Raw genomic sequence first — 135,604 nt, forward strand, 5'->3', positions numbered from 1 at the left:
TTCAGGGTTAAAGTTAGTGTTAGAGTTTGGGGTTATGTTTAGGATTAGGGTTAGGGATAGGTTTTGTGTTAGAGTTAGGGTTTTATGGTTAGTGTTAGGGATTTTGGTGTTTGGTTTAGGCTTACTTTTAGGGTTAGGGTTAGTGTTAGAGTTAGTGTTACGGTTAGGGGTTAGGTGTTATGGACAGGGTTAGTGTTAGGCTTTGGGTTACCGTTAGTGTTAGGGTTATGATTAGGTTTAGGGTTAGGATTAAGGTTACGGTTAGAGATTAGTGTTAGGGTTAGTTATAGGGTTAGGGTTAAGGTTTGGTTTAGTGTTAGAGCTAGGGATTAGGGTTAGTGTTAGGGTTAGGTTTTTGGTTAGGGTTAGGGGTTAGGGTTAAGGGTTAGTGTTTGGGTTAGTGTTACTCTTAAGGTTAGGGTTAGGGTTAGTGTTTGGATTAGTGTTAGGGGTTAGAGTCAGAGGCTAGAGTTAGGCTTAGATTAAGAGTTAGGGTCAGGGTTAGTGTCTAGGGTTAGGGTTCGTGTTAGGTTTATGTTTAGGGTTAAGGTTATGGTTACAAGTTAGGGTTTGGGTTATGATTAGGTTTAGGTTTAGTGTTGGGATAGGGTTAGGAGTTTGGTATAGAGTTAGTGTTAGGATTAGAGTTTGGGTTAGGATTAGGGGTTAGGTGTTAGGGACAGGGTTAGTGTAAGGCTTCGGGTTACGGTTAAGCTTAGTATTATGGTTAGGTTTAAGGTTAGGGTTAAGGTTAGCATTATGTATAGGGTTAGTTTTAGAGTTAATGCTAGGTTTAGGATTTTGGTTTGGGTTAGGGTTAAGGTTAGGGTTAGGCTTAGTTTTAGGGTTTGGGTTAGGTTTAGGGTTAGTGTTAGGGTTAGGTTTTAGTGTTAGGATTAGGCTTAGGGTTAGGTTTAGTCTTCGGGTTAGGATTAGGTATTAGGGTTAGGGTTAAGGTTTGGGATCGGGTTAGGGTTAGGGTTAGACAAGGTTAGGGTTGGGGTTATGATTAGGGTTAGGGTTAGGGTTACGGTTAGGTTTAGGGTTTGGCATAAGGAGTTCGGGTTAGGGGTCGGTTAGGGTTTGGGTTAGGTTTATGGTTTTATGCTTTGGGTAATTAGGGTTAGGCTTAGGGTTAGGGTTAGGGTTAGGATTAGGTTTAGGGTTAGGGTTAGGGTTTAGTGTTAGTGTTAGTTTTAGTGTTAGAGTTAGGATTAGGTTTATGGTTAGTGTTAGGTTTAGTGTTAGGTTTAGGGTTAGGGCTGGGTTTAGTGTTAGTTTAGGGTTAAGATTAGTGTTAGGCTTTTTGTTATGGTTAGAGTTTAGATTTAATGTTAGCATTAGGGTTATGGTTGGTTTAGTGTTAGTTTTAGGATTTGGGTTAGGGTTATTTTTAGTGTTAGATTTAGGTTTAGTGTTAGCGTTAGTGTTAGGGTTAGGGTTAGGGCTTAGGGATAGTGTTAGAGTGGGGGTTAGGGTTAGGCTTAGGGGTCAGGGTTAGTGTTAGTGTTAGGGTTAGTGTTAGGAGTTAGGGTTATGGTTAGGGTTTGGGTTAATGTTTTGGTTAGGGTTAGGGTTAAGAGTTAGAGGATAGAGTTAGGGTTAGGGTTAGAGTTGAGGGTTAGTGTGAGTGTTAGGTTTATGTTTTGGGTTAGGTTTTGGGTTAGAAGTTTGTGCTAGGGTTAGGGTTATAGTAAGGGTTAGTGTTAGTGTTAGGTTAGGGTTAGATTAAGGGTTGAATTGGGTTATGATTAAGTGTAGGGTTAGGGTTAGGGTTACGGTTACGGTTAGTTTTAGGGTTAACATTAGGATTAGTGTTATGGTTACGGGTTATGTGTTATTGATAGGGTTAGGGTTAGGCTTCGCTTTATGGTTAGCCTTAGGCTTATGAATAGGTTTAGGTTTAGGGTTAGGTTTAGGTTTAGGTTTAGGGTTATAGTTAGGTTTAGTCTTAGGGTTAGAGTTAGGTTTAGGCTTTGGTGTTAGGGTTTAGGGTTAGGGTTAGATTAGGGTTTGGGTTAATGTTAGGGTTAGTGATACGATTAGGTTTAGGGTTAGTGTTTGTGTTAGGTTTAGTGTTAGTGTTAGGGATAGCATTAGGTTTTGGTTTAGTGTTAGCATTAGGGTTAGTATTAGTTTTAGGTTGAGGGTTAGCTTTAGGTTTAGGGTTAGGGTTAGTTGTTAGGTTTTAGGGATATGGTTAGGGTTAGGCTTCGGTTTATGGTTAAGGTTAGGGTTATGAATAGGTTTAATGTTACGCTTGATGTTAGCGTTAGGTTTAGGGTTAGGGTTAGGGTTAGGGTTAGGTTTAGGTTTAGAGTAAGATGTTAGCAGTTAGGGATATTGTTAGGGTTAAGATCAGTGTTAGGGTTAGTTTTAGGGTTAGGGTTAGTATCAGGGTTAGGGTTAGGGTTTAGTTTAAATGTTAGTGTTAGGCTTAGGTTTAGGTTTAGGGTTAGGGTTAGGGTTTAGGCTTAGATTTTAATTTAGGGTTAGTGATAGGGTTAGTGTTAGGTTTAGGGTAAGGGTTAGGGTTAGGGTTAGTGTTGGGTTAAGGTTTAGAGTAAGGTGTTAGGAGTTAGGGATAGGTTTAGGTTTAAGGTCAGTGTTTTGGTAAGTTTTAGGGTTAGGGTTAGGATCAGTGTTAAGGTTAGGGTTTAGTTTAAATGTTTGTGTTACGGTTGGGGTTAGGTTTAGGTTTAGATTAAGGTTTGGGTTAGGTTAAGAGGTTAGGGTTAGGGTTAGGTTTAGGCTTAGATTTAAATTTAGAGTTAGGGTTAGGGTTAGGTTTAGGGTTAGGGTTAAGGTTACAGTTAAAGTTATGGAATAGGGTTAGGGCTAGGTTTCAGGTTAGATTTAGGTATAGGTTTAGACAAGGTTAGGGTTGGGGTTAGGATTAGGGTTAGGGTTACGGTTAGGGTTAGGTTTAGTGTTAGGGTTAGAGTTAGGGTTAGGGTTAGGGTTAGGGTTAGGGTTCAGGTTTAGGGTTAGTGTTAGGCTTAGGGTTAGGTTTAGGTTTAGGTTTAGGATTAGGGTTAGGATTAGGGCTGGGTTAAGATTTAGGGTTAAGTTTAGGGTTAGGCTTAGGCTTTGGGTTAGGGTTTGATGTTAGATTTAGGGTTAGGGTTAGGGTTACAGATAGGTTTAATTTAGGTTTAGGATTTGCATTATGGTTAGGTTTGGGGTTAGGGTTATGGTTAGTGTTAAGATTATCATTAGATTTAGGGGTTAGGGTTAGGGTTAGGTTGTAGAGTTAGGGTTAGTTTTTAGGGTTAGCGTTAGTGTTAGGCTTAGGGTTAGGTTTAGGGTTAGGGTTAGGTTTAGGATTAAGGTTAGGATTAGGGCTGGGTTTAGATTTAGGGTTATGTTTATGGTTAGGCTTAGGCTTTGGATTAGGGTTAGATGTTAGATTTAGGGTTAAGTTTAGGGTTACAGTTAGGTTTAATTTTGGTTTAGGGTTTGGATTACGGTTATGTTTAGGGTTAGGGTTATGGTTAGTGTTAGGATTATCATTAGATATAGGGGTTAGGGTTAGGGTTAGGGTTTAGGTTTAGGGTTAGTGTTAGGCTTAGGGTTTAGGGTTAGTGTTAGGGTGAGGGTTAGGGTTAGGGTTGGGGTCAGGGTTCGTGTTAGTGTTAGGGTTATGGTTAGGGGTTAGGGTTATGGTTAGAGTTAGGGTTAATGTTTGCGTTAGTGTTAGGGATGAGCTGTTAGGGTTAGGGTTAGTGTTACGTTTATGTTTACAGTTAGGGTTAGGGTTAGAATTTAGGGTTAGGGTTATTGTTAGGTTTATGTTTATGGTTAGGGACAGGGTTAGAATTTAGGGTTAGGGTTAGGGTTAGTGTTAGGGTTATGGTTATGATTATGATTATGCTTAGGGTTAGGTTAGCGTTAGGTTTAGGGTTGGTTAGTGTTATGATTAGGTTTAGGGTTAGGGTTAGGTTTAGGGTTGTTTTAGGGTTATCATTAGATTTAGGGTTAGAGTTACGGTTTGGTGTTAGGGATAGGGTTAGTTTTAGGCTTTGGGTTATGTTTAGGTTTAGGGTTATGAATAAGTTTAGGGTTAGGGTTAGGTTTAGCGTTAGGTTTAGTGTTTTGTTTAGAGTTAATGTTAGGATTAGGGTTAGGGATTTGGTGTTAGGGTTAGGGTTAGGGTTCATGTTAGGGTTAATTTTAGTGTGAGTGTTAGTTTAAGGTTAGGGTTAGGGTTAGTGTTTAGGGTTAGGGTTAGAGTTTAGGGTTAGGGTTAGGGTTAGGGTTAGGGTTAGGGTTAGGGTTAGGGCTAGGGGTCAGATTTAGTGTTAAGGTTTATAGCTAGGCTTGGAGTTAGGGTTAGGTTTAGGTTTACGGTTAGGTTTAGTGTTAGGGTTAGTGGTATATGTTAGGGTTAGGGTTAAGATTAGGATTAGGTTTATAGTAAGTGTTAGTGTTAGGTTTAGGTTTAGGGTTAGGGTTTAGATGTTAGGGATAGGGTTAGGGTTATGGTTAATATTAGTTTCAGGGTAAGTTTTAGGGTAAGTTTTAGGGTTAGGATTTGTGTTAGGGTTACGGTTTAGGGTTAGCGTTAGTGTTAGTTTAGGGTTACAAGTAGGTTTAGGGTTAGGGTTAGGTTAGGGTTAGGTTTAGGTGTTAGGGTTAGGGATAGGGTTAGAGTTAGGCTACTGTTAAGGGTTAGGTTTAGGGTTAAGATGAGGGGTAGGGTTAGGGGTAGTTTAGCTTTAGGTTTAGGGTTTAGGTGTAAGGGATAGTGTTAGGGTTAGGCTTCAGGTTACTGTTAGGATTAGGGTGACATTTGGGTTTATGGTTAGGGTTAGGGTTTGGGGTTAGGTGTTAGGGTTAGGGTTATGGTTTGGGTTAGGGTTCTTGTTAGTGTTAGGGTTACAATTTGGTTAAGTTTAGGGTTAAGGTTACGGTTAGGGTTAGTGTTAGTGTTAGGGCTAGGTTTAGGTTTAGGGTTAGCGTTAGGTTTAGGATTAGAGTTAGTCTTAGGGTTAGGTTTGGGTTTAGGGTTGGGGTTAGGTGTTGCTGTTAGGGATAGGTTTAGGGTAAGGTTTCGTGTTATGGTTATGTTTAGGGTTAGGGTTAGTTTAGGGTAAGGGTTAGTTTAGGGTTGGGGTTAGGTTTAGCTTTAGGGTTAGGGTTACGTTTATGGTTACAGATAAGGTTAGTGTTAGCGTTAGTGTTAGTGTTAGGGTTATGGTGGGGTTTAGGGTTAGGGCTAGGTTTCGGGATTGTTTTAGGGTTAGGGATAGGGAAAGACAAGGTTAGGCTTGGGGTTAGGGTTAGGGTTAGATTTATCCTTAGGATTCGTGTTAGGGTTAGAATTTGGGGTTAGGGGTTAGGTTTTGGGTGTAGTGTTAGGGTTTGTGTTAGGGTTAGTGTTTTATGGTTAGGTCTAGGTTTTAGGGTTAATGTTTGGTTTATGCTTGATGTTAGTGTTAATGTTAGAGTAGGGTTACGGTTAGGATTTAGGTGTTAGGGATAGGGTTAGTATTAGTCTTTGAGTTACAGTTAGGGTTAGGTTAGGGTTAAGTTTAGGGTTAGTGTTAGGTTTAGGGTTAGTGTTAGGTTAGGGTTATGGTTAAGGTTAAGTTTAGGGTTAGAGTTAGGTTTAGGATTATGGTTAGGGTTACGTTTAGGGTTACAGATAAGGTTAGTATTAGGGTTAGTGTTAGTGTTAGTGCTAGTGTAAGTGTAAGTGTTAGTGTTAGGGTTAGTGTTAGAGTTCGGTTTAGGGTTAGGGTTAGGGTTCGGGATTTGGTTAGGGTTAAGGTTAGGGTAAGACCAGGTTAGGGTTGGGCTTAGGGTTAGGGTTATATTTATCTTTATGGCTAGGGTTACGGTTAGAGTTTGGGGTTAGGGGTTAGGTTGAGTTTCGGGTTAGGTTTGTGTTAGGGTTAGGGTTTTATGGTTAGTGTATAGGGTTTTGGGGTAGTGTTTGGTTTAGGCTTACGGTTAGGTTCATGGTTAGGGTTAGAGTTAGGGTTAGGTATAGTGGTTAGGTTCAAGGAATAGGTTTAGTGTTAGACTTTGGGTTACAGTTAGGGTTAGGGTTATGATTAGGGTTAGGGTTATGGTTAGAGTTTAGTGTTAGTGTTAGTGTTAGGTTTAAGATTATGGATACGGTTAGGGTTAGTTATAGGGTTAGGGATAAGTTTAGGGTTAGGGTTAGTGTTAGGGGTTAAGGTTAGGGTTAGTGTTAGGTTTATGTTTAGTGTTAGGGTTAGGGTTACAAGTTAGGGTTAGTGTTACGATTAGTTTTACAGTTAGAGTTAGGGATATGGTTATGGATTTGGTTTAAGTTTAGTGTGAGGGTTAGGGTTAGTATTAGAGTTAGGGTTAGGTTTAGAGTGTTAGAGTGAGGGTTTGGGTAAGGTTTAGGGTTAGGGTTTGGGTTAGGTTTACGGTTAGGCTCAGGGGTTAGCATTTAGGGTTATTGGTAGGGTTAGTGTTACGGTTAGGTTTAGGGTCAGGTTAGCATTATAATTAGATTTAGGATTGGGGTTAGTGGTTAGGGTTAGGCTTAGTATTAATGTTAGCGTGAGGTTTAGGTTTAGGTTTAGCGTTAAGGTTACGGTTAGGGTTAGTGTTAGGTTTAGGGTTAGCGTTAAGGTTTAGATGTTAGGGATAGGGTTAGTGTTATGTTTAGAGTTTGGGTTAGGCTTCGGGTTAAAGTTAGAGTTAGTGTTAGTTTTAGGGTGAGATTCAGGTTGAGGGTTACTGTTAGGGTTAGGGTTTAGATATAGGTTTAGTGTTAGGTTTAGGGTTAGGGCTTAGGTTTAGTGTTTGGGTTATTGTTAGGGCTAGGGCTAGTGGTCAGTGTTAGGTTTAGGGGTTAGGGCTAGGCTTAGTGTTAGGGTTAGGGTTAGGGTCAGTGTTAGGGTTAGGGTTAGTTGTATGGGTTAGGTTTAGGGTTAGGGTTAAGATTAGGGTTAGGATTATGGTAAGTGTTAGGGTTAGGTTGTGTTTTAGGGTTAGGGTTAGTGTTAAGGTTAGATATTAGGTTTAGTGTCAGGGTAAGGGTTAGTGTTAGAGTTAGCTTTACGGTAAGAGGTTAGTTTTAGGGTTAGGATTAATTAGGGTTAGGGTTAGTGTTAGCGTTAGGGATCGTTTAAGTGTTATGGTTAGTGTTAGTGTTTTGGTCAGCCTTGGGTTTAGGGATAGGGTTAAGGTTAGTGCTATGTTTATGTTTCGTTTTAGGGGTTAGTGGTTAGTGCTAGGGTTAGGGTTAGGGTTATGGTTAATATTAGTTTTAGTGTTAGGGTTAGGATTAGTGTTAGGTTTATGGTTTAGGGTTAGGGTTAGGGTTAGGGATATTTTAGGTTTAGGTTTAGGGGTTAGGTGTTAGGAATAGGGTTAGGGTTAGGCTGCGGCTTACTGTTAGGTTTAGGGTTACAATTGGGTTTAGGGTAAGGGTTAGTGTTAGTGTTAGGATTTGGTGTTGGGGGTAAGGGTTAGGATTATTTTTTGGGTTAGGTTTAGGGTTAGGGTTAGTGGTATGGGTTAGGTTTAGGGTTAGGGTTAAGATTAGGGTTAGGATTATGGTACGTGTTAGGGTTAGGTTGTAGTTTAGGCTTAGGGTTAGGGTTAGGGTTATGGTTAGATGTTAAGTTTAGTGTTAGTGTTAGTGTTAGTGTTAGGGTTACTGTTAGGGTTAGGTTTAGGGTAAGATGTTAGTTTTAGGGTTAGGATTAAGTATGGTTAGGATTAGGGTTAGCGTTATGGATCGTTTAAGTGTTAGGGTTAGTGTTAGTGTTGAGGTTAGCGTTAGGTTTAGGGATAGGGTTAGGTTTAGTGCTATGTTTAGGTTTCGGTTTAGGGGTTAGTAGATAGGGCTAGGGTTAGGTTTAGGGTTAATATTAGTTTTAGTGTTACGGTTAGGATGAGTGTTAGGGTTATGGTTTAGGTTTAGGGTTAGGGTTAGGGTAAGTTTAGTTTTAGGTTTAGGTGTTAGGTGTTATGGATAGGGTTAGGGTTAGGCTTCGGGTTACTGTTAGTTTTAGGGTTACGACTTGGTTTAGGGTAAGTGTTAGTGTTATGGTTAAGGTTAGGGTTAGGTTTTGGGGTTAGGGGTTAAGGTTAGGGTTCTTGTTTGGGTTAGGGTGAGGGTTAGGTTTAGTGGTATGGGTTAGGTTTAGTGTTAGGGTTAAGGATATGGTTAGGATTATGGTAAGTATTAAGTTTAGGTTGTGGTTTATGGTTAGAGTTACATTTAGGGATAGATGTTAGGTTTAGTGTTAGTGTTAGGGTTAGGGTTAGGATAAGATGTTCGTTTTAGGTTTAGTGTTAGGTTTAGGGTGAGGGTTAGGGTTAGCGTTAGGGATAGGTTAAGAGTTAGGGTTAGTGTTAGTGTTGGTGTTAGCGTTAGGTTTAGGGTTAGGGTTAGGGTTAGTGTTACGTTTAGGTTTAGGTTTAGGGGATAGGAGTTAGGGATAGGGTTAGGGTTAGTGTTAATGTTAGTTTTAGGGTTAGGCTTAGGATTAGTGTTAGGGTTTTGGTTTAGGGTTAGGGTTAGGTTTAGCATTAGGGTTAGGGTTAAGGTTAGGGTTAGCTTTAGGTTAGGGTTAGGTTTAAGGGTTAGGTGTTAGGGATAGGGTTAGGATTAGGCTTCGGGTTACTGTTTTGTTTAGGGTTACGATTGGGTTTAGTGTTAGGGTTAGGTTTAGGATTTGAGGTTAGGGGTTTGGTTTAGGCTTAGGGTTATGGTTAGGATTTGGGTTAGAGTTAGGGTTACAATTAGGTTTAGGTTTAGGGTTAGTGTTAGGTTTAATGTTAGTGTTAGGGTTAGCCTTAGGTTTAGGTTGAGGGTTAGCATTAGGGTTAGGATTAGGGTTAGTGTTAGGGTTAGGTTTAGGGTTAGGGTTAGGTGTTGGTGTTAAGGATAGTTTTAGGGTTAGGCTTTGTGTTAGGGTTAGGGTTAGTGTTAGGGTTAGTTTAAGGGTTAGTTTACTGATATGGTTAGGGTTAGGGTTAGTCTAGGGTTAGGGTTAGGTTTAGGGTTAGGGTTAGGATTACGTTTATGGTTACGGATAAGGTTAATGTTAGCGTTAGTGTTAGGGTTAGGGTTATGGTTATGGTTATGGTTAGGGTTAGGATTAGGTTTAGGTTTTGGGATCAAATTTAGGGTTAGGGTAAGACAAGGTTTGGCTTGAGGTTAGGGTTAGGTTTAGATTTATCTTTAGGAATAGAGTTAGAGTTTGGATTTTGGGGTTAGATTTAGGGTTAATGTTAGGGTTTGTATTATGGTTAGGGTTTTATAGTTAGGTCTAGCCTTTAGGGTTAGTGTTTGTTTTAGGCTAAGGTTTAGGTTTAGTGTTAGGGTGAGAGTTAGGGTTACGGTTAGGGTTTAGGTTTTAGGGATAGAGTTAGTGCTAGGCTTCAGGTTATGGTTAGGGTTAGCGTTATGATTAATTTTATGGTTAGGGTTAGGGTTAGGGTTAGGGTTAGGGTTTGGGTTATGGTTAGTGTTAGGTTTAGGGTTAGGGTTTGGGTTAGGTTTAGGGTTAGGGTAAGGTTTAGGGTTAGGGTAAAAGGTTAGATTTAGGGTTAGGGTTAGGTTTAGGGTTACGGTTAGGGTTAGTGTTAGGGATAGGTTAAGGGTTAGGGTTAGTGTTAGTGTTGGGGTTATCTTTAGTTTTAGGGTTATGGTTAGCATTAGTTTTAGGTTTAGGTTTTAATGTTAGGGGTTAGGAGTTTGCGATAGCATTAGGATTAGGGTTAATGTTTGTTTTAGGCTCAGTTTTAGGGTTAGGGTAAGGATTATCTTTAGGGTTAGGATTAGTGTTAGGGTTAAGGTTACGGTTAGGTTTAGGGTTAGCGTTAGGTTAGGGTTAGATTTTGGGGTTAGGTATTAGGGATAGGGTTAGAGTTAGGCTTTGGGTTAGGGTTAGTGTTAGGGTTACTGTTAGCGTTAGGGTTAGGGTTAGCATTAGGTTTATGGTTAGTGTTAAGTTTAGGATTTGGGTTAGGGTTAGGGTTAAGATTAGGGTTAGGTTTAGTTTAATGGTGCATTTTAGGTTTAGGTTTAGTGTTAGGGTCAGGGTTTAGGGTTAGGGTTAGTGTTAGAGTTAGGGTTAGGTTTAGGTTATAGGTTAGCGTTAGTGTTTGTGTTAGATTTCGGGTTAGGGCTTAGGTTTAGGGTTCTGGTTCTGGTTAGGGCTTGGGGTCAGAGTTAGGGTTAGGGATTAGGGTTTGGGTTAGTGTTAGGTTTAAGGATTGGGCTAGGGTTATGGTAAGTGTTAGGGTTAGGTTGAGGTTTAGGGTTTGTGTTAGGGTTAGGATTAGTAGTTAGGTTTAGTTTTAGTGTTAGGGTTAGGGTTAGTTTTAGTGTTAGGGATTAGGGTTAGTGTTAGGGTTAGAGGTTTTAGGATTACGGTTAGGGTTAGGTTTAGGGTTAGGGTTAGGGAAAGGGTAAGGTTTAGGTTTAGGGTTAGGATTAGGGTTAGTGTTAGGGTTCGGGATTGGGTTAGTGTTAGGCTTAGGGTAAGACAAGGTTAGGGTTGAGGTTAGAGTTATGGTTAGATTTATCTTCAGGGATATTGTTAGGGTTAGAGTTTGGGGTTAGTGGTTAGGTTTCGGTTTATGGTTTGTGTTTGTGTTAGGGTTAGGGTGTTATAGTTAGGGTTAGGGTTTTGGGTTAGTGTTTGGTTTAGGCTTAGGTTTAATATTATGGTTAGGGTTAGGGTTATGGTTACGGTTATGGCTTAGGTGTTATGATTAGGATTAGGGTTAAGGTTACAGTTTGAGTTAATTGTTAGGGTTAGTGTCAGGGTTACGGTTAAGGTTTTGGTTATGGTTAGGGTTAGTTATAATGTTAGGGTCAAGGTTTGGGTTAGGGTTAATATTTGTGGGTAGGGTTAGGGGTTCGGGTTAGGGTTAGGGTGTAGGGTTATGGTTAGTGTTAGTTTTATGGTTAGTTTTAGGATTAGGGTTAGAAGTTAGGTTAGGTTTACGATTAGGTTTATGGTTAGTGTTAGGGATAGGGTTATGTATTTGCTATAGGTTTAGGTATAGGGTTAGGTTTATGATTAGGGTTTTGGTTAGTATTAGAGTGTTAGAGTTATACTTAGGGTTAGGGTCAGGTTTAGGGTTAGGGTTTGTGTTTGGTTTAGGGTTAGGGTTAGGTGTTAGGGTTTCGGGTTGTGATTAGGGTTAGGGTTAGTGTTACGGATAGGTTTAGGGTTAGGGTTAGCGTTATAATTAGATTTAGGATTAAGGTAAGTGTTAGTGTTAGGCTTAGTTTTAGGGTTAGCATGAGGTTTAGGGTTAGCTTTAGGGTTAGTGTTAGGGTTAGGGTTAGTGTTAGGTTTAGGGTTAGCATTAGGGGTTAGGTCTTAGGAATAGGGTTAGTGTTATGTTTAAGGTTTGGGTTAAGGTTAGGTTTAAGGTTAGGGTTAGGGTTAGTTTTATGGTGGTTTAGTTTTATGGTGAGTGTTAGGGTTAGTGTTTAGAGTTAGGGTTTCGGTTAGGCTTAGGGTTAGGGTTAGAAGTTGGGGTTAAGGTTAGTGTTAGGTTTATGGTTAGGGCTTAGGTTTAGGCTTATGGTTAGTGTTAGGGCTAGGGGTCAGGGTTAGAGTTAGGGGTTAGCTTTAGGGTTAGTGTTAGGGTTCGTGTTTGGGATAGAGTTAGGGTTAGAGTTACGGGTTCAGTTTAGGGTCAGGGCTGAGATTAGGGTTAGGGTTACGGTAAAAGGTAAGTTAAGGGTTAGGGTTAAGGTTCGGGTTAGGGTTAGCATCAGGGATAGTTTAAGGGTTAGTGTTAGTGCTAGTTTTGGAGTTAGCGTTAGGTTGAGGGTTAGGGTTAGGGTTAGGGTTAGAATTAGGAGTTAGGAGTTAGGGATAGTGTTAGGGTTAGGGCTAATATTAGTTCTAGGTTAAGTTTTAGGGTTAGGGTTAGGATTTGGGTTAGAGTTATGGTTTCGGTTTAGGGCTGGGTTAGTTTAGGGTTACGGGTAAGTTTAGGGTTCAGGTTAAATTAGGGTTATGTTTAGGGGTTAGGTGTTAGGGATAAGGTTAGATTTAGGCTGTGGTTTAGGGTTAGGATTAGGGTTAAGGTTAGGTTTAGGGTTAGGTTTAGGTTAGCGTTAGGGTTAGGTTTTAGTTGTTAGTGATAGGGTTAGGGTTAGGCTTTGGTTTACTGTTAGGGTTAGGGTGACATTTGGTTTTAGGGTTAGGTGTTGGAGTTAGGGTTAGGGCTAGGGTTTGGGTTATGGTTAGTGTTAGTGTTAGGGTTACAATTCGGTTTAACATTACTGTTAGTGTTAAGATTAGGGTTAGGTTTAGGTTTAGGGTTAGCATTAGGTTTAGGATTAGGGTTAGTCTTAGGGTTAGGGTTAGGTTTAGGGTTAGGGTTAGGTGTTGCTGTTAGGGATAAGATTTGGTTTAGGCTTCGTGTTATGGTTAGGCTTAGGTTTAGGGTTAGTTTAGGGTTAAGGTTAGGGTAAGGTTTAGTTTAGGGTTAGGATTAAGTTCAGGATTAGGGTTAGGGTTACATTTATGGTTATGGATAAGGTTAGTGTTAGCATTAGTGTGAGTTTTAGGGTTATGGTTAGGGTGTAGGGTAACGGTTAGGGTTAGGGATCGGTTTAGGGTTAGCATTAGGGAAAGACAAGGTTAGACTTGGGGTTAGGGTTAGGGTTAGTTTTATCTTTAGGGTTCGGGTTCGGGTTAGAATTTGGGGTTAGGGGTTAGGTCTACGGTGTAGTGTTAGGGTTTGTGTTAGGGTTAGTGTTTTATGGTTAGGTCTAGGGTTTAGCGTTAGTGTTTGGTTTAGGCTTGGGGTTAGTTTTATGGTTAGACTAGGGTTATGTTTAGGATTTAGGTGTTAGGGATAGGGTTATTGTTAGGCTTTGAGTTACAGTTAGGGTTAGGGTTAGGGTTAAGGTTAGGGTTAGTGTTAGTTTTAGGGTTAGTGTTAGGTTAGGGTTAGGGTTAAGGTTAAGGTTAGGGTTAGCGTTAGATTTAGAGTGAGTGTTAGGTTTAGGGTTAGTGTTAGGTTTAGGGTTAAGGGTTAGGGTTAAGGTTAGGGTTAGGGCTTATGTTTAGGGTTAGGTTTAGTGTTAGGGTTAGGGCTAGTGGTCAGGGTTAGGTTTTGGGGATAGGGTTGGGGTTAGTGATAGGGTTAGCTTTAGTGTTATGGTTAGGGTTGTCGTTATGGGTTAGGTTTAGTGTTTGGTTTCAGGTTTGGTTTAGGGTTATTGTAAGTGTTAGTGTTAGGTGGAGGTTTAGGGTTAGGGTTAGGTTTAGGCTTAGAAGTTGGGTTTAGTGTTAGGGTTTGGTTAGCTTTAGGATTAGTGTTAGGTTTATGGTTAGGGTTAGGGTTAGGGAAAGGGTAAGGTTTAGGTTTAGTGATAGGGTTAGTGTTAGGCTTAGGGTTAGGGTTGGGGATAGACTTAGGTTTAGATTTAGGGTTTGGGTTAGTGTTAGGTTTAGGTTTAGGGTTAGGAATACAGTGATGTTTAGGGTTAGGTTTAAGGTTAGTGTTAGAGTTAGTTTAAGGGTTAGGGTAAATGTTAGGGTTAGTTTAGGTTAAGGTTAGGTTTAGGATTCTGGTTAGGGTTACGTTTAGGGTTACAGATAAGATTAGTGTTAGGGTTAGTGTTAGTGTTAGTGTTAGTGTGTTAGTTTTAGTGTTAGGGTTAGGTTTAGGTTTAGGGTTACGGTTCGGGATTGGGTTAGTGTTAGGGTTAGGGTAAGACCAGGTTAGGGTTTGGCTTAGGGTTAGGGTTTTATTTATCTTTAGGGTTAGGGTTACGGTTAGAGTTTGGGGTTAGGGTTTAGGTTTATTTTTCTGGTTAGGGTTTGCGTTAGTGTTATGGTTTAGGGCTAGTGTTTGGTTTAGGCTTACAGTTAGGTTCATATTTAGGGTTAGAGTTAGGGTTAGGATTAGTGGTTAGGTGCTAGGAATAGGGTTAGTCTTAGACTTTGGGTCACGGTTAGTGTTAGGGTTAGGGTTACGGTTAGAGTTTAGTGTTAGGGTTAGGGTGTAGGGTTATGATTAGGGTTAGTGTTAGAGGTTAGGGTTAGTGTTAGGTTTAGGGTTAGGGCTTATGTTTAGGGTTAGTTTTAGTGTTAGGATTAGGGCTAGGTTTCAGGGTTAGGGTTAGGGGATAGGGTTGGTATTAGTGTTAGAGTTAGAGTTAGTGTTAGGGTTAGGGTTGGCGGTATGGGTTAGGTTCAGTGTTTGGGTTCAGGTTTGGTTTAGGGTTATGGTAAGTGTTATGGTAAGGTGGAGGTATAGTGTTAGTTTTAGGGTTAGGCTTAGAAGTTAGCTTTAGTGTTAGTGTTACCGTTAGGTTTAGTGTTAGTGTTAGGTTTAGGGTTAGGGAAAGGGTAAGGTTTAGGTTTAGTGATACGGTTAGTTTTAGGGTTAGGGTTAGGGTTGGGGATAGACTTAGGTTTAAGTTTAGGATTAGGGTTAGTGATAGGTTTAGGTTTAGGGTTACGATTGGGTTTAGTGTTAGGGTTAGGGTTAGGTTTTGGATTTGGAGTTAGGGCTTAGGGTTAGGGTTAGGATTATGGTTAGAGTTAGGGTTAGAGTTAGGGTTACAATTAAGTTTAAGTCTAGGCTTAGTGTTAAGTTTAGGGTTAGTGTTAGTCTTAGCCTTAGGGTTAGGTTGAGGGTTAGTATTATGGTTAGTGTTAGGGTAAGGGTTAGGTTTAGGGTTAGGGTTAGGTGTTGGTGTTAAGGATAGTGTTAGGGTTAGGCTTTGTGTTATGGTTAGTGTTAGGGTTAGTGTTAGGTTTAGTTTAAGGGTTAGGTTACTGTTAGGGTTAGGCTTAGGGTTAGTTTAGTGTTAGGGTTAAGTTTAGTGTTAGGGTTAGGATTACGTTTAGGGTTATGGATAACGTTAATGTTAGTGTTAGTGTTAGTGTTAGTGTTAGTGTTAGGGTTATGGTTATGGTTATGGTCAGGGTTAGGATTAGGGTTAGATTTGGGGATCGGTTTAGGGTTACAGTTAGGGTAAGGCAAGGCTTGGCTTGAGGTTAGGGTTAGAGTTAGATTTATCTTTAAGGATAGGGTTAGAGTTTGGGGTTAGGGGTTATGTTTAGGGTTAATGTTAGGGTTTGTATTAGGGTTAATGTTTTATGGTTCGGTCTAGGGTTTAGGGTTAGTGTTTGGTTTAGGCTCAGGTTTAGGCTCAGGGTTAGGGTTAGGGTTAGAGTTAGGGTTATGGTTAGGTGTTAGGGCTAGGGTTAGTGTTAGGTTTCGGGTTACGGTTAGGGTGAGCATTATGGTTAATTTTAGGGTTAGGGTTAGGATTAGCATTAGGTTTATGGTTAGTGTTAGTTTTAGGGTTTGGGTTAGGGTTAAGGTTAGGGTTAGGTTTAGTTTTAGGGTGATGGTTAGGTTTAGGGTTAATGTTAGGGTTAGGGTTTAGGGTGAGGGTTAGTGTTAGGGTTAGTTTTAGTGTTAGGGTTAGGGTTGGGGTTAGGTTTAGTGGTATGGTTTAGGTTTAGTGTTAGGGTTAAGCTTTGGGTTAGTGTTATGGTAAGTTTTAGAGTTAGGTTGTTGTTAAGGGTTATGGTTAGGGTTAGATGTTAGGTTTAGTGTTAGTTTTAGGGTTAGGGTTAGGATTACGTTTTGGTTTAGGGTTTGGTTTAAGTTTAGGGTTAGGGTTAGGGGTTAGGGTTTAGGGTTGGGTTTAGTGTTAGGGTTAGTGTTACGGTTAGGTTTAGGGTTAGGGTTAGCATTATAATTATATTTAGTATTAAAGTTAGCATTACGGTTAGGCTTAGTGTTAGGGTTAGCATGAGGTTTAGGGTTAGTTTTAGGTTTAGGTTTAGTGTTAGGTTTAGGGTTAGGATCACGGGTTACGTGTTAGGGATAGGATTACTGTTATGTTTAGGATTTGGGTTAGGGTTAGGGTTAAGTTTAGGGTTAGGGTTAGTTTTACGGTGCATGTTAGGTTTCGGTTTAGTGTTAGGGTTAGTGTTTAGGGTTAGAGTTAGTGTTAGGGTTAGGTGTAGGGTTAGGGTTAGAGGTTAAGGTTAGGGTTTGTGTTAGGTTTCAGGTTAGGGCTTAGGTTTAGGGTTTGTGTTAGTGTTCTGGTTAAGGCCAGGGGTCAGGGTTAGAGTTAGGGGTTATGGTTAAAGTTAGTGTTAGGGTTTGGGTTTGGGTTAGGGTTAGGGTTAGTGTTATTGGTTCCGTTTAGGGTTAGGTTTAAGGTTAATGTTAGGGTCATTGTAAGTGTTACAGTTAGGTTGACGTTTAGGGTTAGGGTTAGAAGTAAGGTTTAGTGTTAGTGTTAGTGTTAGGATTAGGGTTAGGGTTAAGTTTAGTGTTAGGTTTAAGATTAGGGTTAGGTTTAGGGTTAGGGTTAAAAGTTAGGTTTAATGTTAGTGTTTTGTTAGGATTAGAGTTAGTGTTACGGATAGGGTTAGGCTTAGGGTTAGAATTAGAGGTTAGTTTTAGGGTTAGGGTTAGGGTTAGTGTTCGGTTAGGGAAAGGGTAAGGTTTAGGATTAAGGTTAAGGTTAGGGTTAGTGTTATGGTTAGGTTAGGTTTGGGTGGGTGTTAGCGTTAGGTTTAGGTTTAGGGTTAGGGTTAGTGTTAGATTTAGGTTTAGGGTTAGGAGTAAGGGGTTAGGGATAGTGTTATGGTTAGGTTTAGATTTAGGGTTAGTTTTAGATTTGGGATTAGGATTACCTTAGGGTTACTGTTTAGGGTTAGGGTTAGCTTTAGGGTTAGGGTCACGGTTAGTGTTATATTTAGGGATAGGTTATTGTTAGGTTTAGGTGTTAGGTGTTAGGCATAGGGTTAGTGTTAGGCTTCGGGTTAGGTTAGGGTTAGGGTTACGGTTAGGGTTACGGTTAGGTTTAGGTTAGGATTAGGTTTAGGGGTTAGGTTTTCGGGATAGTATTAGGATTAGTCTTCGGGTTACTGTTAGGGTTAGGTTTATGGTTGGGTTTAGGGTTAGGGTTAGTTTTAGGGTTATGGTTTTGGGTTAGGGGTTAGGGTTATGGTTAGTGTTAGGTTTAGGGTTTGGTTTAGGGTTAGGGTTAGGAGTATGGTTACGATTAGTTTTTGGATTAGAGTTAATGTTAGGGATATTGTAAGGTTTAGTATTAGGGTTAGTTTTAGGGTTAGTGTTAGGGGAAGGGGTAGGGTTGGGATAGGGTTAGTGTTAGGGTTAGGTTTAGGTTTACAGGTTAGTTTTAGGTTTAGGGTTATGGTTAGGGAAAGGTTAAGTTTTAGGTTTAGGTTAAGGGTTAGAGTTAGTGTTAAGGTTAGGATTAGTGTTAGGGTTGGTGTTAGTGTTACGTTTTCATTTACGGTTAGGGTTATTGTTAGGTTTAGGTTTAGGGTTAGGGGTAAGAAGTTAGGAATGGGGTTAAGGTTAGGGTTAGTGTTAAGGTTAGTGTTAGGGTTAGTTTTAGTTTTAGGGTTAGGCTTAGGGTTAGGGTTAGGGTTTATGGTTTGGGTTAGGTTTAGGGTTAGTTTTACGATAAGGTTTAGGGTTAGAGTTAGTTTAAAATTATTTTTGGGGTTAGTGTTAGGCATAGTGTTAGGGTTAGGCTTCGGGTTAGGGTTAGGGTTAGGGTTAGGTTAGCATTAGGTTTAGGGGTTACGTTTTAGGAATAGGGTTAAGGTTAGGCTTAGGTTTACTGTTATGGTTAGGTTTATGTTTGGGTTTAGTGTTAGGTTTAGGGTTAGGGTTATGCTTTGGGGTTAGTGGTTAGGGTTAGGGTTAAGGTTAGGATTTGTGTAAGGGTAACGGTTAGGTTATGGTTAGGATTAGGTTAAGGATTAATTTTACGGTTACGTTTAGCGTTATGGATATGATTAGTGTTAGGGTTAGTGTTAGTTTTAGGGTTAGGTTTAGTTTTAGGGTTAGGTTTATGGGTCGGGATCGGGTTAGGCTTAGGGTTAGGTTAAGACAAGATTAGGGTTCAGGTTATGGTTAGGTTTAGATTAATCTTTAGTGTTAGTTTTAGGTTCAGAGTTTGGGGTTAGGGTTTAGGTTTAGGTTTAGGGTTAGGGTTGTGTTAGGGTTAGGGTTTTATGGTTACTGTTAGTGATTAGGCTTTGTGTTTGGTTTAGGCTTAGGGTTAGTGTTATCGTTAGGGTTAGAGTTAGGGTTAGGGTTAGGGGTTAGGTGTTAGGGATAGGGTTCGTGTTAGGCTTTGGGTTAAGGTTAGGGTTAGGGTTAAGATTAGGTTTAGGGTTAGGCTTATGGTTACGGTTAGAGTTAAGTGTTAGGGTTAGTGTTAATGTTAGGGTTAAAGTTATGGTTTAGTGTTAGTGTTACGATTAGGTTTAGGGTTAGTGTTATGGCTAGCGTTAGGGTTAGGGTTACGGTTAGAGGTTAGTTTCAGTGTTAGTGTTAGGGTTAGGGTTAGGGTTAGGGTTAGGAAAAGGGTAAGGTTTAGGTTTAGGGTTAGGGTTAGGGTTAGGGTTGGGGATAGACCTAGGTTTAGGTTTAGGGTTAGGGTTAGTTATAGGTTTAGGTTTAGGGATAGGCATAAGTCGTTAGTGATAGGGTTATGGTTAGGGTTAGTGTTAAGGTTAGTGTTAGAGTTCGTTTTAGGGTTATGTTTAGGGTTATGGTTAGTTTAGGGTTAGGGTTAGGTTTATCATTACGTTTAGGGTTACGTTTAGGGTTACCGATATGGATAGTGTTAGGGTTAGTGTTAGTGTTAGTGTTAGTGTTAATGTTAGGGTTAGAGTTAGGTTTAGGGTTATGGTTAGGTTTAGGGTTAGGGTTAGGGATACGGTTTCGGATCAGGTTAGCGTTAAGTTTAGGTTAATTGCAGGTTTGGGTTGGGCTTAGGATTAGGTTTAAATTTATCTTTAGATTTAGGGTTAAGTTTAGAGTTTGGGGTTAGGGGTTAGGTTTAGGTTTAGGGTTAGGGTTTGTGTTAGAGTTAGGGCTTTATGGTTAGTGTTAAAGTTTAGGGTTAGTGTTTGGTTTAGGCTTACATTTAGGGTCATGGATAGGGTTAGATTTATGTTTAGGGTTAGTGGTTAATTTTTAGGGATAGGGTTAGTGTTAGGCTTTGGATTACGGTTAGCATTAGGGTTATGATTAGGTTTAGGGTTAGGTTTGGTTACGCTTAGAGTTTAGCGTTAGGGTTAGTGTTAGGGTTAGGTTTAAGACTGTGGTTAAGTTTAGGCTTAGTTATAGTGTTAGGGTTAAGTTTGGGGTTAGGGTTAGTGTTAGGGGTTAGGGATAGGGCTTAAGGTTAGGGTTAGTGTGTAGGGTTAGGGTTAGGATTAGGTTTATGTTTAGTGTTAGGGTTAGGGTTACAAGTTTGCGTTAGGGTTGCGATTAGTATTACGGTTACAGTTGGGGATAGGTTTAGGGTTTTAGTATAGGGTTACTGTTAGGGTTAGTGTTAGCACTAGAGGTAGAGTTAGGGTCAGAGTATTAGTGTTAGAGTTAGGGTTAGGGTAAGGTTTAGGGTTTGGGTTTGGATTAGGTTTAGGGTTAGGCTTAGGGGTTAGCGCTTAGTGTTAGGGTTAGGGTTAGTGTTATGGTTAGGTTTAGGGTTAGGGTAAACATTATAATTAGATTTAGGATTAGGGTTATGGTAAGGTTAAGGCTTAGTGTTAGGGTTATCGTGAGGTTTAGGGTTAGGTTTAGGGTAAGGCTTGCAGTTAGGTTTAGTGTTAGGTTTACGGTTAGGGTTAGGGGTTAGGTGTTAGTGATAGTGTTAGTGTTACGTTTAGGGTTTGGGTAAGGGTTTGGGTTAAGGTTAGGGTTAGTGATACTTTTAGGGTGAGGTTTAGGTTGAGGGTTAGTGTTAGGTTATGGTTTAGGGTTAGGGTTAGGGTTTGGGTTTGGATTAGGGTTAGAGGTTAGGTTTAGGTTTAATGTTAGGTTTAGGGTTAGGGCTTAGGTTTAGGGTTAGGGTTAATGTTAGGTTTAGGGCTAGTTTTCAGGGTTAGGGTTAGGGGTTAGGATTAGGGTTAGTGGTATTGGTTAGCTTTAGGGTTAGGGTTAAAGTTAGGGTTAGGGTTATGGTAAGTGTTACAGTTAGGTTGTAGTTTAGATTTAGGGTTACGGTTAGGGTTACATGTTAGGTTTAGTGCTAGTGTTAGGGTTAGGGTTAGGTTTAGTGTTAGGGTTAGGGTCAGGGTAAGAGGTTAGTTTTAGGGTTAGGATTAGGGTTAGGGTTTCCATTAGGGTTAGCGTTAGGGATAGGTTAATGGTTAGTGTTAGTGTTAGTGTTGGGGTTAGCGTTAGGTTTAGGGATAGGGTTAGGGTTAGTGTTATGTTTAGGTTTAGGGTTAGGGGTTAGGAGTTAGGGTTAGGGTTAATGTTAATTTTAATTTAGGGTTAGGATCAGGGTTAGGGTTATGGTTTAATTTTAGGGTTGCGGTTAGGGTTCGTGTTAGGGTTAGGTTAGTTTTAGGTTTAGGGTTTAGGTGTTAGGGATAGGGTTAGGGTTAGTCTTTGGGTTACTGTTAGGTTTAGGGTTTCAATTGGGTTAGGGTTAGGGTTAGGGTTAGGATTTGGGGTTAGGTGTTAGGGTTAGGGTTAGGGTAATGGTTTTTGTTAGGGTTAGGTTTAGATTTATGGTTACGATAAGGTTTAGGTTTAGGGTTAGTGTTAGGTTTAGGGTTAGTGTTAGGCTTAGCCTTAGGTTTCATTTGAGGGTAGCATTAGGGTTAGGATTAGAATTAATGTTAGGGTTAAAGTTAGGTTTAGGGTTAGGGTTAGGTGCTGGTATTAGGGATAGGTTTAGGGTTAGGCTTCGTGTTATGTTTAGTGTTAGGGTTAGGGTTAGTGTTAGGATGAGGGTGAGTGTTAGGTTAGTGTTAGGGTTAGGGCTAGGGTTAGTTTAGGGTTAGGGTCAGGTTTAGGGTTATGTTTAGGATTACGTTTAGAATTACGGATAAGGTTAGAGTTCATGTTAGTGTTAGTGTTAGTGTTAGGGTTATTCTTAGGGTTAGGGTTAGGGTTAGGTTTAGGGTTCGGGATCCGTTTATCGTTAAGGTTTGTGTAAGACAACGTTAGGCTTCAGTTTAGGGTTAGGGTTAAATTTATCTTAAGGGATAGGGTTTGAGTTTGGGGTTATGAGTTAGGTTTAGGTTTAGTGTTAGTGTTTGTATTAGGGTTAGGATTTTATGGTTAGGTCTAGGGTTTAGGGTAAGTGTTTGGTTTAGACTTAGGTTTAGGGTGTAGGGTTAGGTTTAGAGTTAGGGTTACGGTTAGTGTTTAGGTGTTAGGGATAGGGTTAGTGTTAGGCTTCGGGTTAGGGTTAAGGTGAGCGTTATGATTAAGTTTAGGGTTAGGGTTAGGGTTGGCATTAAATTTATAGTTAGTGTTAGGTTTAGGGTTTGGGTTATGGTTAAGGTTAGCATTAGGGTTAGCTTTAGGGTGAGTGTTAGCTTTAGGGTTAGGTTTAGGTTTAAGGTTAGGGTCAGGTTTAGAGTTTAGCATTAGGGTTAGTGTTAGGTTTAGGGTTAGCTCTTAGGTTTAGGATTAGTGTTAGCGCTAGAGTTTGTGCTAAAGTTCAGGGTTAGGGTTAGGGTTAGGGTTATGGTTAGTGTTATGAGTTAGGTTTAGTGTTAGGGTTAATGTTTGGGTTAGGGTTATGGTAAGTGTTAGGCTTAGGTTGTGGTTTATGGTTAGGGTTAAGGTTTGATGTTAGGTTTAATGTTAGAGTTAAGGTTTGCGTTAGGTTTAGGGTTAGGGTTAGGCTTAGGGTTAGAGTTAGCGTGAGGTTTAGGCTTAGTTTTTGGGTTAGGGTTAGGTTTAGGGATTGTGTTAGGTTTAGTGTTAGGGTTTGGGGTTAAGTGTTAGGGATAGGATTACTGTTATGTTTAGGGTTTGGTTTAGGGTTAGGTTTAAGGTTAGGGTTATTGTTCGTTTTAGGGGAACTTTTAGGTTTATGGTTAGTGTTAGGGTTAGGGCTTAGGGTTAGGGTTTGTGTTAGGCTTAGAGTTAGGGTTATGTTTAGATGTTAGTGTTAGGGTTAGTGTTAGGTTTAGTGTTAGGGTTAGGTTTAGAGTTAGTGTTAGTGTTAGGACTAGGGGTCAGGTTTAGGGTTAGGGGTTTTGGTTAGTGTTAGGGGTCGGGTTTGAGTTAGGGTTAGGGTTAGTGTTATGGGTTTCGTTTAGGGTGAGGGTTAAGGTTAGGGTTATGGTAAGTGCTACGGTTAGGTTGAGGTTTAGGTTTAGGTTTAGGGTTAGAGTTAGAAGTTAATTTTAGTGTTAGTGTTAGTGTTAGGGATAGTTATAGGGTTAGGGTTAAGTTTTTTTTTTTTTTTTACGGTTAGTGTTAGTGGTTAGGGTTATTGATTAGGGTTATGGTTAGTGTGTAGGTTTATGGTTAGTGTTAGGTTTATGTTTAGTTTTAATGTTAGGGTTGGAAGTTAGGGTTAGTGTTACTATTAGGTTTACGGTTATTGTTAGTGATAGGGTTAGGGATTTGGTAGAGGGGGAAGTGTTAGGGTTAGAGTTAGGATTAGAGTTAGGGTTAGGGTAAGAATGTTAGTGTTAGAGTTAGGGTTAAGGTTCGGTTTAGGGTTAGGGTTCGGGTTGTGTTAGGGTTAGGGTTTTATGGTTACTGTTAGTGATTAGGCTTTGTGTTTGGTTTAGGCTTAGGGTTAGTGTTATGGTTAGGGTTAGAGTTAGGGTTAGGGTTAGGGGTTAGGTGTTAGGGATAGGGTTCGTGTTAGGCTTTGGGTTAAGGTTAGGGTTAGGGTTAAGATTAGGTTTAGGGTTAGACTTAGGGTTATGGTTAGAGTTAAGTGTTAGGGTTAGTGTTAATGTTAGGGTTAAAGTTATGGTTTAGTGTTAGTGTTACGATTAGGTTTAGGGTTAGTGTTATGGCTAGCGTTAGGGTTAGGGTTAGGGTTAGAGGTTAGTTTCAGTGTTAGTGTTAGGGTTAGGGTCAGGGTTAGGGTTAGGGTTACGGTTAGGAAAAGGGTAAGGTTTAGGTTTAGGGTTAGGGTTAGGGTTAGGGTTGGGGATAGACCTAGGTTTAGGTTTAGGGTTAGGGTTAGTTATAGGTTTAGGTTTAGAGATAGGCATAAGTCGTTAGTGATAGGGTTATGGTTAGGGTTAGGGTTAAGGTTAGTGTTAGAGTTCGTTTTAGGGTTATGGTTAGTTTAGGGTTAGGGTTAGGTTTATTATTACGTTTAGGGTTACGTTTAGGGTTACCGATATGGATAGTGTTAGGGTTAGGGTTAGTGTTAGTGTTAGTGTTAGTGTTAGTGTTGATGTTAGGGTTAGGGTTAGGTTTAGGGTTATGGTTAGGTTTAGGGTTAGGGTTTGGGTTACGGTTTCGGATCAGGTTAGGGTTAAGTTTAGGTTAAGACCAGGTTTGGGTTGGGCTTAGGATTAGGTTTAAATTTATCTTTAGATTTAGGGTTAAGTTTAGAGTTTGGGGTTAGGGGTTAGGTTTAGGTTTAGGGTTAGGGTTTGTGTTAGAGTTAGGGTTTTATGGTTAGTGTTAAAGTTTAGGGTTAGTGTTTGGTTTAGGCTTACATATGGGGTCATGGATAGGGTTAGAGTTATGTTTAGGGTTAGTGGTTAATTTTTAGGGATAGGGTTAGTGTTAGGCTTTGGATTACGGTTAGCATTAGGGTTATGATTAGGTTTAGGGTTAGGTTTGGTTACGCTTAGAGTTTAGCGTTAGGGTTAGTGTTAGGGTTAGGTTTAAGATTGTGGTTAAGTTTAGGCTTAGTTATAGTGTTAGGGTTAAGTTTGGGGTTAGGGTTAGTGTTAGGGGTTAGGGATAGGGCTTAAGGTTAGGGTTAGTGTGTAGGGTTAGGGTTAGGGTTAGGTTTATGTTTAGTGTTAGGGTTAGGGTTACAAGTTGGGGTTAGGGTTGCGATTAGTATTACGGTTACAGTTGGGGATAGGGTTAGGGTTTTAGTATAGGGTTACTGTTATGGTTAGTGTTAGCACTAGAGGTAGATTTAGGGTCAGAGTATTAGTGTTAGAGTTAGGGTTAGGGTAAGGTTTAGGGTTTGGGTTTGGATTAGGTTTAGGGTTAGGCTTAGGGGTTAGCGCTTAGGGTTATGGTTAGGGTTAGTGTTACGGTTAGGTTTAGGGTTAGGGTAAACATTATAATTAGATTTAGGATTAGGGTTATGGTAAGGTTAAGGCTTAGTGTTAGGGTTATCGTGAGGTTTAGGGTTAGGTTTAGGGTAAGGCTTACAGTTAGGTTTAGTGTTAGGTTTATTGTTAGGGTTAGGGGTTAGGTGTTAGTGATAGTGTTAGTGTTACGTTTAGGGTTTGGGTAAGGGTTTGGGTTAAGGTTAGGGTTAGTGATACTTTTAGGGTGAGGTTTAGGTTGAGGGTTAGTGTTAGGTTATGGTTTAGGGTTAGGGTTAGGGTTTGGGTTTGGATTAGGGTTAGAGGTTAGGTTTAGGTTTAATGTTAGGTTTAGGGTTAGGGCTTAGGTTTAGGGTTAGGGTTAATGTTAGGTTTAGGGCTAGTTTTCAGGGTTAGGGTTAGGGGTTAGGATTAGGGTTAGTGGTATCGGTTAGCTTTAGGGTTAGGGTTAAAGTTAGGGTTAGGGTTATGGTAAGTGTTACAGTTAGGTTGTAGTTTAGATTTAGGGTTATGGTTAGGGTTACATGTTAGGTTTAGTGCTAGTGTTAGGGTTAGGGTTAGGTTTAGTGTTAGGGTTAGGGTCAGAGTAAGAGGTTAGTTTTAGGGTTAGGATTAGGGTTAGGGTTTCCATTAGGGTTAGCGTTAGGGATAGGTTAATGGTTAGTGTTAGTGTTAGTGTTGGGGTTAGCGTTAGGTTTAGGGATAGGGTTAGGGTTAGTGTTACGTTTAGGTTTAGGGTTAGGGGTTAGGAGTTAGGGTTAGGGTTAATGTTAGTTTTAATATTAGGGTTAGGATCAGGGTTAGGGTTATGGTTTAGTGTTAGGGATGCGATTCGGGTTCGTGTTAGGGTTAGGTTAGGTTTAGGTTTAGGGTTTAGGTGTTAGGGATAGGGTTAGGGTTAGTCTTTGGGTTACTGTTTGGTTTAGGGTTTCAATTGGGTTAGGGTTAGGGTTAGGGTTAGGATTTGGGGTTAGGTGTTAGGGTTAGGGTTAGGGTAATGGTTTTTGTTAGGGTTAGGTTTAGATTTATGGTTACGATAAGGTTTAGGTTTAGGGTTAGTGTTAGGTTTAGGGTTAGTGTTAGGCTTAGCCTTAGATTTCATTTGAGGGTAGCATTAGTGTTAGGATTAGAATTAATGTTATGGTTAAAGTTAGGTTTAGGGTTAGGGTTAGGTGCTGGTATTAGGGATAGGTTTAGGGTTAGGCTTCGTGTTATGTTTAGTGTTAGGGTTAGGGTTAGTGTTAGGATTAGGGTAAGTGTTAGGTTAGTTTTAGGGTTAGGGCTAGGGTTAGTTTAGGGTTAGGGTTAGGTTTAGGGTTATGTTTAGGATTACCTTTATGGTTACGGATAAGGTTAGAGTTCATGTTAGTGTTAGTGTTAGTGTTAGGGTTATGGTTATGGTTAGGGTTAGGGTTAGGATTAGGGTTAGGGTTCGGGATCCGTTTATCGTTAAGGTTTGTGTAAGACAACGTTAGGCTTCAGTTTAGGGTTAGGGTTAAATTTATCTTAAGGGATAGGGTTTGAGTTTGGGGTTGTGAGTTAGGTTTAGGTTTAGTGTTAGTGTTTGTATTAGGGTTAGGATTTTATGGTTAGGTCTAGGGTTTAGGGTAAGTGTTTGGTTTAGACTTAGGTTTAGGGTGTAGGGTTAGGTTTAGAGTTAGGGTTACGGTTAGTGTTTAGGTGTTAGGGATAGGGTTAGTGTTAGGCTTCGGGTTAGGGTTAAGGTGAGCGTTATGATTAAGTTTAGGGTTAGGGTTAGGGTTGGCATTAAATTTATAGTTAGTGTTAGGTTTAGGGTTTGGGTTATGGTTAAGGTTAGCATTAGGATTAGCTTTAGGGTGAGTGTTAGCTTTAGGGTTAGGTTTAGGTTTAAGGTTAGGGTCAGGTTTAGAGTTTAGCGTTAGGGTTAGTGTTAGATTTAGGGTTAGCTCTTAGGTTTAGGGTTAGTGTTAGCGCTAGAGTTTGTGCTAAAGTTCAGGGTTAGGGTTAGGGTTATGGTTATGGTTAGCGTTATGGGTTAGGTTTAGTGTTAGGGTTAATGTTTGGGTTAGGGTAATGGTAAGTGTTAGGCTTACGTTGTGGTTTATGGTTAGGGTTAAGGTTTGATGTTAGGTTTAATGTTAGAGTTAAGGTTTGCGTTAGGTTTAGGGTTAGGGTTAGGCTTAGGGTTAGAGTTAGCGTGAGGTTTAGGCTTAGTTTTTGGGTTAGGGTTAGGCTTAGGGATCGTGTTAGGTTTAGTGTTAGGGTTTGGGGTTAAGTGTTAGGGATAGGATTACTGTTATGTTTAGGGTTTGGTTTAGGGTTAGGTTTAAGGTTAGGGTTATTGTTCGTTTTAGGAGAACTTTTAGGTTTATGGTTAGTGTTAGGGTTAGGGTTTAGGGTTAGGGTTTGTGTTAGGCTTAGAGTTAGGGTTATGTTTAGATGTTAGTGTTAGGGTTAGTGTTAGGTTTAGTGTTAGGGTTAGGTTTAGAGTTAGTGTTAGTGATAGCACTAGGTGTCAAGTTTAGGGTTAGGGGTTTTGGTTAGTGTTAGGGGTCGGGTTTGAGTTAGGGTTAGGGTTAGTGTTATGGGTTCGGTTTAGGGTGAGGGTTAAGGTTAGGATTATGGTAAGTGCTACGGTTAGGTTGAGGTTTAGGTTTAGGTTTAGGGTTAGAGTTAGAAGTTAATTTTAGTGTTAGTGTTAGTGTTAGGGTTAGTTATAGGGTTAGGGTTAAGTTTTTTTTTTTTTTTACGGTTAGTGTTAGTGGTTAGGGTTATTGATTAGGGTTATGGTTAGTGTGTAGGTTTATGGTTAGTGTTAGGTTTATGTTTAGTTTAATGTTAGGGTTGGAAGTTAGGGTTAGGGTTACTATTAGGTTTACGGTTATTGTTAGTGATAGGGTTAGGGATTTGGTAGAGGGGGTAGTGTTAGGGTTAGAGTTAGGATTAGACTTAGGGTTAGGGTTAGTGTTAGAGTTAGGGTTAAGGTTCAGTTTAGGGTTAGGGCTAGGGTTTGGTTTAGGTTTAGAGTTGGGGTTAGGGGTTAGCACTTAGGGTTAGGGTTAGGGTTTTCATGGTTTATGTTTGTGTCCTCCAGGCTTCATGAGTTTACATTGTACACTTGTTATGGTTCATTGTATAGTGCTTTGATTGATGGTGCCAGTGCTACATCCATATAGAGTTGGAGCCAGGATGTTATGTAATGGCAGGAAGAAGGTGTGTCTTTTTTTTTTTTTTTTTTTTTTTTTTTTTTTTTTTTTTTTTTGCTGGTTCCAGTTTGCTGTTGCCGGCTTCAGTGAACTGCAGACCAGCCATGCCTGCCTGTCTTGGAGACAACTGAATGTGGACTGAAACCTCCAACAACTGTAAGAAATAAACCTTTCCTTTCCCAACTTTTGGCTTCAGGCATTTTATCTCAGCGATGCGCATAAAGTAACTAACACAGGGTTAGTGTTACGGTTTGATTTATGGTTCGGGTTAGAGTTATAAATAGATTTAGGATTAGGGTTATAGTTAGGGTTAGGCTTATGTTTAGGGTTAGCGTGAGGTTTAGGGTTAGGTTTAGGGTTAGGTTTATGGTTAGGGTTAGTGTTAGTTAAGGGGTTAAGTGTTAGGATAGGGTTAGTGTTATGTTTAGGATTGGGTTAGCGTTCTGGTTAAGGTTAGGGTTAGTGTTAGTTTTAGGGTGAGTTTTAGGTTTAGGGTTAGTGTTAGGGTTAGCGTTAGGGATAGGGTAAAATGTTAGGTTAGTGTTAGGTTTAGGTTTAGGGTTAGGGTTAGCGTTAGGGATAGGTTAAGGGTTAGCGTTAGTGTTAGTTTTGGTGTTAGCATTAGGTTTAGGGTTAGGGCTAGAGTTAGTGTTAGGTTTAGGTTTAGCGTTAGGTGTTAGGAGTTAGGGATAAGGTTAGGGTTAGGGATAATATTAGTTTTAGGGTTAGTTTTAGGGTTAGGGTTAGGATTAGGGTTTGGGTTACGGTTGAGGGTTAGGGTTAGGGTTAGTGTTATGGTTAGGGTTAATATTAGGTTTAGGTTAGGGTTAGGTTTAGGGGTTAGGTGTTAGGGATAAGGTTAGAGTTAGGCTGCGTGTCAGTGTTAGCGTTAGGTTTATGGTTAGGGTTAGGGTTAGGGATAGGTTAGCGTTAGGTTTAGGGGTTAGGTGTTAGGGATAGGGTTAGTTTTAAGCTTCGGTTACTGTTAGGGTTAGGATTACGTTTGGGTTTAAGTTTAGGGTTACGGTTGGGGTTAGGGTTAGGGTTAGGGTTAAAGTTAGGGTTATGATTCAGTTTAAGTTTAGGGATAGTGTTAGGTTTAGGGTTAGCTTTAGGGTTAGCGTTAGGTTTAGGTTTAGGGTTAGCATTAGGTTTGGGATTAGGTTTAGTCTCAGGGTTAGGGTTAGGTTTAGGGTTAGGGTTAGGTTTTGGTGTTAGGGACAGTGTTAGGCTTAGGCTTCATGTAATGATTATGGTTATGGTTAGGGTTAAGTTTAGTGTTAGGGTTTTGTTTAGGGTTAGCTTTAGTTTAGGATTTGGGTTAGGTTTAGGGTTAGGGTTACGTTTATGGTTACGGATAAAGTTACTGTTAGTGTTACTGTGAGTGTTAAGGTTATGGTTAGAGTAAGGTTTACAGTAAGGGTTGGGATTTGGGTTCGGGATCCGTTTAAGGTTAGGGTTAGTAAAAGACAAGATTCGGGTTAGGGTAAGGTTTAGATTCATTTTTAGTGTTAGATTTGGGTTAGAATTTGGGGTTAGGGGTTATGTTTAGGGTTAGTGTTAGGGTTTGTGTTAGGGTAGGGTTTTATGGTTAGGTCTAGGGTTTAGGGTTTGTGTTTTGTTTAGGCTTAGGGTTAGTGTTAGGGTTAGAGTTAGAGTTAGGGTTACGGTTAGGATTTAGGTGTTAGGGATAGGGTTACTGTTAGGCTTCAGGACACAGTGAGGGTTAGCGTTATGATTAAGTTATGGTTAGGGTTATTGTTAGCATTAGGTTTAGGGTAAATATTAGGTTTAGGGTTTGGGTTAAGGTTAAGGTAAGGGTTAGGGTTAGTTTTAGGGTGAGTGTTAGGGTTAGGGTTTGGGTTTGTGTTAGGATTAGGGTTTTATGGTTAGGTCTAGTGTTTATGGTTAGTTTTTGGCTTAGGCTTAGGGTTAGTGTTAGGTTTAGGGTTAGAGTTAGAGTTATGGTTAGGATTTAGGTGTTAGGGATAGGGTTAGTGTTAGGCTTCAGGATACAGTTACAGTTAGCGTTATGATTAAGTTTAGGGTTAGGTTTAGGGTTAGCGTTAGATTTAGGGTAAATGTTAGGTTTCGGGTTTGGGTTAAGGTTAAAGTTAGGGTTAGGGTTAGTTTTAGGGTTAGGGTTAGGGTAAGGGTTACATGTTAGGGTTAGGGTTAGTGTTAGGTTTAGAGTTAGGGCTTAGGTTTAGGGTAGAGTTAGTGTTAGGGTTTGGGCTAGGGGTCTTGGTTAGGGTTAGGGGGTAGGGTTAGGTTTAGTGTTAGGGTTAGGGTTGGCAGTATGGGTTAGTTTTAGTGTTAGGGTTAAGGTTTGGGTTAATGTTATGGTAAGTATTAGGGTTAGGTGGAGGTTTTGGGTTAGGGTTAGGTTTAGAAGTTAGGTTTAGTGTTAGTATTAAGGTTAGGTTTAGGGTTACTGTTAGGGTTTGCGTTATTGTTAGGGTTAGGGTTAGAGATTAGTTTTAGTGTTAGGGTTAGGGTGAGGGAAACAGTCAGGTTTAGGTTTAGGTTTAGGGTTAGTGTTAGTGTTAGGGTTAGGGTTGGGGTAGCCTTAGGTTTAGGTTAGGGTTAGGGTTAGGGTTAGGGTTAGGGTTAGTGTTAGTGTTAGGTTTACGTTTAGGGTTAGGCATAAGGAGTTAGGGATAGGGTTATGGTTAGGGTTAGTGTTAGAGTTAGTTTTAGGGTTAGGGTTCGGGTTAGTTTAGGGTTAGGGTTAGGTTTAGGATTACGGTTATGGTTACTTTTAGGGTTATGGGTAAGGTTAGTGTTAGTGGTAGTGGTAGTGGTAGTGTTACTGTTATGTTTAGAGTTATGTTTAGCGTTAGGGTTAGGGTTCAGGATTGGGTTAGGGTTAGGGTTAGGGTAAAACCAGATTAGGGTTGGGCTAAGGGTTAAGGTTAGATTTATCTTTAGGGTTAGGTTTAAGGTTAGTTTTAGGTTAGGGTTAGAGTTAGGGTTAGTTTAAGGTAAGGGTTAGGTTTAGGATTAAGTTTAGGGTTACATTTAGGGTAATGGATTACATTAGTGTTAGGGTTAGTGTTACTGTTAGGGTTAAGGTTAGGTTTAGGTTTATTGTTAGGGTTAGGGATTGGGTTAGGGTTAGAGTTAGGTTAAGACAAAATTAGGGTTGGGTTTATGGTTAGGGTTACATTTATTTTCAGGGTTAGGTTTAGGCTCAGAGTTCGGGATTTGGGGTTAGGTTTAGGCTTAGGGTTAGGGTTTTATGGTTAGTGTTAGTGTTAGGGTTAGTGTTTGGTTTAGGCTTAGGTTTAGGGTTATGCTTAGGGTTAGAGTTAGGGTTAGGGTTAGGGGTTAGGTGTTAGGGATAGGGTTAGTGTTAGTCTTTGTGTTACAGTTAGGGTTAGGGTTATGATTCGGTTTAGGGTTAGGGTTAGGTTTACGGTTAGAGTTTAATGTTCGGGTTAGTATTAATGTTAGGGTTAAAGTTATGGTTAGTGTTAGGGTCAGTTATAGGGTTACCGTTATTGTTAGGGGTTAGGGTTGGTGGTTAGGGTTAGGGTTAGTATGTAGGGTTAGTGCTAGTGTTAGGTTTATGTTTAGTTTTACTGTTAAGGTTTGAAGTTAGAGTTAGGGTTATGATTAGGTTTACGGTTATTGTTAGGGATAGGGTTAGGGATTTGGTAGAGTGGGTAGTGTTAGGTTTAGAGTTAGGATTAGAGTTAGGGTTAGGTTTAGAGTGTTAGTTTTAGAGTTAGGGTTAGGTTTAGGTTAGGGTTAGGGCTTGGGTTAGGTTTAGGGTTAGGTTTAGGGGTTAGAATTTAGGGTTATGGTTAGGGTTAGGGTTTGTGTTATGGTTAGGTTTAGGTTTCGGGTTAGCAGTATAATTAGATTTAGGATTAGGGTTATGTTTAGGGTTAGGCTTAAGTTTAGGGTTAGCGTGAGGTTTAGGGTTATTTGAGGGGTTAGGTGTTAGGGATAGGGTTAGTGTTATGTTTAGTGTTTGAGTTAGGGTTCGGGTTAAGGTTAGGGTTAGTGTTAGTTTTAGGGTGAGGTTTAAGTTTAGGGTTAGTGTTAGTGTTAGTGTCAGGGTTAGGGTAAGAGGTTAAGTTTAGGGTTAGGGTTAGGATTAGGGTTAGGTTTAGGGTAAGCGTAAGGTTTAAGGTTAGTTTAGGTTTTGGGTTAGGGTTAGGGTTAGGTTTAAGTTTATGTTTACGGATAAGGTTAGTGTTAGCGTTAGTGTGAGTGTTAGGGTTATGGTTAGGGTTAGAATTAGGGTTATGGTTAGGGTTAGGTTTCGGGTTTGGTTTAGGTTTAGAGTTAGCGAAAGACAAGGTTAGTCTTGGGATTAGGGTTAGGCTTAGATTTATCTTTAGGTTTAGGTTGAGGGTTAGTGTTTATGTTAGGGTTAAGGTTAGTTTAGGGTTCGGGTTAGGATTAGGGTTAGTTTACGGTTGGGGTTTTGTTTAGGGTTAGGTTAGGGTTATGTTTATGGTTAGGTATAAGGTTAGTGTTAGCGTTAGTGTGAGTGTTAGGGTTATTTTTAGGGATACAGTTAGGGTTAGGTTAGTGTTAGGGCTCGGGATCGGTTTAGGGTTAGGGTTAGGGAAAGCAAGCTTAGTCTTGATGTTAGGATTAGGGTTAGATTTATTTTTAGCATTAAGGTTAGGGTTAAAATTTTGGGTTAGGGGTTAGTGTTAGTGTTAGTGTTAGTGTTAGGGTTTGTGTTAGGCTTAGGGTTTTATGGTTAGGTCTAGGGTTTAGGTTTAGTGTTTGGTTTAGGCTTAGGGTTAGTGTTAGGGTTAGGGTTAGAGTTAGGGTTATGCTTAGGATTTAGGTGTTAGGGATAGGGTTAGTATTAGGCTTCAGGTTACAGTTGGGGGTAGTGTTAGGTTTAGAGTTAGGATTAGAGTTAGGGTTAGGTTTAGAGTGTTAGTTTTAGAGTTAGGGTTAGGTTTAGGTTAGGGTTAGGTTTAGTTTTAGGGTGAGTATTAGGTTTAGGGTTAGTGTTAGGTATAGTGATTAGGGTTAGAGTTAGGGTTAGGGTTAGGGTTAGAGGTTAGGTTTAGGGTTAGGGTTAGTGTTAGGTTTAGGGTTAGGGCTTAGGTTTAGGGTTAGTGTTAGTGTAAGGGTTAGGTCTATGGGTCAAGGTTACGGTTAGGGGATAGGATTAGGGTTAGGATTAGTGTTAGGGTTAGGTTTAGGGCTGGCAGTATGAGTTAGGTTTAGTGTTAAGGTTAAGGTTTGGGTTAGGGTTATAGTAAGTGGTAGGGTTAGGTGGAGGTTTAGGGTTATGGTTAGGGTTAGGGCTAGAAGTTAAGTTTAGTTTTAGTGTTAAGGTTAGGTTTAGGGTTAGTGTTACGGTTAGGGTTCGAGTTAGGGTTAGGTTTAGAGGTTAGTTTTAGTGTTAGTTTTAGGGTGAGGTTTAGGGTTAGGGTTAGGGTTAGGCAAAGGGTAAGGTTTAGGTTTAGAGTTAGGGTTAGTGTTAGTGTTAGGTTTAGGATTGGGGATAGCCTTAGTTTTACGTTTAGGGTTAGGGTTAGTCTTAGGTTTACATTTAGCGTTAGGCATAAGGAGTTAGGTATAGGGTGATGTTTAGGGTTAGGGTTAAGATTAGTGTTAGGGTTAGTTTTAGGATTAGGGTTAGGGTTAGTTTAGGGTTAGGGTTAGCTTTAGGTTATGATAAGGGTTACGTTTAGGGTTACGGATAAGGTTAGTGTTAGAGTTAGTGTTAGTGTTTGTGTTAGGGTTAGGGTTATGTTTATTGTTAGGGTTAGGGTTAGGGTTCGGGATCGAGTTAGGTCTAGCGTTAGTGTAAGACCATGTTAGGGTTGGGCTTAAGCTTAGGGTTATACTTATCTTCATGGTAGGGTTACGGTTAGAGTTTCGGGTTAGGGTTTATGTTTAGATTTAGGGTTAGGGTTTGTGTTAGGGTTATGTTTAGGGTTAGGTTTAGGCTTAGGATTAGGGTTTGGGATCGGGTTAGGTCTAGCATTAGGGTAAGACCTGGTTAGGGTTGGGCTTAAGCTTAGGGTTAGATTTATCTTTAGGGTTAGGGTTACAGTTAGAGTTTGGGGTTAGGGGTTATGTTTAGGTTTAGGGTTTGTGTTAGGGTTAGGGTTTTATGGCTAGTGTTAAAGATTAGGGTTAGTGTTTGGGTTAGGCTTATGGTTAGGGTCATGGTTAGGGTTAGTGTTAGGGTTAGGGTTAGTGGTTAGGTGTTAGAGATAGGGTTAGTGTTAGACTTTGGGTTAGCTTTAGGGTTATGTTTAAATTTAGGGTTAGGGTTAAGGTTACGATTAGCATTTGGTGTCAGGGTTAGTATTATTGTTAGGTTTAAGATAATGGTTAGGGTTAGGGTTAGTTATAGGGTTAGGGTTAAGTTTGGGCTTATGGTTAGTGTTAGTGGTTAGGGATAGGGGTTAATGTTAATGTTAGTATATAGGGTTAGTGTTAGTGTTAGGTTTATGTTTAGTGTTAGGTTTAGGTTAAAAGTTAGGGTTAGGGTTACGATTAGTTTTACGGTTTAGGGGTCAGGTTTAGGGTTAGGGTTATGGTTAGGGTGATTGTTAGGTTTATGGTTAGGAGTTAGGGGTTAGGGATAGGGTTAGTGTTATGTTTAGGGTTTGGGTTAGGGTTCGGGTTAAGGTTAGTGTTAGTGTTAGTTTTAGGGTGAGGTTTAGGTTGAGGGTTAGTGTTAGGGTTATGGTTTAGTGTTAGGGTTTGGGTTAGCGTTAGGGTTAGGGTTAGAGGTTACGTTTAGGTTTAGTGTTATGTTTAGGATTAGGGCTTAGGTTAAGGGTTAGGGTTAGTGTAAGTGTTAGGGCTAGGGGTCAGCGTTAGGGTTAAGATTAATGTTAGTGTTAGGTTTAGGGTTAGTGGTATGGGTTATGTTTAGGGTTAGGGTTAAGGTTAGGGTTAGGGTTATGGTAAGTGTTAGGTTTAGGTTGTGGTTTAGGGCTAGAGTTAGGGTTAGGGATAGGGTTAGATGTTAGGTTTAGTTTTAGTGTTAGGGTTAGGGTTAGGGTTAGGGTTAGTGTTAGGTTTAGGGTTAGGGTTATGGTTAGGGTTAGGTTAAGAGTTTATTTTAAGGGTTAGATTTAGGTTTAGGGTTAGCGTTAGGGATAGGTTAAGGGTTGGGGTTAGTGTTATGTTTAGGTTTAGTATTTATGAGTTAGGAGTTAGGGATAGGGTTAGGGTTAGGGTTAATGTTATTTTTAGGGTTAGGGTTAAGATTAGGGTTAGAGTTACTGTTTACGGTTAGGTTTAGGGTTAGGGGTAGTGTTACGTTTAGGATGAAGGTTAGGTTAGGGTTAATTTTAGGATTTAGGTGTTAGTGATAGTATTAGGGTTAGGCTTTGGGTTACTGTTAGTTTTAGGGTTATGATTGGGATAGGGTTAGGGTTAGGGTTAGGATTTGCATTTAAGAGTTAGGGTTAGTGTTATGGTTACGGTTTGGTTAGGGTTAGGGTTAGAGTTAGCGTCACGATTTGATTTCTGGTTAGTGTTAGTGTTAGCCTTATGTTTAGGTTGTGGGTTAGCTTTAGGATTAAGATTAGGGTTAGAGTTAGGGTTAGGGTTAGGTTTAGGATTAGGGTTAGGTGCTGGTGTTAAGGATAGGGTTAGAGTTAGGCTTCTTGTTATCGGTAGTGTTAGGGATAGGTTAGTGTTAGGGTTAGGGTTAGGGTTAGGTTAGGGTTTTGGTTAGGGTTAGGGTTAGTTTTGGGTTAGGGTTAGGGTTAGGTTAATGTTATGTTTAAGGGTTATGTGTTAGGGATAGGGTTAGGGTTAGACTTGGTTTACTCTTATGATTAGGTTTATGATTATGTTTAGGGTTAGTTTTTGGGTTAGGGTTATGGTTTTCTGTTATGGGTTAGGGTTAGGTTTAAAATTTGGATTAGGGTTAGGGTTAGATTAGGGTTAGGGTTAGTTTTAGGGTTAGTTTAAGGTTAGGGTTAGGTTTAGGATTACGGTTAATGTTATGTTTAGTGTTATGGATAAGTTTAATGTTAGGGTTAGTGTTAGGTTTAGGCTTAGGGTTAGGGTTCCAAATCGAGTTAGGGTTAGTGTTAGGTTAAGTCAAGATTAGGATTCGGGTTATGGTTAGGGTTAGATTTATCTTTAGGTTTAGGGTTACCGTCAGAGTTTGGGAATAGGGGTTATATTTAGGGTTAGGGTTAGGTTTTGTGTTTGGGTTAGGGTTTAATGGTTAGTGTTAGGGTTTAGGGTTAGTGTTTAGTTTAGTTTAGTGTTAGAGTTATGGTTAGGGTTAGAGTTAGGTTTAGGGTTAGGGGTTAGGTGTTAGGGATAGGGTTAGTGTTAGGCTTTGGGTTATGGTTAGGGTTAGGTGTATGATTAGATTTAGGTTTAGGATTACGGTTAGAGTTTATTGTTAGTGTTAGTCTTAATGTTAGGATTAAATTTATGGTAGGGTTAGGGTTAGTTATAGGGATAGGGTTAAGTTTTGGTTACAGTTAGTGTTAGGGGTTAGGGTTAGTTGTTAGTGTTATGGTTAGTGTGTAGAGCTAGGGTTAGTGTTAGGTTTATGTTTAGTTTTAGTGTTAGGGTTGAAAGTTAGGGTTAGGGTTACGATTAGGTTTACGGATATTGTTATGTATAGGGTTAAGGATTTGGTAGAGGGGTACTGTTAGGGTTAGAGTTAGGATTAGGTTAGAGTGTTAGTGTTAGAGTTAGATTTAGGGGTAGGTTTAGGGTTAGGGTTAGGGTTTGGGTTAGGTTTAGGGTTAGGGTTAGGGTTTGGATTAGGTTTAGGGTTAGGGTTAGGGGTTAGCATTTAGGGTTAGGGTTAGGGTTAGGGTTACGGTTGTGTTTAGGGTTCGGGTTCGCGTTATAATTAGATTTAGGATTAGGTTATCGTTAGGGTTAAGCTTACGTTTAGGGTTAGCGTGTGGTTTAGGGTTAGGTTTAGGTTTAGGGTTACGGTTAGGGTTAGTGTTAGGTTTATGGTTAGTTGAGGGGTTAGGTGTGAGGGATAGGGTTAGTGTTATGTTTAGGATTTGGGTTAGGGTTCGGGTTAAGGTTAGGGTTCGTGTTAGTTTTTGGGTGAGGTTTAGGATTAGGGTTAGTGTTAGGGTTAGTTTTAGGGTTGGGGTTAGGGTTAGAATTAGGGTAAGAGGGTAGGTCTACATTGAGGGTTAGGTTTAGGGTTAGCATTAGGGAGAGGTTAAGGGTTAACGTTAGTGTTAGTGTTGGGGTTAACATTAGGTTTAGAGTTAGGGTTAGGATTAGTGTTAGGTTTACATTTAGTGTTAGTGTTAGGGTTAGGGCTTAGGTTTAGGATTAGGGTTAGTGTTAGGGTTAGGGCTATGGGTCAGCGTTAGTGTTAGTGTTTAGGGTTAGTGTTAGTGTTACGGTTAGGTTTAGGGCTAGGGTTAGTGTTATAATTAGATTTAGGATTAGAGTTATGGTAAAGGTTAGGCTTAGGTTTAGGGTTAGCATGAGGTTTAGGGTTAGGGTTTCGGTTAGGGTTGTTGTTAGGTATACGGTTAGGTTTAGGGGTTAGGTGTTAGGGATAGGGTTAGTGTTATGTTTAGGGTTTGGGTTAGGGTTCAGGTTAAGGTTAGTGTTAGTGTTAATTTTAGTGTGAGGTTTAGATCGAGGGTTAGTGTTAGGGTTAGGTTTAGGGTTAGGGTTTGTTTTAGGGTTAGGATTAGGGTTAGAGATTAATTTTATGTTTAGTGTTAGGTTTAGGGTTAGGGCTTAGTTTTGGGTTAGGGTTAGTGTTAGGATTAGCACCATGTGTCAGCATTAGTATTAGGAGTTAGGGTTAGGGATAGTGTTAGGGTTAGGATTAGGGTTAGGGTTAGGGTTAGGGTTAGGGTTAGGGTTAGTGATATGGGTTATGTTTATGGTTAGTGTTAAGATTAGGGTTAGGGTTATGGTAAGTGTTATGGTTAGGTTGTGGTTTAGGTTTAGGGTTAGTGTTAGTTGTTAGGTTTACTGTTAGTTTTAGTGTTAGGGTTAGGTTTAGTGTAAGTGTTAGGGTTAGGGTTAGTGTTAGGGTAAGAAGTTAGTTTTAGGGTTAGGGTTAGGGTTAGCATTAGGGATAGGTTAAGGGTTATGTTTAGGGTTAGTGTTATGTTTAGTTTTAGGGTTAGGAGTTAAGAGTTATGGATAGGGTTAGGGTTAGGGTTAATGTTAGTTTTAGGGTTAGGGTTAGGATTAGGGCTAGCGTTATAGTTTAGTGTTAGGGTTAGGGTTATTGATAGGGTTACGGTTAGGGTTAGGGTTAGCGTTAGGTTAAGTTTCGGTTCAGGTATTAGGTGTTAGGGAAAGGATTAGTGTTTGGCTTCAGGTTACTGTTAGGTTTAGGGTTACGTTTGGGTTCAGGGTTAGGGTTAGGGTTAGGATTTGACGTTAGTGTTAGGGTTAGGCATCATAGGTTAGGGTTAGTGATAGAATTATCATTTGCCTTGGGGTTCGTGTTAGAGTTAGGGTTATGATTTTGTTTAGGTTTAGTGTTAGGGTTAGCCTTAGGTTTAGTTTTGAGGGTTAGCATTTGGGTTTGGATTAGGTTTATTGTTAGGTTTAGGGTTAGGTTTAGGGATAGGGTTAGGGTTAGGTTTCATGTTATCGTTAGTGTTAGGTTTAGGGTTAGGTTAGGGTTAGGTTTAGTTTAGGCTTAGAGTTAGGTTTAGGGTTAGGGTTAGGATTACGTTTAACGTTGGGATAAGGTTAGTGTTAGCAGTAGTGTTAGTTTTAGAGTTATGGTTATGGTTAGGTTTAGGGTTAGGCTTACAGTTAGGGTTACGTTTAGGGTTAGGTTTAGGTTTATGGTTAGGGTTATGTTAATGTTAGGTTTAGGGGTTATGTGTTAGGGATACAGTTAGTGTTAGGCTTCGTTCTACTGTTACGTTTAGGTTTACGGTTGGGTTTAGTGTTAGGTTTAGGTTTAGCTTCATAGTTTGGAGTTAGGGGTAAGGGTTAGGGTTAGGGTTAGTGTTAGGGATTAGGGTTTGTCTTTATGGTTCAGGTTTAGTGTTAGAGTTAGGGTTAGGTTTAGATTTAGGGTTAGTGTTAGGGTTAGCGTTAGGGTTAGGGTTAGAGGTTAGGTTAAGGTTAGGGTTAGGGTTAGGTTAAGACAGATTAGGGTTCGGGTTATGTTTAGGGTTCGATTTATATTTAGGGTTAGGGTTATGGTCAGAGTTTAGGTTTAGGGGTTAGGTTTACGTTTAGGGTTAGGTTGTGAGTTAGGGTTAGGTTTTTATGGTTAGTGTTCGGGTTTAGGGTTATTGTTTGGTTTAGGCTTAGGGTTACGGTTATGGTTAGGGTTAGAGTTAGGGTTAGGGTTATGGGTTAGGTGTTAGGGATAGGGTTAGTGTTAGGCTTTGGGTTATGGTTAGGGTTAGTGTTATGATTAGGTTTAGGGTTAGGGTTAGGGTTAAGGTTTGTCATGGTTTATGTTTGTGTCCCCCAGGCCTCATGAGTTTGCATTGTGCATTTGTGATGTTTCATTGTATAGTGTTTGGATTGATGGTGTCAGTGTTCCACAAATATAGGGTTGGAGCCAGGATGTGATGTAATGCAAGGAAGAAGGTGTGTCTTTTTTTTGCTGGTTAGAGTTTTCTGTTGCCAGCTGCAATGAACTGCAGCCCAGCCATGCCTGCCTGTCTTGGAGACAACTGAGTGTGGACTGAAACCTCCAAAAACTGTAAGAAATAAACCTTTCCTTTCCCCACTTTGGGCTTCAGGTATTTTATCTCAGTGACAAGCATAAAGTAACTAAGACAGGTTTAGAGTTATGGTTAGATTTAGGGTTTGGGTTACCGTTATAATTAGATTTAGGATTAGGGTTATGGTTAGGGTTAGGCTTAGGTTTAAGAATAGCTTGAGTTTTGTTAGGTTTATGGTTAGGGTTAGTGTTCAGTTTAGGCTTAGCTTAGGGGTCAGGTGTTAGGGATAGGGTTAATGTTATGTTTAGGATTTGGGTTAGCATTTGGGTTAAGGTTAGGTTCAGTGTTAGTTTTAGGGTGAGGTTTAGTATTAGGGTGAGTGTTAGGGTTAGGGTTAGGGATAGGGTAAGAAGTTAGGTTTAGGGTTAGTGTTAGGTTTAGGGTTAGAGTTAGGGTAAGCGTTAGGGATATGTTAAGGGTTAGCATTAGTGTTAGGGTTGGGGTTAGCGTTAGGTTTAGGGTTAGGGTTAGGGTTAGGGTTAGGTTTAGGTTTACGGTTAGGGATTAGGATTTAGGGATAAGGTTAGTGTTAGTGTTAATATTAGTTTTGGGTTAGGGTTAGGATTAGGGTTAGAGTTACGGTTGAGGGTTTGGGTTAGGGTTAGGGTTAGGGTTACGGTTAGGGTTAGTGTTAGGGTTAGGTTAGGGTTAGGTTTAGGGGTTAGGTGTTATGGATAGGGTTAGAGTTATGCTGCGGGTTAGCTTCAGGGTTAGGGTTACGTTTAGTGTTAGGATTAGGAGTAGGATAGCGTTAGGTTTAGCAGTTAGGTGTTAGGGATAGGGTTAGGTTTAGGCTTTGGTCACTGTTAGGGTTAGGGTTATGTTTGGGTTTAAGGTTAGGGTTAGGGTTAGGGTTGGGGTTAGGGTTAGGATTATTGTTAGGGTTAGGATTAGTGTTAGATTTAGGGTTATGATTCTGTTTAAGTTTAGGGATAGTGTTAGGGTTAGGGTTAGTGTTAGGGTTAGGGTTAGGTTTAAGTTTCGAGTTAGCATTAGGCTTAGGACTAGGTTTAGTCTTAGGGTTAGGGTTAGGTTTAGGTTTAGGGTTAGGTGTTGGTGTTAGGGATAGGGTTAGGGTTAGGATTCATGTTATGGTTAGTGTTGTGGTTAGGGTTAGTTTATGGTTAGGGTTAGGGTTAGGGTTAGTGTAGGGTTGGGGTTAGGTTTAGGGTTAGGGTTAGGATTACGTTTATGTTTACGGATAAAGTTACTGTTAGTGTTTCTGTGAGTGTTAGGGTCATGGTTAGAATTAGGGTTAATGTTAGGGTTAGGGCTAGAATTAGGATTCGGGATCAGTTTGGGTTAGGTGTAGGGAAAGACAAGCTTAGGCTTGGGGTTAGTGTTAGGGTTAGATTCATGTTTAGGATTAGTGTTAGGGTTAGAATTTGGGGTTAGTGGTTAGGTTTAGTGTTAGTGTTAGGGTTTGTGTTAGGGTTTGGTTTTTATGGTTAGGTCTAGGGTTTAGGGTTTGTGATTCGTTTAGGCTTAGGGTTAGGGTTAGGGTTAGAGTTAGGGTTATGGTTAGGGTTTAGCTGTTAGGGATAGGGTTAGGGCTAGGCTGCGTGTTATGGTTACGGTTATGTGTAATTTTAGGGTTAGGGTTAGTATTAGTGTTAGGGTTAGAGTTAGGTTAGGGTTAGGGTTAGGGTTAGCATTACAGTTAGGGTTAGTTTAGGGTTAGGGTAAGGTTTAGGGTTAGGGTTAGGATTACATTTAGGGGTACGAAGAAGGTTAGTGTTATCCTTAGTGTTAGTGTTGGGGTTATGTATAGTGTTAGGGTTATGGTTACGGTTAAGTTTTGGGTTAGGGTTAGGTTACAGTTAGGTTTAGTGGTTATGTGTGAAGGATAGGGTTAGGGTTAGGCTTCGGTTTACTGTTATATTTAGGTTTACGATTGGGTTTAGTTTTAGGTTTAGGGTATAGTTATGGTTTGCGCTTAGGGGTTAGGGCTAGTTTTGGGGTTTTGGATAGGTTTAGTTTTAGGTTAGGTTTAAGGTTATGGTTAGGGTTAGATTAAGGTAAGGGTTAGGTTTAGGATTAAGGTTAGGGTTATGTTTAGGGTTACGGATAAAGTTAGTGTTAGGGTTAGTGTTACTGTTAGGGTTCAGGTTAAGTTTAGGGTTATTGTTAGGGTTTGGGATCGGGATAGGTTTAGGATGGGTTAAGACAAGATTAGAGTTCGGGTTAGGGTTAGGGTTACATTTATTTTTAGGGTTAGGCTCAGAGTTTGGGATTAGGGGTTAGGTTTAGGGTTAGGGTTAGGGTTTGTGTTAGGGTTAGAGTTCATGGTTAGTGTTAGGGTTAGGTTTAGTGTTTGGTTTAGGCTTAGGTTAAGGGTTAGAGTTATGGTTACGGTTATGATTTAGGTGTACGTGATAAGGTTAGTGTTAGGCTTCAGGTTACAGTTAGGGTTAGCGTTATGATTAAGTTTAGGGTTAGGGTTAGGGTTAGTGTTAGGTTTAGGGTAAGTGTTAGGATTAGGGTTTGGGTTAAGGTTAGGGTTAGGGTTAGTTTTAGGTGATTGTTAGGTTTAGGGTTAGTGTTAGGGTTAGGTTTTAGGGTTCGGGTTCGGGTTAGAGTTAGGGTTAGATGTTATGTTTAGGGTTAATGTTAGGTTTAGGGTTAGGGGATAGGGTTAGGTTTAGTGTTAGTGTTAAGGTTAGGGCTAGGGAGTCAGGGTTATGGTTATGGGATAGGGTTATGTTTAGTGTTAGGGTTAGGGTTATCTTTAGGGTTAGGGTTGGCAGTATGGGTTAGGATGAGTGTTAGGGTTAAGGTTTGGTTTAGGGTTATGGTAAGTCTTAGGGTTAGGTGGAGACTTAGTGTTAGTAATAGTGTTAGGGTTAGAAGTTAAGTTTAGTGTTAGTGTTACGGTTAGGTTTAGGGTTAGTGTTACGATTTGTGTTAGGGTTATGGTTAGTGTTAGAGGTTAGTTTTAATGTTAGGTTTAGGGTTAGGGTTTGGGTTAGGTTTAGGGTTAGGTTTAGGGAAAGGCTAAGGTTTAGGTTTAGAGTTAGTGTTAGTGTTAGGGTTAGGGTTTGGTTTTGGGATAGCCTTAGGTTTGGGTTTAGGTTTAGGGTTAGTCTTAGGTTTAGGTTTAGCATTAGGGTTAGAGTTATGGTTAGGGTTAGAGTTAGGGTTAGTGTTAGGGTCAGGTGTTAGGGATAGGTTTAATGTTAAGCTTTGTTTTATGGTTAGGGTTAGGTTTATGATTAGGTTTAGGGTTAGGGTTAGGGTCACTGTTAGAGTTTTGTGTTAGGGTTAGTCTTAAATTTAGGGTTATTTTTATGGTTAGGGTTAGGGTTAGTTATAGGGTTATGGTTAAGTTTTGGATTACAGTTAGTGTTAGGGGTTAGTGTTAGTGGTTAGGATTATGGATAGTGTGTGGGTTTAGGTTTAGTGTTAGGTTTATGTTTAGTTTTAGTGTTAGTGTTGGAAGTTAGGGTTAGGGTTACAATTAGGTTTACGGTTATTGATAGGGATAACGCTAGGGATTTGGTAGAGGCAGCATTGTTAGGGTTAGAGTTAGGAATTAGAGTTCGGGTTAGGGTTAGAGTGTTAGTGTTAGAGTTAGATTTAGGGTTAGGTTTAGGGTTAAGGTTAGGGTTTAGGTTAGGTTTAGGGTGAGGGTTAGGGGTTAGCTTTTATGTTTAGCGTTAGGGTTAGTGTTACTGTTAGGTTAAGTTTCAGGTTAGCATTATAGTTAGATTTAGGATTAGGGTTATGATTAGGGTTAGGCTTAGATTTTAGGATTCGCGTGAGGTTTAGTTTTAGGTATAGGGTTAGGGTTACGATTAGGGTTAGTGTTAGGTTTAGGGTTAGTTGAGGGGTTAGTTTTAGAGTTAGGGTTAGTGTTATGTTTAGGATTTGGTTTAGGTTTCACGTTAAGGTTAGTGTTGGTGTTAGTTTTTGGGTGAAGTTTAGGTTTAGGGTTAGTGTTAGGGTTAGAGTAAGAGGTTAGGGCAAGAAGGTAGGTCTAGGGTTAGGGTTAGGTTTAGTGTTAGGGTTAGCGTTAGAATTAGGCATAGGTTAAGAGTTAGCATTAGTGTTAGTGTTGGGTTTAGCATTAGGTTTAGGGTTAGTGTTAGAGTTAGTGTTAGGTTTAGGTTTAGTGTTAGGGTTAGGGTTAGGGCTTAGGTTTAGTGTCAGGGTTAGTGTTAGTGTTAGGGCTGGGGTCAGTGTTAGTGTTAGGGGTTAGCGTTAGTGTTAGTGTTATGGTTAGGTTTAGGGTTAGGTTTAGCATTATAATTAAATTTAGGATGAGGTTTATGGTTAGCATTAGGCTTAGGTTTAGTGTGAGTGTGAGGTTTAGGTTTAGGTTTAGGGTTAGGGTTACAGTTAGGGTTGTTCTTAGGTATAGGGTTAGGGTTAGGTGTTAGGTGTTAGGGATACAGTTAGTGTATGTTTAGGGTTTGGGTTAGGGTTCAGGTTAAGGTTAGGGTTAGTGTTAGTTTTACGGTGAGGTTTAGGTTGTGGGTTAGTGTTAGGGTTAGGGTTTAGTGTTAGGGTTTGGGTTAGGGTTAGGGTTAGGGTTAGGGTTAGAGGTTAGGTTTAGGTTTAGTGTTAGGTTTAGGGTTAGGGCTTAGGTTTAGGGTTAGGGTTAGTGTTAGTGTTTGGGCTAGGGGTCATCAATAGGGTTAGGGTTTAGGGTTAGGGTTAGTGTTAGTGTTAGGGTTAGTGTTAGGGTTAGTGGTAGGTTTAGGATAAGAGGTTAGTTTTAAGGTTAGGGTTAGGTTTAGGGTTAGCGTTAGGGATAGGTTAAGCGTTAGGGTTAGGTTTAGTGTTATGTTTAGGTTTAGGCTTATAATTTAGGAGTTAGGGATAGGGTTAGGGTTAGGGTTAGAGGTTATCTTTTGGTTTAGTGTTAGAGTTAGCGTTAGGGTCAGTGTTAGAGTTAGGCTTAGAGGTTATGGTTAGGTTTAGGGTTAGGGTTAAAATTTAGGTTCAGTGTTACGCTTAGTGTTAGGATTATGGTTAGAGTTTAGGGTTAGGTTTAAGGTTAGTGTTAGAGTAAGGGTTAGTGTTATGTTTAGAGGTTAGAGTTTGTTTTAGGGTTAGAGTTAGGGTTAGGTTTAGGGTTGGTGTTAGGCTTAGAGGTTATGGTTATGGTTAAGGTCAGGGTTAGTTTTAAAGCTTAGGTACAGGGTTAGGGCTAGGGTTAGGATTAGGGATAGCGTAAGAGTTAGGATTAGGCTTAGTGGTTAGTTTTAGGTTTAGCGTTACATTTAGAGTTGGGGTTAGATTTAGAGGTTAGTAAAAGTGTTAGTTTTAGGGTTAGGGTTAGTGTGAGAGTTAGGGTTAGGGTTAGAGTTAGGGTTAGGTTTAGCCTTAGTGTTATGATTAGGGTTAGTGTTAGAAATAGGTTAGCATTAGGGTCAGGGTTAGTTTTAGGTTTAGGGTTACCTTTAGGTTTGGGTTAGGGTTATGGATAAAGCATAGGTTTAGGTTTAGTGTTAGGGTAAGAGTTAGGGTTAGTGTTAGTGTTAGGGATAGGGTTAGGGTTATCATTACAGGTTAGCATTAGGTTTAGTAATAGAGTATGTGGTTTGGGTTAGGGTTAGGGTGAGGCTGAGAAGTTATGTTTATGATTATGGTTAAGGTTAGGGTTAAAGCTTAGGTTTAGTGTTAGGTTTAGCATTAGGGTTAGGTATAGGGTAAGGGTTAGGATTAGGGTTAGTCGTTAGGTTTAGAGTTAGGTTTACGGTTAGGTTTAGGCTTAGGTTTAGAGGTTAGTGTTAGGGTTAGGTTTAGGTTTAGGGTTAGGGTTAGTGTAAGGGTTAGGTTTAGGATTAGAGACAGGGTGACAGCTAGGCTTTTTGTTATGGTAAGGGTTAGGGTTACGATTAAGTTTGGGTTAGAGTTAGGGTTAGCGTTAGGGTTACGGTTAGTGTTAGGATTTGGATTAGGATTTGGGTTAGTGTTAGTGTTAGGTTTAATGGATAGGTATTAGTGATAGTTTTAGGGATATGCTTCTGGTTACGGTTAGCTTTATGTTTACAATGAGGTTAGGGTTAGTGTTAGGGTCAGGGTTAGGGTTAGGGGTAGCATTTGCTTTAGAATAAGGGCTAGTTTTATGGTTAGGGTTAGGGTTAGATTTAGGTGTTAGGTGTTAGTGATAGGGTTATAGTTAGGGTTAGGTTTAGGGTTAGATTTAGGGTTAGGTTTAGGTTTAGGGTTAAGGTTATCGTTAGTGTTAGCCTTTATGGTTAGGTTCACGGTTATGGTTAGTGTTATGTTTAGTGTTACGGTTAGGTTGAGGTTTAGGTTTAGGGTTAGTGTTAAGATTACTGTTAGGGCTTAAGGTCTGGGGTTAGGCTTAGGGTTATGGCTTAGGGTTAGGTGTTAGGTTTAGGGGTTAGAGTTATGGTTACGGTTACGGATAGGGTTAGGGTTTCGATTACGGTTAGAGATTATAGTTACGGTTAGGGTTATGGTTATGTTTAGTGTTCCTTTTTGGTTTAGATGTTAGGGTCAGGGATAGGGTTAGGGTTAGGTTTAGCTTTAGGATTAGGTTTAGGATTTGGGTTAGTGTTAGGGTTAGTGTTAGAGTTAGGGATAGAAGTTAGGTTTAGGTTTCAGCTTAGGCTTAGGCTTAGGCTTACGGTTTGTGTTAGGTTTAGGGTAAGGTTGTAGTGTTAGTGTTAGTGTTAGGGGTAGCTTTAGGGTTACGTTTAGGATTAGGGTTATGTTTAAGGTTAGGGTAAGTGTTAGGTTTAGTGTGGACCTTAGGGTTAGGTTTAGGGTTAGGGTTAGGGTTAGTGTTAATTTTAGGGATAGGGTTAGACTTATTGTTAGGTTTAGGGTTAGGTTTAAGGTTAGGGACAGGGTGACAGCTAGGCTTAGGGTTATGGTAAGGTTAGGTTTACGAATAAGTTAGGGTTAGAGTTAGGGTTAGCATTAGGGTTACAGTTAGTGTTAGGATTTGGTTAGGATTAAGGTTAGTGTTAGTGTTACGTTTAGGGGTAGGTGTTAGGGATAGTTTTAGATTTAGTCTTCGGGTTATAGTTAGCTTTAGGGTTATGATGAGGTTAGGGTTTGTGTTAGGGTCAGGGTTAAGTGTAGGGGTAGCGTTTGCGTTAGAATAAGGGTTAGTTTTGGGATTAGGGTTAGGTTTAGTTGTTAGGTTTTAGCGATAAGGTTATAGTTAGGTTTAGGTTTAGGGTTAGACTTAGGGTTAGGTTTAGGTTTAGGGTCAAGGTTATGGTTAGTGTTAGCAATTATGGTTAGGGTTACAGTTACGGTTAGTGTTATGTTTAGTGTTAGGGTTAGGTTGAGGTTTAGGGTTAGGGTTAGAGTTAGGATTAGTGTCAGGCCTTAAGGTCAGTAGTTAGGCTTAGGGTTATGGCTTAGGGTTAGGTGTTAGGTTTAGGGGTTAGCGTTACGGTTTGGGTTAGGCGTAGGGTTAATTTTAGAGTTATGGTTTTGATTACGGTTAGAGATTATAGTTACGTTTAGGGTTATGGTTAAGGTTATAGTTCCTTAGGTTTAGATGTTAGGGTCAGGGATAGGGTTAGGGTTAGGTTTAGGTTTGGGGTTAGGGTTAGTTTTAGGGTTAGGGTTAAAGTTATTGGTTAAGTGTTAGCGATAGGGATAGGGTTAGCGTTAGGGTTAGTGTTCGGTTTAGTGTTAGGGATAGTGTTAGAGTTAGGGTTAGGGTTAGGGTTTAGGTTTAGGGTTAGGTTTAGGGTTAGGTTTAGCTTTAATTTTAGGGTTGCGGTTAGTGTTATGATTACAAGTTAGGTTTAGTGTTAAGGTTAGCGTTAGGGTTAGGTTTAGGGTTAGTTTTAGGGTTAGGGTTAGAGGTTATCGTTTGGTTTATTGTTAGCGTTAGGGTTAGGGTTAATGTTAGGTTTAGGCTTAGAGGTTATGGTTATGGTTAGGGTTAAAGCTTAGGTTCAGTGTTACGGTTAGTGTTAGGGTTAGGGTTATGGTAAGAATTTAGGGTTAGGTTTAAGGTTAGTGTTAGGATTAGGGTTAGTGTTATGTTTGAGTTTAGCGTTTGTTTTATGGTTAGAGTTATGATTAGGCTTAGGGTTGGTGTTAGGCTTAGAGTTTATGGTTATGGTTAGGGTTAGGGTTACTTTTAAAGCTTAGGTTCAGTGATAGGGTTAGGGTTCGGATTAGGGATAGAGTAAGAGTTAGGATTAGGGTTAGTGGTTAGTTTTAGGGTTAGTGTTAGGTTTAGAGTTAGAGCTAGATTTAGAAGTTAGTTAAAGGGTTCGGTTTAGGGATAGGGTTAGTGTGAGGGTTAGGGTTAGGGTTAGTTAGGTTTAGGGTTAGCCTTAGTGTTATGAATAAGGTTAGTGTTAGAATTAGGTTAGCATTAGGTTTAGGTGGGTGGAGCACTGACACCATCAATCCAAGCACTATACAATGAACCATCACAAATTAATGATGCAAACTCATGAGTCCTGAGGGACACAAACACAAACCAAGACAGTTAGGGTTAGGTTTAGGCTTCGGGTTATGGTAATGGTTAGGGTTACGATTAGGTTAGGGCTAGGTTGGGGTTAGGATTAGATGTTCGGGATAGTTTTACGGTTAGAGTTAGTGTTACGGTTACAGTTCAGGGTTATAGTTAGATTTAGGGTTAGGGTTAGGGTTATGGTTAGAGGTTAGCATTAGGTTTGGGTTAGGGTTAGGGTTAAAACTGAGGTTTAATGTTAGGCTTAGTGTTAGGGTTAGGGTTAGTGTTAGGTTAAGGGTTATGGTTAGGGATAGGGTTATGGTTAGGGAAAGAGTTATGGTTAGTGGTTAGCATTTGGTTCAGTGTTAGAGTTAGGGCTAGGGTTAGGGTTAGGTTTAGCATTAGAGGTAATGGTTAGGGTAAGGGTTAAAGCTTAGGTTAAGGGTTAGTGTAAGTGTTAGGTTTAAGCTTAGGGTTAGGGTAAGGGTTAGGTTTAGCAATAGTGGTTAGCTTTAGGGGTAGGGTTACGGTTAGGGTTTGGTTTAGAGGTTAGTGTTAGTGTTATGGATAGTGTTAGTGTTAGTGTTAGGGTTAGGGTTAGAGTTAGGGTTAGGCTTAGGGTTAGGTTTAGGATTATGGTTAGGTTTTGGATTACAATTAGGTTAGGGTTAGGGTTAGGGTTAGATTTAGGTTTTGCCATTAGATTTAGTGTTAGTGTTAGGGTTACAGTTAGAGGTTAGGTGTTAGAAATAGGGATATGGGTTAGGTTTAGCATTAGAATTAGGGTTATGGTTAGGGTTAGAGTTTAGCGTTAGGGTTAGTGTTAGGGTTAGTTTGATCGTTCGGGTTAGGGTTAGATTTAGGTTTAGGGTTAGGCTTAGTGTTAAGGTCAGATGTTAGGTTTAGTGTTCGGGTTATGCTTAGGATTAGGATTATGCTAAGTTTGGGGTTTGGTTTAGGTACAATACTCAGGGTTATTGTTAGTATAAGGGGTAGTTTTAGGGTTAGGGTGAGGATTAATTTTAGGTTTAGTGTTAGGGTCCTTGTTAGGGTTAGGGTTAGTGTTAGGTTTAGTGTTATCATTTAGTTTAGGGTTAGATTGAGGTTTAAGGTTAGGGTTAATGTTATGGTCAGATATTAGGTTGAGTGTTTGTGTTAGGGTTAGGGTTAGGGTTAGGGTTATGCTAAGTTTAGTGTTCGGGTTAGGTATTACAGTTAGGGTTCGTGTTAGTATAAGTGGTAGGTTTAGGGTTAGTGTAAGAGATTAATGTTAGGTTTAGTGTTAGGCTCATGGTTAGGGTTAGTTTTAGGGTTAGGTTTTTAGGTTGGCATTAGGGTTAGGATTTAGGTTAGTGTTATGGTTAGGGTTAGGGTAATGGTTAGGGTTATTGTTAGGGTTAGTGTTATGGTTAGAGGTTAGCATTCAGTTTTGTGTTAGATTTAGGGTTAGAGTTAGTGTTAGGCTTAGGATTAGAGGTGATGGTTAGGCCTAGGGTTAGGCTTAGGGTTAAAGCTTAGGTTCAGGTATAGGGTTAGGGTTATGGATAGGTTTATGGTTATGGTCAGGTTTAGGGTTAGGTTTAGGGTTTGGATTAAAATTTAGGGTTAGGTTTAGGGTTAGGGTTATGTTTAGTGTTAGGGTTATGAGTAAGGTTAGGGTTAGGGTTTAGGTGTTAGGGATAGGGTTAGGGTTGCATTTTGGGTTACGATTGGTGTTAAGGGTTAGGTTGAGGGTTAGGGTTAGAGTTAGGGCTAGGGTTAGGTTTAGGCTTAGTTTTAGTGTTGGGGTTAGAGTTCGGCTTAGGGGTTAAGTGTTAGTGAAAGGTATAGGGTTAGGATTAAGTTTAGTGTTCGTTTTAGTGTTAGGGATAGTGTTAGTTTTAGGGTTAGAGTTTAGGTTTAGGTGTAGTTTCAGGGTTATGGTTACCTTTAATTTTAGGGTTATGGTTAGTTTTAGGTTTAGTGTTACATGTTACAAGTCAGGTTTAGTGTCTGGGTTAGTGTCAGTGTTAGGGTTAGGGTTAGTGTTAGGGTTAGCGTTAGGGTTAGGCTTAGAGTTTATGGATATGGTTAGGGTTAGGGTTTCGTTTAGGGTTAAAGCTTAGGTTCAGTGTTACTGTTAGTGTTAGGGTTAGGGTTATGGTTAGAGTTTAGGGTTAGTTTTAAGGTTAATGTTAGGGTTAGGGTTAGTGTTATATTTAGAGGTTAGCATTTGTTTTAGGGTTAGAGTTAAGGTTAGCGTTAGGTTGGTGTTAGGCTTAGAGGTTATGGTTATGGGTAGGGTTAGGGCTAGTTTTAAAGCTTAGGTTCAGGATTAGGGTTAGGATTAGGGATAGGGTAAGAGTTAGCATTAGATTTAGTGGTTAGTTTTAGGGTTTGTGTTACGCTTAGAGTTTGGGTAAGATTTAGAGGTTAGTTATAGGGTTAGTTTTAGGGTTAGGGTTAGTGTTAAGGTTAGGGTTAGGGTTAGAGTTAGGGTTAGGGTTAGCCTTAGGGTTATGATTAGGTTTAGTGTTACTAATTAGGTGAGTGCTAGGGTTAGGGTTCATGTTAGGTTTAGGGTTAGAGTTAGGGGTTAGCATTAGTTTTGGGTTAGGGTTATGGATAAAGCATAGGTTTAGGTTTAGTGTTAGGGTAAGAGTTAGGGTTAGTGTTAGGGTTAGTGTTAGTGTTAGGGATAGGGTTAGGGTTATCGTTACAGGTTAGCATTAGTTTTAGTAATAGAGTATGTGGTTAGGGTTGGGATTAGGGTGAGGTTTGGAAGTTATGTTTATGATTATGGTTAGGGTTAGTGTTAAAGCTTAGGTTTAGGGTTAGGTTTAGCGTTAGGGTTAGGTATACGGTAAGGGTTAGGATTAGGGTTAGTCATTATGTTTAGGGTTAGGTTTAGAGGTTAGTGTTAGGGTTAGATTTAATGTTAGTATTAGGCTTAGTTTTAGATTTGGAGTTAGGTTTATGTTTAGGTTTAGGGTTAGTGTTAGTGTAATGTTTAGGGTTAGGTTTTGGGTTAGGGATAGGGTGACAGCTAGGCTTTAGGTTATGGTAAGTGTTAGGGTTACGATTAAGTTAGGGTTAGAGTTAGGGTTAGCGTTAGCATTACCGTTAGTGTTAGGATTTGGATTAGGATTAGGGTTAGTGTTAGGTTTAGGGGTTAGGTGTTAGGGATAGTTTTAGGTTTAGGCTTCAGGTTACAGTTAGCTTTAGGGTTACAATGAGGTTAGGGTTAGTGTTAGGGTCAGGGTTAGGGTCAGGGGTAGCGTTTGCGTTAGAATAAGGGTTAGTTTTAGGGTTAGAGTTAGGTTTAGGGGTTAGGTGTTAGCGATAGGGTTATATTTAGGGTTACGTTTAGGTTTAGCTTTAGGGTTAGGTTTAGGTTTAGTGTTAAGCTTATGGTTAGTGTTAGCATTTATGGTTAGGGTTATGGTTATGGTTAGTGTTATGTTTAGTGTTAAGATTAGGTTGTGGTTTAGGTTTAGGGTTAGATTTAGGATTACTGTCAGGGTTTAAGGTCAGTGGTTAGGCTTAGGTTTATGGCTTAGGGTAGGTGTTAGGTTTAGGGGTTAGCGTTACGTTTGGGGTTAGTGGTAGGGTTGGGGTTACGGTTTCAATTAGGGTTAGAGATTATGGTTACATTTAGGATTATGGTTAGGGTTGTGTTCCTTTTAGGTTTAGATGTTAGTGTCAGTGATAGGGTTAGGGTTAGCTTTAGGTTTCGGGTTAGTGTTAGGTTTAGGGTAGAAGTTATGGTTAGGGTTAGGCTTAGGCTTAGCCTTAGGCTTAGGGTTTGTGTTAGGTTTAGGGTTAGGGTTTAGGGTTGGTTTAGGGTTACGGTTAGGCTTAGGGTTACTGTTACGGTTAGGGTTACAATCAGGTTTAGGGTTAGCCTTAGGGTTAGGTTTAGGGTTTGGGTTACGTTTATTGTTAGTTTTAGGGTTAGGGTTAGTGTTAGGGTTAGGGTTTAGGTGTTAGGGACAGGGTTAGGGTTAGCGTAGAGTTACATTTTGGTTTATGCTTAGGTTTTCGATTAGGGTTCGGGATAGAGGGTTAGGGTTAGGGTTAGCGTTAGCGTTAGGCTTAGAGGTTATGGTTAGGGATAGGGTTAGGGACAGGGTGAAAGCTTAGGTTCACGTTAGTGTTAGAGTTAATGTTAGGGATTTGGTAATGGTTAGGATTAGGGTTAGTAGTTAGTTTTAGGGTTAGGGTTATGGTTAGGGTTAGGTTTTGATGTTAGTTTTAGGGTTAGGACTACAATTAGGTTACACTTAGTGTTAGGGTTATGTTTAGGTTTAGGGTTTGCATTACATGTAGTGTTAGGGTTAGAGTGAAGTTTAGGGTTAGGTTTTTGGGTTAGGTGTTAGGGATAGGGTTATGCGTTAGGGTTCAAGTTAGTGTTATGGTTAGGGTTAGGTTGAAGTTTAGGGTTAGGGTTAGTGTTAGGGTTAGAGGTTAGGTTTAGTGTTAGTTTTAGGTTTAGGGTTAGTGATAGGTTTAAAGTTAGGGTTAGTGTTAGAGGTTAGGGTTAGTGTTAGAGTTAGGTCTAGGGTTAGGGTTGGGCTTAGTGTTAGAGGTATGGTTAGGGCTTGTGTTAGCGTAGGGTTAGGGATAAGTTTAGGGTTATGCTAGTGTTGGGGTTAGGGTTACATACTACACTCAGGGTTCGTTTAAGGGGTAGAGTTAGGGTTCAGGTAAGGGATTAATGTTAGGTTTAGTGTTAGGGTTATAGTTATACTTAGGGTTAGGGTTAGAGATAGGATTAGAACTTAGGGTTAGGGGTATGGTTAATTTTATGGTTACGTTTAGGGTTAGGGTTAGTGTTAGAGTTAGGGTTATGGTTTAGGAGTTAGAGAGAGCGATAAGGTAAGGCTTCGGGTTACAGTTAGGGTTAGGTTTATGCTTAGGTTTAGGGTTAGGATTAGGGTTTGGGTTAGCATTAGGGTGAGATTTTTTTTTTTTAATTTTAGGTTTAGGTTTAGTGTTAGGGTTAGGGGTTACGTGTTCGGGATAGGGTTAGGGTTAGGGTTAAGGTTGGTTTTACAGTGAGTGTTAGTGTTAGGGGTAGTGTTAATTTTAGGGTTATGGTTTAGTGTTAGTGTTAGGGTTAGGGTTAGGGTTTCATTTAGGCTTCGAGTTACGGTTATGGTTAGGGCTATGATTAGGTTAGGGCTAGGTTTGGGTTAGGATTAGTTGTTAGTGATAGTTTTATGATTTGTGTTAGTGTTACGGTTAGAGTTGAGGGTTTCCGTTACTTTTAGGGTTATTGTTAGGGTTATGGTTAGAGGTTAGTATTAGGTTTGGGTTAGGGTTAGGGTTAAAGCTGAGGTTTAATGTTGGGCTAAGTGTTAGTGTTAGGTTGAGTGTTAGGTTAAGGGTTATGGTTAGGGATAGGTTTATGGTTAGAGGTTAGCATTTGGTATAGGGTTAGAGTTTGGAATAGGGTTATGGTTAGGTTTAGGCTTAGAGGTAATGTTTAGGATTAGGGTTCCAGGTTAGGTTAAGGGTTAGGTTTAGGGTTAGGATTAGTTTTAGGGATAGGGTAGGGGTTAGGGTTAGCGTTAGTGGTTAGCTTTAGGGGTAGGGTTACGGTTAGGGTTAGAGTTAGGTTTAGAGGTTAGTGTTATGGTTAGTGTTAGTGTTAGTGTTAATGTTAGGGTTAGTGTTAGAGTTAGGGTTAGGCTTAGGATTAGGCTTAGGGTTATGGTTAGGTTTTGGATTACAATTAGTTTAGAGTTAGGGTTAGGGTTAGATTTAGGTTTTGTGTTAGATTTAGTGTTAGTGTTAGGATTAGGTTTAGGGGTTAGGTTTTAGGAATAGGGATATGGGTTAGGTTTAGGGTTAGAATTAGAGTTAGGTTACGGTTAGGGTTAGCGTTTAGGGTTAGAGATAGAGTTACAGTTAGGGTTAGCGTTGGGGTAGGGTTAGATTGAGGTTTAGGGTTAGGGTTAGTGTTATGGTCAGATGTTAGGTTTAGTGTTCAGATTAAGGTTAGGGTTAGGTTTATGCTAATTTTAGGGTTTGGGTTAGGTATTACAGTCAGGGTTAGTGTTAGTATAAGGGGTAGGTTTAGTGTTAGGGTAAGACATAATGTTAGGTTTAGTGTTAGGGTCATGGTTAGGGTTAGGGTTAGTGTTAGTGTTAGTGTTATCATTGGAGTTAGTGTTAGAGTGAGGTTTAGTGTTAGTGTTAGGTTATGGTTAGTGTTATGGTTTGATGTTAGGTTTAGTGTTCGGGTTAGATTTAGGATTTAGGATTTAGGATTAGGGTTATGCTAAGATTAGGGTTCGGGATAGGTATTACAGTCAGGGTTAGTGTTCTTTTAAGTGGTAGGATTAGGGTTAAGGTAAGGGATTAATGTTAGGTTTAGGGTTAGGGTCATGGTTAGGGTTAGGGTTAGGGTTAGGTTTTTAGGTTAGTGTTAGTGTTAGGGTTAGGGTTAGTGTTATGGTTAGGGTTAGCGTTATGGTTAGGGTTATTGTTAGGGTTAGTGTTATCGTTAGAGGTTAGCATTCAGTTTTGGGTCAGATTTAGGGTTAGGGTTAGTGTTAAACTTAGGCTTAGATGTGATGGTTAGTGTTATGGTTAGGCTTATGTTTAAAGCTTAGGTTCAGGGTTAGGGTTAGTGTTAGGGTTATGGATAAGGTTATGGCTATGGTGAGTTTTAGTGTTAGGTTAGGGTTAGGTTTAGGGTTAGGTTTAGTGTTAGGATTAGAATTAAGTGTTAGGTTTAGGGTTAGGATTACGCTTAGTTTTAGGGTTATGATTAAGGTTAGCGTTAGGAGTTAGTTGATAGGGATAGGGTTAGGGTTTGGCTTTGGGTTATGGTTAGGGTTACGGTAATGATTAGGGTTAGGGTTAGGGTTAGGGGTTAAGTGTTAACGATAGTGATAGGGTTAGGGTTAGGTTTAGTGTTCGGTTTAGCGTTAGGGTAGGGTTAGTGTTTAGGTTTATGGTTAGGTTTAGGGTTAGGGTTAGCTTTAATTTTAGGGTTACAGTTAATGTTAGGGTTACAAGTTAGGTTTAGCGTTAGGGTTAGCATTAGTGTTAGTGTTAGGGTTAGGGTTAGAGGTTATCGTTTGGTTTATTGTTAGAGTTTGGTTAGGGTTAGTGTTAGGGTTAGGCTTAGAGGCTATGGTTTCAGTTATGATTATGGTTATGGTTAGGGTTAAAGCTTAGGTTTAATGTTAAGGTTAGTGGTAAGGTTAGAGTTTAGGGTTAGGTTTAAGGTCAGGGTTAGGGTTTGGGTTATGGTTAGTGTTATGTTTAGAGGTTAGCATTTGTTTTAGGGTTAGAATTAGGGTTAGGGTTAGGGTTTGTGTTAGGTTTAGGATTTTATGGTTAGGTTTAGGGTAAGGGTTAGGCTTCGGTTTAGGGTTAGGTTTATGGTTAGATAAGGTTAGAGCGGGTCTAGGTTTAGGGTTATGGTTATGGTTCCCTTTAGGTTTAGGGTTAGGATTAGGGTTAGGTTTTTGGGTTACCGGTAAGGGATAATGTTAGGGTTAGGGTCTGTGTAAGGGTCAGTGTTTTATGGTTAGGGTTAGGGTTAGGGTTATGGTTATGATTAGTGTTAGCATTAGGATTAGGGTTATGGTTATGTTTAGGTTTAGTGTTATGTTTAGGGATATTGTTAGTTTTAGGGTTAGGGTTAGGGTTAGTTATAGTGTTCGAGTTAGGGTTAGGGTTAGTGTTGGGTTTAGGGTTAGTGCTAGGTTTAGTTTTAGGGTTAGGTTTAGGCTTAGGGTTAGAAGTTAGTTTTAGGCTTAGGGTTTGGATTGTGGTTCGGGTTTGGGTTAGGTGTTAGGATTAGTGTTAGGGTTAGTGGTAGGGTTATGGTTAGGGTTAGTTTTAGGGATTAGGGATAGTTTTAGTGTTAGTGTTAGTGTTAGGGTTAGGGTTGAGTATTACTGATAGATTTAGGGTTATGGTAAGAGTTAGAGTTAGGCTTACGTATTAGTGTTACTGTTAGGATTAGGGTTACGGGTTCGGGTTAGGGTTAGGTTTAGGGGTATTTTTAGGGTTAGTGTTAGGGTTAGGGCTAGGGATAAGGTTAGGGATAGTGTTAGGTTTAGGGTTAGGTTAATGTTACGTTTCGGTTTAGTGTTAGGTTTAGGCTTAGGGTTAGAAGTTAGTTTTAGGCTTAGGGTTTGGATTATGGTTCGGGTTTGGGTTAGGTGTTAGGATTAGTGTTAGGGTTAGCGTTAGGGTTAGGGTTAGGTTTAGTTTTAGGGATTAGGGATAGTTTTAGTGTTAGAGTTAGAGTTTTCATTAGGGTTGAGTGTTACTGTTAGATGTAGGATTATGGTAAGAGTTAGAGTTAGGCTTACATATTAGGGTTAGTGTTAGGATTAGGGTTACGGGTTAGGGTTAGGGTTAGGTTTAGGGGTATTTTTAGGGTTAGGGCTAGGGATAAGGTTAGGGATAGTGTTAGATTTAGGGTTAGCGTTAGGGTTATTGTTAGGTTTTGGCTTAGTTTTAGGTGTTAGGTGTTAGGGATATGCTTATGGTATGGGATAGGTTTAAGGTTAGGCTTAGTGTTAGTTTTAGGTTCAAGTTTAGGTTTAGTTTCAGGGTTAGGGTTAGGGTTTAGGGTTAGGGTTAGTGTTAGCCTAAGGTTTAGCTTTAGATTTAGGTTTAGGGTTAGGGTTAGGGTTAGACGTTAGGGTTAGTGTTAGTGATTGCTTTAGTTTTAGGATTAGGGTTAGGGTTAGCGTTAGCGTTAGGTTAAGGGTTATTGTTACACTTAGGGTTAAGATTAGGGATTAGCGTTAGGTGTAGTGTTAGGGTTTGGGTTCTGGTTAGGTTTAGGGTAGGGTTAGCTTCAGGGTTAGGGTTAGGATTTGGGGTTAAAGTTAGAGTTAGGGTTAGGGTTTGTGTTAGGGTTAGGGTTTTAAGGTTAGGGTTTGGGTTAGGGTTTACAGTTAGGGTTAGGGTTATGATTATGTTTAGGGTTAGGGTTAGGGTTAGCATTAGATTTAGTGTTTAGTTTAGAGTTAGTTTTAGGTTTAGAATTAGGGTCATGTGTTAGGTGTAAGTAATACGGTTAGGGTTAGTGATAGGGTTTAGTGTTATGGTTAGGGTTATGGTTAGGTTTAGTTTTAGTGTTAGGGTTAGTGTTAGAGATTAGAGGTTACGGTTAGGGTTAGGGTTAGGTTTAGGATTAGGGTTAGTGTTAGTGTTAGGTTTAGCATTAGGTTTAGTGTTAGTGTTAGGTTTAGGGTTAGGGTTAGGGGTTAAGTGATAGGTATAGGGTTAGCATTAGGGTTAGTGTTAGAAGGTTAGGGTTAGAGTTAGGGTGAAGGTTAGGGTTAGGGTTAGGCTAGGGTTAGTGTTACGTTTAGGATTAGGTTTAGGATTCGGGTTAGCGTTAGCATTAGAGTTAGGGTTAGGGTTAGCTTTAGGTTCAGGGTTAGGCTTAGGGTAGGGTTAGGTTAGGGTTAGGGTTAGTGTTAGGTTTAGGTTAGGATTAGGGGTTAGTTTTTGGGATAGGGTTAGGGTTAGGCTTCCGGTTGCTGTTAGGTTTAGGGTTATGAATAGGTTTAGGGTTAGGGTTAGGGTTAGTGTTATGGTTACAGTTAGGGTTAGGTTTAGCGTTAGTGTTAGGGTTAGGCTTAAGATTAGAGTTAGGGTTATGTTTAGAGTTCGGGTTATGGTTAGGGTTTGTGTTAATGTTAGGGGTTAGAGTTAGAGGTTTGGGGTTAGGTTTTGGGTTAGCGTTAGGGTTACGGTTAGGGCTAGGGTTAGTGATATGGTTAGGAATAGTGTTAGGGTTAGTGTTAGTTTTAGGGCCATGGTTAGGGTTAAGGTTTAGGGTTACGGAGAGGGTTACTGTTTGGTTTAGGTTTAGGGTTAGGCTTAGTGTTAGGGTTACATGTTAGTGTTAGGCTTAGGGTTAGTTTTAGGGTTAAGATTAGGTTTCTGGTTTGAGTTTAGGGTTAGGGTTAGTGTTATGGTTAGGGTTCCAGTTAGGGATATGGTTAGAACTTAGTATTAGATTTAGTGTTATGGTTATGGTTATGGTTAGTGTTAGGGTTAGGGTTAGAGGTTAGTGATAGCGTCAGGGTTAATTTTAGGGTTAGGGTTAGTGTTAGCCTCAGATTTCGAGTTAGGTTTAGGGTTAGTGCTAGGTTTAAAGGCAGGCTTAGTGGTTAGGTGTTAGGGATAGAGTTATGGTTAGGGTTAAGGTAAATGTTAGGGTTAGGGTTAATTTTAGGGTTAGGGTTAGTGTTTAGTGTCAGGGATAGGGTTACAGTTATGTTTAGGTTTAGTGTTAGGGTTAGGTTAAGAGGTTAGCGTTAGTGTTAGCATTTAGTTTTAGGGTTAGTGTTAGGGTTAGGTTTCTGGTTAGGGTTATCAGTAGAAGTTGGCATTAGGTTAAGGTTAGTGTTAGGGTTAGAGTTTAGCATTAGGGTTAGGCTTAGGTTTAGGGTTAGGATTAGGGCTAAGAGTTAGGGTTAGGGTTAGGTTTAGGTTTAGGTTTACGTCTAAGAGTTAGTGTTAGGTTTAGCAGTTAGGTTTATGGTTAGGGCTAGGGTTATGTTAGGGTTAGTTTTAGGTGTTAGTTGTTAGGTATAGGGTCATTGTTAGGCTTCGAATTATGGTTAGGTTTAGGGTTACGATTAGGTTTAGGTTTCGTGTTAGGTTTAGAGTTAGTGTTAGGCTTAGGGTTAGAGTTAGAGTTAGTGTTAGATCTTCGGTTAGGTTAGGTGTTAGGTGTTAAGGATATGGTTAGGGTTATGGGTAGCATTATAGGTAGGTTTAGAGTTTTGTTTAGGTTTAAGGATGAGTTAGTGTTCACGTTAGGGTTAGGGATAGCGATTGGTGTTAGGGTTAGTGTTCCGATTATGGTTAGGTTTACAGGTTAGTGTTAGGCTTATGGTTACGGTTAATTAAGCGGTAAGGTTATGCTTACTTATTAGAGTTAGTGTTCAGGTTAGGGTTAGGTTTACAGTTGGGGATTAGAGTTAGGGTTCATGTTAGTGTTAATTCAGTGTTAGTTATTATCATGTTAGTGTTAGTTCGGTTCAGTAATTGGATTAGGTTTAAGGATAGGTTTAGGGTTAGGGTTAGGATTATTGTTAGGGTTAATGTTAGGGTTAGGTTTAGGGTTAGGGTTAGGGTTTGGGATAGGGTTAGGGTTAGGGTTAGGTTTTAGTGTTAGAGTTAGGGTTAGGGTTATGGGTTAGGGTGAGTGTTAGGGTTAGGATTAGTATTAGGGTTAGTGTTAGTGTAAGAAAGTTAGGGTTAGAATTAGCGTGAGGGTTAGAGTTAGGGTTATTGTTAGGGGTAGGATTAGATTTAGGGTTACGGTTACATATATGGTTAGGGTTAGCATTATGTGTAGGGTTAGATTTAGGGTTAGTTTTAGGGTTAGGTTAGGGTTAGTGTTATGTTTAGGTTACGGTTAAAGGTTAGCTTTGAGGGATAGTGTTAGGGTGCGGCTTCGGGTTACGGTTAGGGTTAGGGTTTTGAATAGGATTAGGGTTAGGGTTAAGGGTAGCATTAGGTGTAGTGTTAGTGTTAGGGTTAGGGTTAGGATTCAGGTTAGTGTTAGGGTTAAGATTGGGGTTACAGTTAGTTTAAAGGTTAGGTTTAGAGGTTAGAGGTTAGGTTTAGGTTTAGGTTTAGGGTTATTCTTAGGCTTAGGGTTAAGTTTAGGGTTAGGCTTAGTGTTAGGCTTAAAGTTAGCGTTAGGTTTAGGGTTAGTGTTACGGTTAGTGTTACAGTTAGTGTTACGGTTAGGGTGATCCTTAGAATTAGGTTTAGGTTTATGGTTAGGGTTAGGGTTAGGGTAGGTTTAGGTTTAGGGGTGTAGTTAGGTTTTGTGTTAGGGTTAAGGTTAGGGTTAAGTTTAAGTTTAGGTTTAGGGATAGTTTTAGATGTAGGGTTCAGGTTAGAGTTAGGGATGGTGTTATGTTTAGGGTTAGGTTTAGTGTTAGGTTTAGGCTAAGGGTTAGGTTTAGGTTTAGGGTTAGGTTTAAGCTTATTGTTAGAAGTTAGGTTTAGGGTTAGTGTTACTGTTAGGGTTAGGGTTAGAAGTTAGGTTTAGGGTTAGGGTTAGGGTTAGCATTAGGGATAGGGGTAGGGTTAGGGTTATGGTTAGGGTTTTGGTTAGGTTTGGGGTTAGAGTTAGAGGTTAGGGTTAAGGTTATTGTTACATTTAGAGTTTAGGTTTAGGGCTTGTGTTAGGGTTATGGTTATGGTTAGGGTTAGAGTTTGAGATTAGGGTTAGAGTTAGTTTTAGTGTTAGGGTTAAGGTTAGAATTTCAGGTTAGGTTAGTTTTAGGGTTAGGGTTAAGTTTAGTTTTAGATTTAGGGTTAGGATTAGGATTTAGGGTTAGGGTTAGGGTTATCTTTAGCGTTCTGCTTAGGGTTAGGGTGTGTCTTAGCTTTAGGGGATCGAGTTAGATTTTACGATTAGGGTTAGTGTTAAGGTTAGGGTTTAGGGTTAGGGCTACTGTTAGGATTATGATTAGGGTTAGGGCTTGCGTTAGAAGTTAGGCTTAGGGTTAGTGTTAGGGTTAGGGTTACGTTTAGCGCTGGGTTTAGGTTAGGGTTAGGTTTAGGGGATAGGTGTTAGAGATAGGGTCAGGCTTAGGCTTCATATTACGGTTAGGGTTAGGTTTATGATGATGTTTAGGTTGAGGGTTAGGTTTAGTTTGAGGGTTAGTGTTAAATTTAGCTTTACAGTTTGGGTTAGGGATAGGGTTAGGTGTTACGGATAATGTTAGGGTTATGTTTAGGGTTACGGTTAGGGTTAGGTTAGGGTTAGGGTTAGGGATAGCGGTTAGCATTAGTTTTGGGTTAGGGTTATGGATAAAGCATAGGTTTAGGTTTAGTGTTAGGGTAAAAGTTAGGGTTAGTATTAGTGTTAGTGTTAGTGTTAGTGTTAGCAATAGGGTTAGGTTTATCATTACAGGTTAGCATTAGATTTAGTAATAGAGTATGTGGTTAGGGTTAGGGTTAGGGTTAGGGTTAGGGTGAGGCTTAGAAGTTATGTTTATAGTTATGGTTAGTGTTCGGGTTAAAGCTTAGGTTTAGTGTTAGGTTTAGCATTAGGGTTAGGTATAGGGTAAGGGTTAGGATTATGGTTAGTCGTTAGGTTTAGGGTTAGGTTTACGGTTAGGTTTAGGTTTAGGTTTAGAGGTTAGTGTAGGGTTAGGGTTAGGGTTAGGTTTAGTGTTAGGTTAGGGTTAGGGTTAGTTTGGGAGTTAGGTTTAGGTTTAGGGTTAGGGTTAGTGTTAGGGTGAGGTTTAGGTTTAGGGATAGGGTGACAGCTAGGCTTTGGGTTATGGTAAGGGTTAGGGTTACGATTAAGTTAGGGTTAGATTTAGGGTTAGCGTTAGGGTTACGGTTAGTGTTAGGATTTCGATTAGGATTAGGATTAGTGTTAAGTTAGGTTAGTGGTTAGGTGTTAGGGATAGTTTTAGGGTAAGGTTTCGGGTTACGGTTAGTTTTAGGGTTACAATGAGATTAGGGTTAGTGTTAGGGTCAGGGTTAGGGTTAGGGGTAGCGTTTGTGTTAGAATAAGGGTTAGTTTTAGGGTTAGGGTTAGTGTTAGGTTTAGGGTTAGGTGTTAGCGATAGGGTGAGGGTTAGGTTTAGGGTTAGCTTTAGGGTTTGGTTTAGGTTAAGGGTTAAGTTTATGGTTAGCGTTAGCATTTATGGTTAAGGTTACGTTTACAGTAAGTGTTATGTTTAGTGTTAGGACTAGGTTGAGTTTTAGGGTTAGGTTTAGAGTTAGAATTAATGTCAGGGCTTAAGGTCAGGGGTTAGGCTTAGGGTTTTGGCTTAGGGTTAGGTGTTAGGTTTAGGGGTTAGCGTTATGGTTAGGCTTATCATTAGGTTTAGGGTTTTGATTAGGGTTAGAGATTATGGTTACGGTTAGGCTTATGTTTAGGGTTAGTGTTCCATTTAAGTTTAGATGTTAGGGTCAGGGATAGGGTTAGGGTTAGGTTTAGGTGTGGGGTTAGGGTTAGGGTTAGGCTTAGGGTTAGGGTTAGGGTTAGGGTTAGGATTAGAAGTTAGGGTTAGGGTTAGGGTTAGGTTTAGGATTAGAAGTTAGTGTTAGGGTTGATATTAGGCTTAGGCTCAGGCTTAGGCTTAGGGTTTGTGTTAAGTTTAGTGTTAGGGTTTAGGGTTAGTGTTAGGGTTAGGGTTAGGTTTAGGGTTACGGTTAGCCTTAATGTTTCGGGTTAGGGTTAGGGTTACAATTAGGTTTAGTGTTAGCATTACGGTTAGGTTTAGGTTTAGGGTTAGGGTTTGGACTACAATTAAGTTAGTGTTACCTTTAGGTTTAGGGTTATGGTTAGGGTTAATGTTTGCATTACATGTAGTGTTAGGGTTAGGGTGAAGGTCAGGGTTAGGTTTAGGGGTTGGGTGTTTGAGATGGGGTTATGAGTTAGGGTTAGGTTTAGTGTCATTGTTAAGTTTAGGGTTAGGTTGAGGTTTAGGGTTAAGCTTATGGTTAGAAGTTAGGTTTACAGTTAGGTTTAGTTTTAGGGTTAGGGATAGGTTTAAAGTTAGGGTTAGTGTTAGAGGTTAGGGTTCGAGTTAGGGTTAGGTCTAGGGTTAGGGTTAGGGTTAGTGTTAGAGGTATGGGTTAGGGTTAGGGTTAGAATTAGGGTTAGGGATATGTTTAGGGTTATGCTAGTGTTAGGGTTAGTTATACGTATTACAGTCAGGGTTAGTGTTAGTTTAAGGGGGTCGGGTTAGGTTTCAGGTAAGGGATTAATGTTAGGTTTAAGGTTAGGGTTATGGTTATAGTTCGGACTAGGGTTAGAGATAGGATTAGAAGTTAGGGTTAGGAGTATGGTTAGTTTTATGGTTACATTTAGGGTTAGGGTTAGTGTTCGAGTTAGGGTTAGGGTTTCAGAGTTAGGGACAGGGATAAGGCTAGGCTTCGGGTTACGGTTAGGGATAGGGTTATGCTTAGGTTTAGGGTTAGGCTTAGGGTTAGAGTTAGGGTTAGTGTTAGTGTTAGTTAGGTTTAGGGTTAGCCTTAGTGTTATGAATAGGGTTAGTGTTAGAATTAGGTTAGCATTAGGTTTAGGTGGGTGGAGCACTGACACCATCAATCCAAGCACTATACAATGAACCATCACAAATGAACGATGCAAACTCATGAGTCCTGAGGGACACAAACACATAACATGACAGTTAGGGTTAGGTTTAGGCTTCGGGTTATGGTAATGGTTAGGGTTACGATTAGGTTAGGTCTAGGTTTGGGGTTAGGATTAAATGTTCGGGATAGTTTTAGGGTTAGGGTTAGTGTTACGGTTAGAGTTCAGGGTTATGGTTCGGTTTAGGGTTAGGGTTAGGGTTATGATTAGAGGTTAGCATTAGGTTTGGGTTAGGGTTAGGGTTAAAGCTGAGGTTTATTGTTAGGCTTAGTGTTAGGGTTAGGTTTAGTGTTAGGTTAAGGGTTATGGTTAGGGATAGGGTTATGGTTAGGGATAGGGTTATGGTTAGTGGTTAGCATTTGGTTCAGTGTTAGAGTTAGGGCTAGGGTTAGGGTTAGGTTTAGCATTAGAGGTAATGGTTAGTGTTAGGGTTAAAGCTTAGGTTAAGGGTTAGTGTAAGGGTTAGGATTAAGTTTAGGGTTAGGGTAATTGTTAGGGTTAGCGTTAGTGGTTAGCTTTAGTGGTAGGGTTACGGTTAGGGTTTGGTTTAGAGGTTAGTGTTAGTGTTATGGATAGTGTTAGTGTTAGCGTTAGGGTTAGGCTTAGGGTTGGGTTTAGGATTATGGTTAGGTTTTGGATTACAATTAGGTTAGGGTTAGGGTTAGGGTTAGATTTAGGTTTTGCCATTAGATTTAGTGTTAGTGTTAGGGTTACAGTTAGAGGTTAGGTGTTAGAAATAGGGATATGGGTTAGGTTTAGCATTAGAATTAGGGTTAGGGTTAGGGTTACGGTTAGGGTTAGAGTTTAGCGTTAGGGTTAGTGTTAGGGTTAATTTTATTATTTGGGTTAGGGTTAGATTTAGGTTTAGGGTTAGGCTTAGTGTTATGGTCAGATGTTAGGTTTAGTGTTCGGGTTATGGTTAGGGTTAGGGTTATGCTAAGTTTAGGGTTTGGTTTAGGTACAACAGTCAGTGTTATTGTTAATATAAGGGGTAGGTTTAGGGTTAGGGTGAGGGTTAATGTTAGGTTTAGGGTTAGGTTCCTTGTTAGGGTTAGGGTTAGTGTTAGGTTTAGTGTTATCGTTTAGTTTAGGGTTAGATTGAGGTTTAAGGTTAGGGTTAATATTATGGTCAGACATTAGGTTGAGTGTTTTTGTTAGGGTTAGGGTTATGCTAAGTTTAGGGTTCGGGTTAGGTATTACAGTTAGGGTTCATGTTATTATAAGTGGTATGTTTAGGGTTGGTGTAAGAGATTAATGTTAAGTTTAGTGTTAGGCTCATGGTTAGGGTTAGTTTTAGGGTTAAGTTTTTAGGTTGGTGTTAGGGTTAGGTTTAAGGTTAGTGTTATGGTTAGGGTTAGGGTAATGGTTAGGGTTATTGTTAGGGTTAGTGTTATGGTTAGAAGTTAGCATTCAGTTTTGTGTTAGATTTAGGGTTAGAGTTAGTGTTAGGCTTAGGATTAGAGGTGATGGTTAGTGTTAGGGTTAGGCTTAGGGTTAAAGCTTAGGTTCAGGTATAGGGTTAGGGTTATGGATAGGTTTATGGTTATGGTCAGGTTTAGGGTTAGGTTAGGGTTAGGTTTAGTGTTTGGATTAGAATTTAGGTTTAGGTTTAGGGTTAGGGTTATGCTTAGTGTTAGGGTTATGATTAAGGTTAGGGTTAGGGTTTAGGTGTTAGGGATAGGGTTAGGGTTGGGTTTTGGGTTATGGTTGGTGTTAAGGTAACGATTAGGGTTAGGTTTACGCTCAGGGTTAGATTTAGGGTTAGGGTTAGTTTTAGGGTTAGTTTTAGAGTTAGGGTTAGGGTTCGGCTTAGGAGTTGTTAGTGAAAGGTATAGGGTTAGGATTAGGTTTAGTGTTCGTTTTAGTGTTAGGGATAGTGTTAGTGTTAGGGTTAGAGTTTAGGTTTAGGTGTAGTTTTAGGCTTACGGTTAGCTTTAATTTTCGTGTTATGGTTAGTGTTAGGTTTAGTGTTACATGTTACACGTTAGGTTTAATGTCTGGGTTAGTGTTAGGCTTAGGGTTAGGGTTAGTGTTAGGGTTAGGCTTAGAGTTTATGGTTATGGTTAGGGTTAGGGTTTCGGTTAGGGTTAAAGCTTAGGTTCAGTGTTACTGTTAGTCTTAGGGTTAGGGTTATGGTTAGAGTTTAGGGTTAGTTTTAAGGTTAATGTTAGGGTTAGGGTTAGTGTTATATTTAGACGTTAGCATTTGTTTTAGGGTTAGAGTTAGGGTTAGGGTTAGGTTGGTGTTAGGCTTAGAGGTTATGGTTAGGGTTAGGGCTAGTTTTAAAGCTTAGGTTCAGGGTTAGGTTTAGGATTAGGGATAGGGTAAGGGTTAGGATTAGGTTTAGTGGTTAGTTTTAGGGTTTGTGTTACGCTTAGAGTTTGGGTTAGATTTAGAGGTTAGTTATAGGGTTAGGGTTAGTGTGAAGGTTAGGGTTAGGGTTAGAGTTAGGGTTAGGGTTAGACTTAGGATTATGATTAGGTTTAGTGTTACTAATTAGGTGAGCGTTAGGGTTTGGGTTTGTGTTAGGTTTAGGGTTAGAGTTAGATGTTAGCATTAGGTTTGGGTTAGGGTTATGGATAAAGCATAGGTTTAGGTTTAGTGTTAGGGTAAGAGTTAGGGTTAGTGTTAGGGTTAGTGTTAGTGTTAGGTATAGGGTTAGGGTTATCGTTACAGGTTAGCATTAGTTTTAGTAATAGAGTATGTTGTTAGGGTTAGGATTAGGGTGAGGTTTGGAAGTTATGTTCATGATTATGGTTAGGGTTAGTGTTAAATCTTAGGTTTAGGGTTAGGTTTAGCGTTAGGGTTAGGTATACGGTAAGGGTTAGGATTAGGATTAGTCATTATGTTTAGGGTAGGTTTAGAGGTTAGTGTTAGGGTTAGGTTTGTTAGTATTAGGCTTAGTTTTAGATTTGGAGTTAGGTTTATGTTTAGGTTTAGGGTTAGTGTTAGTGTAATGTTTAGTGTTAGGTTTTGGGTTAGGGATAGGGTGACAGCTAGGCTTTGGGTTATGGTAAGTGTTAGGGTTATGATTAAGTTAGGGTTAGAGTTAGGGTTAGCGTTAGCGATACGGTTAGTGTTAGGATTTGGATTAGGATTAGGGTTAGTGTTAGGTTTAGGGGTTAGGTGTTAGGGATAGTTTTAGGGTTAGGCTTCTGGTTACAGTTAGCTTTAGGGTTACAATGAGGTTAGGGTTAGTGTTAGGGTCAGGGTTAGGGTCAGGGGTAGCGTTTGCGTTAGAATAAGCGTTAGTTTTAGGGTTAGAGTTAGGTTTAGGGGTTAGGTGTTAGCGATAGGGTTATATTTAGGGTTACGTTTAGGTTTAGCTTTAGGGTTAGGTTTAGGTTTATGGTTAAGCTTATGGTTAGTGTTAGCATTTATGGTTAGGGTTATGGTTATGGTTAGTGTTATGTTTAGTGTTAAGATTAAGTTGTGGTTTAGGGTTAGGTTTAGAGTTAGAATTACTGTCAGGGTTTAAGGTCAGTGGTTAGGCTTAGGGTTATGGCTTAGGGTTAGTTGTTAGGTTTAGGGGTTACCGTTACGTTTGGAGTTAGTGATAGGGTTAGGGTTAGGGTTTCAATTAGGGTTAGAGATTATGGTTACATTTAGGATTATGGTTAGGGTTGTGTTCCTTTTAGGTTTAGATGTTAGTGTCAGTGATTGGGTTAGGGTTAACTTTAGGTTTCGGGTTAGGGTTAGGTTTAGGGTAGAAGTTATGGTTAGGGTTAGGCTTAGGCTTAGCCTTAGGCTTAGGGTTTGTGTTAGGTTTAGGGTTAGGGTTTAGGGTTGGTTTAGGGTTATGGTTAGGCTTAGGGTTACGGTTATGTTTAGGGTTACAATCAGGTTTAGGGTTAGCCTTAGGGTTAGGTTTAGGGTTTGGGTTACGTTTATTGTTTGTTTTAGGGTTAGGGTTAGTGTTAGGGTTAGGGTTTAGGTGTTAGGGACAGGGTTAGGGTTAGCGTAGAGTTACATTTTGGTTTATGCTTAGGTTTTTGATTAGGGTTCGGGATAGAGGGTTATGGTTAGGGTTAGGGTTAGCATTAGGTTTAGAGGTTATGTTTAGGGATAGGGTTAGGGACAGGGTGAAAGCTTAGGTTCACATTAGTGTTATAGTTACGGTTAGGGATTTGGTAATAGTTAGGATTAGGGTTAGTATTTTGTTTTAGGGTTAGTTTTAGGGTTAGGGTTAGGTTTTGATGTTAGTTTTAGGGTTAGGTTTAGGTTTAGGACCACAATTAGGTTACGCTTAGTGTTAGGGTTATGTTTAGGTTTAGGGTTTGCATTACATGTAGTGTTACGGTTAGAGTGAAATTTAGGGTTAGATTTATGGGTTTGGTGTTTCGGATAGGGTTATGCGTTAGGGTTCGAGTGTTAAGGATATGGTTAGGGTTATGATTAGGGTTACGGTCATGGTTAGGCTAAGAATTAGTGTTAGAGATAGGCTTAGGGTTTGTGTTAGCATTAGGGTTTTATGGTTAGGGTCCCTGGAGTTAGGATTTAGGTTTAGGGTTATTGTTAGGGTTAGGGTTAGGTTTAGGGTTATGTTTAGGGTTAGGTTAATATTAGGATTAGGGCTAGGGATAGGGTTCATGATATTGTTAGGGTTAGAGTTATTTTTCAGTTTTGGTTTAGGGTTAGGTTTAGGGTTAGGGTTAGGGTTAGGGATAGTGTTAGGTTTAGGATTATTGTTAGGGTTAGGGTTAGAGGTTAGGAATAGGGTTAGCGTTAGTGTTATTGTTAGTGTTAGTTTAGGGTTAGGGTTATGGTTACGGTTAGGATTTGGGTTAAGTTTACTGGTAGGTTTAGCTGTTAGGTGTTAGGGATTGTGTTAAGGTTATGCTTCAGGTTACGGTTATAGTTAGGGTTATGATTAGGTTTAGGGTTAGGGTTAGGGCTTAGATGTATGGATAGGTTTAGGGTTAGGTTTAGGTTTAACGTTTGGGTTACGGTTAGGTGTTAAGGATATGGTTAGTGTTATGGGTAGCTTTACAGTTAGGGTTAGGGTTTCGTTTATGTTTACAGATGGGTTATTGTTAGCATTAGTTTTATGGTTAGGTATTAGGTTTAGGGTTAGTGTTAGGTTTTGGGTTAGGATTGAGTTTACGGGTTAATGTTACACTTAGGGTTACGGTTAATGTAAGCGTTAGGGTTAGGCTTTCATATTAGTGTTAGTGTTCGGGTTAGGGTTAGGGTTATGGTTAGGGATTAGGGCTAGTGTTAGTGTTAGGATTAGTGTTCAACTCATTATTAGGATTAGTGTTAAGAATAGATTTAGGGTAAGGGTTAAGATTATTGTTAGGGTTAGTGTTAGGGTTAGGGATAGGTTAGGGTTAGGGTTAGGGTTAGGGGTTATTGTTAGGGTTAGGGTTTGGGGTTAGGGTGAGGGTTAGTGTTAGGATTAGGATTAGGGTTAATGTTAGGGTTAGAAGGTTAGGGTTAGAGTTAGCGTGAGGGTTAGGTTTAGGGTTATTGTTAGGTTTATGTTTAGGTTTAGGGTTAGGGTTAGTGTTAGGATTACGTTAGGGTTAGTGTTAAGGTGAGGTTAGGGTTAGTGTTTAGGTTTTAGCGATAGTGTTAGTCTTATGCTTCGGGTCACGATTAGGTTTAGGGTTTTGAATAGGTTTAGGGTTAGGTTTATGTTTAGGTCTAAGAGTTAGGGTTTGGTTTAGAGGTTATGGTTATGGAAAAGGTTAGGTTTATGTTTGGTTTATGTTTAGGTGTTAGTTTTTCGGTATAGGGTCATTGTAAGGCTTTGCATTACGGTTAGGTTTAGGGTTATGATTAGGTTTAGGTTTGGTGTTAGGTTTAGTGTTAGTTTTAGTGTTAGGGTTAGAGTTAGAGTTACTGTTACATTTTCGGTTAGGGTTAGCGGTTAGGTGTTATGGATATGGTTAGGGTTATGGGTAGCATTACAGTTAGTGTTAGGGTTTTGTTTAGGTTTACCAATGTGTTAATGTTAGTGTAAGTGTTAGGTTTAGTTATTAGGGTTAGGGTTAGTGTTAGGGTTAGGGTTAGGGTTAGGTTAATGGGTTAGTGTTATGCTTAGTGTTAGGGTTATGGTAAACGGCAGGGTTAGGGTTAGGTTTAGGTTTAGTTTTATTTTTAGGTATAACTGTTAGGATTAGGTTTAGAGGTTAAAGTTATGGTTAGAGTTAGGTCTATATTAGGGTTAGTTTTAGGTATTAGTTGTTAGATATATGGTCATTGTTAGGCTTCAGATTATGGTTAGGTTTAGGGTTACGATTAGGTTTAAGTTTGGTGTTAGGTTTAGAGTTAGGGTTAGGATTAGGTTTAGAGTTAGAATTAAAGTTAGATTTTTTGGTTAGGGTTAGGTGTTAAGTGTTATGTATATGGTTAGGGTTATGGGTAGTGTTACTGTTAGAGTGAGAGTTTCGTTTAAGTTTATGAATGGGTTAGTGTTAGCGTTAGGGTTTTGGTTAGGGATTAGGGTTAGGGTTAGTGTTTGGGTTAATGTTAGGTTTACGGGTTAGTGTTACGCTTAGGGTTAGGGTTTTGGTAAACTGTAGGGTTAGGATTACATATTAGAGTTAGTGTTCAGGTTAGGCTTAGTGTTACAATTAGAGATTAGGGTTAAGGTTCATGTTAATGTTAGTGTTAGGCTCAGTAATAGGATTAGGGTTATTGATAAGTTTAGGGTTAGGGTTAGGATTATTGTTAGGATTAGTGTTAAGGTTAGGGTTTGGGTTAGGGATAGGGTTAGCGTTAGGGTTAGGTGTTAGTGTTAGAGTTAGGGTTAGGGTTAGGGTTAGGGGTTAGTGTGAGGGTTAGTGTTAGGATTAGGGTTAGGGTTAGTGTTAGGTTTAGAAAGTTAGGGTTAGAGTTAGCGTGAGGGTTAGAGTTAGGGTTATTGTTAGGGTTATGATTAGATTTTGGGTTAAGGTTACGGTTAGGGTTAGTGTAAGATTTCGGGTTAGGGTTAGGGTTAGTGTTAAGGTTTGTTTTAGGGTTTAGTGTTACTGTTAGGTTTAGGATTATGGTAAAGGCTGGGGTTAGGCTTATGTATTAGGGTTATTCTTCATGTTATAATTAGCCATAGGGTTAGGGTTATGTTTAGGGATTAGGGTTAGGATTAGGTTTAGGATTAGGTTTAGTATTAGGGTTAGGGTTACTGTTCTGGGTAGGGTTAGGTTAGGTATAGGTTTAGGGGTTAGGTGTTAGGGATAGGGTCAGGGATAGGCTTCAGATTCCAGTTAGGGTTAGGGTTATGATTAGGTTTCGGGTTAGGGTTAGTGTTATGGTTATGGTTAGGGTTAGGTTTAGTGTCCAGGCTTAGGGTTAGTGTTGGGGTTAGATTTTCAGTTAGGGGTAAGATTAAGTTAGAGTTTGGTTTAGGGTTTAGGTATTACTGATAGAGTCAGTGTTAGGCTACGGATTACAGTTAGTGTTAGGGTTAGGGTTAGGGTAAGTGTTAGGGGTAGGGTTAGGTTCAGGGTTAGGGTTAGGATTAATGTTAGAGTTAGGGTTAGATTTTCTGTTACAATTTGGGTTTAGGTATTAAGGATATGGTTAGGGTTATGGTTAGGTTTACAGTAAGTGTTAGGGTTAGGTTTAGGTTGAGAGTTAGGGTGAGGGTTTGTGTTAGCATTAGGATTTTATTGTTAGGGTCCCTGGAGTTAGGGTTTAGTGTTAGGGTTAGGGTTAGGCTTAGGGTTAGTTTTAGGGTTATGTTTAAGTTTAGGTTTAGGGCTAGGGATAGGGTTAGTGATATTGTTAGGGTTAGGGTTATTGTTCAGTTTTGGTTTAGGGTTAGGTTTAGGGTTAGGGATAGTGTTAGGTTTAGGATTAGTGTTAGGGTTAGGGTTAGAGGTTAGGATTAGAGTTAGGGTTAGCGTTAGGTTTAGGGTTAGGTTAAGGATTAGCGTTAGGTTTAGGTTTAGGGTTAGGGTTAGGGTTATGGTTACAGTTAGGATTTGGGTTAGGGTTAGGGGGAGGATTAGTTGTTAGGTGTTAAGGATAGTGTTAGGGTTATGCTTTGGGTTATGGTTAGGGTTTGGGTTATGATTAGGTTTAGAGTTAGGCTTAGGGTTAACTTTAGTTTTAGGGTTAGGTTTAGGGCTTAGGTGTTACAGATAGGTTTAGGGCTAGGGTTAGGGTTAGGGTTTGTGTTAGGGTTAGGTTTAGTGTTAGGTTTTTGGTGAGGGTTAGCGTTTAGTGTTAGGGTTAGAGTTACGTTTAGGTTTAAGTTTAGGGTTAGGGTTAGAGGTTATGGTTACTCAGGGTTATGTTTAGGGTTAGGGTTAGTGTTAGTGTTAGTTTTCGGGTTAGGGTTCGGATTAGTGCTAGATTTAGGGGTAGGCTTAGGGGTTAGGTGTTAGGGATAGGGTTATAGTTAGAGTTTAGGTTAATGTTAGGGTTAGGGTTAAGTTTAGGGTTATGGTTAGGTTTTAGGGTTATGGATACGGTTACAGTTAGGTCTAGGTTTAGGGTTAGGGTTAGGCTTCGGGTTAGGGTTAGAGGTTAGGGTTAGGGTTAGGGTTAGGGTTAGGTTTAGGATTTGGGTTGGGTTATGGTTAGCGTTTAGGGTTAGGGTTATTGTTAGGGTTAGGTTTCCGGTTAGAGTTATGCGTAGAAGTGAGCATTAGGTTTAGGTTTAGGGTTAGGTTAGAGTTTAGCATTAGGGTTAGGGTTAGGGCTTAGGGTGAGGATTAGGGTTAGGTTTATGTTTAGCTCTAACAGTTAGGGTAAGGTTTAGTGGCTAGGGTTATGATTAGGGTTAGGTTTATGTTAGGTTTAGGTTTAGGTGTTAGTTGTTAGGTTTAGGGTCAGTGTTAGGCTCCGGATTACGGTTAGGTTTAGGGTTACACTTAGGTTTACGTTTGGTGTTAGGTTTAGGGTTAGGGTTATGGTTAGGGTTCCAGTTAGATTTAGATTTAGAGTTAGGGTTAGATTTTTGGTTAGGGTTAGGGGTTAGGTGTTAAGGATATGGTTAGTGTTATGGGTAGCGTTACGGTTAGGGTTTGGGTTTCTTTCAGGCTTACGGATGGGTTATTGTTAGCGTTAGTGTTAGGGTTAGGATTATTATTAAATTTAGGGTTAGGGTTAGTGTTAGCGTTAGGTTTAGGGTTAGGTATTGCGTTTGGTGTTATGTTTAGGGTTAGTGTTTGGGTTAGGTTTAGGTTTAGGGTTAGTGTTAGGCTTAGTGTTAGCATTATATGTTAGGTGTTATGGATAGGGTTAGGGTTAGTGTTAAGTTTAAGGTTTGGGTTCGTGTTAATTTGGGGATTAGGGTTAGGGTTAGGGTTAGTGTTAGGGTTAGGGCTAGGGCTTAGGGTTAGGGTTATGGTTAGTGTTATGGTTAGAGCTAAGGGTTAAGGTTAGGTTTAGTGGTTAGGGTTATGGTTAGGGTTAGGTTTAGGTTAGGGTTAGGGTTAGGGTGAGAGTTAGAATTATGGATAGGGTTAGTGTTACGGTTAGAGTTGGGGATAGGATCACAATTAGGTTTAGGGTTAGGGTTATGTTAGGTTTAGGGTTAGGCTTAGCATTAGGTTTATGGTTATGGTAAGATTTATGTTTAGTGCTAGGGTTAGAGGTTCGTGTTAGGGTTAGAGTTAGGCTTAGGGTTAGTGTTACAGTTAGAATTCAGGGTTAGGGTTAGGGTTAGGTTTAGGGGTTAGGTGTTAGCGATAGGGTTAGGGTTATGGTTAGGATTAGGGTTCGGTTTAGAGTTAGGGTTAGGGTTAGAGATAGTGTTATTGTTAGCGTTTGTGTTTAGTGTTAGTTTTACGGTTAGGTTTAGGGTTAGGTTTAGTGTTAAGGTTAGAGTTAGGGTTAGGGTTAGGATTAGGTTTAGGGTTAGGGTTAAGGTTATTGCTAGGGGTAGTGTTAGGGTTAAGGTTAGTGTTAGGCTTAGAGGTTATGGTTCGGGTTATGGTTAGGGTTAGTGGGAAAGCTTAGGTTCAGGGTTAGAGTTAGTGTTAGTGTTAGGGTTAGGGTTAGGAATAGGGTAAGGGTTAGGATTAGGGTTATTGCTTACTTTAGTGTTAGGGTTACAGTTAGGGTTAGGGTTAGGTTTAGAGGTTAGTTTTAGGGTTAGGGTTAGGGTTAGATTTAGTGTTAGGTTTAGGGTTAGGCTTAGGGTTATGGTTAGGGTTAGGATTACAATTAGGCTAGAGTTAGGTTTAGGGTTAGGTTTAGGGTTAGGGTTACACTTAGTGTTAGTGTTAGGGTTAGGATTAGAATTAGGGTTAGGGTTTTTTAGGCTTAGGATTATGGTTTGGGTTAGTGTTAGAATTAGCTTAGGGTTAGGGTTAGGGTTAGGGTTACGTTTATGGGTTAGGTCTTATGTATAGTGTTATGGTTATGGTTATGGTTATGGTTATGGTTAGGGTTAGAATTAGTGTTTGGTTTAGGGTTAGGATTAGAATTTAGTGTTATGCTTAGGGTTAGGGTCAGGTTTAGGGATTAGCAGTTCAGAATAGGTTTATGGTTATAGTGACGTTTAGGGTTAGGTTAGTGTTAGGGTTATGGTTATGGTTAGAGATTAGCATTAGGATTTGGTTAGGGTTAGTTTTAAATCTCAGGTTTAAGGTTTCGGGTAGGGTTAGGGTTAGTGTTAGTGTTAGGTTTAGGGTTATGGTTAGGGTTAGGGTTAGGGTTTTGTTTAGAGGTTACCATTTGTTTTAGGGTTAGAGTTAGGGCTAGGATTAGGGTTAGGGTTAGGCTTAGAGCTTATGTTTAGTGTAAGTGTTAGGGTTAGGTTTAAAGCTTAGGTTCAAGTTTAGGGTTAGGTTTAGGGTTATTTTTAGTGGTAGGATAACGGTTAGGATTAACGTTAGTGGTTAGTTTTAAAGTTAGGGTTACTGTTAGGATTAGGTTTAGATGTTAGTGTTAGGGTTAATGTTACTGTTAGCATTAGTGTTAGAGTTAGGTTTATGGTTAGGGTTAGGCTTAGGGTTCTGGTTAGGTTTAGGGTTACAATTAGGTTAGGGTTAGGTTTAGGGGTTAGGTGTTAGCGATAGGGTTATGGGATAAGGTTAGGGTTAGGGTTAGGGTTAGGTTTAGGGTTAGCATTTAGTGATAGTGTTAGGTTTAGGGTTACGGTTGGGGTTAAGGTTAGGTTGAGGCTTTGTGTTAGGATTAGTTTTAGGGTTAGTAGTTACGTTTAGCGTTAGGCTTAAAGGTTTATTTTTAAGATTAGGGTTAGTTTTAGGGCTAGGTTTAGGTTTAGGGTTAAGCATATGCTAGGGTTAGGGTTTTGGTTAGGGTTAGGTATTACAGTCAAGTTTAGGGTTAGTTTAAGGGGTAGGCTTAGGGTTAGGGTAAGGGATTAATGTTAGGTTTAGTGTTAGGGTTATAGTTCTGGTTAGGGTTAGGGTTAGGGTTAGGTTTAGGGTTAGTTTTAGAGTTTAGTGTTAGTGTTAGTGTTAGTGTTAGTGTTAGTGTTAGTGTTAGTGTTTGGGTTAGTGTTAAGTTTAGATTTTAAGGTAAGGTGTAGGGCTAGGGTTAGGGTTCGGGTTTGGGTTAGGGTTAGGGTTATGCTTAAATGTTAGCATTCGGTTTAGGATTAGATTTAGCATTAGGGTTAGAGTTAGGGTTAGGCTTAGAGGTGATGGTTATGGTTAGTGTTAGTTTTAGGGCTAAAGCATAGGTTAAGGTTTAGGTTTAGGGTTAGGGTTAGGATTAGGGAACGGGTAAGGATTAGGATTAGGGTTATTGGTTCGTTTTAGGGTTAGGCTTAGGGTTAGTGCTAGGGTTAGGTTTAGAGGTTAGTGTTAGTATTAGGATTAGGGTTAGGGTTAGTGTTAGTGTTAGGGTAAGGGTTAGAATTAGGGTTAGGTTTTGGTTTAGGCATAGGGTTATGTTTTGTGTTAGTGTTACAATTAGGTTAGGGTTAGGGTTAGGGTTACATTTAGGGGTTATGTGTTAGGGATAGAGTTAAGGTTATGGTTATGTTTAGGGTTAGGATTAGTGTTGGGTTAGTGTTAGGATTAGAATTTAGGGTTATGCTTAGGTTTAGGGTCAGGTTTAGGGGTTAACTGTTAGGAATAGTTTTATGGTTATGGTGAGATTTAGGGTTAGGTTAGGGTTAGGGTTAGGTTTAGGGTTAGGTTTAGTGTTAGGATTAGAAATTTGGGTTAGGGTTAAGGTTAGGTTTATGGTTAGGGTTTAGTTAAGGATTAGGTTTAGGGTTAGGCTTAGGGGTTAGGTGTTAGCATTAGGGTCATGATTTGGGTTATGGTTATGGTTAGAGGTTTGCATTAGGTTTAGTGTTAGGGTTTGTGTTAGGGTTAGGGTTAGAGTTAAAGGTTAGGGTTAGGGTTGGGGTTACTGTTTGAGTTTAGGTTTAGTGTTAGTGTAAGGTTTTGGGTTAGGGTTAATTTTACCCTTAGTGTTAGGGTTATGATTTAGCTGAGGGTTAAGCATTAGCTGTTAGGGAGTTGGTTAGGGTTGAGCTTTGGGTTATGGTTAGGGTTACGATTCATTTTAGGGTTAGGGTTATGGTTTAGGTGTTAGCGATAGGGTTAAGGTTAGGGTTTGGTTTAGTGTTCTGTTTAGGGTTAGGTTTAAGGATAGTGTTAATTTTAGGGTTAGGGCTTAGGGTTAGGTTTAGTGTTAGTGTTAGCTTTAGTTTTAGGATTAGGGTTAGTGTCAGGGTTAGAAGTTAGTTTTAGAGTTAGCGTTAGTGTTAGGTTTAGGGTTAGGGTTAGGGCTATGGTTAGAGATTAGCGTTTGGTTTAGGGTTAGAGTCAGGGTTAGGCTTAGACGTTACGGTTAGGGTTAGGGTTAGGGTTAGGGTTAGTGTGAGGCCTAGGGTTAGGGTTAGAGTTAGGGTTAGGTTTAGGCTTAGCGTTTTGATTAGGGTTAGTGTTACAATTAGGTTAGTGTTAGTCTTAGAGTTAGGGTTAGGTTTAAGTTTAGATTTAGGGTTAAGGTCAGCATTTGCCGTTAGCATTAGGTTTGGTTTAGGGTTATGGTTAAAGCTTAGGTTTAGGGTTAGGGTTAGGGTTTGTGTTTGGGTTAGTGTTAGGTTTAGTGTTAGGGTTAGGTTTACCGTTAGGGTTAGGGCTTAGGTGTTAGGGATCAGGTTATGGTTAGGGTAGGGTTAGGGTTAGGGTGAGGCTTAGAAGTTATGGTTAATGTTAGGGTTAGGGTTAGGGTTAAAGTTAATTTAGGGTTAGGGTTAGCGTTAGAGTTAGGAATAGGGTAAGGTTTAGGATTAGGGTTAGTCGTTAGGTTTAGCATTAGATTTAAGTTTAGGGTTAGGTTTAGGTTTAGAGGTTAGTGTTAGTGTTAGGGTTAGTGTTAGGTTTAGGGTTAGGTTTAGAATTAGGTCTAGGTTTATTGTTAGGGTGAGCATTGGGGTTAGGTTTAGTTTTGGGATAGGTTTACGTCTAAGTTTCGGGTTACGGTTAAGTTTATTGTTATGATTAGTTTAGGATTAGAGTTAGGATTAGGGTTAGGTTTAGGCTTAAAGGTAGTGTTAGGATTTGGATTAGGATTAGGGTTAGGGTTAGTGTTAGGTTTAGGGGTTAGGTGTTAGGGATAGAGTTAAGGTTAGGCTTAGGGTTAGGTTTAGTGTTAGGGTTAGGGTTAGATTTTGTTTTAATTTTAGGATTAGGTTTAGCATTAGGGTTAGGGCTTACGTGTTTGCGATAGGGTTAGGATTGGCGTTAGAGTTAGTTTTAAGGTTAGGTTTAGGGTTAGGTTTAGTGTTAGGTTTATGGTTATGGTTTAGTGTTAGGGTTAGGTTTAGGGTTAGGGTTACTTTAGGCTTCGGGTCACAGCTATGGTTAGGGTTATGATTAGGTTAGGGCTAGGTTTTGGGTTAGGATTAGATGTTAGGGATAGCTTTAGGGTTAGGTTTAGTGTTATAGTTAGAGTTCAGTGTTATGGTTCGTTTTAATTTTAGGGTTAGGGTTTTGGTTAGAGTTTAGAATTAGGTTTGTGTTAGGGTTAGGGTTAAAGCTGAGGTTTAATTTTATGCTTAATGTTATGGTTAGGGTTAGTGTTAGGTTAAGGGCTATGGTTAGGTATAGGTGTATGTTTAGAGGTTAGCATTTGGTTTAGGGTTAGACTTAGGGCTAGGGTTAGGGTTAGGTTTAGGCTAAGAGTTAATGTTTGGGGTCAGGGTTAAAGCTTAGGTTAAGGGTTAGGGTTAGGGTTAGGATTAGGTTTAGGGATAGGGTAAGGGTCAGGGTTAGCGTTAGTGGTTAGCTTTAGGGGTAGGGTTACGGTTAGGGTAAGGGTTAGGTTTAGAGGTTAGTGTTAGTGTTAGGGTTAGGGTTAGTGTAGTGTTAGTGTTAGGGTTTGGATTAGAGTTAGGGTTAGGCTTGGGGTTAGGCTTAGGTTTATGTTTAGGTTTTGGATTACAATTAGGTTAGGGTTAGTGTTAGGGTTAGATTTAGGTTTTGCTTTAGATTTAGTGATAGTGTTAGGGTTAGTGTTAGGGTTAGCGGTTAGGTCTTAGGAATAGGGATATGGGTTAGCTTTAGTGTTAGAATTAGGGGTAGGATTATGGTTACGGTTAGGGTTAGCGTTTAGGGTTAGGGTTAGTGTTAACGTTAGTGCTATCCTTGGGTTTAGGATTAGATTGAGGTTTAGGGTTAGTGTTAGTGTTATGGTCAGATGTTAGGTTTAGTGTTCGGGTTAGGGTTATGCTAACGTTAGGGTTCAGGTTAGGTTTTACATTCAGGGTTATTGTTAGTATAAGGGGTAGGTTTGGGCTTACGGTAAGGGATTAATGTTAGGTTTAGGGTTAGTGTCATGGATAGGGTTAGGTTTAGGGTTAGGATTTTAGTTAGTGTTATGGTTAGGGTTAGTGTTATGTTTAGGGTTAGGGTTATGGTTAGTGTTATTTTTAGGATTAGTGTTATTGTTAGATGTTAGCATTCAGTTTTGGGTTAGATTTATGGTTAGGGTTAGGGATAGTGATAGGCTTAGGCTTAGAGGTGTTGGTTAGTGTTAGGGTTTGGCTTAGTGTTAAACCTTAGGTTCAGGGTTAGGTTATGGTTAGTGTTATGGATAGTGTTATGGTTATGGTGAGGTTTAGTTTTAGTTTAGGGTTAGGGTTAGGGTTAGGTTTAGGGTTAGGATTAGAATATAGTGTTAGGTTTAGGGTTAGGGTTTTAGGTTAGTGTTAGCGTCAGGGTTGTGGTTAGCATTATGTTTAGCGTTAGGGTTAAGGATAGAGTTATTGTTAGGGTTAGTGTTATGGTTAGAGGTTAGCATTCAGTTTTGGGTTAGATTTAGTGTTAGGGTTAGTGTTAGGCTTACGCTTAGTGGTGATGATTAGTGTTAGGGTTAGGCTTAGTTTTAAAGCTTAGGTTCAGGGCTAGGGTTGGGGTTAGGGTCATGGATAGAGTTATGGTTATGGTGATGTTTAGTTTTATGTTAGGTGTAGGGTTAGGGTTAGGTTTAGGTTTAGGTTTAGGGTTAGGTTTAGGGTTAGGATTAGAATTAAGGGTTAGGTTTAATGTTAGGTTTATGCTTAGTGTTAGGGTTATGATTAAGGTTAGGTTTAGGGGTTAGGTGTTAGTGTTAGAGTTACGGTTGGGCTTTTGGTTTTGGTTAGGTTTAGGGTAACGATTAGGGTTAGGTTTAGGGTTAGGGTTAGAGTTAGGGGTAGGGTTAGTTTTAGGGTGAGTTTTAGAGTTAAGGTTAGGGTTAGGGTTAGGGGTGAAGTGTTATCGATATGGATAGTGTTAGGGTTAGGTTTAGTGTTCGGTTTAGTGTTAGGGTTAGGGCTAGGTTTAGGGATAGTGTTAGGGTTAGTCTTAGGGTTTAGGTTTAGGGTTAGGTTTAGGTTTAGGGTTAGCTTTAATTTTGGGGTTACGGTTAGTGTTAGTGTTACAAGTTAGGTTTAGTGTTAGGGTTAGCGTTAGAGTTAGGGTTAGGGTTAGCATTAGGTTCAGGGTTAGGCTTACTGTTAGGGTTATGTTATGGTTAGGTTTAGTGTTAGGTTTTGTTTAGGTCAGGGGTTAGTTTTTGGGATAGGGTTAGGGATATGCTTCTGGTTACTGTTACGTTTATGGTTATGAATAGGTTTATGGTTAGTGTTAGGTTTAGCTTTAGCTTTAGTGTTAGGATTAGGGTTAGTGTTAGGGTTACAGTTAGGGTTAGGTTTAGCGTTAGTGTTAGGGTTAGACTTAAAGTTAGGGTTAAGGTCAGGGTTAGGGTTCAGGTTACCGTTAGGGTTTGTCTTAGGGTTAGGGTTTAGAGTTAGAGCTTTAGGGTTAGGTTTAGGGTTAGGGTTAGTATTAGTGATAGATTTAGGGTTAGGGATAGTGTTATTTTTAAAGTTAGGGTTAGGGTTAGGGTTAGCATTAGGGTTAGGGTTTGGGTTAGCGTTAGGGTTAGTGTTAGGGTTAGGGTTACGGTTAATGTTTGAGTTAGGCTTAGGGTTAGTGTTAGGGTTAGAATTTAGGGTTAGGGTTTGTGTTAGAGTAATGGTTAGGGTTAGGGTTAGAGTTAGGTTTAGAGTTTAGGGTTAGGGTTAGTGTTAGTGTTAGGATTAGGGTTAGGGTTAGGATTAGGGTTTGTCTTAGAGTTAGGGTTTCATGGTTAGGGTTCTTAGGTTTAGGGTTTAGGGTTAGGGTTAGTAGGAGGCTTAGGGTTAGTGTTAGGGTATGGGTAGGTTTAGGGGTTAGGTGCTAGGGATAGGGATAGGGTTACACTTCCGGTTTCAGTTAGGGTTAGTGTTTTGATTAGGTTTAGGGTTAGACTTAGTCTTAACGTGAAGTTTAGGGTTAGGGTTAGGGCTTAGGTGTTATGGATAGTATTAGGGTTAGGATTAGGGTTTGTCTTAGGGTTAGGGTTTCATGGTTATGTTCCTTAGGGTTAGGGTTTAGGGTTAGGGTTAGGATTAGGCTTAGGCTTTGGGTTAGGGTTAGGGTTAAGTTTAGGGTTTAGGTGCTAGGGATAGGGATAGGGTTTCTCTTCTGGTTTCAGTTAGGGTTAGGGTTCTGATTAGGTTTAGGGTTAGACTTAGTGTTATTGTGAGGTTTAGGGTTAGGTTTAGGGCTTAGGTGTTATGGATAGGATTAGGGTTAGTATTAGGGTTAAGTTTTGGGTTAGGGTTAGGTTTAGGGTTAGGGTTAGGGTTTAGTGTTAGGGTTAGAGTTACGGTTAGGTTTGGGGTTAGGCTTAGGGTTAGGGTTAGAGGTTAGGGTTAGGGTCATTGTCAGGGTTATTTTTCAGGTTAGAGTTAGTATTAGGGTTAAGGTTAGGGTTTGGGTTAATGCTAGGTGTAAGGGTAGGCTTAGGAGTTTGTTGTTAGGGATAGGGTTATGGTTAGGGTTAAGGTTAATGTTAGGGTTAGGTTAATTTTAGGGTTAGGGTTAGGGTTTAGGGTCAGGGATAAGGTTACGGTTATGTTTAAGTTTAGGGTTATTGTTAGGCTTAGGGTTAGTGTTAGAGGTTACTGTTAGTGTTACGGTTAGATTTTAGAGTTAGGGCTAGTGTACTGGTTATGATTAGGGTTAGGGCTTGCGTTAAAAGTTAGGATTAGGGTTAGTGTTAGGGTTAGGGTAACGTTTAGGGCTGGGTTTAGGTTAGGGCTAGGTTTTGGGGTTAGGAGTTAGGGTTAGGGTCAGGCTTAGGCTTCGGATTCTGGTTAGGGTTACGAAAAGGTTTAGGTTGAGGGTTAGGGTTAGTTTAAGGGTTAGTGTTAAAGTTAGGTTTACAGTTTGGTTTAAGGATAGGAGTTAGGTGTTAAGGGTAATGTTACGGTTACGGTTAGGGTTACGGTTAGGGTTACGGTTAGGTTTATGATTATTTAAGTTCATGGTTGGGCTTAGTGTTAGGGGTAGGGTTAGGGATTAGAGATAGGTTTGAGTTAGGGTTAGGGTTAGGGTTAGGTGTTAGTGTTACTGTTAGGTTTAGGATTATGGTAAGGGTTAAGGTTAGGCTTACATATTAGGATTATTGCTCATGTTAGGGTTAGGCATAGGGTTAGGGTCAGCTTTAGGGATTGGGGTTAGAGTTATGGTTATGGTTAGGATTAGGGTTACCGTTAGGGTGAGGGTTACCTTTAGGTTTAGGGTTAGGTTTATGGGTTAGGTGTTAGGGATAGGGTCAGGGTTAGGCTTCGGATTATGGTTAGTGTTAGGGTTAGATTTTCAGTTAGGGTTAGGGTTACGTTAGGGTTTGGTTTAGGGTTTAGATATTAGGGATAGGTTCAGGGTTAGGCTTAGGATTACAGTCAGGTTTAGGGTTAGGGTAGGGTTATGGTTACATTTAGGGTTAAGGTAGGTGTTAGGGTTAGGGTTAGGTTTAGGCTTAGGGTTAGGTTTAGGGTTATGGTTAGCGTTAGGTTACATTTTCAGTTAGGATTAGGGTTTAGGTGTTAAGGATATGGTTAGCATTATGGTTAGGGTTACGGTTAGGGTTAGGGTTAGGTTTAGGGTTAGAGTTAGGGTTATGGTTTGTGTTAGCATTAGGGTTTTATGGTTAGGGTTCCTAGGGTTAGGGGTTAGGGTTAGGGTTAAGGTTAGGGTTAGGTTTAGGGTTTGGGTTAGGGTTAGGTTTAGGGTTAGGCTTTAGAGTTAGAGGTTAGTGTTAGGGTTAGTGTTTGGGTTAGAGTTTAGGGTTAGAGTTTGTGTTAGGGTTATGGTTAGGTTTAGGGTTAGAGTTAGGGTTAGTGTTAGGGTTAGGGTTAGGCTTAGGCTTAGGCTTAGGCTTAGGCTTAGGCTTAGTGGTAGGTTTAGGGTTAGGTTTAGGGATAGGGTTTTTGTTAGTGTTAGGGTTTTATGGTTAGGCTCCTTAGGGTTAGGGTTTAGGTTTAGGGTTAGGATTAGGCTTAGTGGTAGGGTTAGGGGTAGGGGTAGATTTAGGGGTTAGGTGTTAGTGATAGGGTTAGGGTTAGCCTTCACTTTGCAGTTATGGTTAGGGTTATGATTAGGTTTATTGTTAGGTTTAGGGTTAGCGTTTGGTTTAGGGTTTGGTTTAGTCTTAGTGTTAGGTTTAGGGTTAGGGTTATGGTTTAGGTGTTAGGGATATTGTTAGGGTTAGGGTTAACGTTTTGTTTAGGGTTAGGGTTATGGTTAGATTTAGGTTTAGGGTTAGGGTTAGGGTTAGGGTTAGGGTTAGATTTAGGGTCAGCATTAGTTTTATGGTTAGGGTTATGGTTAGTGCTAAGTTTAGTGTTAGGGTTAGGTGTTAGGTGTTAGGGATAAGCTTAGGTTTAGGGTTAAGTTTAAAGTTTGGGTTAGGGTTAATTTTTGGTTATATTTATGGTTTAGGGTAAGGGATAGGGTTACGGTTAGGGTTAGGATTAGGGTCAGGTTAGACTTAGGTTTAAGGATAGTGTTAGGGTTAGGGTTAGGTTTACGGTTAAGGTTAGGGTTATGGTTAGAGATTAGGGTTAGGGTTAGGGTTAGTGTTAGGGTTAGGTTACCGGTTACTTGTATGGTTAGAAGTTAGCATTGGGTTTAGTGTTAGGATTAGGGTTAGAGGTTAGGGTTAGGGATAATGTTAAGGTTAGTGTTAGTGTTAGGGCTTAGGGTTAGGGTTAGTGTTAGTGTTATGGTTAGAGCTAAGGGTTAAGGTTAGGTTTAGCGGTTAGGGTTATGGTTAGGGCTAGGTTTAGTTTAGTGTTAGAGTCAGGGTTAGGGTTATGTTTAGTGTTAGAGTTAGAGTTATGGTTAGGGTTAGGGTTAGAGTTAGGGTTAGCGTTTTGGTTAGGATAGGATCACATTTAGGGTTAGGGTTAGGTTTAGGGTTATTGTTAGTTTTAGGGTTATGCTTAGCATTAGGGTTATGGTTAGGGTATGTGTTACGGTTAGTGCTAGGGTTAGAGGTTCTTTTTAGTGTTAGAGTTGGGGTTAGGGTTAGTATTACAGTTAGAGTTCAGGGTTAGCATTCGGGTTAGGGTTAGGAGGTAGGTGTTAGTGATAGTGTTAGGGTTAGGGTTAGGATTAGGGTTCGGTTTAGAGTTAGGGTTAGGTTAGGGATAATGTTATTGTCAGAGTTTGTGTTTATGGTTAGGGTTAGGGTTAGGGTTTGGTTTAGGGTTAGCATTTTGGGTTAGGGTTATTGTTAGGGTTAGTGTTAGGTTAGGGTTAGGGTTATTGTTAGTGTTTAGGTTAGCGTTTAGTGTTAGGGTTAGGGTTAGTGTTCTTGTTATAGTTAAGGTTAGTGTTAGGTTGAGGTTTAGGGTTAGGGATAGAGTTAGGTTTAGTCTTAGCTTTAGAGTTATGGTTTGGGATATGTTTAAGTTTAGGGTTAGTGTTAGAGGTTAGGGTTAGTGTTATTGTTAGTGTTAGATTTTGGGTTAGGGTTAGGGTTAGGATTAGACGTATGGGTTAGGGTTAGCATTAGGGTTAGGTTTAGGGTTAGGGTTAGGATTAGAAGTTAGGGTTATTGGTAGGGTTAGTGTTATGTTTACGTTTAGAGTTAGGATTAGTTTTAGGGTTAGGGTTAGGGGTTAGGTGTTAGGGAGAGGGTTAAGTTTAGGCTTCTTGTTATGGTTAGGGTTAGGGTTATGATTAGGTTAGGGCTATTTTTATGGTTAGGGTTAAATGTTAGGATTAGGTTTAGGGTTAGGGTTAGTGCATGGTTAGAGTTTAGGTTTAGTGTTGGGTTAGTGTTAGGGTTAGTGTTATGGCTAGAGGTTAGCATTAGGTTTGGGCTAGAGTTAGGTTTAAAACTTAGGTTTAAGATTAGTGTTAGGTTTAGGGTTTGGGTTAGTGTAAGGTTTGGGATTATGTTTAGGGTTAGGGTTATGGTTAGAGGTTAGCATTTGGTTTAGCGTTAGAGTTAGGGCTAGGATTAAGGTTAGGATTAGGCTTAGAGGTTATGTTTAGTGTTAGGATTAGGGTTAAAGCTTAGGTTAAGGGTTAGGTTTAGGCTTAGGGTTATTTTTAGTGGTAGGATAACTGTTAGGATTAGCGTTAGTGGTTAGTTTTAGTGTTAGGGTTACTGTTAGGGTTAGGTTTAGATGTTAGTGTTAGGATTAATGTTAGGGATAGGGTTAGTGTGAGGGTTAGGGTTAGGCTTAGGGTTATGGTTAGTTTTAGGGTTACAATTAGGTTAGGGTTAGGGTTCATGTTAGGTTTAGCGGTTAGGTGTTAGGGACAGGGTTATGAGATAGGGTTAGAGTTAGTGTTATTAGGGTTAGCATTTAGGGTTAGGGTTAGGTGTAGGGTTAGGTTTAGTGTTATGGTTGAGGTTATGGTGAGGTTGAGGTTTTGTGTTAGGATTAGTGTTAGGGTTAGAAGTTATGTTTAGTGTTAGGGTCAGGGTTAGGTTTATGTTTAGGATTAGTGTTAGGTTTAGGGTTAGGATTAGGGTTAAGCATATGCTAGGGTTACGGTTTTGGTTAGGGTTAGGTATTACAGTCAAGTTTAGGTTTAGTTTAGGCGGTAGGGTTAGGGTTAGGGTAAGGGATTAGTGTTAGGTTTAGTGTTAGGTTTATGGTTATGGTTATGGTTAGGGTTAGGGTTACATTTAGGGTTATAGTTAGTTTTAGGGTTAGTGTTACGGTTAGTGTTTAGGGTAAGGTGTAGGGCTAGGGGTAGGGCTAGGGTTAGGTTTAGGGTTAAGGTTAGGGTTAGAGGATAGCATTCAGTTTACGGTTAGATTTAGGGTTAGGGTTAGCATTAGGGTTAGGCTTAGAGGTGATGGTTAGTGTTAGTGTTAGGCTTAGGGCTAAAGCATAGGTTTAGGGTTAGTTTTAGGGTTAGGGAATGGTAAGTGTTTTTTTTTTACTTTTATTTAAGAGGAAAAAGAGAAAAACACAAAACAAAACAAAGCGGTGTAAGGTTACACATAATACAGAACTACAAAAAAATAACAGTAAGAAATCACCTGTTAATAGATTACATATTATCATCTTGGAAATAGTCGCTCAAATCACAGTATCAAAGAATACAAAGTAGACATTCAAACAGAGAGACTGCAAACAGCTGTGTTCAATGATCCAAAAACATTATTATAGTCAGCTATCTAACACCCCTAAACAAACTTGCTGTTATATCCGTTAGAGCTCTTTTTTTCTTTTTTTTCCCCTCCCTCTCTTTTTTACAACAAAATTTACACATTTTGGATTGTATTACTCCTTAGTTCTTATTACTTTTTTGCGCGGGGGAGAGAATAAAGTCAAATATGGCAAAACAAAGCTGTCAGTCAAAACCAAGGATAGACATAGCACATGATGTAGAACAGAGTACAAGGTTATCAACAATGGTTATCAATGTTGTCTCTTGTTTCCTTAAAAAGAATTGTCTATCTCATTAGATATTATAAAGTTGGACAAAACAGTAGAGAACAAGACCAACAAAACTGAGGCATTGTAAACATTACAGGACTTCCAAAGGAGACAATAGTCAAACCAGAATGGGCATCGTAGTGAATCTTATTGCCTTCAAAGTAGTTGCCTATACCCTCAAACCTGATACTATCGCACAGAATGGAACAGAGTCTTAGGATTAGGGTTAGCGGTTAGGTTTATGGTTAGGATTAGGGTTAGTGCTAAGGTTAGGTACAGAGGTTAGTGCTAATGTTAGGATTAGGGTTAGGATTGGTGTTAGGGTTAGGGTTAGAATTAGGGTGAGGGTTTTGTTTAGGAATAGTCTTTGGTTTGGATTAGTGTTACAATTAGGTTAGGGTTAGGGTTAGGCTTAGGGTTAGGGTTACGTTTATGTGTTAGGTGTTAGGGATATGGTTATGGTTATGGTTATGGTTAGGGTTAGGATTAGTGTTTGGGTTAGGGTTATGATTAGAAATTAGGGTTATGCTTAGAGTTATGGTCAGGTTTAGGGGTTAGCTGTTAGGAATAGGTTTATGTTTATGGTGAGGTTTATGTTTAGGTTAGAGTTAGAGTTAGGGTTAGGGTTAGGTTTAGGGTTAGGTTTAGAATTTAGTGTTGGGGTTAGAGTTAGGTTTACGGTTGAGTTTTGGGTTAGGATTAGGATTAGGGTTAGGGTTAGGGGTTAGGTGTTAGTGTTAGGGTCATGGTTAGGGTTAGGGTTATGGGTAGAGTTTAGCGTTAGGTTTAGTGTTAGGGTTTGTGTTAGGGTTAGGGTTAGAGTTAAAGGTTAGGGTTAGGGTTGGGGTTACTGTTCGAGTTTAGGGTTAGTGTTAGATTAAGTTTTAGGGTTAGAGTTAGGTTTACGCTTAGGGTTGGGCTTAGGTTTAGGGTTAGGGTTAGCTTTAGTTTTAGGTTTAGGGTTAGTGATGGTTAGAAGTTAGTTTTAGAGTTAGGGTTAGCATTAGGGTTAGGTTTAGGGTTAGGGTTAGGGTTATTGTTAGGGGTTAGCGTTTGGTTTAGGGTTAGAGTTAGGGTTAGGGTTAGTGTTAGGGTTAAGCTTAAAAGTCATGGTTATGGCTAGGGTTAGGGTTAAAGCTTAGGTTCAGGGTTATGGTTAGAGTTATTTTTAGGGTTACGGTTGGAGTTTAGGGTTTGGCTGAATGTTAGGGTTAGGGTTTGGGTTAGGGTTAGGTTTATGGTTAGACGTTAGCCTTTGGTTTAGGGTTAGAATAGGGGTTAGGGTTAGGGTTAGTGTTAGGCTTAGAGGTTATGGTTATGGTTAGGGTTAGGGTTAGGGTTAAAGCTTAGGATCAGAGTTATCGTTAGTTTTAGGGTTAGTGTTAGGGATACGATAAGGATTAGGATTAGGGTTAGGTGTTAATGTTAGAGTTAGGGTAACGGTTAAGTTTAGGATTTGATTTAAAGGTTAGTTTTAGGGCTAGGGTTATGGTTAGGGTTTGGGTTATTGTGAGGCCTAGGGTTAGGGTTAGAGTTAGGGTTATGTTTAGGCTTATGGTTATGTTTAAGGATAGTGTTACAATTAAGTTAGCATTAGGGTTAGGATTAGGGTTAGGTTTAGGGTTAGGTTTGGGCTTAAGGTTAGTGTTAGCGGTTAGCGTAAATTTTGGGTTAGGGTTAGGGTTAAAGCTTAGTTTTAGGGTTAGATTTAGGTTTAGGGTTAGGGTTAGTGTTAGGGTTAGGGTTAGTGTTAGTGTTAGGGTTAGGTTTAGCGTTAGGGTTAAGGCTTAGATGTTAGGGATCAGGTTATGGTTAGGGTAGGGTTAGGGTTATGTTAAGCCTCAGAAATTATTGTTAGTCTTAGTGTGAGGGTTAGCGTTATAGTTAAGTTAGGGTTAGGGTTAGCGTTAGGGTTAGGGATAAGGTAAGGTTTAGGATTAGGGTTACTCATTAGGTTTAGCATTAGGCTTATGGTTACAGTTAGGGTTAGGTTTAGAGGTTAGGGTTAGGGTTAGAGTTAGGGTTAGGGTTATGGTTAGGGCTAGGGTTAGTGTTAGGTTTAGGGGTATTGTTAGAGGTTAGCATTACGTTTAGTTTTATGTTTAGGTTTAGGGTTATGGTTAGGGTTAGTGTTAGCTTTAGGTTTGGAGTTATGGTATTGTTAGGGATAGAGTTTGTTATTACTGTCAGATTTAGGTTTTGTTTAAGGGGTAGTGTTAGGTTTTGGGTTAGGTATTACTGTTAGGTTTAGGGTTAGTGTTCTGTTTAGGGTTAGGGTTATGTTTAGTGTTATCGTGAGGGTTAGGTTTTGGGTTAGAATTTAGGGTTAGGGTTGGGGTTAGGGATAGTGTTATGGTAGGTTTAGGGTTAGGGTTCGGGTTAGTTATTACAGTCAGTTTTAGGGTTAGTTTAAAGGTAAGGGTTAGGGTTAGGGTTAAGGATTAATGTTAGGTTTAGGGTTAGATTTATGGTTCGGGTGAGAGTTAGGGTTAGAGTTTAGGATTAAGGTTAGCTTTAGGGTTAGTGTTAGGGTTATATTTTAGGGTTTGGGTTACGTTTAGCGTTAGGGTTATTTTTAGGTTTGGACTAGATTTAATGTTAGAGTTAGGTTTAGGGTTAGGTGTTAAGTTTTGGGAAGAGGGTAATGATAAGGCTTCCGGTTAGGGTTAGTGTTAGGGTTAGGGGTTAGGTATTTGGGATAGAGTTAGCGTTAAGGTTAGGGTTAGAGTTAGGGTTACGTTTAGGGTAAGGTTTAGGGTTAGGGATACTGTTAGGTTTAGGTTTAGGTTTAGGGTTAGGGATAGTGTTAGGGTTAGGTTTAGGTTTAGGGTTAGGATTAGGTTTAGGGTTAGAGTTTAGTTTTAGGGTTAGGTTAAGGGTTACGGTTATTGTCAGGATTAGTTTTAAGATTACAATTTATGGTTGGGGTAGGGTTAGTTTCAGGGTTATGTTTAAAGTTTGGGTTAGGGCTTGGTTTAGGGTTAGAATTTAGTTTTAGGGTTGGGTTTAGGGTTAAGCTTAGGGTTAGGCTTAGGTTTAGGATTACAATGTATTGTTGGGGTAGGGTTAGTTTTAGGGTTACGTTTAAACTTAGGGTTAGGGCTATGTTTATGTTTAGAGTTAGGGGTCAGGTGTTAGGGAGAGGGTTAGAGTCAGGCTTCCAGTTATGGTTAAGTTTTGGGTTACGATTAGGTTTAGGCTTAGGGATATGGTTAGGGTTAGGGTTCGGTTTAGTATTAGGTTTAGATTTGTAGGTAGGGTTAGATTTGGGGTTAGGGGTTAGGTGTTAGCGACAGGGTTAAGGTTACGGTTAGTGTCAGGTATTACAGTCAGGCTTCGGGTTATTTTAAGAGTTAGAGTTAGGGTTAGGGCAAGGGATTAATGTTAGGTTTAGGGTTATGGTTATGCTTAGGTTTAGGGTTATGGTTAGGATTAGAAGTTAGGGTTAGTGGTAGGGTTAGTATTATGGTTACGGTTATGGTTAGGGTTAGTGTTAGGGTTAGGGTTAGGGGTTAGGGGTTAGCACGAGGCTTAAGGTTAGGCTTCGGATTATGGTTAGGGTTAGGGTTATGATTAGGTTTAGGTTAAGGCTTAGGGTTAGGGTTAGTGTTAGGGTTGGTTTTAGTGTTAGTTTTAGGGTTAGATTTAACGTTAGGGTTAGATGTTAGGTGTTAGGGATAGGGTTAGGGTCAGGGTTAGGTTTATCGTTAGGGTTAGGGTTAGGGATAGTGTTAGGTTTAGAGTTAGGGTTTAGGGTTAGTGTTAGGGTTAAGTTAGGGATAGGGTTAGGTTTAGGGTTAGAGTTTAGGGTTATGGTTAGTTTAGGTTTAGGGTTAGTGTTAGGGTTAGGGCGAGGGTTAGGGTTAGGGTTATGGTTATGCTTAGGGTGAGGATTAGAGGTTAGGTGTTAGGAAGAGTGTTAGGTTAGTCTTTGGGTTAGGGGTAGGGTTAGGGTTACGATTAGGTTTAGGTTTAGGGGTAGTGTTAGATTTAGGGTTAGTTTTAGATTTAGGGTTAGAGTTAGGAGTTAGGTGTTAGTGATAGTGTTAGGGTTACTGTTAGGTTTAGGGTTAGGGTTAGGGTTAGGGATAGTGTTAGGGTTAGAGTTAAAGGTTACGATTAAGGTTAGGGTTAGAAGTTTGGTTTAGTGTTAGTTTTAGCTTTAGTGTTAGTGTTATGGCTAGAGGTTAGGGTTAGGTTTAGAGTTAGGTTTAGGGTTAAGGTTAGAGTTAGGGTTAGGTTCAAGGTTAGAGGTATGGGTTATGGTTAGGGTTAGGGTTCTGGTTAGGTTTAGTGTTAGGGTTAGTGTTAGAAGTATGGGTTAGGGTCAGGGTTAAGGTTAGGTTTAGAGTTGTGTTAGGTTTAGGGTTAGGGTTATAGTTATGTGTTACGGTCTGAGTTAGTTTTAGTTTAATGGGTAGTGTTAGGGTTAGGGGTAGGGATTAATGTTAGTTTTAGTGTTAGGTTTATGGCTAGGGTTATGTTTACAGTTAGTGTTAGTGTTAGGGTTAGAGTTTAGGGTTAGTGTTAGGTTTAGGGTTATTGTTAGTGTTAGGGTTAGGTTTAGGTTTAGAGTTTAGCGTTAGTGTCAGTGTTAGGGTTAGGCTTAGAGGTTATGGTTAGTGTTAGGGTTAGGGTTAGGATTAAAGCTTAGGATTAGGTTTAGGATCGCAGTTAGTGTTAGGCTTATGTTTAGGGGTAGTGTTAGTGTTAGGGTTTGGGTTAGGTTTAGATTTTTGTTTAGGTTTAGGGTTAGTGTTAGGGCTAACTATACAATTAGGGTTAGGCTTAGCATTAGGGTTAGGGTTGGGTCACGATTAGGCTTTGGGTTATGATTATGGTTCGTGTTAGGGTTATAGTAATGGTTAGGTTTAGGGTTAGGCTTAGGGTTAAGGATAGAATTAGGGTTACGATTATGGTTAGGGTTAGGGTTATAGTAATGGTTAGGTTTAGGGTTAGGCTTAGGGTTAAGTAGGTTCAAGGTTAGGCTTTGGGTTACGTTTATGGTTAGTGTTTGGGTTATGTTTAGGGTTAGGATTAGATTGAGGTTTAGGGTTAGGGTTAGGGTTAGGGTTAGAAGATAGGTTTAATGTTAGTTTCAGGATTAGGGTTAGGGATAGCTTTAGGCTTAGGGTTAGTGTTAGCAGTTAGGGTTAGGGTTAGCGTTAGGGTTAGGGTTAGATGTATGGGGGAGGGTTAGGTTTAGGCGTAGGCTTAGGTTTAGTGTTTGGGTTAGTGTGACGATTATAGTTTAGGGTTAATGTTAGGGTTAGAGTTAGGCTTAACGTTAGGTTTAGGTTTAGGTATAGGGTTAGGATTTAGGTGTTAGGGAGAGTGTTCTGGTTAGGCTTCATGTTCCGGTTAGTGTTAAGGTTATGATTAGGTTTAGGATTAGTGTTAGGGTTAAGGTTAGAATTTAGTATTAGGGTTGTGGGTAGCATTAGTGTTTTGTTACGGTTAGAATTTAGGGTTAGGGTTAGGATTAGGGTTAGTGTTAGGTTTAGGGTTATGGTTAGAGGTTAGCATTAGGTTTAGTTTTAGGTTTAGGTTTAGGGTTAGGGTTAGGGTTAGCTTTAGGGTTGGGATTATGGTAGTGTTAAGGTTAGGGTTTGTTATTATCGTCAGGTTTAGGGTTTGTTAAGCGGTAGTGTTAGGGTTTGGGTTAGGGATTAATGTTAGGTTTAGTGTTATGTTTAGGGTTAGGGTTATGTTTAGTGTTATGGTTAGGGTTAGGTTTTGGGTTAGAGTTTAGGTTTAGGGTTAGGGTTAGGGCTAGGGCTAGGATTAGGATTCGAATTTAGGGTTAGAGTTATGTTTAGGATTAGGGTTACGGTTAGGGTTAGGGTTAGGGTTAGTTTTAGGTTTAGGTTTAGGGTTAGGGATTAGGTGTTAGGGAGAGTGTTATGGTAGGTGTTAGTTTTATGGATTAGGTGTTAGGGAGAGTGTTAGAGTTAGGCTTGGTGCTACCATTAGTTTTAGGGTTACAATTAGGTTTAGGGTTAGTGTTAGGGCTAGGATTAGAGTTTAGAAACAGGGTTAGGGTAGCGTTAGGTTTTCATTACAGTTAGAGTTTAGGGTTACGGTTAGGTGTAGGGTTAGTGTTAGGGTTTAGGCTTAGGGTTAGTGTTAGGTTTAAAAGTTGGTTTAGTGTTAGTGTTAGGGTTAGGTTTAGAGTTAGAGTTAGGGTTAGGGTTAGATGCTGGGGCTAAGGTTAGGGCTAGGGTTAGGGTTAGGGTTACAGTTAGAGTTTATCATTAGGGTTAGTTTTGAGTTAGGTTTAAGGTTAGGGTTAGGGTTATGGTTAGAGGTTAGCCTTAGGTTTATGTTTACAGTTTGTGTTTAGGGTTATGGTTATGGTTAGGCTTAGAGGTTATGGTTAAGGTTAGGGTTAGTGTTAGGGTTAAAACTTAGGTTTATGTTTAGTGTTAATGTTAGGGTTAGGGTTAGTTTTAGGGTTAGATTTAGGGGTTAGGGGTTAGTGATAGTGTTAGGGTAAGGGTTAGGGTTAAGGTTAGGGTTATTGTTAGGGATAGTATTAGGGTTAGGGTAGGGTTTATGTTAGGGTTACGTTTAGGGTTAGTGTTAATGTTAGGGTTATGGTTAGGCTTAAAGTTTCTGGTTAGGGTTAGGGTTAGGTTTAGGGTTAAAGCTTAAGTTTAGTATTATGTTTAGGGTCAGGGTTAGAGTTACGCTTAGGGTTAGGCTTAGGGTTATGGCTTAGGCTTCGGGTTATGGTTAGGGTTCGGTTGGGATTAGGTTAGTGTTAGGCTTAAGTTTAGCATTTAGGTTAAAGTTAGGGTTAGGGTTAGGGTGTGGATTAGGATTAGGGTTAGGGTTAGGTTTAGGTTTAGGGGTTAGGTTTTAGGGATAGGTTTTCAGGTTAGGCTTCAAGTTATGGTTAGGGTTAGGGTTACGATTAGTTAGGGTTAGTGTAAGGGTTATCGTTTGCATTAGATTTATGGTTAGTTATAGGTTTAGGATTAGTGTTAGGTTTAAGGGTTAGGTGTTAGGGATAAGGTTGTAGTTAGGGTTAGTGTTAGGGTTTGGGTTAGGGTTAGGTTTAGGGTTAGGTTTATGGTTAATGTTAGGGTTAGTGTTATGATTAGAATTTAAGTTTATGGTTAGGTTTAGGGTTAAGGTTATGGTTCCGGTTAGGGTTAGGGTTAGATTTAAGGCTAGGGTTAAGCTTTAGGTGTTAGGGAGAGGGTTTTGGTTAGGCTTCAAGTTGTGGTTAGGTTTTGGGTTACGATTAGCTTTAGGGTAGGGTTAGGGTTAGGGTTAGGCTTAGGGGTTAGGGGTTAGTTGTTATGGATAGAGTTAGCATTAGGGTTAGGGTTAGCTTTCATGTTAGTGTTAGAGTTAGGGTTAGGTTTAGTGTTAGGGATAGTGTTAGGTTTATGGTTATGGTTAGGGTTACAGATAGGGTTAGGGTTAGGGTTATGCTTAGTGGTTATTGTTAGGGTTAGGGTTAGTATTAAAGCTTAAGTTTAGGATTAGGTTAGGGTCAGGGTTAGAATTAGCGTTAGGGTTAGGGATACGCTTACACTTAGGCTTTGGGTTATGGTTTGGATTATGGTTATGATTTGGTTAGTGTTAGGGTTAGGGTTACGGTTAGGGTTAGGATTAGGGTGTGGATTAGGATTAGGGTTTGGTTTAGCATTAGGTTTAGGGGTTAGGTGTTAGGGATAGTTTTACAGGTTAAGCTTCAGGTTACGGTTAGGGTTAGGGTTACGATTAGTGTTAGGGTTAGGGTTAGGGTTAGTGCTAGGGTTAGCGTTTGCGTTAGATTTATGGTTAGTTATATTGTTAGGGTTAGTGTTAGGTTTAAGGGTTAGGTGTTAGGGATAATGTTGCATTTAGGGTTAGGGTTAGGGTTGGTTTAGAGTTTAGGTTTAGGGTTAGGACTTGGGTAAGTGTTACGGTTAGGGTTATGATTAGAATTTAAGTTTAGTGTTAGGTTTAGGGCTAAGTTTAGTGTTTAGTGTTAAGTTTAGGGTTAAGGTTATGGTTATCGTTAGGGTTAGGTTTAGGGCTAGGGTTAAGCTTTAGGTGTTAGGGAGAGGGTTTTTGTTAGGCTTCAGGTTATGGATAGGTTTTGGGTTACTATTTGCTTTAGGGTTAGGGTTAGGGGTTAGGTTTTATGAATAAAGTTAGTGTTAGGTTTAGGGTTAGGTTTAGTGTTAGTGTTAGGTTTAGGGTTAGGTTTAGGGTTATGGATAGTGTGGGGTTTATGGTTAAGGTTAATGTTAGGGATAGGGTTAGGCTTAGGGTTAGGTTTAGCGTTTAGGGTTAGGGTTAGGTTTAGGGTTATTGTTAGGTTTAGGGTTAGGTTGAGGTTTAGGTTAGGGTTAGGGATAAGTGTTAGGGGTTAGGGAGATTCTTAGGTTTAGTGTTAGGTTTAGGGGTTAGATGTTTGAGAAAATGTTAGGGTTAGGCTTCGGTTACTGTTATGGTTAGGGTTATGATTAGGTTTAGGTTTAGTGTTAGGGTTAGAGTTAGAGTTTAGAATTAGGGTTAGGGGTAGCGTTAGGGTTTTGGTTACGGTTAGGGTTTAGGTTCAGGGTTAGGGATAGGGGTAGTGTTAACTTTAGGGTTATGGTTAGAGGTTAGAGTTAAGTTTACGGTTAGAATTAGGTTTAGGATTAGAGTTAAAGGTTAGTGTTAGTGTTAGGGTTAGTGTTAGCATTAGAGTTTAGGGTTAGTGCTAGCTTGAGGGTTAGGGTGAGAGTTAGGGTTAGGTTTAGGGTTAAATTTAGGGTTAGGGTTAGATTTAGTGTTAGGGTTAATGTTAGGATTAGAAGTTAGTGTTAGGGGTAGGCTTAGGGTTATGGTTACGGTTAGGTTTAGGGTTAGTGTTAGGTGTTAGGAGTTAGGGAGTGGGTTAGTGTGAGGCTTCGGTTTACGGATAGTGTTACGGTTACGATTAGATTTAGTCTTAGGGTTAGGGTTAGGTTTAGGATTATGGTTAGTTTTAGGTTTAGGTTTAGGGTTGGGGTTAGGGGTTAAGTGTTAGGGATAGGATTAGGGTTAGGGTTAAAGTTAGGGTTAGGATTAGCTTTACGGTTAGTTTTAGGGTTAGAGGTAGGGTTAGTGTTAGGGGTTAAGTGTTAGGGGTAGTATTAGGGTTATGTTTAGGGTTAGGGTTAGGATTACGGTTAGGGTTAGGGTTAGTTTTATGGTTAGTTTTAGGTTTACGGATCTTGTTAGGGTTAGGGTTAGGCTTTAGGGTTAGGGTTAGGGTTAGTGTTAGTATTAGGCTTAGGGTTATGGTTAGAGGTTAGCGTTAGTTTCAGTGTTAGAGTTGGGGTTAGGGTTAGGGTTAGGGTTCGGCTTAGTGTTTATGTTTAGGGTTAGTGTTAGGGCTAGGGTTAGTGTTAGGGTGAGTCTTAGTGTTCGGTTTAGAGGTATGGGTTAGGGTTAGGGTTAGTGTTAGTGTTAGGGTTAGGGTTACGGTGAGTGTTAGTGTTAGGGTTAGGGTTAGGTTTTGTGTTAGTTTTAGGGTTAGGTTTACGGTTTGGTTTGGGGTTGGGTGTTAGAGATAGGGATAGGTTTAGGGTTAGCCTAAGGGTTAGGTTTAGGCTAAGGGTTAGGTTTACCGTGAGGTTTAGGTTTAGGAATAGTGTTAGGTTTATGGTTAAGGTTTAGGGTTAGGGTTAGGGTTAGGGTTTGGGTTAGGTTTAGGCTTAGTTTTAGGGTTAGTGTTAGGTTTAGAATTCGGTTCATTGTTAGGGTTAGGTATAGAGTTAAAGTTAGGGTTAGGGTTAGATGTTAGGGCTAAGGTTAGAGTTATGGTTAGGGTTAGTGTTATGGTTAGATTTTATGGTTAGGGTTAGTGTTAGAGTAAGTGTTAAGGTTAGGGTTAGGGTTATTGTTAGAGGTTAGCATTAGGTTTAGGGTTAGAGTTTGTGTTTAGGGTTAGGGTTAGTGTTAGGCTTAGAGGTTATGGTTAAGGTTAGGGTTAGGGTTACGGTTAGAGTTTATGGTTAGGGTTAGTGTTAGAGTTAGTGTTAAGGTAAGGGTTAGGGTTATGGTTAGAGGTTAGCGTTAGGTTTAGAGTTACAGTTTGCGTTTAGGGTTAGGGTTAGGGTTAGGCTTAGAGGTTATGGTTAAGGTTAGGGTTAGGGTTACGGTTAAAACTTAAGTTTAGGTTTAGGGTTAGGGTTAGGGTAAGGGTTAATTTTAGGGTTAGGTTTAGGTTTAGGGTTAGGTATTAGTGGTAGTGTTAGGCTTTGGGTTAGGTTTAGGGTTAGGTTTAGGTTTAGGGTTAGGTATTAGTGGTAGTGTTAGGGTTTGGGTTAGGGTTAGGGATAGTATTAGGGTTAGGGTAGGGTTTAGGTTAGGGTTAGAGTTAGGATTAGTGTTAGTGTTAGGGTTAGGGTTAGGCTTAGATTTTATGGTTGGGTTTAGGGTAATGGTTAATTCATATGTTTTGGGTTACGATTATTGTTTGGGTTAGGGATAGTGTTAGGGATAGGGTTACGCTTAGACTTCTGGTTATGGTTAGTGTTACGTTTAGGATTAGGGTAGTGTTAGATTTAGGGTTAGGGTTAGGGTTAGGATTACGGTTAGGGTTAGGTTTAGGGTTATGGTTACGATTAGGTTAGTGTTAGGATTAGGGTTAGGATTAGGGTTAGGGTTAGGGTTAGGTTTAGAGTTAGGGTTAGGTTTAGAGTTAGGGTTAGGTTTAGAGTTATGGGTTAGGGTTAAGCTTAGGGTTAGTGTTAGGATTAGTTTTAAGTTTAGAGTTAGGGTTAGGTTTAGAGTTATGGGTTAGGGTTAAGCTTAGGGTTAGTGTTAGGATTAGTTTTAAGGTTAGAGTTAGGGTTATGTTTAGGATTAAGTTTAGTGTTACGGTTAGTGTTAGTGTGTGGATTAGGATTAGACTTAGGGTTATGGTTAGGTTTAGGGGTTAGGTGTTAGCAATAGGGTTAGGGATATGATTCGTGTTACGGTTAGGGATAGGGTTACGATTTGATTAGGGTTAGTGTTAGGGTTAGTGTTTGCATTAGATTTATGGTTAGTTTTAGGGTTAGGGTTAGTGTGAGGTTTAAGTTTTAGGTGTCAGGAATAAGGTTTCAGTGAGGGTTATGTTTAGGGTTGGGTTACAGTTTAATTTTAGGGTTAGGTTTATGGTAAGTATTATGTTTAATGTTATGATTAGAATTTAGGTTTAGGGTTAGGTTTAGGGTTAAGGTTATGGTTACGGTTAGGATTATGGTTAGGTTTAGGATTAGGGTTAAGCTTTAGGTGTTAGGGAGAGGGTTTTGGTTAGGCTTCGGGTTATGGTTAGGTTTTAAGTTATGATTAGCTTTAGGTTAGGTTTACGGTTAGTGTTAGGTTAAGGGTTAGGGTTAGGGATAGGGGTTAGGTGTTATTGATAGAGTTAGAGTTAGTGTTAGGGTTTGGTTTAGTGTTAGTTTTAAGGTTAGGATTAAGTTTAGGGTGAGGGATATTGTTAGGTTTAGGGTTAAGGTTAGGTTTAGGGATCGGGTTAGGTTTAGGGGTAGCGTTTAGGGTTACGGTGAGGGTTAGGGCTATTTTTAGTATTAGGGTTAGGTTGAGGTTTAGGGTTAGGTCTAGGGTTAGGGTTAGGGTTAGTGTCAGGGTTAGGTTTCGTGTCAGGGTTAGGGTTTTGGTTAGAGTTTAGTATTAGGGTTAGGTTTAGGTTTTGTTTTAGGTTTAGGATTAGTGTTATGGTTAGGGTTAGTATTAGGTTATGTTTAAGGGTTAAGGTTAGGGTTGGAGTTAGAAGTTAGGTTTAGTGCTATGTTTAGGTTTAGTGTTAGCGATAGTTTAGGGTTAGGGTTAGTGTTAGAGTTTAGGGTTAGTGTTAGTGTTAGGGTTGTGGTTAGGTTTGGAGTTAGGGTTAGGGTTAAGTTTAGGGTTAGAGCTATGGGTTAGGGTTAGGGTTAAGTTTAGTGTTATGGTAAGGTTTAGGCTATGGATAGGGTTAGGGTTAGGGTTAGGGTTAGGGTTAGGGTTAGGGTTAGGGCTATTTTTAGTATTAGGGTTAGGTTGAGGTTTAGGGTTAGGTCTAGGGTTAGGGTTAGGGTTAGTGTCAGGGTTAGGTTTCGTGTCAGGGTTAGGGTTTTGGTTAGAGTTTAGTATTAGGGTTAGGTTTAGGTTTTGTTTTAGGTTTAGGATTAGTGTTATGGTTAGGGTTAGTATTAGGTTATGTTTAAGGGTTAAGGTTAGGGTTGGAGTTAGAAGTTAGGTTTAGTGCTATGTTTAGGTTTAGTGTTAGCGATAGTTTAGGGTTAGGGTTAGTGTTAGAGTTTAGGGTTAGTGTTAGTGTTAGGGTTGGGGTTAGGTTTAGGGTTAGGGTTAGGGTTAGGTTTAGGGTTAGAGCTATGGGTTAGGGTTAGGGTTAAGTTTAGTGTTATGGTAAGGTTTAGGCTATGGATAGGGTTAGGGTTAGGTTTACGTATTACAATCAGGCTTAGCGTTAGTTTAAGGGGTAGGGTTAGAGTTAGGGTAATGGATTAATGTTAGGTTTGGGTTAGGGTTATTGTTATGGTTTTGGTTATGGTTAGGGTTAGGTTTATGTTTAGCGTAAGGTTTAGGGTTAGGTTGAGGTTTAGGGTTAGAGTTAAGTTTAGGGTTAGGGTAAGAGGTTAGTGCTAGGTTTAAGTTTAGGGTTAGGGTTAAGTTTAAGTTTAGGTTTAGGGTTAGGTTTAGGGTTAGGGTAATGTTTAGTATTAGTGTAATGTTTAGCGTCACTGTTAGCGTTAGGTTTATGTTTAGGGTTAGGGTTAGAGGTATGTGTTAGTGTTAGGTTTAGGGGAAGTGTTAGGGTTAGGATTAGTATTATGGTAGGTTTAGGGTTAGGGTTATGGTTACGTATTATGGTCTGTGTTAGTGTTAGATTAACGGGTAGGGTTATGGTTAGGCTTAGGGATGATTGTTAGCTTTAGCGTTAGGTTTATGGTTAGGGTTAGGTGAGAGTTCTTGTTAGGGTTAGGGTTAGATTTTAGGGTTAGGGCTAGGTTTAGGGTTATTGTTAGGGTTAGGGTTTGGTTTAGGGTTAGAGTTTAGGGTTAGGGTTAGGTTTAATTTTAGGGTTAGATTTAAGGTTAGATTTAGGATTAGAATTTGGGGTTAGGGATAATGTTAGAGTTCGGGTTACAGTTTGGGTAAAGGTTAGCCCTAGGTTAAGGGTTAGCATTTCGTTTAGGGTTCGGGTTAGGGTTAGGGTTTAGGATCAGGGTTATTGTTAGGGTTAGGGTTAGGATTAGGGTTATGTTTAGGTTTAGGGATAGTGTTACGGATAGACTTTGGGTTACGGTTAGGGTTATGGTTAGGGTTATGGTTAGGATTAGTGTTAGATTCAGGTTTAGGTTTAGGGTTAGGGTAAGTTTTAGGTTTAGGGTTAGGTTTAGGGTTAGAATTTAGGTTTAGTTTTAGGTTTAGGGTTCATGTTAGGGATAGTTTTAGGGTTAGTGTTAGAGGTTAGGGTTAAGGTTAGGGTTGTGGTTAGGGTCAGGGTTAGGGTAGGGTTAGAAGTAAGCTTTAGGTTTAGGTTTAGGGGTAGGGTTAGGTTTAAGGATACTGTTATGGTAGGTTTAGGGTTAGGGTTCGGGTTAGGTATTAAGTTCAGTGTTAGGGTTAGTTTAAGGGGTAGGGTTAGTGTTAGGGTTATTGATTAATGTTAGGTTTAGTGTTAGGTTTACAGTTATGGTTAGGGTTAGGGTTAGTGTTAGGGTTAGGGTTAGAGTTTAGGATTAGGGTTAGTTTTAGGGTTAGGGTTAGTGTTAGTGTTAGGGTTAGATTTAGGGTTAAATTTTAGGATTAGGTTATGTTTAGGGTTAGGGTTACTTTTAGGCTTAGGATTAGCTTTTAGGGTTAGAGCTCTGTTTAGGGTTAGGGTTATGGTTACGGTTAGGGTTAGGGTTAGGTTTAGGTTTAGGTGTTAAGTGTTAAAAGAGGCTTATATAGGCTTTGGTTTAGGGTTAGGGTTAGGGTTAGGGGTTAGTTATTAGGGATAGAGTTAGCTTTAGGGTTAAGTTTCGGGCTAGGGTTAGGTTTAGGGTAAGGTTTAGGGTTAGGGATAGTGTTAGTGTTAGGGTTAGGGTTAGGGTTGGGTTTAGGTTTAGAGTTTAGGTTTAGTGTTAGGTTTAGTGTTAAGGTTAGGGTTAGTGTTAGGTTTATGATTAGAGTTTATGGTTGGTGTAGGGTTAGAGTTAGGGTTACTTTTAAGGTTAGGGCTAGGATTAGGGTTAGATTTAGAGGTTAGGTGTTAGGGAGAGGGTTAGGGTTAGGCTCCTGGTTATGGTTAGGTTTTGCGTTAAGATTAGGTTTTTCTTACGGTTATGGTTAGGGTTAGGGTTAGGGTTAGGTTTAGGGTTACACTTAACGTTAGGGTTATGACTAAGGTTCAGGTTAGGAGTTAGGTGTTAGTGAGAGGGCTAGGGTTAGGCTTTGTGTTACAGTTACAGTTAGGGTCACGATTAGGTTTATGGTTAGGATTAGGGTTAGGGTTAGTGTTTGGTTTAGGGTTAATTTTAGAGTTAGGGTTATGGTTAAGTTTAGGGGTTAGGTCTTAGTGATATGGTTAGGGTTAGGGTTAAGTTTAGGGTTTTATTTAGGGTTATGATTAGGGTTTGCGATAATGTTAGGTTTAGGTTTAGGTTTAGGGTTAGGGTTACTGTTAGGGTTAGAAGATAGGTTTAGTTTTAGTGTTAGGGTTAGGGTTAGGATTACGGCTAGGGTTATGGTTAGAGGTTAGCCTTTGATTTAGGGTTAGATTTAGTGTTAGTGTTAGTGTTAGTGTTAGTGTTAGTGTTAGGCTTAGATTTTATCGATAGTGTTAGGGTTAGTGTTTGGGTTTGGTTAAGGTTACAGTTAGGGTTTGAGTTAGAGTTAAACATTCGGGTTAGCGTTAGGGTTACGGTTAGAGTTTAGGATTAGTGTTAGTGTAAGGTTTAGTTTTAGGGTTAGGGTTAAGTTTAGGGTTAGAGTTAAGGGTTATGGTTCAGTTTAGGATTAGGGTTAGTGTTAGGGTTAGAGTTAGCGTTACACTTAATATTAGTGTTATGATTAAAGTAAGTGTTAGGAGTTAGCTGTTAAGGAGGGCGTTATGATTAGGCTTTGGATTATGGTTAGGGTTAGGGTTACAATTAGGTTTAGGGTTAGGGTTAGTGTTAGGGGTTATTTTAGTGTTAGTTTTAGAGTTAGGGTTAGGGTTAAGGTTAGGGGTTAGGTGTTAGCGATAGGGTTAGTGTTAGGGTTAAGATTAGGGGTTAGCTGTTAGTGATAGGGTTAGGGTTAGTGTTAAGTTTAGGGTTACGGATAGGATTAGGGTTAAGTTTAGAGGTTAGTGTTATGGTTAGGGTAATTGTGAGGCTTAGGATTAGGGTTAGAGTTCGGGTTAGGGTTAGGGTTAGGATTAGGCTTAGGGTTAGTATTAGTGTTATGGTTAGGGTTAGCATTTTGGATTAGGGTTAGGATTAAGGTTGGTGTTATGTTTAAGGTTAGTGTTCAGTTTAGGTTTAGGTTTAGGGTTAGGGTTAGGGTTAGAAGTTAGGTTTACTGCCAGGTTTAGGATTAGGTTTAGGGATAGTTTAGATTTAGAGTTAGTGTTAGAGTTTACGTTTAGTGTTAGGGTTAGGTTTAGGGTTAGGGTTAGGGTTAGGTTTAGATGTATGGGTTAGGGTTAGGTTTAGGTTTAGGTTTTGGGTTAGGGTTATGCTAGGGTTAGGGTTAGGGTTAGGTTTAGGTATTACAGTCAGGCTTAGGGATAGTTTAACGGGTAGTGTTAGGGTTAAGGTAAGGGACTAATGTTAGGTCTGGGTTAGGTTTATGGTTATGTTTATGGTTAGGGTTAGGGTCAGGATTAGTGTTAGGGTCAGGGTTAGGGTTAGTGTTAGGTTTAGGTTTAGGGTTAGTGTTAGGGTTAGGGTTTGGTTTAGAGTTAAAGGATAGGGTTACGGTTATGTTTACAGTTAGAGTTTAGCGTTACTGTTAGGGTAAGTGTTAGGTTTAGGGTTAGGTTTAGGGTTAGAGCTTAGGGTTATGATTCGTTTTTGAGTTAGGGTTAGGGTTAGGGTTAGGTGTTAAGTGTGAGTGATAAGGTTATGGTTAGTGTTAGGTTTAGGGTTCAGTTTAGTGTTAGAATTATGGTAAGGATAGTGTTAGAGTTAGGTCTAGCATTTAGGGTTAGGTTTAGGGTTAGGTTTAGGTTTAGTGTTAGGTTTAGTGTTAGGGTTAAAATATAGGTTTAGTGTTAGGGTTAGGTTTAGGTTTAGCTTTAGTGTTATGTTTATGGTTAGAGGTTAACATTTGTTTTAGGGTTAGAGTTAGGGTTATGTTAGGCTTAGAGGTTATGGTTATGGTTAGGGTTAAAGCTAAGGTTCAGGTTTACATTTAGGGTTAAGGTTAGGGTTATGGTTAGGGTTTAGGATTAGATATAAGGTTAGGGTTAGTCTTAGGATTATAGTTAGAGGTTAGGTTTTTGTTTAGGATTTGAATTAGTGTTAGTGTTAGGCTTAGAGGTTATGGTTATAGTTAGGGTTAGGATTAGGGTTAAAGCTTAGGTTCAGGGTTAGGTTTAGGTGTAGGGTAAGGTTAGGGATAAGCTAAGGGTTAGGATTAGGTTTAGTGTTTAATTTTAGTGTTAGGTTTACCGTTAGGGTTAGTTTTAGAGGTTACTGATAGGGTTATGTTTAGGGTTAGGATTAGTGTTAAGGTTAGGGGTAGGGTTAGGTTTAGAGGTTACTGATAGGGTTATGTTTAGGGTTAGGATTAGTGTTAAGGTTAGGGGTAGGTTTAGTGTTAGGGTTACGGTGAGGGTTAGGCTTAGGGATATGGTGAGTGTTAGGGTTACAATTAGGTTAGCGTTAGTGTTATGGTTAGGGTTTGAGTTAGATTTAGTGTTTGGGTTAGGTTTAGGGTTAGGGTTTAGGTGTTAGGGATAGATTTATGGGTTCGGGTTAGTGTTAGTGTTAGGGTTAGGGTTATGGTTAGAGTTAGGTTTACGGTTATGGTTAAAGGTTAGCGTTAGCTTTAGGGTTAGGGTTAGGGTTTGTGTTAGAGTTAAAAGTTAGGGTTAGGTTTAGCGTTACAGTTAGAGTAAGGGTTTGTGTTAGGTTAAGGTTTAGGTTTAGGTTTAGGATTAGTTTTAGAGGTTAGTGATAGGGTTAGGTTTATGTTTAGGGTTAGTGTGAGGGTTAGGGTTAGAGTTAGAGTTAGGGTTATGTTTAGGGTTAGGCTTAGGGATATGGTTAGGGCTACAATTACAATTAGGTTACCCTTAGTGTTATGGTTAGGGTTTGCCTTAGATTTAGTTTTAGTGTTAGTGTTAGTGTTAGGGTTAGGGTTAGGTTTAGGTGTAAGGTGTTAGGGATAGGGTTATGGGTTAGGGTTAGTGTTAGGGTTAAGGTTAGGATTACGGTTAGAGTTAGGGTTTCGCTTATGGGTAGAGGTTAGTGTTAGGTTTAGGATTGGGTTTGGGTTAGAGTTAAAGGTTAGTTAGGTTTAGCATTACAGTTCGAGTAAGGGTTAGTGTTAGGGTAAGGGTTAGGTTTATGCTTACGGTTAGGTTTAGAGTTAGAATTTTGTGTTATGGTTCAGTTTACGGTTAGGCTTATTTTAGTGTTAGGGTTAGGGTTACGCCTTGTGTTAGGGTTATGATTAAGGTTAGGGTTAGGAGTTATGTATTAGTGAGTGGGTTAGGTTTAGCCTGTGGGTTAACTTTAGGGTTAGGGTTACAATTAGGTTTAGTGTTAGTGTTAGGTTTAGGGTTAGGGTTAGTTTTAGGGTTAGTTTTAGAGTTAGGATTAGGGTTAGTTTTAGGGGTTAGGTGTTAGCAATAGGGTTAGTGTGAGGGTTAGGTTTATGGTTCAGTTTAGGGTTGGGTTAGGGTTAGGGATAGTGTTAGGGTTACGGTTAGAGTTTAGGATTTTGATGAGGGTTAGGGGTAGGTTTAGGTTTTGGGTTAGGTTTAGTTCTAGGTTTAAAAGTTAGGTTTAGCGTTAGTGTAAGTTTTATGGTTAGAGGTTAGCATTTGGTTTAGGTTTACAGTTATTGTTAGGGTTTGCGTTAGATTTAGTGTTAGCGTTAGGATTAGGTTTAGAGGTTAGCATTAGGGTTAGTATTCGGTTTAGTGTGAGGGTTAGGGTTAGGGTTAGAGTTACAGTTATGGTTAGGGTTAGGCTTAGGGTTATGTTTAGGTTTAGGGTTACAATTAGATTAGCCTTAAGCTTAGGATAAGGGTTAGGTTTAGGGTTAGGGTTATGTTTACGGTTAAAGTTTAGGGTTATAGTTCGGGCTAGGTTTAGGAATTGTTTTAGGGTTAGTGTTAGGTTTACACTTAGTGTTAGGGTTATGATTAAGTTAAGGTTAGGAGTTAGGAGTTAGGGACAGGGTTAGGGTTAGGCCTTGCATTTCGGTTAGAATTATGGTTACAATTAGGTTTAGGGCTAGAGTTAGGTTTAGGGTTAGTGTTTTGGTTAGTTTGAGGGTTAGGGTTAGGGAGTTAGGCTTAGGATTAGGGTTAGGGGTTACTTGTTACCAATAGGGCTAGGGTTAGGTTTCAGTTTAGGGTTCAGTTTAGGGCTAGGGTTAGGGATAGGGATAGCATTAGGGTTAGGGTTAGGGTTTAGGGTTAGGATTACATTTTGGTTTAGGTTTAGGTTTAAGGTTATGGTTAGTGTTAGGGTTAGAAGATTGTTTAAGTGTTAGGGTTAGGGTTAGGGTTAGGGTTAGTGTTAGGGTTAGGGTTAGCATTCAGGATTAGGTTTAAGGTTATTTTTAGGGTTAGGGTTATATTAGAGGTTACTTTTTGGTTGAGGGTTAGAGTTAGGGTTAGTGTTAGGGTTAGTTTTACGCTTAGAGTTTATGTTTAGTGTTAGGTTTAGTGTTAGGGTTAGGGTTAAAGCTTAGGTTCAGTGTTAGGGTTAGGATTAGGGTTAGGGTTAGGGACATGGTAAAGGTTAGCATTAGGGTTAGTGGTTAGTTTTAGGGTTAGGGTTACGGTTAAGTTTAGTGATAGGTTTAGATGTTAGTGTTAGTGTTAGGGTTAGCGTCAGTGTGAGGATTAGGATTAGGTTTAGAATTAGGTTTAGGGTTAGACTTAGGGTTATGGTTAGTGATAGGGTTACAATTAGGTTAGAATTAGGGTTAGGGTTAGGGTTAGGGTTTGCGTTAGCTTTAGTGTTAGGTTTAGGGTTATGGTTATGGTTATGTTTAGGTGTTAGGGATAGTGTTATAGGTTAGGGTGAGTGTTAGGGTTAGGGTTAGCGTTAGAGTTAGAGTTAAGGGTTAGGGTTAGGTTTGGGTTTGTGTTATGGTAAGGGTTAGGGTTAGTTTGAGGTTTAGGGTGAGTGTTAGGGTTAGAAGTTAATTTTTAGTGTTAGATTTAGGCTTAGTGTTAAGAATAGGTTTAGGGTTAGTGTTAGTGTTACAGGTTAGGTTTAATGTTATGGTTAGGGTTATGGTTAGGGTTAGGGTTACGATTAGGGTTAGAGTTAAAGGTTAGAATTAAGGTTAGGTTTAGAAGTGTGTTTTAGTGTTAGTATTAGGTTTAGTATCAGGGTTAGTGTTAGGGTTAGAGGTTAGTGTTAGGTTTAGAGTTAGGTTTAGGGTTAAGGTAAGGGTTAGGTTTAGGTTTAAAGTTAGAGGTATGGGTTATCGTTAGGGTTAGGGTTAGGGTTATGGTTAGGTTTAGAGTTAGCGTTAGTTTTCGGGTTAGGTTTAGGGTTAGTGTTAGAGGTATGGGTTAGGGTTAGGGCTAGGATTAGGTTTAGGGTTATGGTAAGTTTAGCATTAGGGTTAGGCTTGCGTATTACTGTCAATGTTAGTGTTAGTTTAATGGGTAGGGTTAGGGTTAGGGTTAGCGATTAGTGTTAGGTTTATGGCTAGTGTTAAGTTTAAGGTTAAATTCATTTTTAGTGTTAGAGTTTAGGGTTAGTGTTAGGTTTAGGGTTATTGTTAGTGTTAGGGTTAGGTTTCGGTTTAGAATTTAGGGTTAGGGTTAGTGTTAGGGTTATGCTTAGAGGTTATGATTAGGGTGAGTGTTAGGGTTAGTGTTAAAGCTTAGGTTTAGGTTTACTGTCACAGTTATTGTTAGGTTTAGGTTTAGTGGTTAGTGTTAGGGTTATGTTTAGGGTTAGTGTTAGGGTTATGGTTAGGTTTAGAGTTATGTATAAGTTTAGGTTTAGTGTTAGGGTTAAGGATAGAATTAGGGTTAGGGTCATTGTTAGGCTTTGGGTTACAGTTATGATAAGGTTAGGGTTATGGTAAGGGTTAGGTTTAGTTTGAGGTTTAGGATTAGGGTTAGGGTTAAGTTTAGAAGTTAGGTTTAATGTTAATGTTAGGATTATGGTTAGGCATAGGTTTTGGGTTAGGGTTACTGTTAGAGGTTTGGGTTAGGGTTAGGGTTAGCGTTAGCGATAGCGTTAGGGTTAGAATTAGAGGTATGGGTTAGGGTTAGGTTTAGGGGTAGGGTTAGGTTTAGGGTTAGGGTTAGGGGTTAGGTGTTATGGAGAGTGTTACGGTAGGCTTCATGTTACCGTTAGGGTTAAAGTTACGATTAGGTTTATGGTTAGTGTTAGGGTTAAGTTTAGAGTTTAGAATTATGGTTAGGGATAGCGTTAGTGTTTGGTTACAGTTAGAGTTTTTGTTTAGGGTTAGTGTTAGTGTTAGGGTTAGGTTTAGTGTTAGGGCTAGAGGTTAGTGTTAGGTTTAGAGTTAGGTTTAGGGTTAAGGTAAGGGTTAGGTTTAGGTTTAAAGTTAGAGGTATGGGTTATCGTTAGGGTTAGGGTTAGGGTTATGGTTAGGTTTAGAGTTAGTGTTAGTTTTCGGGTTAGGTTTAGGGTTAGTGTTAGGTTTAAGGTTATTGTTAGTGTTAGGGTTAGGTTTTGGTTTAGAATTTAGGGTTAGGGTTAATGTTAGGGTTAAGCTTAGAGGTTATGATTAGGGTGAGTGTTAGGGTTAGGGTTAAAGCTTAGGTTTAGGTTTAGCATCGCAGTAATGGTTAGGGTTAGGTTTAGTGGTTAGTGTTAGGGTTATGTTTAGGGTTAATGTTAGAGTTATGGTTAGGTTTAGGGTTAGGGTTAGGGTTAGGGTTAAGAATAGAATTAGGGTTAGGGTCATGGTCAGGCTTTGGGTTACGGTTATGATAAGGTTAGGGTTATGGTAAGGGTTAGGTTTAGCTTGAGGTTTAGGATTAGCGTTAGGTTTAATGTTAATGTTAGGGTTACCGTTAGGCATAGGTTTAGGGTTAGGGTTACTGTTAGATGTTTGGTTTAGGGTTAGGGTTCACGTTAGGGTTAGGATTAGAGGTATGGGTTAGGGTTAGGTTTAGGGATAGGGTTAGGTTTAGGGTTAGGGGTTAGGTGTTAGGGAGAGTGTTAGGGGTAGGCTCGTGTTATGGTTAGGGTTAAAGTTACGATTAGTTTTAGGGTTAGTGTTAAGGTTAAATTTAGAGTTTAGAATTATGGTTAGGGGTAGCTTTAGTGTTTTGGTTACGGTTAGAGTTTAGGTTTAGGGTTAGGGTTAGGGTTAGTGTTAGTGTTAGGGTTAGGGTTATGGTTAGAGGTTAGCATTAGCTTTAGGGTTAGTGTTAGGTTTAGGGTTAGGGTTAGGGTTAGCTTTATGGTTGGGATTATGGTAGTGTTAGGCTTAGGGTTAGGTATTACTGTCAGGTTTAGTGTTTGTTTAAGGGGTAGTGTTAGGGTTAGGTTTAGGGTTACATTTAGGGTTAGGGTAAGGTTCAGGGTTTGGAAAAGTGTTAGGTTTAGGGTTGGGTTTAGGGTTAGGGATAGCGTTAGGGTTAGGGTTAGGTTTAGGGTTAGAGTTTAGGTTTAGGTTTAGGTTTAGGTTTAAGTTTAGTGTTAGGGTTAGGTTTAGGTTTACTATTTATTGTTGTGGTAGGATTATGTTTAGGGTTACGTTTAAGGTTAGGGTTAGGGCTAGGTTTAGGTTTAGAGTTAGGGGTTAGGGGTTAGGGAGAGGATAAGGGTTAGGCTTCCAGTTATGGTTAGGTTTTGGATTACAATTAGGTTTAGGCTTATGGTTATGGTTAGTGTTATGGTTAGGTTTAGGTTTAGGGTTAGATTTAGAGGTAGGGTTAGCGTTAGGGTTACGGGTTAGGTGTTAGTTACAGGGTTAGGTTTAGGGTTAGGGTTAAGTATTACAGTCAGGCTTCAGGTTAGTTTAGGGAGTAGAGTTAGGGTTAGGGTAACGGATTAATGTTAGGTTTACGGTTACGGTTATGGTTAGGTTTAGGGGTAAGGCTAGGATTAGAAGTTAGGCTTAGTTGTAGGCTTAGGGTTAGGGTTAGGGTTACGGTAAGTGTTATGGTTAGTGTTAGGGTTATGGCTAGGGGTTAGGCGTTATGTATAGGTTTAAGCTTATGCTTGGGATTATGGTTAGGGTTATGATTAGCTTGAGGGTAAGGCTTAGGGTTCGGGTTAGTGTTAGCATTAGTTTTATTGTTAGTTTTAAGATTCGGGTTTAGCATTAGTGTTAGAGGGTAGGTGTTAGGCATAGGATTAGGGTTAGGCTTAGGTTTACGGTTAGGGTTAGTTTTAGGGATAGTGTTAGGTTTAGAGTTAGGGTTTAGTGTTAGTGTTAGGGTTAAGGTTAGGGTTAGGGTTAGGTTTTGGGTTATGGTTTACAGTTATTTTTAGGTTAGGTTTAGAGTTAGTGTTAGGGTTAGAGTTTGGGTTGGTGTTAGGGTTAGGTTTAGGGTTATGATTAGGGTGAGGATTAGAGCTTAAGTGTTAAGAAGAGGGTTAGGGTTAGGCTTTAGGTTAGGGTTAGGGTTAGGGTTACAATTAGGTTTAGGGTTAAATTTAGGATTAGATTTAGGGTTAGATTTAGTGGTAGTTTTAGAGTAGGGTTAAGGTTAGGGGTTAGGTGTTAGGGATAGTGTTAGGGTTAGTGTTAGGTTTAGGGTTAGGGTTAGGGATAGTCTTAGAGTTAAGATTATGGTTAGTGGTTAATTTTAGGGTTAGGATTACGGTTAGTGTTATGGTTAAGTTTAGAATTTAGTGTTCGTGTGAGGGTTTGGGTTAGGGTTAGTGTTAGTGTTAGGATTAGGGTTAGAGTTAGGATTAGGGTTAGGGGTGGATTTAGGTTTGTATTAGGGTTAGTGTTAGTCTTAGGATTAGAATTTAGGGTTAGGGTTAGGGTTAGGATTCGGTTTAGGGTTAGGTTAGGTGTTAGGTGTTAGCATTAAGTTTAGGGTTAGTGTTGGGGTTATGGTTAGAGGTTACCATTAGGTTTAGGGTTAGAGTTAGAGTTAGGGTTATTATTAGGGTTAGAGTTAAAGGTTAGGATTAAGGTTAGGTTTAGAAGTGTGTTTTAGTGTTAGTATTAGGTTTACTATCAGGGTTAGTGTTAGGGTTAGACGTTAGTGTTAGGTTTAGAGTTAGGTTTAGGGTTAAGGTAAGGGTTAGGTTTAGGTTTAAAGTTAGAGGTATGGGTTATCATTAGGGTTAGGGTTAGGGTTATGGTTAGGTTTAGAGTTAGCATTAGTTTTCGGGTTAGGTTTAGGGTTAGTGTTAGAGGTATGGATTAGTGTAAGGGTTAGGATTAGGTTTAGGGTTATGGTAAGTTTAGCGTTAGGGTTAGGGTTACGTATTACTGTCAGTGTTAGTGTTAGTTTAATGAGTAGGGTTAGGGTTAGGGTTAGGGTTAGGGATTAGTGTTAGGTTTATGGCTAGGGTTAAGGTTAGGGTTAGTGTTGTTTTTAGGGTTAGAGTTTAGGGTTAGTGTTAGGTTTAGGGATATTGTTAGTGTTAGGTTTAGGTTTCGGTTTAGAATTTAGGGTTAGGGTTAGTGTTAGGGTTATACTTAGAGGTTATGATTAGGGTGAGTGTTAGGGTTAGGGTTAAAGCTTAGGTTTAGGTTTAGCGTCATGGTTATTGTTAGGGTTAGGTTTAGTGGTTAGTGTTAGGGTTATGTTTAGGGTTAGTGTTAGGGTTATGGTTAGGTTTAGAATTATATTTAGGTTTAGGCTTAGTGTTAGAGTTAAGGATAGAATTAGGGTTAGGGTCATGGTTAGGCTTTGGGTTACGGTTATGATAAGGTTACGGTTATGGTAAGTGTTAGGTTTAGGTTCATGTTTAGGATTAGGGTTAGGGTTACTTTAGAAGTTAGGTTTAATGTTAATGTTAGGGTTATGGTTAGGCATAGGTTTTGGGTTAGGGTTACTGTTAGAGGTTTGAGTTAGGGTTAGGGTTTGTGTTAGTGATAGCATTAGGGTTCGGATTAGAATTATGGGTTAAGTTTAGGTTTAGGGGTAGGGGTAGGGTTAGGTTTAGGTTTAGGGTTAGGGTTAGGGTTAGGGGTTAGGTGTTAGGGAGAGTGTTAGGGCTAGACTTCGTGTTACGGTTAGGTTTAAAGTTATGATTAGGTTTAGGGTTAGTGTTAGGGTTAAGTTTAGTGTTTAGAATTAGGGTTAGTGATAGCGTTAGTGTTTTGGTTACAGTTAGAGTTTTTGTTTAGGGTTAGGGTTAGTGTTAGGGTTAGGGTTAGTGTTAAGGCTAGAGGTTAGTGTTAGGTTTAGAGTTAGGTTTAGATTTAAGGTAAGGGTTAGGGTTAGGTTTAGGGTTAGAGGTATGGGTTAGCGTTAGGGTTAGGGTTAGTGTTAGGGTTATGGTTAGGTTTAGGATTAGCGTTAGTTTTAGGGTTAGGGTTAGGGTTAGTGTTAGAGGTATGGGTTAGGTTTAGGGTTAGGGTTAGCATTAGGTTTAGGGTTATGGTAAGTTTAGCGTTAGGGTTAGTGTTACGTATTACGGTCCGTATTAGTGTTAGTTTAATGGGTAGGTTTAGGGTTAGGGTTAGCAAATAATTTTAGGTTTATGGCTATTGTTAATGTTAGGGTTAATGTTATTTTTAGGGTTAGAGTTTAGGGTTAGTGTTAGTTTTAGGGTTATTGATAGTGTTAGTGTTAGGTTTCAGTTTAGAATTTAGGGTTAGGGTTAGTGTTAGGGTTATGCTTAGAGGTTATGATTAGGGTGAGTTTTAGGGTTAGAGTTAAAGCTTAGGTTTAAGTTTAGCGTCATGGTTATTTTTAGGGTTAGGTTTAGTGGTTAGTGTTAGGGTTATGTTTAGAGTTAGTGTTAGGGTTATGGTTAGGTTTAGAGTTATGTTTAGGTTTAGGGTTAGTGTTAGGGTTAAGGATAGAATTAGGGTTAGGGTCATGGTTAGGCTTTGGGTTACGGTTATGATAAGGTTAGGGTTATGGTAAGGGTTATGTTTAGGTTCAGGTTAGGATTAGGTTTACTGTTAGGGTTAGAAGTTAGGTTTAATGTTAATGTTAGGTTTACTGTTAGGCATAGGTTTGGGTTTGGGTTACTGTTAGAGGTTTGGGTTAGTTTTAGGGTTAGCGTTAGTATTAGTGTTAGGTTTAGGATTAGAGGTATGGGTTAGGATTAGGTTTAGGGCTAGGGTTAGGTTTAGCGTTAGGTTTAGGGTTAGGGTTAGGTTTAGGGGTTAGGTGTTAGGGAGTGTGTTATGGGTAGGCTTCATGTTACTGTTAAGGTTAAGATTACGATTAGGTTTAGGGTTAGTTTTATGGTTAAGGTTATAGTTTAGAATTAGGGTTAGGGGTAGCGTTAGTGTTTTGGTTATGGTTAGAGTTTAGATTTAAGGTTAGGGTTAGGGTTAGGGTTAGGGTTAGGGTTAGGGTTAATGTTAGGCTTAGGGTTATGGTTAGAGGTTAGTGTTAGGTTTAGGGTTAGGTTTAGCTTTAGGGTTAGGGTTAGGGTTAGCTTCATGGTTGGGGTTATTGTAGTGTTAGGCTTAGGGTTAGCTATTACTGTCAAGTTTAGGGTTTGTTTATGGGGTAAGGTTAGGGTTAGGGTTAGGGATTAATGTTAGGTTTAGTGTTAGTGTTATGTTTAGGGTTAGGGTTAGGTTTTGGGTTAGAGTTTAGGGTTATGGTTATGGTTAGGGTTAGGGTTAGGATTATGATTAGAATTTAAGGTTAGGTTTATGTTTAGGATTAGGCTTGCGATTAGGGTTATGTTTAGGTTTACAGTTAATTTTAGGGTTAGGTTTAGTATTAGGTTTAGGGCTTAAGTGTTAGGGATAGGATAAAGGTTAGTGTTAGAATTAGGGTTAGGGTTAGGTTTACGGTTAGTTTTAGGGTTGGAGTTATGGTTAGGGTTAGTGGTTAAGTGTTATGGGTAGGTATAGGTTTATTGTTAGGGATAGGGTTATTGTTAAGTTTAGGGTCAGGGTTAGGTTTACAGTTAAGTTTACGGTTACCGATAGTGTTAGTGTTAGGGTTAGGCTTTAGGCTTAGGGTTAGTGTTAGGGTTAGGATTAAGGTTAGGGTTATGGTTAGAGGTAAGCGTTATGTTTAGTGTTAGAGTTTGGGGTTAGGGTTAGGGTTGGGGTTAGGCTTAGGTTTTATGGTTAGGGTTAGGGTTAGGTTTAAGTTAGTGTTAGGCTGAATCTTTGGGTTAGAGTTAGAGGTATGGTTTAGGGTTATGGTTATTGTTAGAGTTAGGGTTAGGTTTAGGGTTATGCTATGGTTACGGTTAGGGTTAGGTATTATAGTCAGGTTTAGGATTAGTTTAAGGACTAGGGTTAGAGTTAGGGTTAGGGATTAATGTTAGGTTTAGGGTTATGGTTAAGGTTAGTGTTAGTGTTAGGATTAGGATTAGACTTTAGGGTTAGTGGTAGGGTTAGGGGTATGGTTATGGTTAGGTTTAGGGTTAGGGTTAAGTTTAGGGTTAGGGGTTAGTTGTTAGGGAGAAGGTTAAGATTAGGCTTTGGGTTACAGTTAGCGTTAGGGTTATGATTAAGTTTAGGGTTAGGCTTAGGATTGTGGTTAGTTTTATGTTTAGTGTTAGTTTTAGGGTTAGATTTAGGGTTTGCTTGGGGTTAGGTGTTAGCAATAAGGATAGGTTAGGGTTAGGGTTAGGGTTAGGGTTAGGGTTAGGTTTATGCTGAGGTTTAGGTTTACGGTTAGGGTTTACGCTTAGGTTTAGGTTTAGGGTTAGGTTTAGGGTTAGGTTTAGGTTAATGGTTAGGTTTAGAGTTAGGGTTAGAAGTTGGTTTAGTCTTACGGTTAGGGTTAGTGTTAGGGTTAGGGTTAGAAGTTAGGGCTAAGGTTAATGTTAGGATTAGTGATAGTGTTCTGGTTAGAGTTCATGGTTAGGGTTAGGGTTAGGGTTAGGGTTAGGTTTAGAGTTTAGCGTTAGGTTAAAGTTAGAGTTTGTGTTTAGGGTTAGGGTTAGGGTTAGTCTTAAAGTTATGATTAAGGTTAGGGTTAGTGTTTGTTTTAAAACTTAGGTTTAGGTTTAGGGTTAGTGTTAGGTTTAGTTTTAGAGTTAGATTTAGGGTTAGGGTTAGGGGTTAGGTGTTCGTGATAGTGTTAGGGGTAGAGTTAGGGTAAGGGTTAGGGATAATATTAGGGTTAGGGTTAGGGTGTAAGTTACGGTTACTGTTAGGGTTAGTTTAGGGTTAGGGTTAGGCTTAGGCTTAGAAATTATGGTTAAGGTTAGAGTTAGGGTTAAAGCTTAGCTTTAGGGTTAGGTTTAGTGTTAGGGTTAGGGTTAGGGATAGGTTTACGCTTAGGCTTCTGGTTATGGTTAGGGTTAAGGTTATGATTAGTTTAGTGTTTGAGTTAGGGTTAGGGTTAGAGTTATGGTTAGGTTTAGGTTTAGGTTTTGGATTAGGATTAGGTTTAGAGTTAGGGTTAGTTTTAGGGTTTAGGTGTTAGGGATAGGTTTAGGTTTAGGCTTCATGGTCCGGTTAGGGTTAGGGTTATGATTAGGTTAGGGTTAGTGTTACAGTTAGCGTTTGCATTAGATTTATGTTAGTTTTAGGGTTAGGGTTAGGGTTAGGTTTAAGTGTTAGGTGTTCGAGATAAAGTTGCAGTTAGGGTTAGGGTTAGGGTTAGGGTCAGGGTTAGAGTTAAGGTTTAAGGTTAGGTTTAGGGTTAGTGTTAGGTTTAGGGTTATGATTAGAATTTAGGCTTAGTGTTAGTATTAGGGTTAAGGTTACGATTTTGGTTAGTGTTAGGGTTAGGTTTAGGGTTAGGGTTAAGCTTTAGGTGTTATGGAGAAGGTTTTGGTTAGGCTTCGGGTTATGATTAGGTTTTTGGGTTATGATTATGTTTAGGGTTAGGTTTAGGGTTACGATTAGGGTTAGGGTTTGGGTTAGGGTTAGGGGTTAGGTGTTAGGGATAGAGTTAGCGTTAGGGTTAGGGTTAGGTTTATTGTTAGAGGTAGGTTTAGGGTTATGTTTAGGGTTAAAGATAATGTTAGGTTTAGGGTGAATGTTAGGGTTAGGGATAGGGCTAGGGTTAGGGTTAGCATTTAAGTGTTAGGGTTAGGGTTAGTGTTTGTGTTAGGGTTAGTTTCAGGGTTAGATATTAGGCTTAGGTTCAGGTATAGGTTTAGGGTTAGGGTTAGAGTTTAAGGTTAGGCTTAGAGTTAGGGTTATTGTTAGGGTTAGGTTTAGGTTGATGTTTAGTATTAGGGTTAGGCTTTAGTTTTGCATTAGTTTTTGGGTTATGTTTCAGATTAGGGGTAGGGTTTGGGTTAGAGTTTAGGGTTAGTATTAGGGTTACGGTTTGTGTTAGGGTTATGTTCAGGGTTAGATATTAGGCTTAGGTTTATTTATATTTTTAGTGTTAAGGTTAGGGTTATGTTTATGATTAGAATTTAGGGTTAAGTTTAGGGTTAGAGTTAGGTTTAGAGTTAGGGTTAGGGTTACGGTTAGGGTTAGGATTTGGGCTAGGTTTAGGGTTAGTGTTAGGTGTTAGGTGTTAGGGAAAGGGTTAGGGTCAGGCTTCGTTTTATGGTTAGGTTGGGGTTAGGTTTATGGTTAGGGTTATGCTTAGAGGTTATGGTTAGGGTGAGTGTTAGGGTTAAGGTTAAAGCTTAGGTTTAGGTTTAGTGTCACAGTTATGGTTAGGGTTAGATTTAGTGGTTAGTGTTAGGGTTATGTTTAGGGTTAGTGTTAGGGTTATGGTTATGTTTAGAGTTATGTTTAGGTTTAGGGTTAGTGTTAGGGTTAAGGATAGAATTAGGGTTATGGTCACGGTTAGGCTTTGGGTTATGGTTACGTTTAGGGTTAGCATTATGGTAAGGGTTAGGGTTAGGGTTAGGTTTAGGGTTACGTTTAGAGTTAGTGTTTAGGGTTAGCATTAGAGTTAGGGTTACGGTTAAGGTTAGGCTTAGCATTATGGTTAGGGTTAGGATCACATTTAGGTTAACGTTAGGATTAGGGTTAGGGTTAGGCTTAGTGTTAGGGTTAGGGTTAGGATTACAATTAGGTTAGGCTTAGGTTTAGGGTTAGGGTTAGGTATAGGGTTTGATTTTAGGGATAGTTTTATGATTAGTGTTAGTGTTACGGTTAGAGTTTAGGCTTAGGGTTAGGATTAGGGTTATTTTTAGAGGCTAGTGTTAGGTTTCGATTAGGGTTAGGATTAAAGCTTAGTTTTATTGTTAGGGTTAGGGTTAGGTTTAGAGTTCGGTTTAGGGTTATGGTTAGAGTTAATGTTATGGTTGGCCATTAGCGTTTGGTTTAGGGTTAGAATTAGGGTTAGAGTTAGCGTTAGGTTTGAGGTTAGAATTCATGGTTAGTGTTAGGATTATGGTTAAAACTTTGGTTCAGGGTTTGGCTTAATGTTAGGGTTAGGAATAGTGTAACGGTTAAGATTAGGGTTACTGGATAATTTTAGGGTTAGTTTTATGGTTAGGGTTAGGTCTAGAGGTTTGTGTTAGGTTTAGGGTTAGAGATAGGGTTAGGGTTAGGCTTGGGGTATAGTTAAGGTTAGTGTTACAATTAGGTTAGGATTAGGATTAGGGTTTGCTTTAGATTTAGTGTTAGGTTTAGGGTTAGGGTTAGCGTTAGGGTTTAGGTGTGAGGTATAGGGTTATGGGTTAGGGTTAGGATTAGGGTTACATTTAGGGTTAGCATTAGTGTTAGGGTTAATGTTCTGGTTAAGGTTAGGGTTAGGATGAGGTTTAGGGTTAGGGTTTGTTTTAGGGTTAGAAGTTAGCTTTAGTGATAGGTTTAGGGTTAGGGTAGGGATAGGTTTAGGGTTTGGGTTAGTGTTAGAAGTTAGCGATAGTCTTATGGTTAAGGTTAGAGTTAGGGTTAGGCTTAAGTTTAAAGGTACTGTTTAGGGTTTCGGTTAGGATTAGGCTTAGGGTTAGGGTTATGGTTAGGTTTAGGGTTTGGTTATGCTAGTGTTAAGGTTAGGGTTAGGTATTACAGTCAGTTTTAGGGCTAGTTTAAGGGGTTAGGGTTAGGGTTAGGGTTATGTTTAGCCGTGAGCATTAGGTTTGGTTTAGGGTTAGGGTTAAAGTTTAGGTTTAGGGTTAGGGTTAACGTTAGGGTTAGGGTTAGATGTTAGGGATAGGTTTAGGTTTACATTTAGTGTTAAATCTTAAGTTTGGCATTATTGTTAGTGTTAGAGTTAGGGTTAATTTTCGTGTTAGGGTTAGGGATAGGGTTAGGGTTTTGGTTAGAGGTTAGCATTTGGTTTAGGGTTAGATTTAGTTTGAAGGTTAAGGTTAGGGTTAGTCTTAGAGGTTATTGTTAGTGTTATGGTTAGGGTTAGGGTTATAGTTAGGGTTAGGGCTACAATTAGGTTAGGTTTAGAGATAGGGTTACAGTTACGTGAGGATTAGACTTAGGGTTAGGTTTACGGTTAGGGTTACGGTTAGGTTTAGCGTTTAGGGTTACGGTTAGTGTGAGGGTTAGTGTTATGTTTAACATTATATTTATGTTGAGGTTTACGGTTACTTTTACGGTTAGCTTTAGAAGTTAGGTATAGTGTTAGGGTTAGATTTAGGGTTAGGGTTAGTGTTAGGGCTATGTTTAGAATTATGGTTAGTGTTAGGGTTATGGTTAGAAGTTAGCATTTGGTTTTAGGGTTAGAGTTAGGTTTAGGGTTAGGGTTAGGTTTAGGTTTAGAGGTTATGGTAGGGTTAGGGTTAGAGTTAGGGAAAGGGTAAGGGTTAGGATTACGTTGATTATTAGTTTTAGTGTTAGGGTTACAGTTAGGGTTAGGGTTAGCTTTAAGGGTTAGTTTTAGTGTTAGGATTAAGGATAGGGTTAGTGTAAGGGTTAGGGTTAGCGTTAGAGTTAGGGTTAGGGTTAGGGTTAGGGTTAGGGTTAGGCTTAGCATTATGGTTAGGGTTAGGATCACATTTAGGTTAACGTTAGGTTTAGGGTTAGGGTTACAATTAGGTTAGGCTTAGTTTTAGGGTTAGGGTTAGGTTTAGGGTTTGATTTTAGTGATAGATTTATGATTAGTGTTAGTGTTACGGTTAGAGTTTAAGGTTAGGGTTAGGATTGGGGTTATGTTTAGAGGCTAGCATTAGGTTTCGATTAGGGTTAGGACTAAAGCTTAGGTTTATGGTTAGGGTTAGGGTTAATGTTAGGGATAGGGCTAGGGTTAGTGTTAGGGTTAGGGTTAGGGTTAGTTAAGGTTAGGGTTACAATTAGGTTAGGATTAGGGTTAGGTTTTGCATTAGATTTAGTGATAGGTTTAGGGTTAGGGTTAGTGTTAGGGGTTAGGTGTGAGGTATAGTGTTATGGGTTAGGGTTAGGATTAGGGTTACCTTTGGGGTTAGCATTTAGGGTTAGCATTAGTGTTAGGGTTAATGTTCTGGTTAAGGTTAGGGTTAGGATGAGGTTTAGGGTTAGGTTTAGTGTTAGGGTTAGAAGTTAGCTTTCATGATAGGTTTAGGGTTAGGGTAGGGATAGGTTTAGGGTTAGGGTTAGTGTTAGAGTTTAGCGTTAGTCTTAGGGTTAAGGTTAGGGTTAGGGTTAGGCTTAGGTTTAAAGGTACGGATTAGGGTTTGGGTTAGGATTAGGCTTAGGGTTAGGGTTATGTTTAGGTTTAGGGTTGGGTTATGCTAGGGTTAGGGTTAGGGTTAGGGTTAGGTATTACACTCAGTTTTATGGCTAGTTTAAGGGGTAGGGTTAGGGTTAGAGAGTAATGTTAGGTTTAGGTTTATGATTATGGTTAGGGTTTGGGTTAGGGTTAGGGTTATGTTTAGGGTTAGGATTAGAATTTAGGGTTAGGGTGTTGTTAGGTTTATGTTTACAGTCAGGGTTAGGGTTATTGTTAGGTTTAGGTTTAGTCATTACTTGATTGGGAGAGGGTTAAGATTAGGCTTCGTGTTACGGTTGCATTAGCGTTATGCTTAGGTTTTGGGTTAGGCTGAGGGTTAGGGTTAGGGTTAGTTTTAGTGTTAATTTTAGGGTTAGGTTAAGGTTAGTTTTGGGGTTAGATGTTAGAAATATGGTTAGGTTTCGTGTTAGGTTTAGGGTTAGGGTTCGAGTAGGGCTAGGTTTAGAGTAAGGCTTAGGTATATGGTTATGGCTAGTGTTAGGAATAGTGTTAAGTTTAGTGTTAGGGTTTAGGGTTAGGTTTAGGATTAGGGTTAGGGTTAGGTTTAAGTTTAGAGTTAGGGTTAGTGTAAGGGTTAGAAGTATTTTAGTGTTAGGTTTAGGGTTATGGTTAGAGTTAGAATTAGGCTTAGGGTTAGATATTATGGTTAGGGTTGTGATTAGGGTTAGGGTTATGGTTAGGATTAGTGTTAGGGTTAGGTTTAGGGTTAGGTTTAGGTTTCAGGTTAGGGTCACTTTTAGTGTTGGAAGTTGAGTTAGAGTTAGGGTTAGGGTTAGGGTTAGGGTTTGTTTTAGGGTTTGTGTTAGGGTTAGGGTTAGTTTTAGATTTCGAATTTGATTTAGTGTTACTGTTGGGGGTAGGTTTAGAGTTAGAGTTAGGTTTAGGTTTAGATGTTAGGGTTAGGGTTAGCGTTAGTGTTAAGGTTAGTGTTACAGATAGAGTTTAGTGTTAGGTTTAGGGTTAGAGTTAGGGTTAAGTTTAGGGTTACTATTTGGGTTAGGTTTAGGTTTAGGGTTAGGGTTACAGTTAGAGTTTAGGGTTAGGTTTAGGGTTAGATTTAGGTTTAAGGTTAGGATTAGGGTTATGATTAGAGGTTAGCGTTAGGTTTAGTGTTAGAGTTTGGGTTTACCTTTAGGGTTAGGTTTAGGCTTAGAGGTTATGGTTAAGGTTAGGGTTTGGGTTAGGGTTAAAACTTAGGTTTAGGGTTAGGGTTAGTGTTAGGATTAGTGTTAGGGTTAGGGTAGGGGTTAGGTGTTAGGGAAAGTGTTAGGTTTAGGGTTAAGTTTAGTGATAGGGTTAAGTTTAGGTTTAGAGGAATGGGTTAGGGTTAGGGTTAGGGTGAGGGTTAGAGTTAGGGTTAATGTTAGCTTTTTAGGTATGTGTTAGGGTTACATTTAGGGGTAGGGTTCATGTTAGGGTTAGTGTTATGGTAGGTTTAGGGTTAGGGTTAGAGTTACATATTATGGTCATTGTTGGCGTTAGTTTAACGTGTAGTGTTAGGGTTAGGGTTAGGGATTAATGTTATGTTTAGGGTTAGGGTTAGGGTTAGGGTTAGGGTTAGGGTTAGAGTTGTGGGTTAGGTTTAGGTTTGTGTTAGAGTTAGGGTTATTAGTGTCTGGACTAGCATTACGGTTAGGGCTTGGATTAGGTTTAGGATTAGGTTTAGGGTTAGATTTTGGTGTTAGGTGTTAGCGATAGTTTTAGAGTTAGGCTTTGATTTAAGTTTAGGTTTAGGGTTACGATTAGTTTAGGGATAGTGTTAATGTTAGTGTCAGCATTTGCATTAGGTATATGTTTAGTTTTAGGGTTAGGGTTAGTGATTAGGTGTTAGAAATATGGTTGTGGTTAGGGTTAGGGTTAGTGTTAGGGTTAGGGTTAGGGTTAAGTTTAGGCTTAGTGTTAGGGTTAGGTTTAGAGTTCAGTTTGGTTTTAGGATTAGGGTTGTGTTAGATTAAGGGTTAAAAGTTAGGTTTAGTGTTAGTTTTAGGGTTAGGGTTAGGAATAGGTTAGTGTTAGGGTTAGGGTTAGGGTTAGAGGTTAAGGTGAGAATTAGGGTTAGGATTAGGGTGAGGGTTAGGGTTAGTATTAGATGTATGGGTTAGGGTTAGGTTTAGGGGTAGCGTTAGGATTAGAATTAGTGGTAGGGTTAGGGATATGGGTTCAGTTAGACTTTGGGTTATGGTTATGGTTAGGGTTAGTGTTATGGTTAGGTTTAGTGTTAAGTTGAGATTTTATTGTTAGGGTTAAAAGTTAGGTTTAGTGTTAGTTTAGGGTTAGTGTTAAGGATAGTTTAGTGTTAAGCTTAGGTTTAGCGTTAGAGGTTATGTTTAGGGTTTGAGTTAGTGTTTGGGTTACTGTTAGTGTGAGAGGTATGGGTTAGGGTTTGGTTTAGGGGTAGGGTTTGTGTTAGGGTTAGGGTTATAGGAGGTTTAGAGTTGGCGTTAGGGCTAGGTATTACGGTCAGTGTTAGTGTTAGTTTAAGAGGTAGGGTTCGGGTTAGGGTTAGGGATAGGCTTAGGGATATTTTTAGAGTTTAGCTTTAGGTTTAGGGTTAGGGTTAGGGTTAGAGTTTAGGGTTAGAGTTATGGGTAGGGTTAGGTTTATAGTTAACGTTAGGGTTAGGATTAGAAGTTAGTGTTACAGATAGGGTTAGCGTTATGGTTACGGTTAGGGTTAGGGTTAGGTTTAGGGTTAGGTTTAGGTTTAGGTTTAGGTTAAGGGTTACTGTGAGGGTTAGAAGTTACTTTAGTGTTAGGGTTAGGGTTAGGGTTATAGTTAGAGTTAGAGTTAGAGTTAGAGTTAGAGTTAGGGTTAGATTTTAGGTTTAGGTTTAGGGTTTGGGTTAGAGTTAGTGTTATGGTTAGAAGTTAGTGTTAAGGCTAGGGTTATGGTTATGGTTAGAGGTTAGCATTAGGTTTAGATTTAGAGTTGTGTTTAGGGTTAGTATTAGGGTTAGGCCTAGATGTTATGATTAAGGTTAGGGTTAGGGTTAGGTTTAGGGTTAAAACTTAGGTTTATGGTTAGGGTTAGTTTTAGAGTTATGGCTAGGGTTTGGGTTGGTGTTAGGTTTAGTGTTAGGGTTAGGTTTAGGGGTTAGGTGTTAGGGAGAAGCTTAGGGTTAGGCTTCGAGTTACAGTTAGTGTTAGGGCTATGATTAGGTTTAGGGTTAGGGTTATTGTTAGGGTTAGTTTTACTCTTAGTTTTAGGGTTCTGTTTAGGGTTAGGGTAGGTGTTTAGTGTTAGGGATAGGATTAGTGTTATGTTTAGGTTTAGGGTTATGGTTAGCATTAGGATTAGTGTTAGGTTTAAGGTTAGTTTTAGGGTTATGGTGAAATTTAGTGTTAGGGTTAGGCTTTAGGGTTAGAGTTAGGTTTAGGGTTAGGATTAGGGTTAGGTTTAGGATTAGGGTTACGGTTATGGTTAGAGTTTAGCTTTAGGCTTAGTGTTAGAGTTTGGTGTTAGGATTAGGGTTAGGCTTACAGTTTATGTTTAGGCTTAGGGTTAGGGTTAGTGTTAACATTTTAATTAGATTTACGTTTAGTTTTATGATTAGGATTAGAGTCAGGTTTAGGTGTTAGTTGTTAGGGATAAGGTTGTAGTTAGTGTTAGGGTTAGTGTTAGCGTTACGGTAAGGTTAAGTTTAGTGTTAATGTTAGGGTTAGTGTTAGGGTTAGAGGTATGTGTTAGGGTTAGGTTTACATTTAGGTTTAGTTTTATGCTTAGGGTTAGGGTTAGGTTTAGGGTTAAAAGTTAGGTTCAGTGTTAGTTTTATGGTTAGGGTTAGGGATAGGTTAGTGTTAGGGTTAGGGTTATGGTTTGAGGTTAAATTTAGAATTAGGGTTAGGATTATGGTTAAGGTTAGGATTAGGGTTAGAGGTATGGGTTATTGTTAGGTTTAGTGGTAAGTTTAGGATTAGGGTAATGTTAGGTTTAGGGATAGGGCTAAGGTTAGGTTTTGGGTTATGGTTATGGTTAGGGTTAGGGTTATGGTCAGATTTAGGGTTAGTTTGAGGTTTAGGGTTAGGGTTATGGTTAGGGTCAGAAGTTAGGTTTAGTGTTAGGTTTAGGGTTAGGTTAGGGATAGTTTAGTGTTAGGGTTAGGGTTAGTGTTAGGGTTAGAGGTTAAGTTTAGCGTTAGATTTAGGGTTAGGGGTAGGGGTAGGGTTAGAGGTATGTGTTAGGGTTACTTTTAATGGTATGGTTAGAGTTAGGGTTAGGGTTATGGTAGGTTTAGTGTTAGATTTAGGGTTAGGGGTAGGGGTAGGGTTAGAGGTATGTGTTAGGGTTACTTTTAATGGTATGGTTAGAGTTAGGGTTAGGGTTATGGTAGGTTTAGTGTTAGGGTTAGGGTTAGGCTTAGGTTTAGGGTTATGTTTGAGGTAAGCTTTAGGTTTAGGGTTAGGTTTATAGTTTAGGTTTAGGGTTAGGGTTAATGTTAGGGTTAGGATTAGAAGTTATGGCTAGTGGTAGTGTTAGGATTATGATTATGTTTAAGTTTAGGGTTAGGGTTAGTGTTATGGTTAGTGTTAGGCGTTAGGTGTTAGGGAGAGTGTTAAGGTTAGGATTAGGGTTAAGGTTAGGGTTAGTTTAGGTTTAGGTTTAGGGGTTAGGTGTTAGGGAGAGGGTTATGCTTAGTCTTATGGTTATGGTTAGTGTTACACTTAGGTATAGGTTTAGAATTAGGTTTAGGGTTAATATTAAGGTCAGTGTTAGGTTTTCAGCTAGGTTTGGGCTTAGGGTTAGGGTTTAGGTGTTAGGGACATGGTTATAGTTATGGTTTGGGTTAGAGTTAGGGTTAGGTTTACGTTTACAGTTAGGTTTAGGTTTATGTATAGTGTTAGGGTTAGGGTTAGGGTTTAGGGTTATGGTTAGGGTTAGGTTTAGGTTTAGGATTAGGGTTAGGCTTATGGGTAGAGGTTAGCATTAGGTTTAGTGTTAGAGTTTGGGGTTAGGGTTATGGTTAGGGTTAGGCTTAGAATTTATGGTTAGGGTTAGTGTTAGGGTTAGGGTTAAAGCTTAGTTTTAGGGTTAGGGTTACAGTTAGGGTTTGAGTTATGTTTAGAGGTTAGTGTTAGGGTTAGGTTTAGAATTAGTGTTAGTTTTTGGGATAGGGTTAGTTTTAGAGTTAGGTTTAGGTTTTGGGTTAGGGTTAAGATTAGGATTAAGGTTAGGGTTAGGGTTGGGAATAGTGTTACTGTTAGGCTTTGCACTCTGTTTAGGGTTATGGTTAAGGTTATGGTTAGCTTTAGGTTGAGGGTTTGTTTAGGGTTAGATTTTAGGTTTAGGGTTAGATTTAGGGTTAGAGTTACGGTTAAGGTTAGGTTTAGAATTAGAATTTAGGGTTAGGGTTAATGTTAGGGTTAGGGTTACAGTTAGGGTTAGGGTTAAGCCTATGTTTAGGGTTAGCATTTTGGTTAGGGTTAGGGTTTAGGGTCCGATTTAGGGTTAGGGCTAGGATTAGGTTTACGTTTAGGGTTAAGCTTTAGGGTCAGTGTTAGTGTTCGTGTTAGGGGTTAGGTATTATGGATGGAGTTAGCGTTAGGGTTAGGGTTAAGTTTAGGATAAAGTTTCGGGTTAGGGTTAGGGTGAATGTTAGGATTAGTGTTAGGTTTCGGTTTAGAGTTTAGGTTTAGGGTTAGTTTTAGGGTTAAGATTACGATTACGTTTAGGTTTAGGATTACAATTTATGGTTGGGCTAGGGTTAGTGTTAGGGTTACATTTAAGTTTACGGTTAGGGCTAGGTTTATTGTTAGAGTTAGAGGTTAGGTGTTATTGAGAGGGTTATGGTTAGTCTCCTGGTTATGGTTAGGTTTTGCGTTACAATTAGGTTTAGGCTTAACGTTATGGTTAGGGTTAGGTTTAGGGTTAGGTTTCAATTTAGAGGTAGTGTTAGGGTTAGGGTTAGGTTTAGGGTTCAGATTAGGGTTAGGGTTAGGGATAGTGTTAGGATTAGGTTTAGGTTTAGGGTTAGGTTTAGGGTTAGAGTTTAGTTTTAGGGTTAGGTTTAGTGTTAAGTTTAGGGTGAGTGTTAGGTTTAGGATTACAATTTATGCGTAGGATAGGGATAGTTTTAGGGTTACATTTAAGATTAGGGTTAGGGTTAGCTTTAGGGTTAGTGTTAGGGTTTAGGTGTTAGGCAGATGGTTAGAGTTAGGCTTTCGTTGATGGTTAGGTTTTGGGTTATGATTAGGTTTAGGCTTAGAGTTATCGTTAGGCTTAGGGTTAGTTTTCATTTTAGGGTTATATTTAGAGGTAGGGTTAGGGTTAGGGTTAGGGGTTAGGTGTTAGCCTCATGGTTAGTGTTAGTGTAAGGGTTAGGCTTAGGTATTACTGTCAGGCTTTGGGTTAGTTTAAAGGGAAGAGATAGGGTTACGGTAAGGGATTAATGTTAGATTTGGGGTTATGGTTATGGTTAGGTTTAGTGTTAGGGTTAGGATTAGAAGTTAGTGTTAGAGGTATGGTTAGGATTATGGTTACGATTATGGTTAGGGTTAGTGTTAGGGATAGATTTAGGGGTTAGAGGTTAGGTAGAGGTTTAAGTTTAGGCTTCGGATTATGGTTAGGGTTAGGGTTACGATTAGCTTTACGGTAAGGCTTAGGGTTAGGGTTAGTGTTAGGGTTAGTTTTACTGTTAGTATTAGAGTTAGGTTTAGCATTAGGGTTAGCGGTTATGTTTTAGGGATAGGGTTAGTGTTAGGGTTAGGTTTATGGTTAGGGTTAGTGCTAGGGATAGTGTTAGGTTTAGAGTTAGTGTTTAGGGTTACTATTAGGGTTAAGGTTAGGGTTAGGGTTAGCGTTATGTTTAGGGTGAGGATTAGAGTTTAGATGTTAGGAAGAGGGTTAGGGTTAAGCTTTGGGTTACGGTTAGCATTATGATTAGGTTGAGTGTTAACATTAGGGTTAGATTTAGGGTTGGTTTTAGAGTTAGGGTTAGGGTTAGGGTTAGCAGTTAGGTGTATAGCTAGTGTTAGCGTTAGTGTTAGGTTTAGGTTTAGGGTTAGGGTTAGGGATAGTGTTACGGTTAGGGTTAGGGTTTGTGGTTCAGTTTAGGGTTAGGATTACAGTTAATGTTAGGGTTAAGTTAAGAGGTTAGTGTTTGTGCTAGGTTTAGGGTTAGGGTTAGTGTTATGTTTAGGGTTAGGATTAGGGTTAGAGTTAGGTTTAGGGTTAGTTTTAGGTTTAGGTTTGGGGTTAGGGGTAAGGATAGGGTTATGGGTCGTGTTAGGATTAGAATTTAGGGTTAGGCTTAGGGTTAGGATTAGGTTTTGGGTTAGGGTAAGGTGTTAGGTGTTAGCGTTAATGTTAGGGTTAGCGTTAGGCTTATGGTTAGAGGTTAGCGTTAGGTTTAGTGTTAGTGTTAGGGTTAGGGTTAGGGTTAGATTTATATGTTAGGATTAAGATTAGGGTTTGAGGTTTGGTTTAGTGTTAGTGTTATGGTTAGTGTTAAGGTTAGTGGTTTTTGTTAGGTTTAGAGTTCGGTCTAGTGTTAAGGTTAGGGTTAGGGTTAGGTTTTGGATTAGAGGTATGGGTTAGGGTTAGGATTAGGGTTATGGTTAAGTTTAGTGTTAGGGTTCGTTTTCAGGTTAGGGTTAGTGCTAGTGTTAGAGGTATGGGTTAGTGTTAGAGTTAGGATTAGGTTTAGCGTTAGGGTTAGGGGTTAGTTGTTAGGGATAGGGTTAGGGTTAGGTTTAGTTTTACAGTTAGGGTTTGGGTTAGGGTTAGGGATAGTGTTAGGTTTAGAGTTAGGGTTTAGGATTAGTGTTAGGGTTAAAGTTAAAGTTAGGTTTAGGTTTAGAGTTTAGGGTTATGGTTAGGTTAGGGTTAGTGTTAGGGTTAGCGTTACTGTTAGGGTAAGTGTTAGGGTTAGGGTTAGGGTTATGATTAGGGTGAGGATTAGAGGTTAGGTGTTAGGAAGAGGGTTAGGGTTAGGCTTTGGGTTAGGGTTAGGGTTAGCGTTACTATTAGGCTTAGTGTTAGGGTTAGGGTTAGATTTAGGGTTAGTTTTAGATTTAGGGTTAGGGTTAGGGTTAGGGGTTTGGTGTTAGGGATAGTGTTAGGGTTATTGTTAGGTTTAGGGTTATGGTTAGGGTTACGGATAGTGTTAGGGTTAGGGTTAGTGTTTGGGGTTTAGTTTCGGGTTGGGATTACGGTTAATGTTAGGTTTAAGTTTAGAGGTTAGTGTTCGTGTTCATGTTAGGGTTAGGGTTAGTGTTAGGGTTGGGTTAGGTTCAGGGTTATGTTTAGTGTTAGAGTTAGGATTAGGATTAGTTTTAAGTTTAGGTTTAGGGTTAGTGTTAGGGTTAGGGTTAGGGGTAGTGTTAGGATTATAATTTAGGTTTAGAGTTAGGGTTAGGTTTAAGTTTAGTGTAGCTGTTAGGTGTTAGCGTTAATGTTAGGGTTAGTGTTAGGCTTATGGTTAGATGTTAGGTTTAGGTTTAGGGTTAGGGTTAGGGTTAGTGTCAGGGTTAGTGTTAAAGGTTAGGATTAAGGTTAGGGTTACAATTTTGGTTTCGTGTTAGTGTTAGGGTTAGTCTTAGTGTTAGAGGTTAGTGTTAGGTTTAGAGTTAGGTTTAGGGTTAAAATTAGGGTTAGGGTTAGGGTTATTTTTTGACGTACGGTTTAGGGTTAGGGTTATGTTTAGGTTCAGGTTTAGGGTTATGGTTAGGTTTAGGGTTATGGTTAGGTTTAGGGTTAGGGTTAGGGTTAGGGTTTGCTTTAGGGTTATGTTAAGTTTAGGGTTAGGGTTAGTGATAAAGGTTAGTGTTAATTTTAGGGATGTGGTTAGGTTCAGGTTTAAGGTAGAGTTAGAAGTAAGGGTTAGGGTTAGATTTCGGGGTTGTTTAGGTTTAGGCATAGTGTTATGGTAGGTTTAGGGTTAAGGTTCGGGTTAGGTATTATGGTCAGTGTTAGGGTTAGTTTAAGGAGTAGGGTTAGGTTAATGGTTAGAGATTAATGTGAAGTTTAGTGTTACGTTTATGGTTCGGGTTAGGGTTAGTGTTGTGTTAGGGTTAGAGTTTAGGATTAGGGTTAGGTTTAGGGTTAGTGTTAGGGTTATTAGAGTTAGGGTTATGATTGTGGTTAAATTTTAGGGTTAGGGTTACGTTAGGGTTAGCATTATTTTTATGGTTAAGGTTAGAATTTAGGGTTAGAATTAGGTTTAGGGTTAGGGTTAGGTGTTAAATGTTGGGAAGAGGGTAATGGTTAGGCTTCGGGTTAGGGTTAGGGTTAGGGTTTAGGTATTAGGGATAGAGTTGCATTAGGGTTAGGGTTAGGGTTTTGTTTATGGTAAGTTTTAGGGTTAGGGATATTGTTAGGTTTAGGTTTAGTTTTAGGATTAAGGATATTGTTAGGGTGAGGGTTAGGGTTAGGTTTAGGATTTAGGTTAGGGTTAGGTTTAGGATTACAATTTATTGTTGGGGTAGGGTTAGTTTTAGGGTTACATTAAAAGGTTAGGTTTAGGACTAGGTTTAGGGTTAGTGTGAGGGGTTAGGTGTTAGGGAGAGTGTTAGAGTTAGGCTTCCGATTATGGTTTTGCGTTACGATTAGGTTTAGGCTTAGGGTTATGTTTAGGGTTAGGGTTATGTTTCAGATTAGGGTTAGATTTAGAGGAAGGGTTAGGTTTAGGGTTAGGTGTTAGGTGTTAGTGACAGGGTTAGTGTTAGTGTTAGTGGTTAGGTGTTAGTGACAGGGTTTGTGTTAGGGTTAGTATTAGGTATTACAGTCAGGTTCGGGTTAGTTTAAGGGGTAGAGTTAGAGTTAGGGTAAGGGATTGATGTTAGGTTTAGGGTTAGGGTTAGAAGTTAGTGTTAGTGGTAGGGTTAGGATTATGGTTAAGTTTAGTGTTAGGGTTATGTTTAGGCTTCGAGTTTATGGAGAGTTTTAAGGTTATGTTTCGGATTATGGTTAGGGTTAGGGTTATGATTAGCTTTAAGGTAAGGCTTAGGGTTAAGGTTAATGTTAGTGTTAGTTTTAGGGTTAGGTTTAGCATTAGGGTTAGGGTTTAAGTGTTAGGGATAGTGTTAGGGTTAGGTTTAGGTTTACGGTTAGGGTTAGTTTTAGGGATAGTGTTGGTTTTAGAGTTAGGGTTTAGAGTTAGTGTTTGTTTAATGTTAGGGTTAAGTTTAGAGGTTAGTGTTCGTGTCAGGTTTAGGGTTAGGGTTACTGTTAGGGTTAGGGGTTATGTGTTAGCGACAGGGTTAGTGTTAGGGTTAGGGTTACAGTTAGTGTTAGAAGTATGGGTTAGGGTTAGGATTAGTGTTAGGTTTAGGGGTATGGTAGTTTTTGGGTGAGGGTGAGTGTTAGAGGTTATGGTTAAGGTTAGGGTTGTGGTTAGGGTCAGTTTTAGGGTAGGGTTATAAGTAAGGGTTAAGGTTAGGTTTATGGGTAGTGTTAGGGTTAGAGATATTGTTATGGTAGGTTTAGGGTTAGGGTTCGTGTTAGGTATTACAGTCTGTGTTAGGGTTAATTTAAGGGGTAGGGTTAGGGTTATGGTTAGGGATTAATGTAAGGTTTAGGGTTAGGTTTATGGTTAAGGTTAGGGTTAGGGTTAGTGTTAGTTTTAAGTTTAGAGGTTAGGATTAGGGTTAGGTTTAGGGTTAGTGTTAGGGTTAGGGTTAGGTTTAGGGTTACATTTTAGGTTTAGGTTTACGATTAGGGTTAGGGTTATTTTTAGGTTTGTGATTACAATTTAGGATTAGAGTTAGGTGTAGGTTTAGGGTTGCGGTTATGGTTACGGTTAGGGTTAGGGTTAGGTTTAGGTTTAAATTTAGGTGTTAAGTGTTAGGAAGAGGGTTATGATTAGGCTTCGGTTTAGGGTTAGGGTTAGGGTTAGGGGTTAGGTATTAGGGATAGACTTAGCCTTAGGTTGAGGGTTGAGGTTAGATTTAGCGTAAGGTTTAGGGTTAGGGATAGTTTTAGTTTTAGGGTTAGGGTTTGGGTTAGATTTAGGGTTAGAGTTTAGGGTTATGCTTAGGTTTAGGGTTAAGTTTAGGATTACAATTTATATTTGGTGTAGGGTTTGGGTTAGTGTTACATTTAAGGTCAGGTTTAGGGCTAGGTTTAGGGTTAGAGTTAGGTTTTAGGTGTTAGGGAGAATGTTACAGTTTGGCTTCTGGTTAAGATTAGGTTTTCGGTTACGATTAGTTTTAGGCTTAAGGTTATGTTAAGGGTTAGGGTTAGGTTTAGGGTTAGGGTTAGATTTAGAGATAGGGTTAGGGTTAGGGGTTAGGTGTTAGCGACAGGGTTAGGTTTAGGATTAGGTATTACAGTCAGACTTCGGGTCACTTTAAGGGGTAGAGATTGGGTTAGGGTAAGCAATTAATGTTAGGGGGGTTAGGGTTATAGTTAGGCTTAGGGTTAGGGTTAGGATTAGAAGTTACTGTTATTCCTGGTGTTAGGATTATAGTTATGGTTAAGGTTATGTTTAGTGTTAGGGTTAGGCTTTAGGGGTTAGGGAGAGGTTTAAGGTTAGGCTTCGGATTACGGTTAGGGTTAGGGTTATGATTAGTTTTAAGGTAAGGATTAGTGTTAAGGTTAGTGTTAGGGTTAGTTTTAGTGTTAGTTTTAGTATTAGGTTTAGTGTTAGGTTTAGGGGTTAGGTGTTAGGGATAGGGTTATGGTTAGGGTTAGGTTTACATTTAGGGTTAGGGTTAGGAATAAAGTTAGGTTTAGAATTAGGGTGTAGGGTTAGTGTTAGGGTTAAAAATTGGGTTACGTTTATGGTTAGAGTTTTGGGTAGGGTTAGGGTTAGGGTTAGTGTTAATGTTAGGATAAGTGTTAAGTTTAGAGTTAGGGTTATGATTAGGGTGAGATTTAGAGTTTAGGTGTTAGGAAGAGGGTTAGGGTTAGGCTTTGGGTTTGGGTTAAGGTTAGCATTACGATTATGTTTTGTGTTAGGGTTAGCTTTAAGGTTAGTTTTAGAGTTAGGGTTAGGGTTAGAGTTAGGGGTTAGGTGTTAGGGATAGTGTTAGGTTTAGTGTTAGGTTTAGGGTTAGGGTTAGGGTTAGGGACAGTGTTAGGGTTAGGGTTAGGGTTTGTGGTTAAGTTTAGGGTTAGGATTACGGTTAACGTTAGTGTTAAGTTTAGAGGTTAGTGTTCCTGTTAGGGTTAGTGTTAGGGTTAGTGTTAGGCTTCGGGTTAGGTTTAGGCTTAGGGTTAGAATTAGGTTTAAGGTTAGTTTCAGGTTTAGGTTTAGGGTTAGGGTTAGTGTTAGGGTTCGGGGTAGTGTTAGAATTAGAATTTAGGGTTAGGTTTAGGGTTAGGATTAGGTTTAGGGTTAGGGTTAGGTGTTGAGTGTTAGCGTTAAGGTTAGGAGTAGGTTTGGGCTTATGGTTAGAGGTTAGTGTTAATATTAGGATTAGAGTTAAGGTTAGGGTTATGGTCAGGGTTAGAGTTAAAGGTTAAGATTAAGGTTAGGGTTAGAAGTTTGGTTTAGTGTTAAGGGTATTGTTAGAGTTAGTGTTAGTGTTAGAGGTTAGTTTTAGGTTTAGAGTTAGGTTTAGGGTTAAGGTTAGGGTTAGTTTAAGGGTTAGATTTACGGATTAGGGTTAGGGTTAGGGTTAAGGTTAGGTTTAGGGTTAGGGTTAAGTTTAGGGTTAGGGTTAGGGTTAGTGTTAGAGGTATGGGTTAGGGTTAGGGTTACGTTTAGGGTTAGGGTTATGGTAGGTTTATGGTTAGGGTTAGTGATAAAGGTTAGATTTAAGGTTAGGGTTGTGCTTACAGTCAGGGTTAGTGTAGGGTTAGATGTAAGGGTTAGGTTTAGCTTTAGGGGCAGGGTTAGTTTTAGGGATAGTGTTATGGTAGTTAGGGTTAGGGTTAGGGTTAGGGTTAAGCTTAAGTTCAGGATTACGGTTAGGGTTAGGGTTAGGGTTAGAGTTTAGCATTAGGTTTAATTTTAGGGTTAGGAGTAGGGTTATGGTTAGAGGTTAGCTTTTGTTTTATGGTTAGAGTTAGGCTTAGTGTTAGGGTTAGTGTTAGGCGTAGAGGTTATGGTTAGGTTTAGGGTTGGGGTTAGGTTTAAAGCTTAGGTTAATTTAGGGTTTGTGTTATGTAAGGGATATGCTAAGTGTTAGGGTTAGTGTTAGTTGTTAAGGTTAAGGTTAGGGTTACGGTTATGGTTAGAGATTAGCGTTAGGTTTAGGGTTAGTGTTAGTGTTAGGGTTAGGGTTAGGGTTTGGGTTAGAGTTAAAGATTAGGGTTACGTTTAGGGTTACGGTTAGAGTTTAGGATAAGTATTAGTGTAAGAGTTAGGTTTAGGTTTAGGGTTAGGGTTAGGTTTAAGTTCAGGCTTAGGGTTAATTTTAGTTTTAGGGTTAGGGTGTAGTGTTATTTTTAGGGTTAGAGTTAGGGTTAGGGTTATGGTTAGGCTTCGGGTTACGTCTAGGTTTAGGGTTACAATTAGGTTTAGTGTTAGGCTTACGGTTATTGTTACAGTTAGGGTTAGGCTCAGTGTTTTTTTAGGGTTAGGTTTAGCTTTAGGGTTAGGGGTTAGGTTTTAGGGATAGGGTTAGGGTTAGGGTAGGGATAGGGTTAGGTTTAAAGTTAGGGATAGTGTTACGTTTAGGGTTATGTTATAGTGTTAGCGTTAGGGTTAGGATTACAGTTAGTCTGCGGGTTACGGTTAGGGTTAGGGTTTGGGTTAGGGTTAGAGTTAGGGTTAGATGTTAGGGATAGGTTTAGGGTTAGGGTTAATTTTATGGTTAGAATTTAGGCTTAGTGTTAGGGTTAGGGTTACCAGTTCGGTTTTGTGTTAGGTTTAGGTTTAGGGTTAGGGATAGATTTAGGGATAGGCTTAGTGTTATTGGTTAGGGTTAGTATAAAGGTTAGGGTTAGTGTTAGGTTTAGGGTTAGGTTTAGGGTTAGAGGTATATATTAGGGTTAGTGTTAGCCTTAGGGTTAGGGTTAGGGTTAGTGTTAGCCTTAGAGGTTATGATTAGGGTTAGGGTTAGGTTTATGAACGTACATTCAGGGTTAGTGTTATGTTTAGGGTTAGGGTTAGGGATATGCTAAGGGTTAGGATTAGGTTTAGTGATTTGTTTTAGGGTTAGGGTGCAGTTAGAGTTAGGGGTAGGTTTAGAGGTTAGTATTAGTGTTAGGATTAGGTTTAGGGTTAGAGTTAGGGTTAGAGTTGGCGTTCGATTTAGTGTTATTGTTAGGGTTTGAGTTAGGGTTAGGTTTAGGGGTTAGGTTTTAAGGGATAGGGTTATGGGTAAGGATTAATGTAAGTGTTAGGGTTAGGGTTAGGATTAGGGTAACGGTTATGGTTAAAGGTTAGCATTAGTCTTAGGGTTAGGGTTTGGGTTAGAGTTAATGGTTAAGGTGAGGGTTACAGTTAGAGTTTAGGGTTAGTGTTAGTGTAAGGGTTAGGTTTAGGGTTAGGGTTAGGTTTAGGGTTTGGTTTAGGGTTAGAGTTAAGTGTTATGGTTCAGTTTAGATTTAGGGTTAGTGTTACACTTAATATTAGGGTTATGATTAAAGTTATGGTTAGGAGTTAGGTGTTAGGGAGAGGGTTATGATTAGGTTTTGGATTACGGTTAGCGTTAGGGTTATGATTAAGTTTAGGTTTAAGGTTAGGGTTAGGGTTTTGTTTTGGGTTAATTTTAGAGTTAGGGTTAGGTTTAAGTTTAGGGGTTAGGTGTTAGTGATAGGGTTAGGGTTAGGTTTAGAGTTTGAGTTAGATTTAGTGTTAGGGTTAGGATTAGGGTTAGGCTTAGGTTTAGGGGTTTGGTGTTAGGGATAAGGTTGTAGATTAGGGTTAGTGTAAGTGTTAGGGTTAGGGTTAGGCTTAGGGCTAGAGTTAGAATTATGGTTAGGGTTAGCATTTAGGTTAGATTTAGGATTACGTTTAGTGTTAAGGTTAAGTTTAGGGTTAGGTTGAGGTTTAAGTTTAGGGTTAGGGTTAGGGTTAGAAGTAAGGTTTAGTGCTAGCTTTAGGGTTAGAGTTAGGGATAGTTTAGGTTTAGGGTTAGCATTAGAGGTTATGGTTAGGGATTGGTTTAGGGCTAGGGTTAGTTTTAGGGTTAGATGTATGGGTTAGAGTTAGGTTTAGGTTTAGGATTAGGATTATGCTAGGGTTAGGGTTAGTTTTAGGTATTACAGTCAGGCTTATTGACAGTTTAAGTGGTAGGTTTAGGGTTAGATTAAGGGATTATTGTTAGGTCTGGGTTAAGGTTGTGGTTATGGTTATGGTTATGGTTAGGATTAGTGTTAGGATTAGAAGTTACGGTTAGAGGTAGGATTTGGGATATGGTATGTTTAGGTTTAGGGTTAGTGTTAGGGTTAGGTGTTAAGTGTTAGGGAGAGGGTTACGTTTAGGCTTCGGGTTATGGTTAGGGTTAGTGTTAGGATTAGGTTTCGGGTTAGGCTTAGGCTTAGGGTTATGCTTAGGTTTAGTGTCAGTGTTAGGGTTAGGTTTAGTGTTAGGGTTAGGTTAGTGTTAGAGTTAGGGTTAGCGTTACAATTAGGATTAAGTTTACCGTTAGGGTTGCCGTTAGGGATAGTGTTAAGTTTATGGTTAGGGCTTAGGGTTAGTGTTAGGGTTAGGTTTAGGGTTAGGGTTACAGTTATGGCTTCTGGTTATGGTTAGGGTTAGAGTTACGTTTAGGTTAGGTTTAGAGTTAGGGTAAGGGTTAAGGTTAGTCTTAGGGTTAGGGTTAGATGTTAGGGATATGTTTAGGGATAGGGTTAGTGTTATGGTTAGAGTTTACGGTTAGGGTTAGGGTTAGGGTTAGGGTTAGTGGTTAGCTTTACGTTTGGGTTACGTTTAGGGTTAAACCTTAGGTTTAGGGTTAAGGTTAAGTGTAGGATTAGGGTTAGTGTTAGGTTTAGAGTTAGGGTTAGGGTTAGGGTTACGGTTAGATGTAAGCGTTAGGTTTAGTGATAGAGTTTGTGGTTAGGTTTAGGATTACGGTTAGGCTGATATGTTATTTTTAGGATGATGTTTATGTTTAGTGTTAAAGCTTAGGTTTAGTGTTAGGGTTAGTGTTAGGTTTAGGGATAGGGTTAGTGTTAGGTTTAGGGTTAAGGTTAGGGATAGGTTTAGGGTTAGGGTTAGTGTGAGATGTTAGGATTAGTGTTCCATCAGCGTTAGCTTTAGGGTTAGGGTTAGGATTAGAAATTTGGGTTAGTTTTAGGTTTAGGGGTTAGGTGTTAGGGATACGGTAAGTGTTATGGTTAGTTTTAATGTTAGGTTAGGGTTACTGGTTAGGTTTAGGTTTATGGACAGGTTTATATTTAGGGTTTTTATTAGAATTTAGGGTTAGGTTTACTGTTAGGTTTACAGGTTAGGGTTAGGGTTCCGGTTATGGTTAGAGGTTAGTGTTAGGTTTAGGTTAGTGTTAGTGTTAGGGTTAGGGTTTGGGTTAGAGTTAAAGTTTAGGTTTACGGTTAAGGTTACGGTTAGAGTTTAGGGTTAGTTTTAGTGTAAGAGTTAGGTTTAGGGTTACGGTTAGGTTTAGGGTTAGGGTTAGGTTTAAGGTTAGAATTTAGGGTTATATTTCAGTTTAGGGTTAGGGTTATTGTTAGGGTTAGTGTTAGGTTTACGCTTAGTGTTATGGTTATGATTAAGTTTAGGTTTAGATGTTTGGTGTTAGGGAGAATGTTACGCTTAATCTTTGTGTTACGGTTAGGGTTTCGGTTACAGTTAGGTTTAGGGTTAGGGTTAGGTTTAGTTTTAGTGTTAGTTTTAGAGTTAGGTTTAAGGTTAGGGATAGGAGTTAAGTGTTAGTGATAGGGTTATGGTTAGGGTTATGTTTAGGTTTAGAGTTTGGGTTAGGGATAGTGTTACGGTTATGGTTAGCATTTAAGGTTAGGGTTAGGGTTAGGTTTAGGTTTAGGTTTAGGGTTAGTGTTAGGGTTAGAATATAGTTTTAGTGTTAGGGTTAGGTTTAGGTTTAGGGTTAGGGTTAGGGTTAGGGTTATGATTAGAGTTTAGCATGTGCTTAGGGTTAGGGTTAGGGTTAGGGTTAGGGTTAGGGTTAGGGTTAAAGGTTAGGTTCAGGCTTGTGTTTAGGGTTACAATTAGGGTTATGTTTAGAGTTTAGTATTAGGTTTAAGGTTATGGTTAGGATTAGTGTTATGTTTAGAGGTTAGCTTTTGGTTTAGGGTTAGAGTTAGGGTTATTGTTAGGGTGGGGTGGGGCTTAGATGTTATGGTTAGGGTTAGGTTTAAGGTTAGGGTTAGGGTTAAAACTTAGGGTCAGGGTTAAGGTTAGGATTAGGTTTAGGGTTAGGGACATGGTAAGGGTAAGCATTAGGGTTAGTGCTTAGTTTTAGGTTAGGGTTACGGTTAGTGTTATGGTTAGGATTAGATGTTAGTGTTAGTGTTAGTGTTAGTGTTAGTGTTAGTGTTAGGGTTAGGGTTAGGGTTAGTGTGAGGGTTCCGGTTAGGTTTAGAGTTATGGTTAAGGTTAGTGTTAGGCTTAGGGTTGTGGTTAGTGTTATGTTTACAATTAGGTTAGCGTTAGGATTAGGGTCAGGGTTAGGGTTAGGTTTACGTTTAGATTTAGGTGTTAGGTGTTAGGGATAGTGTTATGAGTTAGGGTTAGTGTTATTGTTAGGTTTAGGGTTAGGGTTAGGGTTAGAGTTAAGTTTTAGGGTTATGGTTTGGGTTAGCGTTATGGTTAGGGTTAGGGTTAGATTGAGGTTTAGGGTGAGATTAGTGTTAGAAGTTAGGGTTAGTGATAGGTTTAGGGTTAGATTTAGGGATAGGTTTAGGGGTAGCATTAGTGTTAGAGTGTAGTGTTAGTGTTAGGGTTAAGGATAGGTTTAAGTTTAGTGTCAGGGTTAGCTGTATGGGTTAGGGTTAGGGTTAGGGTTAGGGTTAGGGTTAGGGTTACAGTTAGGATTAGGGTTATGCTAGGGTTTGGGTTAGGGTTTGGGTTAGTTATTACAGTGAGGCTTAGGGTTAGTTTAAGTGTTTGGGTTCGGTTTAGGGTAAGGGATTAATGTTAGATCTAGGTTTAGGGTTAATGTTATGGTTAGGGTTAGGGTTACTTTTAGAAGTTAGGTTTAGGGGTAGGGTTAGTGATATGGTTAGCTTGAGGGTTAGGGTTAGTGTTAGGGTTACGGTTAGGTATTACGTGTTAGGGAGAGTGTACAGGTTGGGATTCAGTTTTCCGTTAGTGTTAGTGTTCTGATTAGTTTTAGGGTTAGGCTTAGTGTTAAGGTAAATGTTAGGTTTAAGGTTAGTTTTAAAGTTTGGGATAGGATTAGGGTTAGGTTTTAGGTGTTAGCGATAAGGTTAGGGGTAGATTTAGGGTTACAGTTAGGGATATTATTAGGGTTATGGTTAGGGTTTAGTGTTAGGGTTAGGGTTAGGGTTATGTTTAGTTTTAGTTTTAGTGTTAGTGTTAGGTTTAGAAGTTAGTGTTAGTGTTAGTGTTAGTGTTAGTGTTAGGGTTATGGGTAGAGGTTAGCGTTTGGTTTAGGGTTAGAGTTAGGGTTAGGGTTAGGCTTAGAGTTTAGGTTTAGGATTAAGGCAAGGGTTAGGGTTAGGTTTAGTGTTAGAGGTTAGCTTTTTGTTTAGGGTTAAATTAGGGTTAGTGTTAGGGTTAGGGTTATGGTTACAGGTTAGCGTTTGGTTTAGGGTTAGAGTTAGGGTTAGGGTTAGGCTTAGAGTTTAGGATTAGGATTAAGGTTAGCGTTAGTGTTAGGTTTAGGGTTAGAAGTTAGCTTTTGGTTTAGGTTTAGAGTTAGGGTTAGTGATAGGCTTAGAGGTTATTGTTATGGTTACGGTTACGGTTAGGGTTAAAGCTTAGATTGAGGGTTAGTTTTAGGGGTAGGGTTCAGTTAGGGATATGCTAAGAGTTAGGATTATGGTTAGTGTTTAGTTTTAGGGTTAGGGTTATGTTTAGTGTAAGGGTTAGGATTAGGTTTAGATGTTAGCGTTAGGTTTAGGGTTAGGGTTAGGGTTTAGTGTGAGGGTTAGGGTTATGGTTAGAGTTATTGTTATGGTTAAGGTTAGGCTTAGGGTTATGGTTAGTGCTAGGGTTACATTTAGGTTAGCGTTAGAGTTAGGGTTAGGGTTAGTTTAGGTTTAGGGTTAGGTTAGGTTAGGGTTACAGTTAAGAGTTAAGGTTACGGTTATGGTTAGAGGTTAGTGTTAGTTTTAAGTTTAGGGTTAGGTTTTGGGTTAGAGTTAAAGGTTATGGTTAGGTTTAGTATTATGGTTAAGGTTTTGGGTTAGAGTTTGGGTAAAGGTTAGGTTTAGTGTTAGGGTTAG

The sequence above is a fragment of the Cavia porcellus genome, unplaced genomic scaffold (assembly GCF_034190915.1).
Source record: "Cavia porcellus strain 051 isolate PalLab524CR breed Dunkin Hartley unplaced genomic scaffold, mCavPor4.1 scaffold_35, whole genome shotgun sequence".
Classification (NCBI taxonomy): domain Eukaryota; kingdom Metazoa; phylum Chordata; class Mammalia; order Rodentia; family Caviidae; genus Cavia; species Cavia porcellus.